At 44.8% G+C, this 144,179-nt stretch overlaps 1 protein-coding gene across 1 annotated transcript; it reads left to right on the top strand.

The window, feature by feature from the left end:
- Window positions 1–22,956: 22,956 nt before the first annotated feature.
- NAGLU (N-acetyl-alpha-glucosaminidase) lies at window positions 22,957–122,784 on the top strand. The gene is made up of 6 exons (XM_086924106.1): window positions 22,957–23,590; window positions 95,334–95,481; window positions 96,795–96,941; window positions 99,667–99,752; window positions 117,544–117,800; window positions 118,557–122,784. The coding sequence occupies exons 1-6, from the start codon at window positions 23,178–23,180 to the stop codon at window positions 119,768–119,770; spliced, it is 2,265 nt and encodes a 754-aa protein (XP_086780232.1). The 5' UTR covers window positions 22,957–23,177; the 3' UTR covers window positions 119,771–122,784.
- The last annotated feature ends 21,395 nt before the right edge of the window (window positions 122,785–144,179 follow it).

Genomic DNA, 144,179 nt, shown 5'->3' with positions numbered 1-144,179 from the left:
AGATTGTGTATGCATGACAGTACGCCTATGCGTCCCTCTGCAATCAAGACTATTTTACTGGTATTTTATTCACTATTCCACATATTCTTTACACCGATCTGGCACTAGGATATAACGAATGACTTAATGAATGTGTCACTACATTTAGCCGGTCCTTATCACGATATGGATGACTGGCACTGAGTGGGATCAAGCGCTCCACTCGTCGAGCATGCACAAAAAAGAGCATGCGTGTGTATGGACTACGCACTGTGCATTAACTGTATATTCATAATGCATATATGATTTTGTTTCTCTGTAATCTTTTCTTGTGCCCTACAGATGGAGCCTGGCAATACAGAGACACTCTCATACACCGATAAGGAGAACCTACTCTTCCCTTGAAAGACAAATAGGATAAGGACTTCCTTCCTATAATTCCCCACACATAGAGGGGGATTCAAAATTAGCCCTGAAGAAAGTCCTGGACCTTTACGGCCCTCGTGGACTGAAACATGTCGGCACACACATTAGGGTCTTAGGACCATTAAAATCTAAAAAGCCCTGTTTTTTATAATTTTTAATAACCTGATCTGACCCAAAAATAAAGGGAAACCAGGGGTCAGATTTAGGTTTTTTATATTTAAGTCCCCCTGTCTTCATCTAACTAAGAGCTACCCAACACTGTGGTTGAGCCCACCTCGACTTTTAGGGGTCGGGGTGACCCGATGATGAAGCATGACACCACTAGGCTGTGTGAGGGTAACTAAAAAGAACTAGTTGTCTTCCCCTTACACAGCAGGGACATGACTAGCATGGTCCCATTCCCCTAAGTGGTTATGTGCATATTCCATACCACATTAGAGGTTTATTTTTACAAAACACACTATTCGAGAACTGATCTCGAAAAGAGTGTAATTGGAGTATTTTTTGTGAATTAGGTCTCGTGGGGAGGATATACTCCAGTCTCCTTCCTCTCAAAACCCCCCTGACCACTGGTGAATTTATCAGTGATCCCTTGTGTAATTGAAAAGAAAAGTGCGTCACAGCAACAAGACAAAATAGCTGACCCAACACTACTTCAGCGATGTTATATGTGCTCCCATGAAGCAAAGCAGTCACATCAACTGAGGCAAAACAACAACAATCAAAGTCTATTGTCATCTAAATCATGGACAAAGAGTTCCTTAGCATCAGTTTCCGGTGAAAGTGACAATGACAATTGTGCAATGTCGATGTATGCTTCAGAAAAGCATGCACATTTGGGACTATTTGAATGTGAGGAAAAACACAAAGAAGAAAAATCGACATGAAAAAGCACCAAAAACATTCAAACATGGTCCAAAGATCACTCTAAATATAAATGGTTGTTTGATACCATTTTCATAACTGACAGCGGTGCATCAATAATTATCAAGCCTGAGAAAAGTATCAAGAATTAAGGGGCATATTATCAAGAACAAAGTTAAGATTATCTCCGCTTTAGTGGCAGGAAACTGCCGCTAAAGCGGCTATAATGGGCTTGATAATATGCCATGGAGAATTCCAATAGAAGCCCATGTTCACACCAGAACATGGGCTTCTATGGGAATACACAAGGGCATATTATCAAGCCCATTATCGCCGCAGGAAACTGCAGCTAAAGCGGCGATAATCTTAACTCCGTTTCTTGATAATATGCCCCTATCTCTGTTACCACAACTTACGACATCAAAGTCTACAGTGCACACATGGGCTGCCTCAATGTCCTTAAAAAGTCAAGGTTCATTTGCAGCCACGAAGAAACATAAGAAAACTGTGGTGCAAGGGCCTATTCATGTACTTCAAAGAACAGCTTCAAATGCCTCAACACTACTGCAAAATATGGTACTGATAACAGTGAACTACAATATGAATGCTCATAATGAAAATATAAGTCAATTGCCTTTATTATTTCATGGGTTAGGAAAACTCAAAGCAACGAAAGTAAAGTTACATATAAATGAGGATGTTTTTCCTGTTGCTCAAAGACACAGACAAATGGAGTTTCAGTTGCAAGAAGCTATTGAAAAGGAAATTCATTTGTTACTTAATTATGACATCATTGCAGTGGCGGCTGTTGATGTTTGAAAGTGATGGGGCTGTGGGGGGCACAAAGTGGGGGACACGACATGGTGGAGTAGGGGCAATTCTCCCATGACATTTTGAAAAAATATTGGGGTAAAATGATGCATTTTTCATAAGAAGATATCATTGCACAACTCAGTCAGTAACACTCAAGTTTCCTCTCAAAAACGATTAAAGAATAACATACTTTTAACCAAGGAATGTCAAATATTTAGACAAATTAAAGCCTTTGCTGTCTCCAAGCAGCTTTTTCCTGATTTCTACTGAGCAGCAACACCCTTCCTGACTACCACATCGTTGGCTTCACAGATAGGAGGCCCCCGCTTTTTCCCCTACAGTCAGAGGCACCTCAAGATAGGCGAGTCATTATAAGTCAGCAGTCTGAAAGGAATGCAGCCTGTGGTGGAACATAATCAGTAACCAGGGCTTACTAAAGAAAAAGCACTTGGTCTAGGGAGCACGAAACCAATATTTTTAGATCTCATACTTTCGTATACATGATTACCAAACTGTTCAAAGAAAACATCACTTCCTGCATATTTTGTAGAGACACACCCACCATTCTTCAACTGTAAAATACATTCTGTGCCATTTTATCTTTTCATTTTAGCTATTGATCCAGTGCTCCTGATGGAAAACTGTCTCACCAACGCTACTTATCTCCACAATACTCACCATTAACCATGAATCACTTACCAAAGCCCATAAACTAACGAGACAATTTTTGAGCGACTGAATCATGTGACCTAATTAATCAGATCTATTCACAAACTATTTACATAATTATATGCAACTGCAGTTTATCATTACTTACCATGGATTTAAACATATGTCATTTAATTAAGTCACCAAGACCACGAATAAACAAGACCAGTTTGTCGTTTCAAATCTAATTTTTATTAGCTTTATTATTCAAAGAAAGTGCATTTTAATTAAGAATCTTTATTTATTAGCAAAATGAAAGCAACATTTTATTAAGGAAAAGCTTTATTAGACTGACACTTCAAAGGCAAATCAATCAGCATGAATTAAAGCAAAATAAAGTTTCCATTCCCTAAATTCTAACACCCTGTCTAAAACTCGCTTCACCTAGAAAGAATAATCTTTAAAGACTGCTGTCCTTACGTGCGCCAAAGAGTCCAATAGCACGTCACGCCCTTCAGGAATCGGGAAACAAGAAGATCCCCTCTTGCCCATGGGGCCAAGTTTTATACCTGTCTAACTAGCTAATCTTCTCACAATTGTACATTTTTCTTTGTCATCCAGAGTTCCCATTGGCTGTCTTATGTCAGACCATATTGTGTCATCACCATTTTCAAACCAAGAATGGGCTCTTCTTTAGCCCTATTGTCCATTGCTTTCGTGTCATTTTGCTTCCTGGAAAATGTAACGTTTCACTCGAGCTACAGTTCATAACTTCTTTGCCTTGGCAAACTTGCCGCTTCCTGTCCTTGAGTCTTTCTCTCCAAGAGCACGTTTAGCACAACTTATTAAACTGTATTTTTCTGACAAAATTGTCGACATGGTAAAAGTTTCCACTTCTGTGCAAGGCTCCTTTCTGGACAGGATACGAAATGCCATCTTTTTGCAGGCCTAAGGCCTCTCTCGGAAACTATTATTTAAACAAACACAAAACATTAATTAATTAGAGAATTGAGACCCATTCTGCTATCCACACCTTTTGCTAATTATTAACCCATTAATCAATGTTACCTAGCTAAGCACACAAAGCAGCATTTATATCTACTTTCTTCTTTTAGGCCACAAGGATTCTAGACGGGCTTTTGCCACAGAAAGACATAACATAACATAAGCACAAAAATAAGCACATGCCATTAATTAAACAGCCGCATTTAATACTGACAAAGACAATAAACAAGGTTAGTTTATTATTTTTCACACACTTGCAATTGCAACATAGAGCATATAAATTAGTCCCACATGTTTTTCTGAATGTATGCATTTTTAAAACTAAGTTGGTTAATGATTTCAACACATGCTTATTAATACAGTTACATTGGTTATGAAAGTTTAACTTTGCGAGTTTGAGCAAAATGTTATTCATCACCTCGCTCCATCACTATGCAGCTTACATCTCGTGCCTTTAGGATCAGAAAAATATGGACAGTTTACTGTGTGAGACAGGTGTGCACTGCTCTTGGCCTGCCGCCTCTTTCACAGACACCGGTTCTCTGCTGCAAACCCCAGGGTCCCGAACAAGCATCACACGCGCTATTTGGGGGCTGCTACTGCACAACCGTGCATTAAGGAGATTCAACAATGGAGAGTAAGCAGAGCCAGCACAGCTCTGTTACTGTCTTTTGCGCTAAACACACCCTGTACTGGTGAACACAGGTTCACAACACGCTCAAGTAGCGCAAATCATTTCTAAGAGTTCCAAGAATGCTGCTTTTATTTCTTGACACTGTACGGTTTCAGACTGTTAGGACCAAGTGTGGCAGTTCATTTACAGTCGGGTGTCCCACTGCAGCTCTCTTCTCATGCCTCTCTTACCTTACACAGAGAGGGGCACCTTGGGGAGCTTAAGCACAACTACAAGCTCCTTTCTTGAAACTTGCAGCAGCATGCCCCTGCATCATTGAATGCTCTGCTGGTCCAACACCATGGGGTTCTTCCATTGTTGTAGTAGTGCCTAAACGAGACAGTTAATGGAGCGGTATGCTTATGTGTTGACATGCATCAGTCCAACAAGGCAATTGAGCATGAAAGACATCTAGTCCACACATTGTTTATATAATAACTCAACAGAATGGTGCGAAGTTCTTCTCCCGGCTCAACTTAAATACAGTGACGACTGGCATCTGGGGGGGGGGAGCTGGATGTATGCGCAAAATAAAAAATAAACAAGTAAAAACTTTCCTGAATGCAACACGATGTCCTCCGCTCTGGTCCTCTTCTCACTACCAGAACTGAAAGCAGCAACTCCCTTGACCAATCAGGGCGCTGCTTTCATGCAGCATGAAAGCAGCCCCCTGATTGGAGGGAGCATCCTCACTCTGCGCCCACAGCGCTCTGGAGGCTTTGGCTTGCTCTAACCCAGCTATCTTATGACAGCTGGGTTAGAGCTGTTTAAACTGTGCATGCGTGGCTGGCCGTCTCATGGCGGCCAGCCAAAAACACATGAGCACTTTAAAGAGTGCCATATCAGCCCACCATTCTCCCTGCTGAGTAACATGCTGCTGTCCCTCAGCAGCGGCCCAACCTCATCCTAATGCTCTTTTAGGGACGATGAAAAAAAATAAAATGTTAAGAAATTACCATTCTATTTTTATGGGGTTTCGGGGGATTTTAAGTGGGGCGATTTTCCTGAGCTCCAACGGAGGAGCCACCCCTGCTTAAATAAAGGATATCACCAATTAGAACTGGAGAAAAATCCTGGTACATTACAACCTTCTCTACGCATATTGGTCTGTTTTGCTGTAAGAGATTTAATTTTGGTGTATCCTCTGTTGCAGAACCTTTCCAAGACGTCATTTAGCGTATCATACAGCCTGTAGTAAATGCATTTAACTACAGTGATAACATATTAGTTTTCAGAGCCACACAGAAAGATCATGAAAAAGCTTTCATGCAAGTATGTTGGTTGCTGAACGATGCAGGCTTAAATCTGAAAGCTGACAAATGTGAATTCTAAAAGAAATTGACCATGTCTTTTCTCATGGGGTATGAAGTCCGATCCAGCTAAAATGTAAGCAACGTCTACTGCAATTCCCCCACAAGACATTTCTATGTTACGACCTTTTCTTGAAATGACAAGTTACTGTTCTGGATACACAGAGGGCTTTACTACAGTCAGTACACCATTACGAGAACTGACCAAAAAGAATGTGTCTTTTCATTGAAGAGCTTCCAAAAAATAAAGCCAGCTTTTGAGAGTGCCACTGAAATGGCCTACTTTGATCCCAAACTTCATACAGCGGTTGTGATTGACGTTAACCCTCTCGGGTTAGGCGCAATCCTTGCACAGCGCAAAGGACAGCCAAATTCCTGGAGATATATAGAGGCATATGCCAGTAAAATTATTTCATAAATAGAACATGCTTATTAGCAACCTGAGAAAGAAAGTTTGGCAGTGGTCTGGGCTTGTGAATATTTCTATTTGTTTTTCTACGGAAAGCCTTTCACAGTAGTGACTGATCATCAAGTTCTGTTGACGATATTTGGCAATTCCAAAGCCAAAATGCTTCCTCAAATTGAACGTTGGGGTTTGAGGTTACAAGAATACAACTGTACATACAACTCATCATTGTCCAAAGAAATATCAGAATCCTGCTGATTGTTTTTCAAGAGTGCCATTGCAATGCCCTAGTACCCAAGGGCCTACATCATTTTTATTGTATAGTTGATCACACCAGCTGCTATGTCTTTGAAACAAATTGTCACTGCCATGAGCCAAGATCCAAGACATGTTAAAGTTAAAAGACATTATTACTCATCATTTGTGGAACCAGCAATCTAGACCTCTCACTAGCGACAGTGAGTATTTGAAGTTATAAAATGTAAGAGATGAACTTTCAGTGACTCAAGAAGGCCTCATTCTGCGAGGTACACGAATTGTGATTCCAGTGACTCTACGACAACAAGTGATCACCGTCGCCCATGTGGGATATCGAGGAATGGTTGCCACCAAGAGAGATCTCTTTGACCGAGTCTGGTTTCCTTATCTTGATGAAAAAGATTTAAAGACTTGTCATATATGCAACTATCTTTCATATCAAGTTAGTCAGCACTCTTTGAACATGTCAGAATTGCCACATCATTTTTGGGAGAGGATTGATGTGGATTTCTTTGGTTCACTTGAGAATGGACATCATCTTCTAGTCGTTAGTGATGAATTCTCCCATTTTCCATTGGTAGGAGACCTGTCATCTACTACACATGAAAAGATTATTCAAAGATTAGATGGCATTTTTGGAACATGAATTGTTCCTGCAACCTTAAAATGTGACAAAAGCTCACCTTTTAATAGCCAATAATTCAAAGACTTTCTAAATCACATCAATGCAAAGCATCTAAAAAGCACTCTTCTTCAGCCACAGGCCAATGCCAAGGTAGAACGGTTTGAGTTCTCTAAAGAAAGCTGTTTAGCATGCTGCATTTGAGAAGCTTGACCTCAAAGTTATTTTAAACACTATTCTTCAAGCTTACCGTTCGACCCCTCACTCAATGACAGGGTTGGAAGAGCCATGACGGCCAAGCTGCCCCAAAGGACCAACCTTAGATCCACGGATGAGCAAGACATTCATACTATGGACTTTGGTCACAAAGATAAAATGAAAATATTTGTTGACAGACGATGTCATATGAAAGATGTCACCTTTACAAGAGGAGATTGAGTGCTTGTCAGACACAGAAAAAGAAAGTCTGATGCTCTTTTTGAGGCTGAACCATTTACCATCACTAGCACCAAAGGACACATGGTGCTCAGCATCCTGGGAAGTCCCTTAAAAGAAATTCCTTTCATTTTCAAAATGTGGCTCACCACTCACCAAACATCAATGTCAATGTAGAGACTGAGTCCCGACAGAATGTTGATGACTCTGTGTCTGCTGATGATTCCACCACACCTGTGCAGATCACTGACACTGCACTGCCAGTTCCCGGTTTCCAGTGACCTGATCAGGATGTTTTGCGTCCGGAACCACGATGAATAATTGAAGAATTATAATTGACTGTATGTCTATGATCATCTGTGTGTTTATTCATTCATTTATTTGAGTATATATATATTTGGTTATCTATTTTGATTTCTTACTTTTTATTCAACAAAGTGTAAGACATAGTAGCTTGAAAATAAAAGAACGCTGGAACTCTTTTGGTTCCCACTGTACACTGTGGGCCCGATTCACAGAATGAACTTAAGACTCAATCCTAAACTTACTACTATTTTGGTATTCACAGAATGCACTTACTCATTTCGGTATTCACAGAAGGCACTTACTCATTTCGGTATTCACAGAAGTTAGTAGTCCTAACTTTAGGACTCCTAAATGCCTTCTGTGAATACCGAAAGTCTTAAAATTAAGATTTTTCTCAGTTTAGTATTAGTAAAGTTAGGACTCCTAACTTTAGGACTCCTAAATGCCTTCTGTGAATACCGAAAGTCTTAAAGTTAGGATTTTTCTCAGTTTAGGAGTAGAAAAGTTAAGACTCCTAACTTTAGGACTCCTAAATGTCTTTTGTGAATACCTAAAGTTTTAAAATTAGGATTTTTCTCAGTTTAGTAGTAGTAAAGTTAGGACTCCTAACTTTAGGACTCCTAAATGCCTTCGGTGAATATCAAAAGTCTTAAAATTAGGATTTTTCTCAGTTTAGGAGTCCTAAAGTTAGGAGTCTTAACTTTACTACTACTAAATTGTGAAAAGTCCTAATTTTAAACTTTCGGTATTCACAGAAGGCATTTAGGAGTCCTAAAGTTAGGACTACTAACTTCTGTGAATACCGAAATGAGTAAGTGCCTTTTGTGAATTCCGAAATGAGTAAGTGCATTCTGTGAATACCAAAATAGTAGTAAGTTTAGGATTGAGTTTTAAGTTCATTCTGTGAATCGGGCCCCGTATGCCCGTGATTTAATGGTTGGAGGGGTGTGTTGGAGGCAGGCATAGAATGTTGAGTTCTGACTTACACGCAGCAGAATAAAGAAATGTAAAACTACTCTCTGTGTGTGAAGTGGTTATTGCCAAGTACCTGGGCTGGTACCCCGCTACTTCTGCCATGTTCATCCTCCATCAGAACATGGTAGATGTTCTGTTCTTCATATGACACATACCTTACAGTAACAGCACAGCACATAATGGTGGACAGGACATATGCCACATTGTCACAGAGTACTCTGTGCACCAAACACTAAAGCCCTTAGTAGTTGGGAAGTGCTCATTAGGAAACTTAGGACAATCTGCCACAGCATGTTTTCTTGGTTGTAAATGTAGATATGCTCATACAGTCCAAGGAATGCATCATTGGACAACACTCAATTTACATCCACAAACTAGAAAGAGGTGGATTTAGCAGACAGAATGCGCTAAGGGCACATAAAAGGCACGTCTTGCTGAGCCTCAGGTGGCTGTCATGAGAGGAGTTAGTAAATGTTCACTTAGGAGACATACAGTATTACTTTAGACTTTGAGGGAGGCACATACTTAACAAATAGTAAAGACTTAGTAGTCTAGGTTTATTTTTATTGGGGTGTTGTGAAAATTGCTGAGGCACCATCAGACCAAACATCTGGTGACAAGTGTGCAAAGGTTTGCTGGTGGTGTGAATGTTTGCAAGTTGGTCAATGACTGGGTAAGAGGCGGTGGGATTTGTTATTCATTTCTGTGGTGTATGCATGTAATAGGCTCTTGAAGGGTGGAAGTATGTTGAAGTGAGTGTAATGCTGTCTTGTATTGGGGCTGTGGCTGGCTGTATGAATGGCATAGTGTATGGTGTGTGAAAGGCGAATAAATGGTCTGCAAAGTGGTTTTGTTTTTCTCAGGACAAGACTGAGAATGCTCGGTGTTAGGAATTTGTGGATCCCTGCAGATTACAGATGGTTCTGCTACAATGTTTGAGGTTTGAAGGGCATTGTGAATAAGCAAACTGGGTCAGATCTATGCAAGGTTCAGCACCCCTGGACTCCCCTAGATGTCTAGTCTTCAGAAAAAGTATGGATTAGGTAGAGCCCAATGTGGGGGGGGGGGGGCGGGCATCTGCCAGGGGGCACTTTCCCTTAATAAAATGTGAGGGAAATGTGTGTGTGTAGCCGCACTTTGAGGGTTACAAGGGCTTTTTGGTAAACAACAACACACAAATCACACCACAATGGACTCCCCCATGGTCTCTAGTTTTTAGAAATGGCTGAGTTTGGTAGGTTTCCCTGGATAGCAGCTATGCTCAGGCCCAAATTCCATAGCTACGCACATTGACCGAGCATCGGGAGAGCCAATAGGTCTCACCTTTGGGACCTTATAAGTGTTTAGTCAGAGCTATTGCCTTTGCCAGTGTCTTTAAGCTTTGCTGTAGAGCACTGTGGCTGTTGTGCAGTATGTTGAAAAGTTATAATAAAAAAGTGTTGTGCTGGTGCTGAGGTGGGGCTGCGCTGGTGCTGAGGTGGGGCTGTGCTGATGGTGGTGCACTGTAGTGTGGGTGGACCTGTGATGATGCTGAGATGGTACTGTGTTGATGTTAAGGTGATGCTCCACTGGTGCTGCGCTGATGCTGAGGTGGTGCTTGGTGAGGCTGAGGTGGTGGTGCTGTGCTGGTGCTTAGGTGGCAATGAGTGATGCAGAGTTGGTTCTGTGCTGAGTTGATGCTGCACTGATGCTGAGGTGATGCCGTGCTGATGCTAAGGTGGTGCTGCACTGATGCTGCCTTGGTGCTGATTTCTACTGAGGTGAGGCTGTGCTGGTTCTGAGGTGAGCCTGCATTGGTGCTGAGGTAAGGCAGTGCTGATGGTGGTGCACTGAAACAGAGGTAGTGCTGTGCTGATGCTGGGATGGTGTTGTGCTGATGTTGAGAGGATGCTCCACTGATGCTGAGGTGGTGATGTGCAGGTGCTGAGGTGCTGCTCTGCTGATGCTGAGATGGTGCCAGGCTGATGCTGAGGTGATGCTGTGCTAATGCTCTGATGCTGAGGTGGTCCTAGGTTGATGCTGAGGTGGAGCTGCACTGGTGCTGAGGTGGTGGTTTACTCGTGCTTTGGTGGTAGTCAGGTGGTGCTCAGTGATACTGTGGTGGGGCTGCACTGGTGCAGAGGTGGTGCTGCGCTGATACTGAGGTGGTGCTGGGTGAGGCTGAGGTGGTGGTGCTGTGCTGGTGCTCAGGTGGCGCTGACCGATGCTGAGTTTATGCTGCGTTGATGCTGAGGTGATGCTGCGCTGATGCTGAGGTGGTGCTGCACTGACGCTACCTTGGTGCTGAATTGCTACTGAGGTGAGGCTGCGCTGGGTCTGAGGTGAGGCTGTGCTGGTGCTGAGGTAAGGCTGTGCTGATGGTGGTGCACTGAAACAGAGATAGTGCTGTGCTGATGCTGAGATGGTGCCATGTTGATGCTGAGGTGGTGCTGTGCTAATACTCTGATGATAAGGTGATGCTAAGCTGATGCTATGCTAATGCTCAGGTGGAGCTGCACTGGTGCTGGTGCAGAGGTGGTGCTGTGCTATTGCTAAAGTGGTGTTGCGTTGGTGCTGAGGTGGTGCTGCGTTGGTCCTGAGGTGGTCCTGAGGTGCTGCTGTGCTGATGCTGAGTCGGTGATGTGCTGGTGGTTGTGCACTGATGCCAAGGTGTGGATGTGGTGGTGGTTGGTGAATGATGCTGAAGAGATGCTGCGCTAGTGCCGAGGTGGTTCTGAGTGATGCTGTGGTGATGCTGAGTGATGCAGTGGTGGTGCTGGGCCATACTGAGGTGGTGTGCTACGCTGGTGCTCAGGTGGTGCTGAGCTGGTGCTCAGGTGGTGCTGAGTGATGCTGAGTGGTGCTTTTCTGAGATGATGCTGTGCTGATGCTGAAGTGGTGTTGCATTGGTGCTGAACTGCTGCTGAGATGGGGTTACCCGAGTGCTGAGGTGGGGCTGTGCTTGCAGGAGTGCACTGATGTGCAGGTGGTGCTGGGCTGATGCCAAGATGGTGCTGTGATGATGATGAGGTGATGCTGAGGCGGCGCTTCACTGGTGCTGCAGTGGATGTGGTGCACTGATGAGGAGGCAGTCTTGTGCTGATGCTGAGATGATGCTGTGCTGATGCTGAGGTGGTGCTAATGTGGTGCTAAGGTAGTGCTGTGCTGATGCTAAAGTGGTGTTGCGCTGATGTTAAGCTGTTGTTTTGCTGATTCTGAGGCGGCACTGAGCTGATGCTGAGGTGGCGCTGCACTGGTGCTGAGGTGGTGCTGAGTGATACTGAGGTGGTGGTGTGCTTGTGTGGAGATGGTGTTCAGGTGGTGCTGAGTGATGCTGAGGTGGTGCTGAGTGATGCTGAGATGGTGCTCTGGTGGTTCGGCACTGATGCTGTGATGGGGCTATGCTGGTGCTGAGTTGGTGCTGAACTCGTGGTGGTGCACTGATGGGGAGGTGCTGCTGTGCTGATGCTGAGGTGGTCCTGTGGTTGTGATAAGTGATGCTGAGTAGATGCTGCACTGGTCCTGAAGTGGTGCTGAGTGATGCTGTGGTGGCACTCAGTGATGCTGTGTTGGTGATGAGAGTTGCTGTGGTGGTGCTGAGTCATGCTGTGTTGGTGGTGGTGTGCTCAGGTGGTGCTGAGCTATTGCTCAGGTGGTGCTGGGTGATGCTGAGTTGGTGGTGTGCTGAGATGATGCTGCACTGAGGCGGGGATATGCTGATGCTGAAGTGGTGCTGCATTGGTGATTAGTTGCTGCTGAGGTGGGGCTGTACTGTTGGTGGTGCTGCGCTGATGCTGAGAGTGTGCAGTACAGATGCTAAGCTGGTGCTGTGGTGGTGCTCAGATGGTGATGTGCTGATGCTGATGTGGTGCTGAGTAATGCTGTGGTTGTGCTGAGTGATGCTGTAGTGATTCTGAGTCATACTATGGTGGTGCTGAGTAGTGCTAAGGTGTACTGGTGGTGCACTGATGCGGAGGTGGTGCTGCGCTGATCCTGAGATGGTGCTGTGCTGATGTGGTGCTGTGGTGGTGCTCAGGTGGTGCTGTGCTGATGCTGAAGCGGTGCTGAGTCATACTGTGGTGGTGTTCAGTCATGCTGAGGTGGTGGTGCTGCACTGGTGTTCAGGTGGTTCTGAATTGGTGCTCAGGTGGTGCTGATCCTGAGTTGGTGCTGTGCTGAGGTTATGTTTTGCTGATGCTCAGGTGGTATTGAATTGGTGCTCAGGTGGAGCTGATCCTGAGTTGGTGCTGTGCTGAGGTCATATTTTGCTGATGCTGAGGTGGTGCTGCGCTGATGCTGAAGTGGTGCTGCGTTGGTGCTACGGTGGGGCAGCGGGGGTGCTGAGGTGGGGCTCGGTGGAACTGAGGTGTTACTGCACTGATGATGAGGTGGGGCTGCGGTGATGTTGCACAGTCTACTTACAGGATATATTGTTAAGGAACCTCACATTACATTCCGCATTTGAAGAGCACAAGGAGGCGTCCCTTGATATTGGTTATATTTCACCAACAATTGAAACCTAAAAGAAAGCATCAAAAGTTGAAAGCGTGCAACTTAAAGCTGCTTTCATTGTCATAAAGCAGAGCAATAACAGCAAGTTAACCTCTTTAATCATATCCAAATAATAATGCTGGCAAAAGCACAATGTAAATAGGTTGATCCTATTGTCTGCCATCTTCTTAAACTATTCTTTAATTAAATAAGTATATAATTTTAGGCTTGGATATTTGAGCTAATGAGATAAAAAATGTTATGGGATGAAGAACAACAGAGCCTTCGGCTGAAAAAGTGCTTGTGATACCAAGACAGTGGAAAACAAGATAAGGACATGATTTACAGACCTCAGCTGAGCGCATTTGGAAAGCCAAAACAGCCCAGGCAAAAAGAAAAGTAGTGTGCCGAAACTAACTTATATGGCCAATAGTGAAGTGATCCATGTAACACGGTTAGTATCTAGGGTGTGATTGAACAGCAAAAGGAGGGGCAAATGTACACTATTCACCAACAAAAACAAAACAATTTCGAAAGGCACATTAAGGAACGAATCAAGACAGATGGGCATGTTGAAAGCCCATACACTAGATACAGCATGTCTCGAGAGACAACTCAGGCGGTGCCTAGGTGAGACCTAAAACAAGCATTTGCATTTCAATAGGTCTCGCATTGTTGAAAGTTAGAGCAATTGGTGTTGTAAATGTGACATGTTTTTATTGATGTTTTTTGGTTTAGAGTTGGCATAGCCTTTTTGTATTGATCAGACCCCAATTTGTCAAGAGGCTGCAAGCTGAGTTTGGAGGGTAGAAAACGTCTGGTAGTTGAAGTCCTGCTTCATTTGGATTTAAAACCTGATAAATAATGGAAGAGGAAAGGGCTGCAACTGAGAGAGTGTAAATGGATAAATGCAGCGGAGGAATGGGAGTTTGCATAAAAGAAAATTAATGTGTTGATTAAATAAAAGCTGTGCATGGTGATTTACGAAATGCTGCATGTTCGCTGGTGTTTGGGCAAGCTACTTAAAGCATTTAGAAGAGGGAGGAATGCTTCCAGTTCCTACTGCTCAAATCCCAATTAGTTTAAGCAGCTGGTGGGAGAGGAAATAGGGGCTGTGAGGAGGATGGGTAGGGAGTGCGTAAGAGGCAGGCTGTCTCAGAGGCTCGGGAGCGACTCCTGTGAACGTCCTGGTACTGACAACCATTTGAGCACACATATGGGAATAGTTTATTTTTTTTATTAAGAAAACTTGTTTAACCCCTTCGCTGCTAGGCCTTTTCTCCCCCTGTGCTAAGCCTTTTTTGGGCTATTTGGGGTAGTTCGCGCTTAGGCCCCTGTAACTTTTTGACCACATAAGGTATCCATGCCAAATTGGCGTCCTTTTCTTCCAACATCACAGGGATTCTAAAGGTACCCAGGGTTTGAGGATTCCCCTGGAAGGGACCCAGAAATTAGCTTAAATACAGCGAAATTTTGTTTTATTTGGACAAATAGGAAAAAAGGGCTACAGATGAAAGCATCTGGTTTTTCCCTGCAAGTGGTATCAACAAAGGTGTTGTGGTGCTGAAATCACCATCTTCCCAGCTTTCAGAGACAAGCAGACGTTTGTCAGAAAACAAGCATTTTATACACAGTTTTGGCATTTTTATGGGACAAAGCCTATTTTTCCAGTTATTGGTAAAAATGGGTATAAAAGCAATGATTGATCCTGGAAACCTATATATATATGAAAAGTAGACAACAATTTGAATTCAGCGAGGGGTCATCTTTGTAGATCCTTCAAGGTTTTTATATAGAAAGTAACAGTTGAAAATAGAAATAAATAACATTTCGTTTTTTTAAAAACAGCCATTTTTGCCACTGTTTTCACCTGTAACTTCTACTATGTATGACAGATGTGTGAAAGCAATATACCGTTACATCCGCTGGAGCCATCTGGTTGTGGGGATATGTAGGACTTGTGGGTTCACCAAGAACCCAACGGACCCAGCCCCAATAACTGAGTAGCGTCTTGCAATGTTTTTTTATTGTGTACAGGGTAAATAGCAATTCATTTGGAAAAAAATAAACTGAGAAAAATCGGTATGAAAGTCCCCTAAGTATTTCTGAAATGGGAACAAAATATAGAGTTTAGAAACAGTTGCTATTTGCACATCTCCGAAATTGTAGGTACCCATACCAGCATGTGAATTATAGGTCATTTTTCAAAGTGACTTCTTTTTTACACATTGTCTTACACTTTGAAGGCAGAAATGCATTGAAAGTCATTAGGTAATAATAGTTGATCCACAATTTTGTGTTCCCAGAAGTCTCCCTTTAAAAATGATACCTCACTTGTGTGGGTAGGTGTAGTGGCCGCAACAGGAAACGGCCAAAACGTAACATGGACACACTGCATTTTCACAGTGAAAACTGACTCTTTTTTTACAAAGTGCCTAGCTGGAGATTTTGAACTCTAGCTCCGCCGGCACCTAGGGAACCCTAGCAAACATATACATTTTTGAAAAATAATCTCCCAGGGAAATTCAGAATGGGGTGACCTGTCTGGCTCTCGCCAGGTTCTGTTACCCAGAATCCCTTGCAAACCTCAAAGTTTGTCCAAAAAAACACATTTTCCTCATATTTCTGTGGTGGAAAGTTTTGGAATCTTTGTGGATCTACAACATTCCACCCACCCCACATTCCCCAGAGTCTTCAGAGAAAAATGGTATCTCACTTGTATGGGAAGGCCTAGTGTCTGCGACAAGAAACTGCCAAAATTGCAACGTGGACACACCACATTTTCACAGTGAAAACTGACAGTTTTTTTGCAAAGGGCCTAGCTGTAGATTTTGAACCCTAGCTCTGCCGGCACCTAGGGAAACCTAGCAAACCTACACATTTTTGAAACTAGACACCCAGGGGAATCCAGAATGGGGTGGCTTGTCTGGCTCTCAACAGGCTCTGTTACCCAGAATCCCTTGCGAACCTCAAAATCTGTCAAACAACCCACATGTTTATCACATTTCTGTAGTGGATAGTTTTGGAATCTGCGTGGATCCACAAAATTCCACCCACCACGCATTCCTCAACATCTTATGAGAAAAATTATACCTCACTTTTGTGGGTAGGCCTAGAGCACGTGACAGGAAAGAGCCCAAAACGCAACGTGGACACACCACATTTTCACAGTGAAAAAGGACTCTTTTTTTGTAAAGTGCCTAGCTGAAATTTTTTAGCCCTAACTCTGCCGGCACCAAGGGAAACCTAGCAAACATATATATTTTTTTAAACTAGACACCTAGGGAAATCCAGGATGGGGTGACTTGTCTGGCTCTCTCCAGGTTCTGTTACCCAGAATTCCTTGCAAACCTCAACATTTGTCCAAAGAAAACACATTTTACTCACATTTCTGTGGTGCAAAGTTCTGGAACGTGCGTAGATCCACAAATTTCCTACCTGCCCCGTATTTCCCAAAGTCTTCAGAGAGAAAAATGGTACCTCACTTGTGTGAGTAAGCCCAGTGCCAGCGACAGAAAACGCCCAAAACGCAACGTGGACCCACCACATTTTCATTGTGAAAGCTGACCCTTTTTTTGCAAAGTGCCTAGCTGTAGACCTAAGGAAACCTAGCAAACCTATACATTTTTTAAATCTAGACACTCAGGGAATCCAGGATGGGGTGAGTTGTCTGGCTCTCACCAGGTTATGTTACCCAGAATCCCTTGCAAACCTCAAACTTTGCCAAAAACAAAAAAACTGATTTTCCTCACATTTCTCTGGCAGTTGGTTTTGAATCTTTGTAGATCCACAAATTTCCTACCACCCAGCGTTCTTCCAGGTCTCCTGAGAAAAATGGTACCTACTCATGTGGGTGTCCCAAGCCCCAACGATAGGCAAGGACCCAAAACTTATTGAGGAGACATTGAAATTACCTATCAGAAAACAACCTTGTTTTGCAAGGGTAGTAACCTGGGTTTTTGGCCGCAGGCTCGGTGGCCATCTTGGGAAACCTACCCAACTCACACATTTCTGAAAGCTAGACACCGGTGGAGTCCAGCAAAGTATGGCTTGCGTCGACCCTTCAACGTTTTCCTACCTAGAATCCCTAGCAAACTTCAAATTTAGCTGAAAAAATCAGATATTTCTAATATTTCTGTGTGGGAAAGGTCTGGAATCTCCGTGGATTCACAAATTTCCTACCACCCAGCGATCCCCCACGTCTCTCTATAAAAATGGTACCTCACTCGCATGGGTGGGTCAAGTACCCGTGACAGGCAAGGGCCAAAACCGTATTGAGGAGACATCAAAATTACCAATCACAAAACAACCTGTGGGGTATGACATTTGTGCTGGCACGGTGATCCCACCCAAAAATGTAAGGATAAAGTGATTTTTTTCAGCTAAATTTGAGGTTTGCAGGGGATTTTAGGAAGGGAAACGTTGGGGGAATCACACAAGCCATACCTCATTAGACTCACCAGGGTATCTAATGTGTTGTTTGGGTAGGTTTCCCTAGATAGCGGCGAGCCCGTGGCCAAAAAACCAGGTGCCCCCCCAAAACCAGGTTGTTTTGAAATAGGTACGATTTGAGCCATTTCCTGTTGCAGCCACTATACCTACCCACACAAGTGAGGTACCATTTAGATTGAGAGACCTGTGGGAACGCTGGCTGGTAGGATATTTGTGTCTGTCCGGTGATCCTACAACTTTCTCACACAGAAATATGTGAAAAATTAGATTTTTCGAGCAAAATGTGAGGTTCGCAGGGGATTCTGGGTAGGGAAACATTGAGGAATCCATGCAAGTCATACCTTCCTGGATTTTCCCGGGTGTCTAGTTTTCAGAAATGTGTGGGTTTAGTATGTTTCCCTAGATGTCCGCTGAGCCCTGGGCCAAAATCTCATGGGACCCTCCTTGCAAAACCAAGTTGTTTTGTGATAGGTAATTTTGATGTCTACTCAATATCTTTTGGCCCCTTGCCTGTTGTGGGTACTTGACCCACCCACGCGAGTGAAGTACCATTTTTATCTGGAGACCTTGGGGGACGCTAGGTGGTAGGAAATTTGTGGATCCACGCAGATTTCAGAATTTTCCCACACAGAATATACAAAAAGTGATTTTTTTTCAGCTAAATTTGAGGTTTGTGGGAGAATCTGGGTGGGAAAATGTTGGGTGGTCCATGCAAGTCATACCTCGCTGGACTCTGCTGGGTATCTAGTTTTCGGAAATGTGTGGGTTTGGTAGGTTTCCCAAGATGGCCACCGAGCCCGGGCCAAAAACACAGGTGACCCCCCTTGGAAAACAGGTTGTTTTGTGATAGGTAATTTTGATGTCTCCTCAATACATTTTGGGCCCTTGCGTGTCGCGGGTACTTGACCCACCCACGCGAGTGAGGTACAATTTTTATTGGGAGACCTGGGGGAACGCTGTGTGGTAGGAAATTTGGGGATCCACTCGGATTCCAGAACTTTCCACCACAGAAATGTGAGGAAAATGTGTTTTTTACAAAGTTTGAGGTTTGCAAGGGTTTTTGGGTACCAGAACCTGGTGAGAGCCAGACAAGTCACTCCATCCTGGATTCCCATGGGTGTCTAGTTTTCAAAAATGTACAGGTTTGAGGTGGCGGCAGAGCTAGGGTTCAAAATCTACAGCTAGGCACTTTGCAGAAAAAGGGTCAGTTTTTACTGTGAATAAGTGGTGTGTCAACGTATCGTTTTGGGCAGTTTCCTGCCACGGGCACTAGGTCTACCCACACAAGTGAGGTACCATTTTTCTCAGAAGACTTTGGGGAATACGGGGTGGGTGGAATTTTGTGGATCCGCGCAGATCCCAGAACTTTCCACCACAGAAATGTGATGACATTTTTTTTTTTTTACAAAGTTTGAGGTTTGCAAAAGATTCTGGGTAACAGAACCTGGTGTGAGCCAGACAAGTCACCCAATCCAGGATTCCCCTGGGTGTCTAGTTTTAAAAAATGTATAGGTTTGAGGTGCCGGAAGAGCTGGGTTTAAAATCTACAGCTTGGCACTTTGCAAAAAATGGGTCAGTTTTCATTGTGAAATTGTGGTGTGTCCACGTTTTTTCGCAGGCACTAGCTCTACCCACACAAGTGAGGTACCATTTTTCTCAGAAGACTTTGAGGAGTGCGGGGATGGAAAAAAGTTGTGGATCCACACAGATCCTAGAACTTTCCATCACAGAAAAGTGAGAAAAATGTGTTTTTTTAACTAAGTTTGAAGTTTTCAAGTGATTCTGGGAAACAGAACCTGGTGAGAGGCACATAAGTCACCCCATCCTGGATTCCCCTTGGTGTCTAATTTTGAAAAATGTACAGGTTTTCTATGTTTCCCTATGTGTCGGCTGCGCTAGGGCCCAAACTCCACAGGTAGGCATATTGCTAAAAAGAAGTCTGTGCCTAGTGGGCTGTCTGTTGCCCTGGGGGGAATCGGTGGGGGGTTGCCCCGATATGCCCCCAAGGGGGGCAGAAAGACTGTGGCTATTTTGGGGAGGATAGGGGCATTGGTATGCCCATTCTGGGCAGCCCTAACCCCAAACATTGAAAACAGCATAATCCCTGGCGCCTACTGGGCTTTCTTCTCCACTGGGGGCAAATCAGGGGCCACTGCCCTCAACCGACCCCCGGGGGGGGGGGGGGGGGGGGGGGCAGAAAGACTTTGGCATTTTTGGGGGAGGTGTGGGAATTGGCATGCCCATTTTGGGCTGACCTTAACCATGAATTTAAAAATCAAGTATTTCCTGAGGCCTGGTGGGCTTTCTGCTGCCCCGGGGGTGGGGGTCAGATAAATGAATGTTGGATTTATAGAGCGCGTGGTTACCCTGGAGCGTCCCAGCGCTGTACCACTGGGGAACCCGTCCTGGCTTTCCCTGTGAGATGGTCCCTTTACTGGGCATCCCCAAGGTGCAGCCAGGCATCCCCGGCGGTGATGGGGCCGGAGTGGAGACTAAGCAAGTAATTGACCAGAGTTGCAGCGTGGGACCCATGGTTAGAGTGCCAATGAGGCAAGATTTATTGGGCCCGCTGACATTGGTCCTGCACCCGGCCGCGTCGGGAATTGAACCCTGGTCCCGGGCCGACCTCTGCCTCTGGGTCTGCCGCCTCTAACCGTTGAGCCACACTTCTCCACAAGGGGCCATTGACCCAAAATGCCTCCCAGGGGGCATAAAGACTGTGGTAATTGTTTTTGAGATGGGGCATTATCATGCCCATTCTGGGCAGCACCCACCCCTACATCATTAAAAAAAAAAATACCTGGTGCCTAGTGGACTTTCTGCTACTGCCTCCATCTGCCCCTGGGGGGAGCAGAAATTCTGTTGCATTTTTTTTGCGGGGTGGGGGTATTGGCCTGCCCATTTTAGGCAGCCCCTCCTACATCAACAAAAATATCCCTGGTTTCTAGTGGACTTTTTGCCCTCCCCTGGGGGCAGATTGGGGGCTACTGCCCCCATATGCCCCCTGGGGGGCAGAAATACTGGAATTTTACTGGGGGCGGAGGCATTGTCATGCCCATTTTGGGCAGACCCCACCCCAACATCAATAAAAAATATCCCTAGTTTCTAGTGGGCTTTCTGCCCCCCAGGGGGGCAGATTGGGGCTACTGTCCCCGCCTTTTCCCTGGGAGGGCAAAAAGACTGACATTTCTCTGGAGGGCGGTGGGGTCATTGCCATGCCCTTTTTGGGAAGCCCCCATCCCAACATCAATGAAAAAAATCCCTGGGTTCTAGAGGGCTTACTACCCCTATCTACCCCCCGGGGGAGCAGAAAGTCTGTTATTCCCAAATAATCATGGGGGGGGGGGGGGGCACTAGAACCCTCCCTGGTGTCTAGTGGGTGGAACCCTGCTTTGAGATCGCCCTCCTGGGGCGATACCCAAGCAGGGATGCACTAGGGACAGGTACCATTGGAAAGGGAGATGCTCCCCTTTCCAATGATACTCCTCCCGTCTTTCTACGTGCTCAGGGGGCTGAGATAGGCACCTGAGCATGTGGAAAGTGAAACTGAAACTGAAATGAACCTCTTGGCTCATTTCAGTTTCGGTTTCACTGAAACGACAACAGTGCAACGTGTATGCTTATTGTCATTTCAGGGAAACCAGGGGAGCAGCCTCGGGAGCTGGGGAAGCTCTTCCCCAGCTCCCGAGGCTGTTGGGGGGGAAAGGCAAACCCTCTGGGATTCCCTGTGCCAGGTGCGAGGACTGCCGGGCCGTCCTACGCACATGAGTACTGGTGCGTCCGACTTCCCTAGCCATCCGATGCACCAAAAGGGTTAAACCATTTTAAGTGCATGTTTTTTAAGCAATGTGCTTTTGTATAATGCAGCTTGTTTAGCCTCACCGAGATGCAGGTGTTGTTTTGCTGAGGTGAAGGACACAGCAGTTTTGAACCATTTGGTGCTCTGACTTAATACAGAACTCATGCTAGACACCGTACAGCCACAAGTGTTGCCTGTGCATGGCTGGCTACTATGAGTGTTGTTGAGCTGTTGTCACTTTACTGCGCTGCCCTTGCTTTTGGCTGCCTCTTACCTGCTTCCTGCTGGGCCAAACTTTTATTTTAACAATGGAACAGCAACAGGTAACAGTGTGCCTGCGCTGAGTTTGTAATGCGCAAGCGTAATTATGGGCCGGGGGCTGGTTTGCCAGGAGATGGCACTTGTGTTTACTTTGCTGGTGACCTTGCTTATCCCGTGAGCACAACAGGCTATCCACAAAGGACACAGTGGAGGAGACAGAAGGCTACAGTGTTTTGAATACCATGCAGCTTGTGCACCCTGTCCGGGAGGCTGGTGTCATCTCACTGTGGTCAAGGGCCACCAGTTTTCAATTATGTGGTGCTCTGCATAAATGCAGATATCACAGTAGATGCCATTTCACAAAATATTTCATTTGCCCAATCCCAAGTGTATTGGTCTGGTTTTATCCAATTAAAATCTTTGCTCCTATCACACTAGTGAATTATAAAAAAAAAAATAATTTGTGGTTTCCTAATATATATATTCTTAAATATCTGTACAGTTCATGTGCAGATATTTGTCATTTTCTTCAATTACATTACACATTTTAAACTGCAGCATTCCCTTTTACACTCCCTATACCCTAGCAAGATTATCACATGTGTTCACTTTACAAAATCTTCTCCCTTTGCAGTCAGAGAAAGAAAAGAAAATACCATTCTCCATGTTAAAAAGAGTAGGCAGCAATTTGACTGAAAACATGGCCTGACGTTTGACTTGTCTTTGAAGCACATCAAATGTGGCAAGATAAAGACAACATTTAAAAGCATGTTTATTGTTTGTTCACCTTCTGAACTCCGGCATAGTTATTTTCGGCGGTGCTCGGCATACCTCGCACCCATACGTCCAACGCCTATGAGTCCATCTGTGTCCTGTGTACCACCTGGAGAAACCCTAAGTACATTTTGAATAGGACACACACTTTGCGATTGATATTGCATCGGAGCACCGTGTGCCATTCACGTTCCTTAACATAAGTTTTAGTGGTGCAGAGAATTATAGTTTAGTTTGATTTGTGCACGAGCCAAGTTTTGCAAAGATTTAATAAAAGGAATCAACACCTCCTCAGATGCGAACAAGCCCTTCATACTGTGAGCAGAAGAGATTAAGAGCTGTCTCGGGAGCCAATCGGATCATGCTTCTCAGAGGCAGCCCATACTTTGCTCGCCACAGCCTATCACAAGCCGCCGTAGAAGAAGGAAGAGGCTTAACTTTGTAACTCCAGGGACCTCCCCAGTTTCAGCTTCAGGTCCCAGAGCCTGTTGCTGCAGCTGGGCTCACAGTGCCCAGAAGCCCTGGTCCAGGAGGCTGGTAACGAGGATGCTGTTAGGTGGCGCTACCCACTTATAGAATGGTCTAGATCTAAGTGGTATTTAATTTATTCAACTTCTTTTCAATCCGGTTCTCTTTGGGGCGTCCTGCACCGGCGGTAATCAGGATTGCGGGAGTTGGTCCAAGTGACACCGCTCAGTAAGATGCACGGTTTCCCCATCTTTGCCCTCGCCCTGCTGGCACTGGCGACGGCGGCCGCGGGCATGGAGTTTGCCACCCTGGTGCACCTGAAGCCCCAGGCGGCTGAGGCCACGCAGACCCAGGCTGTGGAGGAGCTGTTGCGCCGCCTCATCGGGGGTCGGGCGGCTGACTTCGTGGTGCAGGTGAACAGCTCCCTGGCGGCCCGGGCAGAGGGGGCAGACACCTACCAGCTCCGCACGCTGCCCGGTGGGAAGCTGCAGGTGACCGGCAGCACCGGGGTGGGCGCCGCCGCTGGCATCTATAGCTACCTGAAGTACTCCTGCGGGTGCCACATCTCCTGGTCTGCAGCGCAGCTGCGGGTGCCCTCACCCCTGCCCCCCGTGAAGGGCACCGTGACCGTCACCGCCCCCAACAGGTAAGGGCAGAGTGTTATTAGCACCATCAATGTTTGTCGTGTACCTCAATTACCATCTCCCATTTAGGAGAAACTATAACCAACTTCCTTGCAACCATACACTGGCGGAAACGGGCCCACCGGCCTCGTCAGGGATATGAAGCGCTATACAAATTCTGCAATACAGTACAGTATTTAGTTTACATACAATAGGAGACGGCACTTTCCATAGTGGTATCACCAGGCTAGAAGACTATGGGAAGATGATGCACTTTTACTATTCCATAACAGTATAAAGGTCAATTTTAGCAGAGTTGCTTCTAGCCACTACAGTAATATGCCTCTGATAGGTAATATGTGAAAGGCCCTGGAATACGTAGTACAATCTGCCTCACCTCACATGAAGAGGATGCCAGCCCAAATGTTTTAGGCCTCCTCTTGATTGTATGAACTTCCCCGGTCTGTTTCTTTGGCCACGCCCCAGTTCATGGTTCCCCCAATAGCTGGTCACACTGTATAGGCCCAATGAACTACATTGTCCTTATGTTTCTCAACTGGTTCTTATTCTTATATAAAGCGCTCTGACACCTTCGGGCAGGGTCGGATTGGGATCACAATTTGGCCCGGGCACTGATGAAAAAAAGTGGCCCACGTTCAAGGGGCGTGGCATACATGTAAGGGGCGTGGCCTACAGTTAAGGGGCGTGGCCGGCCCACATTTAAGGGGCGTGCCCTTTCATGAAACACTATTTGGTTACTCTTTGAGGTTTAATTCGTACAGAAATATTTAGTAAATTAAGCCTTTTAAAGCTTACAGAGCAAGTAAAATTGGTATGCCGCTAATCCAGATCCAAACATGTTCAACCATTTGCAAACCTATCCATCATGTATTCTTCCATCCATCATTTCACTCATCCATCCACCCTTTTACTCATCCATCCATTATCCACCCATTCATCCATTCTTCCACCCATCCATCCATTCACTCATCCATCCATTTACCCTTTCACCCATCCAGCCACCCTTTCACTTACTCATCCATCCACCCAGTCACTCATCCTTCCACACATTCACCCTTTCAGTCATCCATACATCCATCCTCACTTTTTCTCTCCATCCACCCTTTCACCCAATCCATCCCTTCACTCATCCATCGAGCCATTTTCCCTCTCACCCATCCAGCCATCCTTTCACTTTCTTATCCATCCACCCAGTCAATCATCCTTCCACCTATTCACCTTTTCAGTCATCCATCCTCCCTTTCTCTCTCCATCGACCCTTTCACTTAGCCATCCATCCTTCCTTCCATCCACCCAACTATCCATCTACTCATCCACTCATGCATCCATCCATTGACCCCATCACTCATCCATCCTTTCAATCATCCATCCATTGACCCCATCACTCATCCATCCTTTCAATCATCCATCCATCCATCCATCATCCATCCTTTTACTCCTTCACTCATCTATCCAATCTTTTGCCCATGTACCCTCCCTTTCACTCACGCATCCATCCTTACGGCCACCCTTCCACACATCTGTTCATCCATTCACTCTTAAACTTATCAATTAATCAATCCATCCAACATTTCACTCATCCATCCACCCATTCTCTCTCATCATCCATCCATGCACCCTTTCATTCACCCTTTCACTGATATGGACATGTTTTTATAAAGTGTCATCTTTAATTGTCATGGTCCCTTTGCAGAATCATAAAGCATGAACACATGGTTATTCTTTATAGTTGTTTTACCATTTGGCAGTTTTATATAGTGTAAATTCAGCCCAAGACAAAGGCTATTTGAGTTCTATTCATGAGTACCAATTACAGTACACATGATCTGATTTTTTATTTAAGGGCCTGGACGAGGAAGTGATCTGCCCAGAATCACAGGTTGTTGAGCAGACGCTGGGACTCAAACCTGAATCCCCATCTCTGCAACTCTGGCGTTAGGCCACCTATGCCTATGCACAGACAAGGAAAGAAAGTGGGAGGATACTGTTCTTGCGCAGGACACAAGGCCAAGGTGACAATGGCCTACATGCTGAGCAACTGAAAAACCAGTAAGGCCCTTTCCATCACAAAATTATTCGAGCCCTCCAGCACAGGAGCACCTTAAAAGCAGCAAAGCCCCTGCTATTACTAACATACTCAGCCCTTCTCAGATCTTCAGCTCAGGAGCACATGAACAGCAGTAAGGCCCCTGCAATTTGTAAATTAATCAGCACAAAACACAGCTGCTGGATCATCCACAGTAGCCAGGGGGGGGCTAAGGTGAAGATTGTGCGCTTTCAAAACATCACCTGGCCCCCACAGCCAGACCCATTCTACCTCGCCCACTGTGCCCTGAATGTGAGGGGCTGTGGGCGAGGTGTTAAGACTAACACTGTTTCCCCAGCTGCGTGGGCCCCAGGGGGGCTAAGGTGAAAATGGCTCAAAAGGCCTGAGCAACACCTGGCCCCCAGGGAGGCCGATTCTTATAAACAATCACCCCTCCCCAGCCTAGCCTCAGCGTAATTGCTTTGCAGGGCAGGGGGTGCAGTAGAGGCCACAGCTGATAATCGCTGTATGGCCGCACAGTGAAGCGCTTTCATTTCTGTCTCTGTCTCCGTGCCCTCTGTAGGCCGTTTTTTTCTCCCCTTTCCCAGTCGACAGAGAGCAGACAGCAGAGAGCACTCTCTGTGGACTGGGAAAGGGGAGAAAAAAAACGGCCCACAGAGGGCACTGAAACAGCGGCCCTGCGGCCGATTCCCGAATGCCCGCAGTTCCAATCCGCCCCTGCCTTCGGGTAAAGTTCGCGCTATATAAAATCGCATAAATAAATAACATAAAAATTGAAAATAAAACTTCTTTTACTCTGTCCATGTGCTCCAATCCCCTTGCATTTCGTCCATTTACGCCTAGTTCATCATTCTGTCCATGTTATGTTAGACAGATTTGTAGAACGCACTTTCACCCGGTAGGGTATACAAGGCTCGAGTCGGGGTACCACGCGGGTGGACGACGTCCCCCCACTTATTTTACCGGGGGGACGCCGTCCCCCCTGCCAAACAGCTGGACTTCACTCTTTGGCCCCTGTCAGTGTATCAAAGCAGTGGAAACCACCCAAACCCTTCCTCTTCGCCACACAAGAACAGTACAAGCAACCCTACCCTCCTGCACCCAGGCTGTGATGGATTACTCCTCCCCTTGTCCGTGAGAAAATGCTGGAAGCATTCCCCGATAATAGCGGAAGCATCCTCGCTGACCATTCCATGTGAAATATTTGAAGTCGGTAATTCATGCTAGAAAACCAGTGTACTCAATAAACTGGTATATCTATCTTTTTACGTAATCACTTCTTATAATATTTTAACTATCAGAGTTACCAATACGTTTTCATCAGTAATGCATTCTTTTTTTGCTCATGACGCATTCTTTTTTCTCATTTTGTTTTTCCACATGCAGCTACAACTAAATCTATATCATACATGCCTGTACTGCTGTGGAATAAAAGGTCTGCATCTTTATTTCATCCGAACTTGACCACATTTATTCACACTGCTCTCCATAATTGGGATGATATGAGCCCCTCACACTCCTCATGGTCTAATGATAGCAGCTGCTCTTTGTAGCAGGCTTTCCCCTGTGCCTCTTTCACCCTTCCCCCCACCATAACTGGTCACCACCTGAAACAGGCTCTCTGTCCCTTTCAGAGAATAAAATAGCTCCCTAGTTTTTTTTTTAAACCTGCTTTTGCTTTTATAAACCAATCTTATTGGCATTTCAAGTTCTTGAACCCTACATAGCTAATATAATGAATATATATATAAGTTGAGGCATGGATTCACATTGTTATACAACACTCTTGTCTTCTCTTGAAGATCACAAATAATGTATTTATGTTAATACCCATTCTAACCCCCGACCAACCCCCCCACCACCACCCCCCCAAAAAAAAACAATGAACACCTGGGGCCATATTATGCGAGTGCCCTGGGGGCGCAACAGGGTTTGCGCCTGATTTGCGCCCCGGGGTACTTTGGTATTACAGAAGGGGGTGCAGATGTTTATTCAATCCCTTCTGTAATACTGATAGCGCTAGCGCTTTATAGTGCTATCTTAAGAGGGCATTCCCTCATTTGTATGGGGGTGTGCACAGTGCAAATGAGGGAATCCGTTGGCCTCTGCACCCGCGCAGAATTACAGATGCGGGCGCAGAGGCAACAAAGCTCTCAGGAGGTGCACTGACAGTGGTGCACCATCTAAAAGGTGGTGTACTGTCAGTACGCCCCCTGATGGCAGCCCTCTTGCGGGGGAAGGGGGTCCCACTGGCCCCCAGATATCCCCTTGCAGGTCTGCAAGGGAATCTCTAATCCCCTTGAAAAGTACAGGCCGGTGCCGCTTCCACTGTGAAAACACAGAGCGCCTTTAAAGCAGCCGCTCTGTTTTCACCTGAATGTGCTGCCCTAGGGGCAGTGCATTCATGCTAATACGGTGCATTTTCATTGTGTGCACTGGGCGTTCCTTTTAAACGGTGTGCCCGGCACAAACAATTAATATGCTCCTTTTGTGTAATACCCCCTGGAGAGCAAAATCTTTAATTTCTTGCTGACATAGTTAAAGAGGTGATGATAGCCGAGCTGTCTGGGTTTAACCACCATTCCCCTGGTGTTTATTTGACATTTATGGAGTGAAGTTGATGCCTGCCTTTTTTGCTGCTCATGCTTACATTACATCAATTGAGGGGGTTTCCTTTCGCTACAAGTTTAATATAAGTCCTATCTATACAAGAAAGTCCAACGGCGGACTTATAGGTCTGCACCTTACGCTAGTTTCTTAAGTAACTAGTCCTGCACACTGACTCTCCATCACCAGCCGTCGTATGGTGCCTCTATTTTCCAGATCTGTGAAATGTTGAAGCAAGCCGGGGTGCACCAGGTAATGAAGTCCAAAACACTGTAGTTGTTTCAAAACCTTTCTTTCAACTTATTCTTTTCTTTATTTCAATATGACATACAGCTCAGCCAACGCGTTTCGTTCCCACAAGAAGAACTTCATCAGGGCTTAAATAACAGAAAAAGTCTTAGTTGCTTGGGGAGACAGACGCTTCCTAGTAGCCACTGCGAGGCTTTGGAACACTCTCCCTTTTACCATCAAGACCAGTCCGACGCTTTTAATTTTTCGAAAACAACTGAAAACCTGGCTCTTTGACCAATGACCTACTTCAGCATGACATATCTTCTGACAATCCTCTGCGCCGAGACATTTTCGGGTATTTGTGCGCAATACAAATCCAATAAACATTAAGCCTTATGCATCGATATCCAATGTAATTCCTCCAGTTTATTGCGCTGGATGAGTGGGGAATTCCCAGGACAAAATCCTCCCAGTAAGCGATGACCTCATCAAGCGTGACTTCTCGCTGTCCTGGCAACAAACATTTTGTTCTATTGTTAATCAATTAGTATTGTAAATGACTGCCTTTTATTATTCCAGGTTTTTTAAAACGAATAATCAAAGGCATAGTCATTTACAATGCCAATAGCTCAACATCTTGCAATTGCTAGACCTATTGCACTGCAATTCTAGTGTTTTTTATGCACTTCAACCGCTGTAATTGAAGACATCCTGGAAATATGCCAAACAAACCAGTTCGGGCTTCTAGTCCATCTCCATTTACAAGTACTTGCAGAGGCATTTGCACCCCTCAGGGAGTACAACCTCGGACCCCTAATGAGGCACACGCCACATTTTGAAGACCTTTGTGAAAGACTGCGTTTTAATTGCATTGACTGGTAAACTCTGCATTTGCTGTAATATGGCTCTAATGGCTTGAGATACAAACACAATAAATGTTGCATTTATCAAGTACTCTTGTGGGCAGTTTTTCAATTGGGAAAATTCTCTACTTCACTCCTTCTGATTCTGTAATCCAACCCTAGTTAAACGGCCAATAAATCCTGTGTCCTACTAAGCTCACATGATACATTTAGCCACCAATTCTACCCAGTACCTTTTATATTCAAACCCCTGTATGGCTCCTGGAAATGGCCGTAAGGTAGCATTTTAGCATTACAGAAAATTTCTAAATACATCTAACTCCAGACTTTCAGACTGCACAGAAGTGCCAAAGAGCGTGTCATCAGAGTATCCAGTTGTTTCTAATGTTTTCCTCATGCTAGCTGGGCATTTGCGTTCATCATACCAGGGCATTCCTAATAAGTTTATAATGCCTCAGACATACAATTGTACTTTTTTTCTGTATTTGTACGGTGCAAGCGACTGCAACTGGGGCCGCCTTTTGGTGCTTTTCAGCTGTTTAGGTGTGCACAGCCACACTTTCTGGCCAGGCTGTCTTAAATGTGCGCTACTACACCACCTATGAGTAGTAGCGGATTGTAGAGCAGCATGGGTCTGGAAGGCTGAGTGACCGATCACAAGAAGGTGATCGCCATTGTAACTATGCAAAGCACGTAATGTTGCTTTGTTGATTGTATGTCCATATAGTGTATCCCTTCTCACTGAAGTGCTGTGCATAGCTGGCTACCGGATCCTATAGTGGTGGTGCATATAGTGTGTTTAATTGGTAACTATGATGTGACATTAATGCAGGGTATGGGAGTGAGGTTAATTGGTGGGTGCATTGAGCTTTCTTACATTCATGTTGTGCACTAAATTGAAATGTGTTAAAATGTAACCTATTATCCTGCATGGTTTTGTCTACTACTGATGTGCAGCAACTGGGTAATCTTAGAAATGATGTTTGTATCTAATAACTCTTTAAATATAGTTTGGGCAGCTTGACTTCGCATCAAAAGTAATGTGTAAATCAAACACTTAAATGACAGCTGTGTGGACTGTACTAGCATGCATTTACGAAAAGAGGAAAGAAAGAGGATTTTATAGCTGATGCATCTTTACAGAAGCAATGTAAGGGTGAATCAGCGTTTCTCATATCTTGCAGTGATAAATGATCTTGTAATCACAGAATGATGCCATAAAAAGAGTTAATTCAGTTAAACCACAAGGCAGCAGCACCTTCAACATAGTTCTAGGACATCTCACCATGGGCAACTCCCCGACTCACTACTTTGGCTCTTCCATCTCTCTACCCCCCCCCTTATTTTATTTATTTTGCACCACCCTTCTCTCGCACAGTTTTTTGTTATTTTGGGAAGGGTAGCGTCTTTGCTGATGTTTTAGGGCGGGCCGTGAACTGGGAATATATCCCCATCTATAGTTTTTTATTTATTTATTTACTATTTCTCTGATATCCCTAACCAGGCAAAAACTTCTTGTGTGATCAAAGGCAGGAAGGTAATTGTCTGGTGGCACACATAATGCAGACAAAAGGCCACCTACCACCTACCTACCTTTCTTTCCTTGCTCCCAACCTTTGGAACAAGTTACCGTCCCATCTCCATTCTATGGCTGACTACCAGGGTTTTCGTAAAGAACTGAAGACCTAGCTGTTTGATCAATAATTATGTAATCAGGACCCGGTCTAGGCTGCTCCTCATCAATGTACTCATGGCAAAGTTGGCCTGCATCTGATGAAACTATGACAATAGATAGCACATGTACTTCAATAACCACCATCTACACTTCAGACTGCACCCGTAACATTCTTCAAACGGCCTCGCCCATTGTACCCCAAAGAAATGTAGTTGTGAATGTTACCTTCAAAGTCTCCTCTGACTCTCCATGTGGGGCTCCTGAGATCTGACCAGCTGCTCTGCCTTGAAAACTGCAAGAGTATCTATGCCAGGCTCACAGCAATACTCTGCATAAGCTAAAGAGGTTACAGAACAATGCTGCCTGCAATACTTTCAGCCTATAACTGGCAGCTTATGTCTCACCAGCCATGAAGGCTCTATACTGGAAAGCAATTTGTGCCTCCAGGTACCTATACAACACAATGCAGGTACGGGTACAGCATCTACATTATAGGTACTTGTAAAGCGGGAAAATGAGTTGACAGTGGCTACAGGGCACTCCTGAGGTACTGCCTGAAGTTGGCTGCTATTCTTGCTCTTAGAGAGAATTTTCTACCTACATTTTTGTTGCTGAATATTTAATTGTATTGGCACCTTATTCCACGTTTGAATTTTAGTGGGTCCTGTAGTTAATTTATTTTCTTTTGTAAATTTAGGATGGCGGTGAAAGAGTGAAAGAGAGAAGCACAGACTTTATTTTTGGGGCAAAGGGGACACCACCATGTGTCCCCTTTACCCTAATCAAATGTAGGCTATATGGCCAATAAAAGGGAACAAGGGACACCAAGTTGACCTTTTTATATTACATCTCTTGCATCCACCCATTCTAGGCTCCTTGCTGAGTAGTTCTAACTTTAATGTGCTATGCACCAGGGTTGGATTGGGATAAAAAATGGACCCGGGCACGCTAAAAAAAAGTGCTCCACATTTGCAATACGGCTTTCCGCAAAACACTGCTTTGGTGGAATTTTATAAAAAGGTGGGAGGAGGAATAGCGTTAAAAAAAATGCACAGATTAGTTTACACTGGTGAAACACACCTAAAAACAAGTGAGACCACTTTTGCTCAGGCCCCCTGCCCCGCTCAATATACATATATTAATGAGCCGGCCCAGCGAGAGAGAGGGAGTGATACCTCTGCCGTTGACAAAAGGGAGGTAATGGACACCCATCTACCTCCAGAACCCAGGCCACTCCGGCACCCACCTAGCCACTGGCGGCATTGAACACGCAGAAACTGCCCAAATCGGCCCAGGCTGCTCAAAAAAGCAGCCCACAACTGGAGCTCGGATACCGACCCCTGGGTCATTGCCCGAGGGCCCATGTTAGCAATCCAACGCTGCTATGCACGCAGCATTAGACACATCGGATACATGCATGAGGGAGCCAGCAGAAATGTACAGGAAGTGCTATGGTTGTGAAGTACTCTCTCATGCAGTTTAATGTAGGCACTTGAGTGGAGGTGAGAAGATGCAACTAATCAGAAAATACCATTAGATGAGAGATGAATACTCTACTGAGCTGGCCCAGTATGTGGTTACCTAAGTCTTAAGCAAATAACTGAAAAATATTGGTCGTAGACCTCCCGTGCATAAAGGGGTTGCTCAAAGCTCACTCTATGTATATTGTTATCCGTAAGTCAGTTTGATGACTGCTAAACGGACAAGGTGCCTCCTTTATTGGGTACATGTCTCATGACTGGTGCCTGTGTGCATGAAGTGTGTGATGCTTAGTGCATGACTGCTACTTATAGCTAGCTATGTACTATTGGCGTATTAGCCTTCCACAGCCATAACAACAATTGACAACTGGTCCAGGTGAAACTAGGTCAGATTAGATAATGGTTCACTCTACATAGTCCCTTAATCCGCTTCATGGTTATGGGTGGGATCTCGAATAAGGCTGGTCTTGAGAACCTTCGTTGCTTGTGGCAGAGCATCCTTTGCTTCCATGGTGACTCAAGAGCCATACCTCTTTCTCTTTTAGATCCTCTTTAAATATAAGCGCCTTTGGCACACCCCAGAATTAACAGCTTGTGCTTCTGGTTTACGATGATCAGTCTTGCAAAGCACTATGCTGCAACCCACTAATCCATAGATGCACCGTCACCTGTTGTGCTCTGATACGACTATAGAGTCGAAAGCCGCACTGAAAAACCCCACTAAAAATATTTTTGTTGCCTTAGTTTTGACAATCAGTTTCTGGCACATGACAGTTGTTTTGTGTGGATTGCGAGGACATGTCCATATGATATACCAAGAGTTCTTCTGAGACTGCCAGCTCCTGGTGCAAGTTGATGTTAGCAGGCTGTTATTAGCTCACATCTAGGTTGTGGTATTACTTTGTCATGCATCCTGGTGTGTCTGTTTGATATTTTGGTAATAGTCCTCGCGTGTGGCTTAAATATCTCCACCAGCTTGATGGTTGGTGATGATATGTGTATGTCGTCTCTTCCAACAGGACATAATAGAGCAGGACCTAATGGAGGTGCATCTATGATAGCTGTGATGAGGAGTGATGGTTGTTTGCATAGCTATGGCACATGGGCTATTGCCTTACTGGATCCAAGTAGTTTTGAGTTCTGGAAGACTAAAGACTGCAGGTTGATTACATGTTTTCTCTTACAAGTGATCCCTCCATACATCCTCTACGTTAAAGGTGGTCCAGCTTCCGCCTTCAGACCTGGTGAACATTTACTGCGGGTGGCTCACTAATCCTCTTTTTACTGGGTGACTGAACTCCTAATATCTTAAATCACTCGCATCTGCCAGGTAGTTGTTTTATGTCCCGTGCCTTCCTTTGGTCATTCTGCACCATGTCACATTGCTGGTTGCCTCCTCGTTCATCTGTTAGTCATTCCGCCCACACAGAATGGGCATCCCTCCACTTCTGGTGCCATTGAACCAGGGAGGCATGCCGGGTGGCCGTAAACTTCCACCAGCCATGCTTCATATTTTTTCTACTGATTAGTGTCTAACTTTTGGTATACTCCGTCCATTCTTTACTCCACCTGGTCCATCTGGTCCAGGAATTCCCTAGCTATCTATGCGTTTCGAGGTGGGCACCCCTTATCTGGCTTAAAGTGCACCTCCCATCGCCTGTTTGGGTTTGCATAAAGGTCATCATAGTTTCTGGCAGCATTTCACTCATTTCTTAAGTGCCTTTAGCAGTTCACGGGTCCTAGCCCTCCTACTTTCCCTGCAAGGTCTGGAAGGCCTGGTGCAGTGTGTGCTTTGTAAAGGATCCTGTGCCTTCACTACCTCAGTCGTTTGCCATGTAATATGCAAGGATTGCAGTTAAGACTCCTGCATTTTGAGGCCACTCAGGACAAAGATTGGAATTAACAATCTGAGACTTCACTGTAATAGGCGAGCCCTCTGATGTTTGGCGGCAGGGTGTAACAGATCAACTGATGTGGGGAATGAGAGTGTTAATTCACTCAATCTGAGAAATTAGTTTGAGTGTGATGTGTGAGTACAGGTGAGTGAGAACGTGAAGTCCAGTCTGAGTACGGGGGGGTGACAACGCGAAGTCCATGACACCAAACATATTACACAAAATGCTGAAAGTTTTGACACCTCTGTTGAACTAGTTTAAAACATTAGGTGCAATGACTTTTGAAGATGGCGTCCATCATTTGGTTCGTTTCATAGTTGAAAACAGGTTTTCAACATGCTTTTGTACTATCCCCTTATTGTCCTCAGTGTGCCTGTATATTTCACAAGTACACCGCTCTCTAAGGAGTGGGAGAGGACCTCTCTCGTCAAGAACTTTTCTTCAAAATGGGGCCAAACAGTTGATTTGGGAAGCACCATTTTCCCAATGAGACATTTGGGCTTCGCGTTGAAGGAGACCTTTTTCTGAGGGTTTGCTGGTAGAATCTTAAAGACCTGTAATATACAGTTTATTAGATATCTAGAAGCCCTAGTTTCTACCGTCTGATCGTGACGCGATAAATTAGAGGATGGGCGAAGTTGTATGGAAAACCTTCCTACTTCATGAAACGGCAAACTGTTGGAAAATTGTGCCTTTTGTGTTGCAATAACTAAACAGTGAGAGAAGAAGACTGTGTATATTTTCAAATGAAAATGGTAATAATTAGACTAAATATTATGGTGCAATGAGGAGAAAGCGGATTTAACAGGTGGCTACTCAGACTCGCCAAGGTAGAAAATCGGGAACTTGCAGTGCTTGCTCTTGCACAGCGCCTAGAATCATTATTTTCCTGTCGCAGTAAAGGCATTATGTGCCACTTTGAAAAAGTGTTGTGATTCTCCAGGCCCGATTTCACGAGTGACCGCTAAGAAATCTGTTATATTACCAAACCAGCGATTGCAAGTGGCACTTAACTCCGAGTAGTGGTTGAATATTGTATTATCCAGGTGAGGTAAACACGTATCCTATTATTTTCTCTTATTCTTGCTCTCTCTCGTACTCGTCTCTCTTTTCTACTCTTTACTGTTAAAGTTTCTTCATAAATAGTTTGCTGTGTTTCGAATCCTCCCTCGCTCGCATTCCATTCTTGGGTTTTTAATGTGCCTGCTGGGGGTACCCTCTCCTAGCGCCAATCGATGCCAGATGCTCGCTTCTTGGCTTGTTCAAGAAGGCAGGAAATGTTCTGGAGGCTGTTATCTGCCCCCCGGGGTCGGTGAAACGTTCTGATGCCTATCGTTTACTGGCTCAGCCAGAGGACAAGCTTTCAACAGTGTTGTGAACAGAAACCCACAAAAATTTAAGATGGAGAATGCAGAAAAAAAAGGCAGGAAGAGGTGGGGGTAATTTACGGGAGGGAGCAACGCTGATCATGCAGGTAGGCGAGTATTTGGGGGAAGGAGGGCAGGTGTATCACTCACACCACACACCCACCCAATAAGTCCCACCAATGCGAGAACTCTCGCCTTTGACAATGTCTTTAAACCATGGGAAGAGGACAGTAAAAAACAAAACAAGCATTGGCAAAACCAATAGGTCTCGCAATGGCTTTGCTGATTTTTTTCTTCTTATTTACAAATCCGAGTTGGATTGGTGAATTAAAAAATGTAACACAATAGCATTTTTTAGGAGGTAGTAACACAGAGGACTCGTGTGGGGGAGCCAATTCGAAGGGTGCAGGTGGGGAATGAAGCATAACGGGGTAGGCAACATGGAGAGCGGGGCAGAAGCAATGCGGAAGGCACAGGTGGGGAAAGCAACATGGAGGGCGGGTAGGAAGCAACATGGGCGATGAAGAGGAATGGGTAGCTTTTACGAGAAGCACAAGTGGGCGAACACACTACTGAGGGACAGGAGAAAAGCACACAGGCGAGAGAGCAACAGCAGTACACGAGGGACACATAGGGAAACACATGCACTCTTGTACAGTGCCTACTGTTCCATTCGACTCGAACCTTAAATTAGCTGCTGCCGGGGAGTAGCATTAAAGAAACGCCTGCAGCTAATGAGCTCAAAGAAATCAATTAAAGGCGTTAAGAGGTCGACTTGGAAGGCAAACAAGTAGTTTATTCATTTTCCTCCAAAAAGCGCCTACTCAGGTACACAAGTTGCTGCAACTCCGGTTTCACCCCTATTCCATTCACTCGTCACAAGAATGCAATCTGAAGAATTTTGTGAAATATGGATGAGGTACCACAATGCAGTTAGAAAGTCAGGTACATCGATGGACATGCCACACGCCAGCAACAGAGCCAATGGAACACGTCTTTCACACAAGACCCCTCCGGTCGGCTATAAATTATAGAATTTTTATTTTTGTAAACTAGCACAGAAATATTTCTAGCACCAGTAGTTATTTAATTTATCTGGGAACTCAAGAATCAAGAAATAAAAACAAAAATGGAATGTGGGCTATTTAGGAAACAAACAAAACAAGAGGAGGCGAAAGCACGGCGCGATGTCTGTAAATAGTAACCTGACCCACGAGGAATGCAGCTGCCACCATGCGCGCCGCTGCTCCCTCCCGAGAGCAAAACGCCGTGGGAGTGAACATTACAAAAGAGGTGGGACATGCACTCGCCTTTAGCCATTTGCGTGCTTTCTTAATTGAAAGACACACGCAAAAGCCAATCCAATCTGTGAGAGGCGTCAGACCCACACGGAGTAAACACAAGAAGCCTCGCAGAGCAGCGCATGCGCGCTGCTAGGCTCGACCTAAAAAGTGCTATGACGCAGCCAGCACTTGCCATGTCATAGCGCCTTTTTATGGTGGGTGGGGTGGGGGGGAGGCAACACAGACAGCGGGCAATGCAGGTGGGAGGGCTGAAGCAACACAGGTGGATGGGATTTCATAGTGGAAGAAGCAACAAGTGTACAGGGTGGAGGGAAGAAGGAACAGGAGCGCAGGGTGGGAGGGGAAGAAGCAACAAGAGCACGGGAGAGGGGAAGAAGGAACAAGTGCACCGGTTGGGTAGGGAAGAAGGAACCAGAGCATGGGGAAGGGGAAGAAACAACAAGAGCACAGAAGTGGGAGGGGAAGAAGCAACAAGAGAACAGGGTGGGAGAGGAAGAAACAACAAGAGCACCTCAGTGAGAGGAGAAATGCAGCTAGATAGGTGTGGAACAACATAGAACCCGTAATGGTGGGAGGAGAAGAAGCTAGACGTAGCACTGGGGTGGAAGGGGAAGAAGCAAAGTGGATAACTTTGTAATTTTAAATGCATTTATATAGCCCTTACTACCCCTGACTAGAAGCGCTTTATGGAGAGTAGCATGCTTCTACGAGACCCAAGGTTAGTGGTTAATCCAGTGGCTATTGCAGGTTATTACGATTAGTCATGTGCTCTCAAGAAAACATTGCATGTATTTACTCGAGTTATTTTGTGATGGATTATATTAATACCAGTTTGGTGTGATTATTAGTGGAGGTTATGTGGTTTTGGGTGAATAGTTGATGAAATTGGCTGGTGGAGGTTAGGTCATTTTATGTATTTGGGGTACAGATTTAAAGAATGAGAAATTGTGATCAGTAAAAAGAGGTGTCAGCCTGTTGCAGAATTGCAATAAGAGAGGTACAAGCAGACAGACATGAGACTTAGAGAAGGCTATAGTGAGAAATAAAAGGCATGCAGAGGATGAAAGGTAAGGTAAGAGGGTCACTGAAGAAAGGAAGAAGAGGAATCTAGCAGGAGTGAGTCAAAGTACATTTTTCATGCAGGAATTATTTGAGAGTATATTGGGAGAGTATTTCTGAGACAGCCAGCAATCTGAGGATGTAGAAAGAGACTGCATTATGCATAGTGCTCCATATCTGGGGCAGACAGCTTAGACATGCGAGTCCAAGTGTACACATCATTTAAACACAAGGACCCCAAACCTGCTGTGTGCCAAGCCTTGGGCAGCCCTTTTAAACATAGTTTGGAGTACCCCAACCCTGGCACAGGGTGTGTACGATGCACAAAGGCAGTTGGCGCAGAAAAAAGAAAATGTCTTGTTTAATATTCTCTGTTATAGGTTTTTTCACTAACTAAAAAGATCTATTTGACACTGGCGCGGAGTATCTCAACAATACACAGTGAGATTTATACCCTGTGTTGTTGCCTGTTCTCATTCTGGATTGTTTCTAGAGGACAAGACAACAATCACTGATATGACAGGTGCCTACAGCTAAATTCCAAGGGTATGTTGTGTTTGTGTATGTGCCCAGTGTAACATATGAATTGTACGTAAGAGTGAAGCAGAGTAATGGAGTCCAGTGGGTTCTATTTTGGAACATCCTGGCCAGTTCCTGTGAACAAGAGGGGGGGGGGGGTTATGTTGTTTTCCCAGACAGTGGAAGTGTATCAGGAGAGAAGCAAGAGGGATACTGAAGTGGGTACAAAAGGAGAGTGGGCTTCCATAGAAATTAGATTGGTCCTCTTGATGAGAGGGGCTGCTGTTAAGCCTACCGGGTGGGGGTGGGATGGAAAGAAACAAATAAAGAAAATAGTACCTGAATCACAGCGCGAGCAGTGGATGGAATCAGGAGTTGATCCATGCTCCACACGAAAGAGGAGGAAGTGAAGCCAGAAAGCACTGGCCGATTAGGAGGCAGCAAAGAAGATTGACAGTGAAACCAATGAATGGTAAGCAATAGACGGGCTTCAAGCCCCTTATTGTAAACAATTGCCCTCACGGTGATGAGACTTAAAAGTAGGTCCCTGAATGCAAGCAGTGGAAGTACGCATGTCATCCATTTAAAATACAGTAAAAAACAAATGTTTAGGAGGCAGAATAAACCAAAAAGCAGGGTAATAAGATTGGCTAGAAAGTCATACAATAAATAGCAAGAGGCTGACTCAAAGCTCACTGTATGTATATATTTTATTGTGTTAGTGACAATAGGTCTACAATAACAACAGCTAAAGCTGTCAATCGGCAAGTCCTAAAAATACTTCTCTGTCAGTGCTTGTTTACTTTTGTGGCATGTTCGAGGTGACCGCTCTCAGTCATTAATGTTAATGTTAATGTTATGGTGATTTGTATAGCGCACGGCTGCCCCAGCCAAGGGGCGTCCCGGCGCTGCGAACAGACAGTTTACAGAGAGATAGAGGCGCCGAAGGTGAAACAGTTATTGAAAAAGATGAGTTTTGACAGCCTTTCTGAAGGCTAAGAGGTCCTGTATCCCGCGGATAGCTTCTGGCAGGAGATTGCCTGCGTGCGAAGTCCAGCTTGAGCAGAGTAACACATGGATCATCAGATGTTTATCATTCAAAGCAAACGGAGGGATACAGGCGACCACAGTCAATTAGTGAAGTGTTTTTGAAGAGACCAATCAAAAGCTAAAGTGTCTTTCTTGAACACTGACTACCTAACCCTTGAGTGTAGTGGAGAAGTGTGGCTCAATGGTTAGAGCGGCAGACCCTGATGCAGAGGTCTAGCCCGGGACCTGGGCTCAATTCCCCGCCTCGGTGCCTATTCCAATCATGGAGTCCCACTCTGCAACTCTGGGCAATAGCTTGCTTAATCTCTACAACGGCCCCCCCAACGCTAAGGATGCCTGGCCTCCACCTTGGGGGTGCCCAGGAGTGGATGCCTCACAGGGAAAGCCAGGATGGGTTCCACAGCGGTATTCGTACACGCGCCTTGAGACCCTTGCGGGTGAGTAGTGCGCTATACAAGTATCAATTTACAATTTTTTTTACAATTTTATGGCACACAATTAGAAACATGAGGGTCCCTGAACCATTACATCTAAGGAGGAGAGGGCAGAGTACATATGAACAACAGAAGCAGACCCCTCTCCTTAATAATTTCCTCCATCATCAAAGAAATACATTGTCCCACTACCACATTAATTATTCATCTTTTTATTTATCAAAAATATTTGTATGTTATTATTTTTTTGTAGATGTATAAATATATTTATTTATTTGTTTTCAAGTTTGTATACAAAATGTCAACAAGATTGGAGCCCAAAGAGCAAGTAAAATACAAGTCTCACAGTGCACTCAAACACCACCAGACACCCAACTAACAATTATACACAACACAATCATACTCCATAACATAACTAAGCTAAACAATTCAATACATATTATAATTCATTTGATAAACACATAGTAACCAACAGTACAAGGGAAGCGCCTCATGGCACGCAACACCATTTAAATGTTTGTAGAAGAAATTGCAAATATTTCAGAAGCACTTTTTGTGTGATTCTGAAGTGTGCTGGAAACAAATATTTAAATACGATAAGAACACATCAATACACTAGATGATGACATTTCTACACATTTTCATTTGTGCAATGTATAGTTTTATCAGTAAAACAGTATGTCTGTGCAAATGTCATGGTCATTTCAGTTTAAAAATGGGTTATCTGTAATGGCAGTGCACTACCACACTATGCACACTCCACTCCAGTCCACGGTGCACCATACTACTCCACTGTACTTCACTCTTCAACACTTTACTCTACGACACTCTACTCCACTCTAGGCCACTCTACTCTATGCCACTCCACTCTATGCCACTCTACTTTTTAACACTCAAAGCTATTTCACTCTAGGCCACTCTACTCCTCTCTATGACACTTCACTGGACTTACTTATTAAAGGATTTTTTCTAGCACAAAGCTAAATCTAAATGTCTGTAAATTAAATGTGCAAATATTTCAGATGTTTAGCATAAAATGGTCTGAATTTCAAAAACCCATTACAGGCTAATATTTCAGTGTGTATCATGTGGTCTTGGGGATACTTATTGCTAATTCTATTACCTTGATGCTATGGGCATTGCTGCTAAGGTCGTTACCCATGTAAAGGCATTGCACATTGACAAGCCTTTTTTACATTACAACATGAGGTGAATGGATCATATGTTTTTTTGACTCTATGCAATAAACTATCTACAATAAACAAGTCCAGCTTGTCATTTTGAAAAGTTTATTTTTAGATTTCATAAGTAAAGTCTTTAATAACTCACTTTTATTAAAATTCAAACATTTAGTTTTATTAATTTCAAATCACATTAATCATTGGCACAAAGTAAGCTGTCAGAATTAATCAAAAATGATGAATTTAAGTAAACATTAGCTTTTTCTCCAAGTTAATTTTCAAGCCTGAAAGGGAAACAAATAATAAACAGTTGCATGCTTACTCTCTCAAGGCAATCCGACAGCGCTTCGCCCCTCTGGAAAAGAACGTTTCCAACCCCACAAGAGAGCCAATTTTATATCATTTTTCGCTCCCAAATCTAACTAAATGTTATTATTTAGGAAAGTTCAGCACTGTGATTGGTTTATGGCCATCAGACCACCTCAGCTACCAGTCCAGAGAATATGCGCGTCACTGTGCCATTGTCCATTCAGAGTGACAACGACTTCCGAGGCATTTGCAACAAAAAGTTGCCAATCCACTTCCACCAGAGCTCGGCAGATTCACGCTTGTCACTTCCTCGACCTTGAATAGGAACAGCCAGAGCAGTCCATGGAATAAACTCCATTTAAAAAGTCTTTCTTTAATAAAGTTCTGAGCCAGAGAAGCAAGTTCATTGACCTCTTGCAATCTCTTTTTTTTCTTTCACCGTGCAGCTTGGCTCAGCTTCTGCTCAATTCAGGCCGACCAACTTTCTCCAAGCAAGAACTAGGCCTCAGCTCACACTTGAGCTATTATTTAAACAAACACAAAAGAGTGATTAATTCAAGTAAAGCAAACCCTTGTGTACCACCCAGTCCCTTATTAATTATTAATTAACCCACTAATAAAAACATTTAGCAGAAGCAAACATTTAAAGCAGCACATAAAATAACCACCACTCTTCATGTAGTCCAGCTTTATGATTCTGAAAGAATAAAAAGATAATTAAATGATACACAGACAGACAAACACAACATAGGACATACATGTAAGCACATATAAAAGCACATGCCATGAATGATCAGCTGCATGTTAATAGTGACAAAGACAATAGGACAGACATAACAAACAGGACAATATTAATAATGTGTTACAAAAACAGACTTGCAAATGCAACAAAAGCACATATAATTAGTTTCCCGCGTGTTCATGTGTGGTGCAAACTTAATCTAGGTTGGATTAATAAATAAATCATGCAACAGTGCATTAATTAATCAGTTAATGTTATGGGGAATTGAATCCACAAGCCAGAATAAAATATTTTCTGCAGCCCGCTTTATCAACTCCCTCATCTGGTGATATTAAAATCACCAAACAACACCCAAAAATTTTAATTAAAATTTTTATCTATTGGACATGTTTCAGGCTTACTCTGGATTAGTATTTAAGCTCTAATTTCATCTATATTTCTGCAACTCTCATAATGAGTATTGAGTCCTACATTCCACTAATTCTATATCCTTTACCCTTTATTTATTCAGCTAAGTTGGATCCTTTCCACCTTTGAATCCCCAACCCCCAATGAATTTCGGTAACTAAGTTTTAAATTGCGTATCTACATTTTGAATTGCACCAACAAAACAAATATCAATCTGAGTATTATAAAACAAAACAAAAAACAAAAGTAAATTTTTGAAAATGTTTGAAAAATGAGTACATAGTATATACCCCCTCTTTTTTTTTTTTTTTTCAAACTAAAACATGTTTTCTTCGACCTAGTGTTTTACATAGCAGTGTTTCCAGCTAACACAATTTCTTCGACCTTGTGTCACCCTAACAAAATTTCTTCAGCCTTATGCCAAAAATAAACCTTAACTTAAAGAAAACTAACACAATTTCTTCAGCCTTATGCCAAAAATAAACCTTAACTTAAAGAAAACTAAACTTAGTCATTGTCACCATTTTGACTGCTACTGCACTCCTCAACTATTGGAGTGATAGTTATGTAGGCCCATTCTGGAGACTTGTATTTTACATTTGGTCTCAATGGTCTTTTGCTTTTCCTGGCAATCATTTCGATCTTCTCTTCAGCTTGCTCTTTTTTTTTTTGTCTGAATCACTTTTCTAACTTGACACTTCATATTTGAATTTTAAATCTTTAGGCCAGATATCACCTTTTCTCAAGAGTTTCTTTTTAGGCTTGATTTCTTTACATTCAGCTTTCCAAGCCCTTTTTCCGAATTTTCTTATCTCAGACTCTTCATTACTCCCATCTGTATTTGTTTCTGAGACTTCAAATCTGTACCAAGGAACTTCTTTACTCAGCAGCTTCACTCCATTAGGAACATCATCCTTACAGCTGGTACTTGGTAATACTTCCTCTTCTTCAGGGATCACCTTCAGCTTCCCAGTTTCAGGATTCTTGTTCCCGCATTCAGAGCTACTCTTCTGCTTTTCAATACTCTCCTGGACTTGATTAACTTCTTGCTCAGAATTTTCTGCTTCTGAATCTTCTTCTTTTTCTTGAGATTCTTTTTCTAGCAGATTTTCATCATTTTCTGAATCTAGAATCACAATCTCTAGATCTTCTTCATTCACTGTTTCATTCACATTGACATCATCATCCAGATGTCGACCACCTTGTCGATCTTCAATATCTTGATCTTTGACATCGTCATCCAGATGCCGACCACCTTGTCGATCTTCAATATCTGGATCTTCTTCAGGAATTTCTTTTTCAAAGTCTGAATCAGTTGTAGTGTCTTCACTGTCTTCATCAGTGTTATCAGGTTCAGGTACACAAATGATATTACTGATATGAATCCATCCAGTATCTGTTGTCACCTGACTTGCTTTCTGCCACCTGGGTACTAGACAGTTTCTCCTCCTTTGAACCTTTGTTCTGACCAAGTTTCTTGGCAATAGATCATGAGCTTGCTCCTTTTCCACATCTGTTCCCAACTGATGTAATACAGAAACTGTGTAATTCTTTCTTGGAAAAGCTTCTAACCATTTTGAAAGTAAACTAATGATGACTAGGACATATCTCGGTTTGTTTTGTTGAGGCATTTCAAAGAAATCTATTTGAATTTTTGCAAATGAACCACCCTCCCAGCCTATGGTTCCCAAATTCTCAAATGTCTTTTGATCTGGATTGTTTTTCTGGCATGTGTTTTTCTGACATGTCAGACATGTTTCCCTGAACAGTTGACTCATTGTGTCTCTTGCTAAATGACTTGGACCATGGTGCATCTGTGCCATGTCAGAAATCATGCAATTGGGCATAACAGGTCCGCAATCTTTGTAAACCCTTATATTTTCTTCTCGCTGTCTGCAACCTTCTTTGAGCCATGTGTTTTTCTCCTCAACATGTGCCTCATCTTGTAAATGTTTTAGTTCTTGCCATGTCTGAATTGCAAATATTGGTATGAGGATGCTTGAAACATGTTCATTGAATTTTTCCCCTTTGATTGCAACCCACTCCTGAGCACAAAACTTAACAATGGTACCTGCGTGCTCATTACCTTTTGAGACATGATCATTTTTCTCTCCAGCACATTTTATCTCTGCTATTTGGTCTAGAAGCTCAGATTCTTTGTTGAAGTCTGGCATGCCCTGAACAGGAGCCTCACACAAACTCTTTTTAAATTGCTCAATGGCTTCAAGTTTTATTTCTGTCAGGACAATTGGGTCTTTTATATCTGCTTTTGTCAGTCTCCGCAATTGTTTTGCAAACACTGAGAAAGCACAAATCCATTGGCAACAGTATCTAACCATGCCTAGGAGCATTCTTACCTGTTTTTGCGTCTTTGGGAATTCCATTGCCTGAATCATTTTAATTCTCTCAATAGTTACCTGTCTGAGAATTCTCTCTTGGAACCTGAAAGCAAAAATTATTTGACTCTCTGGGTACATTGGGACCCAATACCACTCAGTATCATGTGGTATCTGACAAAGGATCTCTACTGTAGGACAACAAGGGATAACTATCTCATTAACATTTCTCAGGTCCTGTACTATTTTGTACATTTCATCTGGCTTTCTAATTCCCATATCTGGTGAATTACAAAGACTGTTCTCAATCTCTTTTAGGACACCCTGCTTAATGAATGTTTCAATAACAGGAATTGTTTCTGGCCTAATCTTGTACTGCGGAACATTAGGAAATGAGTTTCCCTGCTTGTTTGCAATCTTAACTGGATCAGGTCTGTTTTCCTGAACTCCACTGAATCCTGTATCTGTATTGTATTTCTGCTCATTAACATTATTTAGAAATGGCGGCGGAGATATCTCATTCTGCTGAATCACCACTTGTCGCTGTATTTGTAGCTGTTCATTCAATAACTGGTGCTGCTCATTTATCTCACTCTGCATCTGTGAATTTTTACACTCACCTACAAAAGCTAAAGTCGCTTTTTCCTTCTCTTTTTTCTTTGTCCATTTTGTTTTCCATTTATTCAGACTACCCCTTTTTCTCAAAGCCCAAATTAAATCTTTTATATGGGCAGAGGCAAACCTACCTGTATTGTTCAATCCTTCAATGTCCTCATCATCCTGCAATCTTTGTAATCTGTCTGTACTCATTGCATTATCCAGTAATTTATACTCACCAGGTTGTGTCAGGTCAATCAGGTCAGTGTTTTCACTAGGTGAAACTAGAGTCATCACTCTCTCTTGCTGAGTTTGAATCATTACTAACTCATTTTCAGGTACATTAGAATAAAGTTTTTCAGCAAACTTTTGAATTGGGACCGTTAAAGCTGTGGGACTAGTTTCATCTTTTCTAAGCACTGGGGGAACATATTCAATTGTCACAGGAACTGTCACTGCTTCCATGTCTGACATTAACTGCTCCATTAAATTATTTGTAAAACTTACATGATCAGGAATATTAATTTCACAGGTACTAGGCATCTCATCATACCTACCTGTTGTGACACCTTGAGAAGAGGTATGGACTGGGACTCTATTAATTTGAACTGGGACTCTTGGCGACACATTAATTTGCTCTTTTGGCGTCACATTAATCTGTTCTGGGAATCTGCTTTTATTTCTGACCTTATCTGTATTTACAACATAATTTTTATAATGATCAATTAATTCTTCTCTGTTAGGTTCATTATTTACATTCGCTGATTTGGGAATCGAATTTTCATTAAAAATGATTTCTTTTGGGGGAGGTGGTATTCTTTCAGAATATGTGTCATTTAAAACTGCATCTTTAGCATCTGTATTTTTATTATGCTTACTAGTTACTTCATTACTCACCTGTTTATTCATTAATTTGCTCTCACATGTAGCAACAACCCTTTTAACCTTTTTAAATACATTTTTCATTTTCTGATGGCAGAAAAACGTTTTCTTCTTCTTTGAATAATTTTGATCCATGTTTTAATATACTTACCTTTTATTAAAATTATTTAAAATAATTACAATAAGTAATTACGTTCACTTAATTGGCCTAATAGCGTTTACTGATCAATTAATTAATTTATCAAGGACAGGTGAAATAAAATTTTATACCCTGCTCAAAATAATACAACTCCTAATTTACCTGCATCACTATTTTTAATAAACCTAGGAAAAAATATGCATTTGCAAAACAGCAATGTAAAACATTTATATTGCATCAACAAACACCTAAATGTGATTAGATATGTTTAAAATGTATTTTATTTGCACTTACACACCTTACTGCAACAGTACTTGTAAATAAAATTAAATACACAGGTTAATATATTTGGCAAAAGACAACAATAAAAATACCTTATTTTAACAAAAGCAGAAACCCTTAAAAATGATTAAGTATTTAGAAATGCTTGTTTGCACATATTGTGCACTACCACTTGTGGAGAAAGATTTGTAACATTTTATTTAAACACACTGCTGCAAGATCCTCAGTTTTTTTTCCTCTGTCAACCAGCATCAAATTAGTTTCCCTTGAACTTAGTTAAACCCCATAAATCACTAATTCCATTTATGTCACAACACTTGCTGGCTGCTGCAACATGAGTCAGCTGTAACAAGCACTTTTTAAAAGGGAAAAGAAACAGCATTGAAATTATTTATTTTTTTCTTCGTTGTGGCAGTGTTTATTTAGATACCATGTGTTGCATTCTGTTGTACTTTTCATTCTGCCTTGTTCTGTTCCCTTGCCTTTCCCTGTCTGGATCTGCTGCCTGGAATGTATGATGCGTGCCTGCATCTTACATCCTGGGTTCCAGATTCCAGACCAACTGTATTACAAGACCTGTACCTGAACCTGTTATGATGTGCTGTGCTTCAACTCCTATTCATGCATTAAATCCTTCATGAAATTCTACTTTAAATTGCCTTGGATCTTTTTACTGGCGACGAGGTAAACCCTACTATTTCTGCCACCATCCTTGGAGCACAGGAGCAGAAAATTTTATTTTTTGAAACTACGTTACAAAGGAAGAAACCTGTGATACACCTTCATCAGCTCTTTCTTCTTGACAACACTAATTAATACTCCTACGTCGAAATTGCTACGATTTACGACCTACCAGTGTTTTCCTGCTTATTTTTAAACTTTTCATATTGTCAACTGAAAACGAAAACCACAAGTGTTATATCTTAAGCACCGCTTCTACCTTCACAGTCGGCGCATTTCCTGGCGTTTCCACCGCTTCTACTCCGGCGGATTGGTGAGGTATAAAACTGCTTTTCTTCAATTTTAAAACTTTTCCGACATTTCTTCATGCGCGAGGCTTTTGTCAAGCTCGAGGCTTCCCCTGTCAACACGCGCTGCGTCATCATTACGCGCTCCGTGGTCACATGACACGTTCCTGCCGTCATCACGCTGCACGCCTCAGCGCCATCTTTGTTTCCATAGCTACGGAGTACACACTCTCCGATAACGCTAAAGAATCGATGCCGATGCTTTCCTAAACGATTTCCACACGCCGGAAGGTAAAATAAACTGTATGTACACGCCGGATGACAAGATAAAAACAGAATTAACTATGTTATCGTTTTTATTCTATTTTCAAGTACTTTTGCCGCATTTACATTCGTTTTAAAAGAAAGGATATTAAGAGATTTCTCTCTCCTCTTCAAACTTGTGACTGCTATTTTACCACTTAGAAGGAAAATGTTAAAACCCATTTGACTTTATTCATTTTGTGTACATTATTATTTTTGAGATTTTTTTTTTATTATTAAAAAATAAGAGAAAGTACCCTTACCTTCTCTAGCCATTATGCAGTTTGACCCACCTTCAAAATTTTTGCAAACCAAAGGAGACCCACCCATCCCTTGGACTAGATGGAAAGAAGAATTTTTTACTTACCTTAAAGCCATGGATGGTGAAAGGATGTCAGCGGAAAGGAAACAGAACATTTTCTTACATTGTCTTGGGTCAGAAGGACAACTTGTCTTTAGAACTTTACCTCCTGTGAGATCTGGTGGTGATTCAAATGTTTATGATGAGGCTGTACACAGAATAGAGGGAAGATTTAAACCAGTAACCAGTGTAGCCTTAAACCGGTTTAAGTTTTATACTAGGGTACAAGATGAGAATGAGTGCTTTGATGATTTTTTAACTGCTTTACGTGCGCTTTCCCTCCAATGCAATTTTGGTCAAATGACCGACGAAATGATTAGAGATCAAATTGTTGTGCATGTGAAAAGCAAGAAAGTACAAGAGCAGTTATGGATTTTAGGGGATCCTAGTTTGGAGACTGCCATTAGTACAGCTAAAGCATTAGAACAGTCCCACAAATGGATCAAATCTTTAGACAAAGCCTCTGTTCAATCCACTCCGTCCACATCCACTGGTGAGGTTAGCACTGTGAATGTGAAAACTCAAAGTTCTAACAAATACGAGGGCAAAGGTAAACAGTTTTATTGTTTTAGATGTGGAAGTCCGGATCATATAGCTTCTTTTCCACAGTGTCCTGCTCTGAATAGACAATGTAATAAGTGTAACCGCACTGGACATTTTTCTAAATATTGTAAAACTTCTGTTAAGCCAGTTAATGATTACAAGAAACCTTCTTATAGTACTCCCAGACGTACTAATAGTAATGTATCTTACGTTGCGGAGAGAGAGGGTAATGATCCGCTGGTTAGAGAATCTGGTATTGTAATTTCTATACAATCTTCGTTCGACATGACACTAGCAGATACTTTGCCTTCTCCAAAGAGTTCAGTGAACATACGAGGTAAAACTCTTGAACTCATGGTGGACTCCTGTTCACCGTGGACCATAATCACTCGTGATTACTGTGTAGAGTCTTTTGGTAATCTAATTGATGTGAATTCTTTGTGTGAACCTGATATTGATGCCTACAATTTTGATACTTCCAAGATCAGTTTTATAGGTTTTAAAGAAGTCCCTATTATTGTAAAAAACAATTCAGCTATTATTAAGATGTATGTAGCATCTAAAGGTGTGAATGTTCTAGGTTGGCGGGACCAAGCTAAGTTGGGGATCTCGTTAAATCCTAGGTTGAAAGATCCTGTGTGTGTACTTGCTATAGCTGATGGGGACTATGACCTGGCATCCATGTCTAAAGAGATATCTATCTCCTTTCCTAATGTTTTTTCTGAGAAACTTGGGAGATTGAATGGTTTTACGCATAAAATCAAAGTCAAACCAAATACTGTACCTTTAAAGCAGAAGTTGAGAGGTGTTCCCATCAGTGTCAGGGAGGAGCTCAGAGTCATGCTTGACAACATGGTTGAAGATGGCGTCATAGAGGAGGTAGAATCCTCTGAATGGGTTTCGCCTATTGTTTTGGCGATTAAACCCGACAAAACAATTAGGTTGTGTGTAGACCTGAGAGCGTTAAATAAATGTTTGGTTACAGATTGTCACCCGTTACCTAACATAAATGAAATGTTGTGCATGCTTGACGGTGCCTGTGTGTTTTCTACATTAGACCTTAGGTCTGCATACCACCAGATAGAGCTCACGGAAGACTCAAAACACTTCACCGCTTTCATCACTCCCCATGGATTGTTTCAATTTAAAAGGATGCCTTTCGGCCTAGCGTCAGCCGCTTCTGTTTTCCAGAGGGCAATGTATCACATATTCAGGGATCTGAATGTCTACGTCAAATGCTTTCAAGATGATATTCTTGTCTTTTCAAAAAATATCTCTGAGCATGATAGTCACCTTAGGGAGGTTTGTTCCAGGTTGGAGAAGTTTGGCTTGACCATCAAAGCTAGTAAGTGCAAGTTTTTTTGTAAGACAGTAGACTATTTGGGCCATTCACTTTCAGGGGATGGAGTTGTACCAAAAAAAAATCTTGTGGATGCTATTGTTAAGGCTCCTTCCCCAGACAACAAGGAAAAGTTGCTTTCCTTTGCAGGGCGTTGCGAATATTATAGCAAATTTATCAAAAATTTTGCAAACAAAATGGAGCCTCTCAGAGAACTTACAAGGAGTTCAGCCAAATTTATTTGGTCGGAGAAGCAGGAACAAGCTTTTAAACAAATCAAAGAGGAAATCGTTAATGCTCCTACTTTGAAGTCCTTTTGTGTCAACAAGAAGTGCATCATTACTGTTGACGCCAGCCTTTATGGCATTGGTAGTGTGTTAAGTCAGTCATCAGGTAAGGATGAATGGTGTGTTGCCTTTTCCTCAAGGACTTTGTCTCCCACGGAGAGAAGGTACTCTGTAATTGAAAAGGAACTTCTGGCCTGCATTTGGGCTGTTGAGCACTTCAGGAATTATGTTTGGGGCAATCGTTTTGTACTACGTACCGACCATAAACCCTTAGTTGGGATTTTATCTCCTGGAGGTGGATGGAACTCCACTGCGCGTATAGCTCGTTTGTCTTCACGTCTTCAAGAGTATGATTTCGAAATTGTGTATGTTCCTGGTAAGTGTAACGTGACTGCTGATTTTCTTTCAAGGTTTCCTTGTGAGGAGTCTCCAAAGATGGATAATGACATTGACGTTGTTGCCTCTGTTGGAGATTGTGTTTCCAAGGAGTTCATTTCATTGTCGGAAGATGAATGGTTTCTTGAACTTGGCAAGGATGTGGTTTGCCAACATCTGTTTGATTTTGTTAGGAATGGTTGGCCACCCCATAGGGGTGTTTCTCCGGATATAGCTCCCTTTTGCCAGGTTTCATCGGAAATTGAAGTGTTTTCTGGTTTACTTTTCAAGGCTGGTAAATTAATTCCGCCTCAAACCTTACAAGAGAAGATTCTTCTTCTCGCTCACCAGAGTCACATTGGCATGTCGTCAATGAAACGTCTGATTAGAGAGAGCTTTTGGTGGCCGGGAGTGGACAAAATGGTGGATAGGCTGGTGAGAGATTGTTCGCATTGTGTTAACAGTGATAAAATGCTTCATGTGACCTCAGCTCCCCTCAAGCCTGTGTCTTGGCCCACCTTTCCCTGGCAGAAAGTGGGTTTTGATATATCTGGCCCATTTAAACAGTTGCCTTACAATGCTCGGTATGCCTTAGTTCTGGTAGACTACCACTCCAAGTGGCCCGAAGTAAAGTTTGTCAGCTCTGTTTCTTCCCAATCGGTCATTCTTTTCCTTAAGGAAGTCTTTGCTAGGGAGGGATTTCCTGAAACCTGTGTCACTGATAATGGTGTTCAGCTTGTGTCAGATGATTTTGAGAAATTCCTCAGTGCATGTGGAATCAAGCATTACACAACCTCTCTCTATGAGCCTAGGGAAAACGGCCAAGTTGAACGCTTTAACCGTGTTCTTAAGGATTGTTTGAATGTTGTGCAGACTTCGGATGATAGTTGGGTGGATGTTGTGAGGAAAAGATTGTGGACTTATCGTATCACCCCTCACTCTGTTACTGGTGTTAGTCCCTTCAGACTCCTTAAGGGTAGGGAGCCTCCTTCTGATATATGTCCCTGGTGGATAAAAAAACTTGATGTAAAACTTGATGTAAATAATTCTGTTTGTGACCTTGCTGCTGTGGCCAGACGGGTTGAAAACAAACCACTACAAATGAAAACCCTATTTGATTCCAAAATGAAAACCAAAGATAATGATTTTGTGGTGGGGGATTGGGTACGAATTAGAAAACCTGGTTTTCTGGTCAAGGGTCTTTCTAAATTTTACCCTCCTATCAAAATTGTTAAAGTCTTTAAAAACAGCGTTGCCACGCAAGATGGTAGAGTATGGAATGTCCGCAGAGTGGCTAAATATTGCAATCCTGAAAATGTACGTTGCTCTCCTTCCTCTACTCAGGGTTTTTGCCAGAGGAGACCTGAGGCTTTTCCCGTTTTGCCTTCTCCCAGTTCTGTTCATCTGGATTGCTCAGTTGCCTCTAGAGTTAAGGTTTCCAATAGGCAAAAGAGTGTTCCCAGCAGATATCTGGATTAATGTTTTTTTTTTTTTAGGGGTAAGATGTGTTGCATTCTGTTGTACTTTTCATTCTGCCTTGTTCTGTTCCCTTGCCTTTCCCTGTCTGGATCTGCTGCCTGGAATGTATGATGCGTGCCTGCATCTTACATCCTGGGTTCCAGATTCCAGACCAACTGTATTACAAAACCTGTACCTGAACCTGTTATGATGTGCTATGCTTCAACTCCTATTCATGCATTAAATCCTTCATGAAATTCTACTTTAAATTGCCTTGGATCTTTTTACCATGCACTATGCAAACTGTGTTCAAGAGAAATACATTCACACAATGCCTTGAAAAGTTCCTGACATACACAATCTATATTTTCTAATTATAGAACAGAAGGTTTCAGCAAAAGCTTTCCTTCACGCTCTCTGTGCACGATGTTAGTGGCACAGCATGTATTTCAGCAGGAGCCTCTCTCCGGCTGAATGCAATGTTTACTTTCAATTAGTTTAACATTAAGGCTCCAACACGGCTTACACCAGGTTCTCACTGCTTTAAAAAGTCATTTATTCAGACTTGCACAATGGTTTTAAATTCTAAAGTAGTTGTGCCACAATCCAGATGAAAGCTGAGACACTCATAATGTAAATAAACAACTCGGACACCAAGCCATTCACAGCACGATCTTGCTGTGACACTATGGGAGCCACAACGAATCACAGCACAGCTCTGCTGTGACACTACGGCACATTAACCAATCAGGGCGCTGCCCTGCTATGACACTGCAGCACCCTGACGAGTGAGAGCGCAGCAGCTGTGACGTAGTCAGCTGCTGCAGCTGGCAGCTCTCCCCTTCCACTCTTCACTCAGTAAACAGCCCCTCCCTTCAGAATTTTCGATCGGGACCCTAAAATGCTCATAAAATAGCGCAGAATTCTTTTAAAATACTTTTAGCAACGTGGAATACCTTAATTATAACCTAATTAACTCAGAACACTCCTAAATGCTCCTAAATGCATTAAAATAGCACAGATCACCCTTTTGTACATTTCAACTACTCTGAACACTTTTATACATTTTAAATTGCGCAGAACATCTAACAATGCATTTAAACAGCGCAGACTTTACCAAAAGGCTTCAGAGCGCTTTATAATACTTAAAAATAGCGCATTCTTTACCCTGAAGGCTCAAAAACGTTTTCCTATTATCTTTTTAAAATGCAATTAATAACAACATGGAAACAAACCATTTGTCTGCTTTTCTAACAGAGAGATAGTTTTAAACATTCATTCAAGTATTCTCAGAGTGGAATAGACGACGCTATTCTCACAGAATAGTCTCATTCACTAGTAAGGCAATTCTTACCCTACCCTTCTAACAGGTAATAATCAAAAGAGTCTGATTTAAAAGCAGACACCTAGATCCAGCAAGTTCAAACTCAACCCAGTTGACATTACAAATCATTCACGCACCTTCACACAGAAAACCCTGATCATACACACACAAATTCTTGGCAGGACTTGAACCAACCACAGAAAACGTCAAGCGTTGATAAGAATGGACAACGCTTATTTCCTTCCTCAGGACTCTAACCTTGGAAGAGAAAACAACCCTTACCCTTCACACAAGCTTGGATATATCTACTACTCTCTTCACAAAAAGCTTTAAAACAGGCTCACCAGGTCCCTCTGCTTAATGCTACAATTTCATAGGCAATCCTCACTAAACATTTAACCATGCAATCTAAGGTCCCTAAACTTGTGTTGTACGCCCACAACACGTGATATATGCTATACCACAATTTTGAAACAGACAAATGCACTGTGTAACTCTTCTAGCTACACTACTCTTGCCGGCAATTAACCAGGAATCTTTCACACTGCTGGAAAAATTCCTTAAGACTACATATAACAACCTGACAAAATCAAAAACTTAACATATGTTAAACATCAATCCTATGTCTATACCAACATATATGTAACATGCATGTCAAAAACAACATATAAACCGTCTGATGCTACCAATTGATAGAGCCTAGAAACTAAAATTCTTTATAAATGATGACTCAATCCACTATCACACTTACCAACAATACCAGGCCCATAAACATAGTGAATGAGGTGAATGGATCATATGTTTTTTTGACTCTATGCAATAAACTATCTACAATAAACAAGTCCAGCTTGTCATTTTGAAAAGTTTATTTTTAGATTTCATAAGTAAAGTCTTTAATAACTCACTTTTATTAAAATTCAAACATTTAGTTTTATTAATTTCAAATCACATTAATCATTGGCACAAAGTAAGCTGTCAGAATTAATCAAAAATGATGAATTTAAGTAAACATTAGCTTTTTCTCCAAGTTAATTTTCAAGCCTGAAAGGGAAACAAATAATAAACAGTTGCATGCTTACTCTCTCAAGGCAATCCGACAGCGCTTCGCCCCTCTGGAAAAGAACGTTTCCAACCCCACAAGAGAGCCAATTTTATATCATTTTTCGCTCCCAAATCTAACTAAATGTTATTATTTAGGAAAGTTCAGCACTGTGATTGGTTTATGGCCATCAGACCACCTCAGCTACCAGTCCAGAGAATATGCGCGTCACTGTGCCATTGTCCATTCAGAGTGACAACGACTTCCGAGGCATTTGCAACAAAAAGTTGCCAATCCACTTCCACCAGAGCTCGGCAGATTCACGCTTGTCACTTCCTCGACCTTGAATAGGAACAGCCAGAGCAGTCCATGGAATAAACTCCATTTAAAAAGTCTTTCTTTAATAAAGTTCTGAGCCAGAGAAGCAAGTTCATTGACCTCTTGCAATGTCTTTTTTTTTCTTTCACCGTGCAGCTTGGCTCAGCTTCTGCTCAATTCAGGCCGACCAACTTTCTCCAAGCAAGAACTAGGCCTCAGCTCACACTTGAGCTATTATTTAAACAAACACAAAAGAGTGATTAATTCAAGTAAAGCAAACCCTTGTGTACCACCCAGTCCCTTATTAATTATTAATTAACCCACTAATAAAAACATTTAGCAGAAGCAAACATTTAAAGCAGCACATAAAATAACCACCACTCTTCATGTAGTCCAGCTTTATGATTCTGAAAGAATAAAAAGATAATTAAATGATACACAGACAGACAAACACAACATAGGACATACATGTAAGCACATATAAAAGCACATGCCATGAATGATCAGCTGCATGTTAATAGTGACAAAGACAATAGGACAGACATAACAAACAGGACAATATTAATAATGTGTTACAAAAACAGACTTGCAAATGCAACAAAAGCACATATAATTAGTTTCCCGCGTGTTCATGTGTGGTGCAAACTTAATCTAGGTTGGATTAATAAATAAATCATGCAACAGTGCATTAATTAATCAGTTAATGTTATGGGGAATTGAATCCACAAGCCAGAATAAAATATTTTCTGCAGCCCGCTTTATCAACAACATTCATAATATTAGTAGCGCGCTATGATTTTTATTGAGCAAAAGTAGTTCTTATTACAGAAAAGTTTGAATATTCCTCCTCTAGGTGATTCCATTTCCACACATTACTTTTTGTGTGCTGTATAGTTTTATCAGTAAAACTGTATGTCTGTGCAAATGTAATGGTCATTTCAATTGAAAATGTGTTGTCTGTAATGGCAGTGAGCTACTACACCATGCATACACCACTCTATACCATTCTACGCCCACCACTCTACTCCACTTTGTGCCACTCCATTCTATCCCACACTACTCTACTTTACGCCACACTACTCTACTCCACGCTATGCCTCTCTACTCTACGCCCTCTAGACCACTCTATTCTACTTTACTGCACTCCACTCTATGCCACGACATGCCACTCTATTCTTCTCCACTCTACTTTACGACACTCCTCCACTTTACTCTTGGCCACTCTACTCCTCTCTATGACACTCCACTCTATGCCATTTTCTGCCTCTGTACGACACTCTATGCCACTCCACTCTACTCCACTCTACATCACTTTACGCCACTCCACATTACGCCACTCCATTTTATGATGTTTTACTCCACCCTATGCCTTTCTACGCTACGCACCTCCACTCTGCCGCTTCACTTCATTACGGTATACTCCACTTTGTGCCACCTGACTCTACACCACTTAACTCTACGCCACTCTACTGCACTCTGACATTCCACTCTCTGACACTTTACTCCACTCTACGCTACTCTACTCTCTGACACTTTTATTCCACTGCCCTCTACTGCACTACGCCTATCCACTCTGCAACACTTCATGCCACTCTAAAACACTTCACTCTACAACACGTTATTCCACTGAGCAACACTTTACTTCACTCTACAACACTTTGCTCCACCCTACATCATTCGCCTCCTTCCACTACCCTCCACTCCCTGCGCCCCTCCACTCTAGCCACCCTACTCCACTCTACGCTACTCCACTCTACAATACTCCACTGTATGTCATTCCACTCTGTGACGCTCTGCGCCATTCTAGGCAACTCCCTCTATGCACTCCATTCGACTCCACTCCACAGCACACTACTCCACTCTACAAGACTCTGCGCCACGTACTCTATGCCCTTCCACTCCATGCCCCTCCACTCTGCCCCACGACACAGCTCTCTGCTCCATGACCCTCTACTCAACAACAGTGCATGACACTCCTCTCCACTCTGCTCCACGACCCTCCACTCCCTGCCACTCCATGGCACTCTACGCAACTCTTCTTTACTCTACGACACTCCAGTGTATGCCACTGTCCTCTACTCCACTAATCTTTAGCCATGCTTAACAGCAGCCACACTGCTGTACAATATGGCTAAAAACACACTGGCAAAGCCAGTAACTCTTGCAAGGGCTAGACCTATTGGCTTTGCCATTGCCTGTTCTATTGCCCACTACAGCATACAATACCGGCAATGGGTCACTCCACTTTAATTGTTGACTGACTACTCTGTGATGGACCGGATTCTTCTCTTTCACAATGGGACATCCTCAAAGTGTAGTATCTTCAGGGACTACTATGGCAAAATGTGCTCTTAAAAACACAAAAAATATTTTTGCCTTTCGCCAGTGCTTTTTTTAAAATTTTCTTTCTAGATTGGCAGGGGCCTCGTAGCATTCCCAGAAAAAAGTTTTACAAAAATTGTGACAAGATGAGCACTGAATAAGTAAAAAGGTTGGCAGCCAATGCAGACATATTGGCTTTGCCAATGCTTGTTTAAATATCTTAGTTGGTTAAGTCACCTACTGCATAGATGTTTTTTTTGTGCGAACAGAAATTTTTAGGTGATAATAACAGTAAGATAACTATGGTGATTAATGCATTTCACGAAGAGGTCTGTGTTTTGGCTAGCCATTGTGTTGCCTCATAAAGGGTTAATGTGCCTGCTGCAAAGCACATTAGGGAAAATGCTGATCACAAATCGGTATTTTATGTAGATAGGTAAGTGGTTAACTGCTTTTGAAACAGAGATCGTTTTGTTACTTGCAGTTCATAAGTTGCAATCCTCGATTAGCACAATGAGCTGTGAACCAGCATCAAGAAGCTATATGCAAACTGCAAGGCATGGGTTTGGAAGCTTATTGTTTTTTTTCCTCCTAGTCTGTCTTTATTATAAGGTTGTTAAAAAGGGTTGCTTTGGTCATGAATAAAGTCATTAGTACAGACAGCCCCAACCACTGTGTTATGTTTTAAATCCTAAGGGCCTCATTACGATGATGGTCGGACGAGCATCCAATCGCCTTCGTATCGGGCAGGTACGGCCCCTTTTGTAGGAAATATGATCCGACCACCGTCGGAAGCATCAGTCGGTCCCTCTGTCCGATGCAGTCCAACCGACCGCATTGTAATGCAGCGGTCGGACCGCTCTGCTGGATGTCGGTCGGTCCGCCACCTAGGGCCTGTCATTGGTGGTCCGAACGACATCCTAATCAAATCTTTGTTTTTCCTGACCATACTGTCTTTAACATATAATACCCATCATATAGGTATGTCAACTCCTACGTTGTAACAGTCATTATTGTATGTGACGTTTCCTTTATATTGGTTTACACATGTGCATGATTTATTGTCTCTGTATAATGTGTTGGTAAAGTAAAGCACTCTGACACCCAACAGTAGAATGACTAGCGCTAAAAAAGAATTCAATAAAAGTTGGGGCTATTTAAATCAATATTTTTGTAATGGGGATTTGGGGGGGGGCGACCAGCGGGAGGCCTGCCACCCCCGGGGAGTTTTGGGGCCGGGGGAGGGGGGGGGGTTAGAGCCAGCACCGTCCGTGGGCTGGTTTTTGGGCTACTTGGTAGCCTTGGGCTGGGGGTGGGCTGGTTTTGGGCTGGTTTTGGGCTGGGTTTGGGCTGGCCACGCAAAAACCCGGACACCTTGTGCACCAGCCACCATTTTAGAAAGAAGGTGACTGGTGACACAGCAGCCGGGCGGGGGCAGCGGAGGTAATTGTTTGGTGATTAATTTCGACCGTAAGGTTACTGCATGGTGGTTGTGCATTTCTAGAGGACGCGTGCGTCGGGTACTTGTGTCTATCGAGGGTGATAATTGTCCGTTGGGCGCGCAATGAGCGCGATGGTTACACTGGTGCTGTATTTGTTGGGGCCGGGTAAGGCGGTTTCGTATTTTGCGGGGGCGCATGAGAGGTTTTAGGCTTGCAGCGGGTGTTCGGGCGGGGGGAGGCGCGGTGGTGATGTTTGTGGCGGGGCGGGCGGAGAATGGTGGCTCCGGGCGGCGGCGGCGGAATGGGTTAGATGCTGGGGGGGCTTGGCCTCGGTTCCTTCGTCTGGGAGTGCCCTGGCTCTGGAGCGTGCTTTCGCCGTGCGGCCTCGCCGCGGGTCCTAAATCCCATAGCCTTCGGTTTTCGTGCGGCGTGGCGCCGTGTTGGTAATCGGCACGAGCGTTTTCTTTTTAGGTCTGTACAATACACGCTCTGAGAGTTGCTCGTCAATCGCACTTCAGGACATGTGTGAGGGATGGCGGAGCACGCGCTTGTACGCCAGTGCAGTTTGAACTCGGGTACACTGTGCTAAAGCAGCGACTTCTGCCATTGAGGTTCCGTGGTCAAGCGGAGAGGCGGTTTGGCTGCTCTTCGGTGGCAAGAAAAAAATTATTCTGACTGACTAATGTGTTTTTGAAGTAGTTCAATTAAAATGCAGGCTTTGACCATGGACTCAAGAGGCTCGCATTAGCTTACACACGATTTTCAAGAGGAAGTGGGAACTGTTTCTTGTGTACGCAGGGCAGGTGTATGTCGGTTTTGAACACGTGGATAGTATATTGCAAGGGGTGACTGCGGAGCAATGGCGGACGGCCTTATCAGCCCCATGTTCTTGGCGCGGGACGACGGGTGAGTGTGCTGCGGCGAGGTGCGACGGGGGTGGGGGGGGGAGGACGGGGTTGAGGGGAGGGGGCGGGGCGAGGGGGGAAGCGGGAGGGCCTGGGTGAGGGGAGGCCTTCGAGTGAGGGGAGGGTGTCCGGCGGAGAACGGAGGTTGGGCGGGTGCGGGGGGGTGGAGGCACGGCGAGCACGGAGGGGGGGTTTTCGGCGGGGTGTTGGGGGCTTTGCGGGGGTAGAGGGGGTTGGTTCCCCGGCATGCTGTACTACACCTTTATTTCTGGACAGGGACGCAGAGAGCGGCGCTCGGGAGAGCAGCATGCGGCTCCACTCGACCAAGAGGATGGGCCGGCTCTGCCTGGTACGGGCGGTCGTGCTCCCACGAGGGACCATTTTGGACCACGAGGGGTAGCGGGGCGGTGCGCCCCCGCCACTCCCACCCTGGAGGGTCAGGACGGCCGCCGGGGTTTGGGGAGGACGGCATGAGCTGTTTCACGGTGCAAATTATTCTTTATTGATGCATGCATTTGTTAATAAGAACATACCGGGTACAGGGGCATTGCCAGTGAATGAATTGATTAAGTAAGGTTGGAGTATAGGAGGCTGAAGTGACAAGCATGTGGCCTGATGCCAGGATAGCTCAGTTGGTAAAGCGTTAGCCGTTTCAAACAACATACAAAGAAATGCAAGAGTGAGGGTTACGGGGCGTGGTGGCCCCGTGTGAGTTTTGTAACGGACAGATGTGGTGGGGTTGCTACGGGGTGTTACACTGGACCAGTGGCGGGGGCATGTTAACTAGCGGCCCGATCAAGGGGGCGGGGTAGTGCTGCAATAATGGCAGTCGCATGGAATACGCGTGCCCAATGGAGCGGCAATTGAATAGTGGGGGAGCCAGGAATTTTCTAGCCCATGGGGTCTGCCAGCAGGTAATAGTGGGGGCATGCTGTACCGTGGAAGGGTCTTGAGGGTGGCGAACTTTGAGCAAAAGGGCGCGGGGGGTGTCGAGCAGGCTTGGCATTCGTGGGACTGGGGTGGGTAGATTGTGTAGTGTGACGTTTGGGCCCCAGGGTTATGCGCTGGCGACAGGGATGGGGGTGTCATGTCATAGAGGTGTTGGATCGGGGAGATTGGATGTGGTGGTGTCAGGAACTGACAGGGGGAGTAGGACAGAGCCAGAAAAGGGGGATTGGGGGACGAGTTATCTCTTGATTTAGGCGATTGTATATAGCGCAGACGTTACCCGAAGGTGTCAGGGCACTGCACAATAGGACAGGTTGGTACCGAGGTAACAGTTACAAAGGAGCAAGTTACGTAAGTAAACGTGGGGTTACATGGGTCGGGGGGGGCCAATAGTGAGCAAAAGGTAATACGTGGGCAGGTTACAAAACGTGCAAAGTACCAGTGGAGGTATGAGACGGCAATGGGTGTGAGACACTCAGACAAGAACAAGCGTTATAGGGGCAATGGTGGCACTCGTGCAAGTACCTAAGCAAACAAAATACAAAGGTGGCAAACTGTTGTTACAAATCAAAGGTGGTAAGGGGGCCCAGTGCTGGGCGGGAGGCCATGGGCCATTGGAACTGGTGGAGGAGTTGGCTATATGTGGTAGACACTCAGGCGCAAGAACAAGGGTTACGTGGGCATTGGTGGCCCTCGGGCACGACCCTGAGCAAACAAACTGCGAAAGGTGGCAAACGGTTTGTCACAGGCGACAGGTGGAAGGAGGGGCCCAGTGCTGGGCAGGAGGCCATGGGCCATTGGAACTGGTGGAGGAATCTGAGGAGGCCAGGGGCACTTGAAGTATGTGGAGGATTCGGAGGGGGAGTTGGGAAAGGGGGGGTGCAAAGTAACGGTGTTGGTAGTGTTGTTTCAGGTCTGCCCACGGCAAGGAGCGCCGAGAGAGGCGCCTCCCCCCCCCCCCCCGCCTCCGCTGGGTAGGCGGCGGGATCCAGTGGACGCCGGCCTTGACGCCAGGTAAGGATGGTGGTGAAGTGGGGGAGTGGTTGGAGTAATCCTCGGCTGTCGGTTGGTGCGGATACCGGAGAGCTTGGGGGGGCGCCGGGGAATGGCGCGGGTGGAAGGGGTGCCAAGGGGTGGGGGGGGGAGAGCGGGGAAGAGGGGTCAAGGTTCGGGGCATCGGCCCGTCATCGGTGGGGGTGGAGGAGTTGAGCCGGCAATGCGATCACGGGCCAGCGCGGGACAGGTGTATAAGGAGGAGGGCGGGGAATGGGATCCCCCCCTCTTTCGGTTGGAGCCGGGCAGCGGGGTTGAGGGTTCTCCTGCGGGGTTGGGCGCAGGAAGGAGCCTTGGCGGTCTCGGTTGTCCAAGCAGCGTGTGGGGTCGGGGGGGGGGGGGGGTGGGGGGGGAGGTCAGTCGGTCGGGACTTTAGCGGCGGTACCCTCAGGGGTGGGGTATACAAGCAGGAACATGGCGCGGAGGAGCCCGGCGGCGGTGGGTCAAGGCTCTGGGGCAAAGTGTGGAGTTCGTTTGGTGTCCTGGTGGTGTCGGAGGCACGCGGGGATCACCGGTCGGGGGGGGGGGACACGGTTTGACCAGGGGGTCTGGTGGGGGTCAAGAGCATGGGGGGGTTTTGTTATTTCGCGGGGGCGTTTGGGCGTTAGATTTCTTGTTGCAGTGGGTTTTGCCTGGCGGACAGGCCCTGGGACAGACGCATGATCTGGAGGACTTCTTGCTGGTGGGACGGCCGGGTTCCGCACACTGCCGGCGGTTGGCTGGTCAGTTATGTGCCTCGTGGCTTGCCTGGGGGGGCGCCCCTGGCGCCAGGGAAGATGTATGGTCCCAGTACAGTGCTGTCCTTGGTTGGATAGAGCTCGACTCCGGGCCATCGAAGCGCGCCTGCCAGAGGAGGGGGTGGCAAGGTTGGCATGGGTGGGGGGGGGGCGACAGCACATGGGCTGTTCAAATGTTGGTGCGCTGGGTGCGCCATTAGGTGGCTTTTGCAGCGGGTTTTTTCCTGGCGGACAGGCTCTGGGCGATGACGCACTATCTGGTGGACGTCTCGCTGGTGGGACGGCCGGTTTTCGACGGACTGCCAGTGGAGCTGGACAGTTTTCCGGGCATTGTGGCTTACCAGGGGGTGCCCCGGGCACCAGCGAAGACGCACGGTCCCAGTTAGAGGCTGTCATTCCTTTGTATAGAGCTCGACTCCGTGGCCATGGAAGCACGCCTGACGTAGGCCAGGGGGATGGCAACGTCGTCGTTTGGGTCTGACGCTGTCCGGTTTTGACGCGGCGACATCCTCGGGTATGTTGTCGGTGGGGGGAAAAGGGGGATTGGCTGGGGACAGGCGTTCGGGTGTGCATATGAGCGGACGCGAGAGGTAGTGCGGCGGTCTGGTGCAGTGGAGGCAGGGAGGTGGACGGCTTCCGCAGGAGAGGGTCTCGCGGTTCGGGTTGAAGTAGGTGGACGGGGGGCTTTCAGGGGGCAATTCGCCATTGGCGGGGGGATTGGGGGGACGTAGGCGGCACAGGTATTAGGGGTCCTGCGGCACACCCTATAGTTTATGGGTGAGGACCCGAAGGTGTTACGGAGGCATTGTATCGGAGTGGGAGCGGCAACGGAGGCGGCGCAGCAAGGTTGAAGGGGGCCGCGGGCCCTGGAGGTCGTACTGTTCCGGGGCAGATGCAGGCTGCGGGGTTGTGAAGTGAACATGCGATATGATGGACATTTCTCGCCTCTCACATGTGTGTCTTTTCAGGTGCAGGGGAGGGGCCGACTGCAGCGGCGCTGGAGAGTTCTGTTGGGGCATACTCAGTTGTAAAGCAGGCCGAAAGTGGGACTGGGTCAAGCAACGGAATCAGTGGTCGGAGTCGGACGACAGGTCTCAGGGTCAGCGGCAAGGATAAGGGGGCATGAGCGGGCATGCGTTGGCAGGCGGTGTGTGCAGTGGAACAGGGGAGAGGGTGCCTGACGTGGGCTTGGTACAGTGAAAAGGGTTTGCGTGGGTTCAACAAGTGAGGAGGGATCTGGTAGAGGTACGGCGCGGGTAGGCGGGGTGTCAGGTCGAGGGGTCAGAATCTGGTCCCAGGAGGGTGGTGGGGGGCGAGAGGCCAGCGGCCATAGATTGGACATGTAGGGACTTTTCAAGGAAGTAAAGGTTGGGGAAGGTAGACGGATGGAAGGATGTGGCACCCAGAGCTGCGGCACGGGGCAGTGAACTGGCAGGGGATTGGGGTTTTTTTTCCACCTGGGGTTAGGAATGGAGTCTGTGCTACACTTGAGGGAGGCACTGGAGAGGGTCGGAGCGCAGATGGCTGGAAGGGCTGGATTCCTAAGGGGGGGTCGAAAGCCGTTAGCACGCCTTTCGAGTGGCGGTTCTTCCTAATATGTGGGGGAAGTATAGGAGTACAGTTGTTGGATTAGCGGGGGGTAGGTCAAGCATAATAAAGGATTTAGCCAGGTGGAGAGGCAAATTGACGTTTATGCTAATTGTTTACCGTTTGTGGATTGGGGGAACCAGTTAGGGGAGGGGGTGGGGGGCTTTGGCAGGAAATTTCATATTTAGTGAGGTATAGTTTTGTACGGCACAGGCCAAGGGTTTCATTGTTAAGGTGCACCTGCGTCCAATAAAGCGGCCTTTATCACACCTAATTTTGAGTCTCTGGTCGGTGCTTTTCCTCCCCCCCTCTCCCCCTTTAGGCCCCAATGGGGATTTGGGGGGGGTGGCCGACCAGCGGGAGGCCTGCCACCCCGGGGAGTTTTGGGGCCGGGGGGGGGGGTAGAGCCAGCACCGTCCGTGGGCTGGTTTTTGGGCTACTTGGTAGCCTTGGCCTGGGGGTGGGCTGGTTTTGGTCTGGTTTTGGGCTGGGTTTGGGCTGGCCACGCAAAAACCCGGACACCTTGTGCACCAGCCACCATTTTAGAAAGAAGGTGACTGGTGACACAGCAGCCGGGCGGGGGCAGCGGAGGTAATTGTTTTCCCACCCTCCCACCCTGGGTTTTCAATCAAGTGGTTTGGGGGTGGGGGTTCAGGTACGGGGCCTATAGGGGGGCAGGGGGACGTGTGAATGCTTTCTTCAGGGCATAGGAGGGGTTTGGTGGTGTGCGGTGGTTTTTTGGAAGGAGTTTTCTTGGGGGCCGGTGCATCTAGTTTTGCTCAATGGTTGTGAGGTTGGTGGTGTCGCTGGAGCAGGTGTGGGGTGAATTTTGCATTGGGGCGGTTCTTCCTAATATATGGGGGAAGTATAGGAGTACGGTTGTTGGATTAGCGGGGGGTAGGTCAAGCATAATAAAGGATTTAGCCAGGTGGAGAGGCAAATTGACGTTTATGCTTATTGTTTACTGTTTGTGGATTGGGGGAACCAGTTAGGGGAGGGGGTGGGGGGCTTTGGCAGGAAATTGCATATTTAGTGAGGTATAGTTTTGTACGGCACAGGCCAAGGGTTTCATTGTTAAGGTGCACCTGCTTCCAATAAAGCGGCCTTTATCACACCTAATTTTGAGTCTCTGGTCGGTGCTCCTCCCCCCCCCCCCCCCCCCTCCCCCTTTAGGCCCCAATTACTCATACATACACATAAGCTGACACTCTTACAGTGCTTTCCTGTCTCTTCTAAGCAGGGGTAGAATAAAGTTAAAAACTTGCCTTTAAATACTAGTTTCTCTAAAGTACTTGTGATGCGATAACAAGCCGTCTGCTTTTGTTTCCCTCCATTGCATTGGCATCTAGGCGTTAGGCTCTAAATAATTCCCATGATGATTATAATCAAACAAAAAGGGCTGATGACCCTTTAAATCAAGCCTTTGTTTGGGTCCAGCTTGAAGTGAAAATAAATTCCTTTGAAGTTACTATTTGCACCGGGGCAAATTGTGCATAACTCACTGCATCCATTCCTGAAACAGCTCAATAATAGATGTCATTTGGGTTTTGACATCCTTCTCATTCTCTGCACTGGAAGTCAGACATTACTATACAGAGATGGGTGAATGTGACATGGTGCCCCTGCCTAGGTTCGACTGTGCGCCCTTTGCAAGTCAAATAGTTCAGTGGGCTAATTCCCCCATTACAGAGATGGACTGTAAACTGCAAGGTATGTGTGCGAATAGCTGATGACTCTACTCCGCTTTTCATCCGCCCTTGTATTTTTTGTTTTGATATGTTTAAAATGTTATTTCCGAGGTGAAACTATTGAGTACTGGCTAATAGTAACAACAGTTAATCGCGGGAAAAAAACCTGAAAATCTGGCACCAAACGGTGCATGAAAAATTGGCTGAAGGATTAGTTTTCGCCTCTTACTTTTCATCTTTTCCCGTTCTTTGCCTTCAATTGCTGTTGTGGTCCTGTGTCTTAGTAAAGTTTGAGAAACCTGACACTATACAACTCTACTCTTTGTCTGCTGGTGGCTGCTGCTGTGCATATTTCTTCTCAGGCGTTTTGAAAAGACAAACAATTAGCCCAGCGGCGGATTGGCCTGGTGCCGAGCTCTGTGTCTCCCAGCAGGCCAGTGTCTAGCCTGCAAAGTTGGTAGGGCTGATGAGGTGTCGGTCCCAGGGCTGACTTTAGCACTGGTGGCGCCGGGTGCAACAATCACTTTTGGCGCCCCCACCTCCCTTGACCGCCTCCTCAGATTCTCTCACTACCAACTGCAAAAGTGTCCCTCATCTCTCCTATCATAAGATATTGCTAAGCACAGCGCCCCCCTGAGGTCACAACGCCCCCCTCCACAGGTCAGCGCCCAGTGCGGCCGCACCAGTCGCACTGCCCTAAAGCCTGCCCTGGTCAGTCCCGTCCTTCTTCATGGCCATGGGTGCTCAGTCCTGCAGGCTTGACAAATGAACTGGCTGTTCTGAAGCCCCTAATGTCATATTATCGCCCATATTCCGGTGCATTAAGGTTCAGAGTCTTCTCACTTGTGGCTTTTGGCAGGTGAGATACAATACAAACACGAGGAGATGATGGACGGAGCGCTGAATCCACAGAGGAGATACAATAGCAAGGCCGCACCAGGCAGCATGTGACTTCCCTCATGCGGAACACTGACAACAGACAAACCACAAGTCACGTGATTGTCAAGGAGTGATCGGGCTCTGGCTTCACGCATCAGTCAGTCCGTTTTGGGGGATTTCCAAGAGGAAGTGGAAGTAGTCACTCGAGGCCTTCAGCGTGGATTGGGTGGTGCAGGGGTGTGTGCGTAAGAGCAAGCGGTCCTCTTTATTGCTGCAACTCTCCATGTGCCTTCTAGTGTTTTGTTTTTGGAAACACATTGTTTTATTATTTATTCTGAAAGAACACATACATGTTGATTGCACCGAACATGTATGCATCCCCATTTTGTTTGTTCGAAGAGGTGGGTCCCCGTATCTGCTACTCTGTAGAATACCCCCTTTATATGTCACCGTTGCAGTTCAGACATGGGTTACCCCCTCTTCCCCACCCCCACCTCCCTCCAATGAGATACCACCCACATGCAGCGAGTTTAAGGGTCTCCCATGCTTTGCAAGCTTCCAATTTTCGCTACTCTGCGGTTAGAACACTTAGTTTATTAGTTAGTACGTGAATGTCACAATAAAAATATAGTCAAAACAGTGTTGCTCTTAATACAATATATGGGAGTTTACACCACAAGCATGAAAGCCTTGTTAGAACATTCGAAAGTTGGGATCTCCATTGAAAGCAATGGAATGCTCCGGGCTTCTAATGGCCGGTAGAAGCCCAGAGCTCCAACATTCCAATGTTGTTGTTCACATCTGTTGCTGTGAACAAAGGCCTCACAGAGCTCGAGGGGATTTCATTGCCTTTGGACTTGTGCGGTCTTCATTTTATTTGTTAAAACATTCTGCTGTCTTTAAGCAGAATGTTCTAATAGCCGTAGTTGGGCTATACCGGCATTACATTCCTGCTCCCTTGTTAAAGGCCTGAGCCGAATGCCATGGCTGACGCTACAACGGGCTATAAGGCTATATTGGGATCTGTTGCCTCTATCTTTCATGGCCAGCTGTTGCCCCACCCTGGAGTGTTGGTTCTGTGTGGAATGCGAGGGATGTCATCCTCTATGTATGTGAAGATCAGTTGGAAGAGGTGGCTAAGTGAGAAGCTGCTCCGCTCCTGGTCGGGCATGTAGACAGACGGTGTCCCTTACCACTATTAAAGGAGCTACCTACATGAACACAGAAGTACAGCTTCTTTATACTGCCCGTGTATAATTTCACTATTATAGTTGACTTGTGATGTCTTCGGTCACCTGTAATTACGTAATTATGTACCTGCTGAACTGTAATCGTGCTGCCATAATCCTTGCTGCCAGCAGCCAAGGTGGAAGGAAGGTCATGTAACCTAATTAGAGAAAACAAGACTTAATTTTTCCTTCTTTTGAACTGTTTTTCTCAAATTTACAGTGATCAGCAAGAACATGTATGGCAACATATTTTTTGTATTCTCTGTATAGTTCATTACATGAATGATAGTTTGTTGGAAATTAAGATGGATTCTCTGAGTTATACGTTATAGGTTTATTTGACTTAGCTACAGGTTACAAGTAACGCACCACCAGAAGCAGCATCCTTGCTACTCAGCCCACTCTCCTCAACTGACTCACGTAGAACTGTGGAGGATGCTTGGTAACCAAGACAAGTCACAACATAGATCCTCTGCAATTTTGTTTTACAAATTTTGAACTTCAGTATGTTTTCAAATTAGAGACATTGACCTTATTATAATTTCATTTTCTTTGCTGTAAATTGCTTACTGCTTTTGGGCGTGTCTAATTTCTCAACGGATTCTGCTTTTATTCTATTTTTTATATGTAAAAATACTTTCTCTTTAATCCAAAAGAGCAAGATACCAAGGATTTAAGTGGTTTATGGGAAGTGTAAAGGTGTGGCCATGTATTGTAAGGAATACAATACCCTCAGTTGTCTATTAAAAGGATATTGCTAGTCACCTCCGACTTCCATGACCTGCGGACGCGTTCATCTATATGGTCGCAGAACTATTGGTGGACTTTAGCTATTCTTATAATTAAGGCTCCTGATTTTATGGTATTAGTTTTTCTGACTTTTCCGGTTGTATTTATCCATATTTATTTGTAGCTCAATCTATCTGCGTTTATCCTTATTTTCGGTTTTGTGAACAAATTAAGCTGCAACTACTAAGTTTCTCCATATATATAGCTAAATAAATGTATTTTTGTACCTCCTAGGAACAGTGACAAGACTGGAGGCACACTGGCCCTCGTATAGGTAATTGAAGCCACTTGCAGAAGTCTCAGAGTAGCGAGAGGTGATGAGGAGGCCACTGTTGCTTGTAGATAGAACGGGGTAGTGGTTGCATTTAGGCTTCATAGACCCAGACTCCTCAGTGAGCTGATCGCTGGAAGCTAGTCCAGGGAAATTAAGGTTTTTTAATAGGCATGGTAGTCCTTAGTCTTGGGGTACATCCAAAGACCCAGCTTCTGATTTCAGCCTTCTTCCTTTTCAACAAAATACCAAAAATTCTAATTTGGTTCGCTGCATTTGGAAGAAGTAAAGCCAGTCTAGGCACTTACTTCAGATATAACATTGTTTTTGCTTTGGAATAGGTCTATTGAAAAGCTACAACATATGAACATTGCTGACATCAATTCAAGAAATCCTCACATAGAATTTACTTCCAATATCCCAAAATGTTAAATTGCATTTCTGGATGTTTTGGTTAAGATTGATGGTAACACAATAGCTACCAATATCTTTAGAAAGCAAACTGATAGAAATAATGCTCTGCACTACCAATGTTTTCATCCTATGACATTAAAGCAACATTTACCCTATTCTCATTTTATGGGACTCAAGAGAATCATTTCCAATAATGCTTGTTACATACCTGCCATACAAGAACAAAAAGCAAGGTTCGGCTTGCGTGAATACCCCAAAATTGTTATTACTTATTATTATTATTATTAAATTAAATTTGTAGGGCGCACAGCTACCCAGAGGTTTCTCGGCGCCAAGGACCAAAGCACAGAAAGACCGGAGTTACTGGTTGAATAGCCAGGTCTTAAGGTTTTTGCAGAAACTTATATGATTAGTTGTGTGCCGAAGTAAGAGAGGAAGTGAATTCCACAACATGGGTGCCAGGTAGGAAAAAAGAACGACCCCCCAAGCGTGCAAATTTGAATCTTGGGACTGAGAATTTGGCTTGGGAGGAGAATCTAAGCAGGCGTGTCGGGTGATAAGTTTGGACCAGAGAACATAAATAATGGGGAGCTGTACCAAGTTTAATTTTATGCATATAGCATAAAGCCTTAAATTTAGTACGGTTCTCAATTCTTAACCAATGGCGGTCCCGAAGAGTACCTGAAATGGAAGATGTTTTGGGAACATGACAGAGCATCCTAGCCGCAGAATTCTGTACAACCTGTAATCTGCGAATTACCTCCTTGTTGGCTACTAGATAAAGGATGTTGCCATAGTCCACTCTCAACATTATCAGTGCTTGGATTATAGTTCTTCCGGTAGGTCCAGGCAACCTCCATAATATCTTACGGAGCCACCTCAGGATGGTAAAGCAGATAGAAGCAGTTTTGATAGCTTGCTGCTTCATGGAAAGTTGATCATCGATCACTATACCTAGGTTGCGAGCGGTTTGAACTGGCTGAGGAAGTGTACCCATTTCCAGAGGCCAATGACGTGGGCCCCAAAGATCTTCATCTTTACCTATAATCAGGACCTCTGTTTTACCCTCATTTAATTTTAGCCAGTTGTTGTGCATCCAACTGGCAATTTTAAGCTGCCCTGTCTGTAAGGAAGAAACTTTAGAGGTATCATTGGCAGATAGGGAGAAAAGAAGCTGGGTGTCATCAGAATAAGAAAAGATAGACAACCCAGCTTCTTCCGCTATGGTGGCCAGCGGGCTAACATAAAGGTTAAACAACACAGGGCTCAGAATCGTGCTCTGCGGCACTCCATAGGGGGATCCATAGATCTTTGAGTTAGCCAAAGAGGAGAAAACGTGGAAGGTTCTTCCAGTAAGGAAGTCTTTGATCCAGTCCAAAGCTGAGCCAACAATTCCCAGCGATTGTAAAACTTTTAAAAGAGTGCGGTGTGACACCGTATCGAAGGCGGCACTTAAGTCTAACAAAATAAGTGTAGCCGTTTCCCCTTTATCAAGTAGCTGGTGGAGTGTTTTCTGTAACTCCCAAAAGAGTAGTTTCTGTGGAGTATCTGGCTCTGAATCCTGATTGGGATACATGCAGGATTTTGTTAGTTTCCACAAATTGTACAAGCTGTTGATTCACGTGTTTTTCCAAAATCTTTGAAAAAACGGGGAGGAGAGAAATCCGTCGGAAATCGGATAGTTCTGCTGGATCAGTGTTGGGTTTCTTCAACAGGGGAACCACCGTTGCGTGTTTCCACTCTGCAGGAAGAACGGCCTCTTTCAAAGAAGCATTAAGTAGCTCCATAATGGGCTGCAGAGTAGTGGGCTTTATTTTTTGAAGAATCTGGACTGGTAAAGGGTCCATGGGTGAGCCCGATTTAAGACTATTTAAAATACAGTTGAAAGACAGATGGTCAAGTGATTGCCAGTTAGTAATTTTATGAGAGGAAACGAAAGCAGGGGTCTCCTCTGACTTATTATCATCAGAGCTATGAGGTGCGGTGTTATTTTCTGCTCCACCTTAGTGGTTGCCATCTCCAGTTCCGTATAGATCTTTTCAACCTTCTCAATAAAAATTTCCGTGACAATTTCACAATGTGCTTCATCAAGTGCCTGGGTTGTCTGTTGTCTGTTGACAAGAAGCTCCCGAAAGATAGAATGGTATTATTTACATATTCAGAACGGGCGATTTTCCATAGGGAGTTGTAGTTTCTCTTGGCAGATTTATACTTATGTTTGGATTCTGAGGCGTAATCCTTTCTCCAGTGTCTTTCCAGAGCTTTGCACCTAGTTTTTTTTAGACTTTAGTTTTTCCATAAACCATGGGGCAGGAGGACGGTGATTTATTCAATTTCTTAAAAGATAAAGGAAGGCAGGCATTCACAGAATCCATAATCCAAGTCTGGATGGTATTGTCATCTGATATTTCCATGGAAGGAATAGCCGACATATTCGAAGCCAGTTGATGGTTAAGAGAATCGATATTCAACTTCTTCCAGTTTCTGCACTTCTGCTTGGATAAAGGGTTAGAGGAGTTATTGGGTCTAGCGTCAGCTGATACCTTAAACTCTACCAGAAAATGATCAGGCCAGGTTAATGGTAGAGCTGTCTGGCATAGAACATTAGGGAGATTAGAGAAAACAGTGTCAAGCAAATGCCCCGCCCTGTGGGTAGGACCGGAGTTGCAGAGAAGCATATTCATGGCTTATAAGCCGTTAATAAATGTGGAGCCAATCTTACAAGCAGCGTCATTAACGTGTACATTGAGATCACCAATAATAGTGAAATACGCAGCATTAAGCAAGAAGGGGGTAATGAATTCTGGGAAGCTAGTTGCCCAACGACCCACTGGGCCTGGTGAGCGATACACTAAAAGGCCTGTGAGCGTAAACTGCAGAGTGAGGAGGAGCCTGAAAAGACCAGCTTCACAGCCTTCAAGATCTCAGTCTTCCCATTTGCACAAGTATTCTTTTTTAAAAATTATTGCGATACCGCCACCGGGTTTGTCTACTCTATCTTTCCTAACGATTGAATAATTGGACGGAAGGGCCATTGCAATGTCAGGCCCTGAGCTTTCATGTAACCAGGTCTCCGTGAGGAATATTGCATCTGGTTGTGATTGGGAGTTATGTAAATGATCAAAGATATCTTCTATACCAAACTGGTAGAGTCATATGGGATTGATATTGTCTCATATGCAGATGATACACAACTGGTGATCAATTTGTCCCGTGATCCAGTTGTGGAGGCTGAGAAATTTTCGACCTGTTTGGTGGCACTTGATGGGTGGATGAAGCAGAATTACCTCCGCCTTAATGGTAATAAGACAGAGGTCCTTATTGTTGGTTCCTACCCATCTATCTGGACTTCCGCCTGGTGGCCGGCTGAATTGGGCACTATCCCCGCCCCGGTAGACTCAGTCAAAAACTTGGGGATTCACCTGGACTCTAACCTTGACTACACTAAACATGTTAACAATATTGTTGGCAAATGTTATGGCATTCTGAAAGTCTTGAGGAAGATCCTCGACTTATTGCCTCCCAACTCCAGGAAAACAATGGTCCACGCATTAGTTACCTCCCATTTAGATTATGGGAATTCCCTCCTTTGTGGACTCAGTAAAAAAGGCCTTATACAGCTGCAACGCGTTCAGAACGCTGCTGCTAGGCTGGTTCTGAATCTCCCTAGGAGGGCGTCGGGGAAGAATGCCCTGCGCAGCCTACATTGGCTCCCTGTTAGGGAGCGCATCAAATTTAAAACTATGTGTATCACTCATCGCATAGCCCACAAAAAAGCACCTTTGTATCTTCAGGATTTGCTCCCCATCTATCGTCCCTCACGCCATCTCAGGTCAATGGGTTGTATGCTACTAGTGGTCCCTCGGATCCACAGAGCCAGGATGGGGGGCCGGTCGTTTAGATATTTGGCCAGTAAGGACTGGAATGACCTGCCCATCGAATGTAGGATGGAACCATCTGAAGCAAGGTTCAGACAGAAGCTGAAAACCTTTCTTTTCCCCAAAGCTTATTAGTGTAGTTTTTTTTTCGGCAGTGCCTTGGGCTGTCCCTCTGCTAGCCGGCTGTGGGAGGATTACTGGGAGTCTCAGCGCGGGGACGCACTGTTCTTTGTGCAACCATGCGCTTAATAAATGTTAAAAAAAAAAAAAAAAAAAAAAAATGTTTTGACAGGGATCTGCAGTTTAAATTAAAAAATGTAAACTCTGTACGGTGGGCTGTAATCAGTTTTCCCCCCGCTGATGACAATTTACTAGGGTTCATGTTGCCAACATTATTAGATGACTGTTTCCTAATTAAGAAAGAGGTACAAGTTAAGTTACAACTGGGGCATGGAAGAATAGGGCTGCCTGGTTTAAGGATGATAGTCAGAATTCGGTCTCCTTTGCAGACCCAGTAAGAATTTGGACGAATATTTCCTACTATCTTTGACCAATGAAGTAGGGGTTGTGGCCCCTGGGCGCGGACGGGCGCAGACATGTTTGGCTTTGGCATGCCTTTGGCGCGCCTGCTGCGCGGAGTGAGGGGCATGGAATTTGAAACCTGGCAGTCAGCTGGCTGCTGCCGTCAGCGCTCCACCTCCTCTGCCTCCTCCCGGAAACAGCAGAGAACGCCGCTCCCTCCACAACAAGCGGGCGAACCCGTGGTGGACTGGGGAGCGGGCGGCAACAAAGTCGGAGGTGAGCAGAGTTAAAAGAATTAAAAGAATAGCAACACTTTCCCAAAAGCAGTTAAAAACTATTTGAATGAGCAGCTAGCGCCAGCAGAGCTTACTGTTGCGCGTACTTCAGATGGAAAAAGATTGTTTAATAAGACTAGGCAGGATTTGCTAGCACAACATCCAAAAACAACTCCATCCAGATTAGTCATTGTATCAAAATGTTCAACAGTGAGTGCTACCATCAAAGGAATGATATATAAAAGGTGGGAAATTCTTCAAATGGGAAAAGACTTAGGTATCTGTTCCTAGAGAAACCAGCGTTTGCATACCAAAGATCTAAAAACATCAAATAAATCTTAATGGGCTCCGAAGTGGAATGTACAACTTCTGGTAAAGGCCTAAGGAAATGCAACAATTGTGTACATGGTAATAAAATAATCGAAAGAAATGTGCCGACAAATCCCATGACAGGACAATGCATTATCTTGAAACCCTCGGCCACATGTGGGCACAAAGTATTGTATACAGTCTGTAAAATGTCAGTGGGGGTTGTTGTACATAGGCAAAACAGAAAAGAAAATTTATATTTTGCATATCCGAGCATAAGGCTTGGATCGTCAGCGGATTACTTGCTTGACCAGGAGGCTCCAGTGGGGATTTCGTGTGCCCAGGCGAGGGACTTGGACGCTTGCCATCGGCACAGCGGGACTGCGAGTCCTAGGTATCCCAGCGGCTGCTGAGACGCCGCACCTGGGACTCTTCCCGACTGGCCGCGCCTCTCCCTTGAGTCCTTAAAACCGCGACCCGCGGCCCCCGCTCCGCGGGAGCCGCTCGAAGGCTTGGATCGTCAGCGGATTACTTGCTTGACCAGGAGGCTCCAGTGGGGATTTCGTGTGCCCAGAAGAGGGACTTGGACGCTTGCCATCGGCGCAGCGGGACTGCGAGTCCCAGGTATCCCAGCGGCTGCTGAGACGCCGCACCTGGGACTCTTCCCGGCTGGCCACGCCTCTTAGCCCCAACCCACTACATCTTCATCCCCACACACGCCCATCGCGGGACGCGCGCGGGCGACCGCCGGGCGAAGCCCGGGCAAAGGGCGGGCCGTTTTAGGCCGTTAGAGGCCGGTAGAGACCGGACCGGGCCACCCCTCTGACGCCGTGCTCCCCACGGCCCCAGTGTGTCCTACTGCAATATGGCAACCAGGGTCTCCAGGAGTAAAGCTGCACAACAGTGTTCTAGTACATTGGAAAAAAAATTCCCTAAGGCCAGTGCTCTGGCCAATAAAGGCCATCAAGTGCTGGACACTCACCCTGAGATGGGCTCAGAAAACTTGTCACTGGACTCCACGGATTCTTCAATTGATGCTAGTACCCCATTACTTTTGGACGCCACCCACCTGTCACTCATGGATAGTATCGACCAGACTATTGAGTCAGTCCTACAACAACTAAGGACCCCGTCAAACCCCCAGAGGGATAGAGATTCACCACGCCCCTCTGGGGTTGTAAATCCCTCCTCTAATGCGGATTGCACGGGAACTGAGTCGCAGGATGTGGGCCAGGCTGTTGTTCTAACAGATCCTGTAACTAGCAGAGTGGAACAACCACCGAAAAGGAAAGGTAGAGGAAATTAAAAAGGGCAAAGAGGGCCAAAGTCGACACAACCAAGCAAAATCTGGATATCAGCACAGACATCTCGGCCTCGCCTGAGGTCACCTCCCCAGGGACTAGGTCGGACCACTCAGGCCCTCCATCAGCTACGGCCTTACCAGGGTGTCCAGGCCCATTCATATTTGGTGGGGCACCTTCTAATAACACAGACATGCTTATTAGTTCACTTACGGACATTCTTAAGAACTTGTTGAACCCTCTGTCTGTAAAACTGGACGCCATAGAGGCTAGACTGATGGCCTTAGAAAATACTCATAAAAGGAACAGTCTTGGTCCGGGCCCAAATGCTCAAAGAGCCCCCCGGGAGTCTACTGGGAACAGACCTCCGTCTCCTGCAACGACTTCCCAGGTTTCAAACGTGGTACCAGTCCAGTCAGGGGCCCAGCATAGCAACAACAGCGCTTCTGCCCCACAAACGCACCCACTGCCACCCCAAACGTCAAGGCCTCCCGTTCCTGCTCCTAGAAGATCCAAGCAACCTGCATCCTCTCAACTATCGAGAGATGAGAACTCTGCCAACGGTCGCACCGGCCACACTACTAGCCCTAATGCTAGGCACAGGGTGGTCAACGTGCCCCCCGAGGCAGTACCCTACACGGCGATCATGGTGGGAGTGCCTGAGCTCACCGGTGATGCAAGGGAGCCGCAGGACTTGTTACGTAATAAGGTAATAAGCTGGCTCAATATCAACAGGCCCCTCCCTCCGAACTTAAAAGGCGAGGTTTTGATCGTCAGGAGGATTCCATGGATTGGTTTTACCCCAAAGAACAGGGCGGGGGATTGCATCATTGTTAGCTTTAAAAGCCCACAGGTCGCCCCCTATATTTGTAACTGGCTTGTAAGACCTGATAAGTCCACCATTGAATTAGTGTCTCTCTCACACTTCTACCCAAATGTCTGTAATACTGAGGTGGGGAGGGAGCAGGGGTGGACTAGAGTGGGCTTCGCTGTAGATGGCTCACGTTACAGGCCCAAGCATCATGCACTTCCCGTTCCTGGCAACTTTATCCACCATAATAGATTTTCCTGTCTTGATCAGGTGGATTGACCACAAAAGGGGGTCATTCAACCGAGTCCAGAAAGTTCTGTGTGCGGGGTCTTAGGCAGGGGGGAAGTGAGTGCTGTTCCTGTAACTGACAACAGGCTACAGGATACCGCCAAAGAACGAAGGGTTACCCTGGAAGGCATCCCGGGTCAAGAAGGGTCATTACTTAATATCCCGATTGTTCACAGCTCGCTATCAGCGGAGGTGGATGTATCATCTACCACTCCGGCTATTATTAACGGCCCGCAAGACCCTGACCCCCCCGCAGCCACCGCACCATTTCCCCCTGGAGGGCCAGGATCACTACCACAAGGTCCAGGGTTGAGAATTCTCTCCTGGAATGTGGCAGGGATCACAAATAAGGAAGGCACACCGGATTGGGATCTCCTGTTAAGTGGTAGCGATATCCTCCTTTTTCAGGAGACATGGGCGAGGGAACCACAGACCAGAAGGGGGTTCGAAATTTTTGAAATTCCAGCAAAATGGAGTGGGAGGGGGAGGCCGTCGGGAGGCCTGGCGATCTGGATAGTGAGTCACATTGGGTGTCAGGCGGAAAGGATGGATACACTTTCGCAGGACATCCAGTGCGTGTTGCTCACATGGCCTGGTTTAACATCTTGGGCCATTGTTAATGTTTACTCGCGACCAGTTGCCGCGCCAAACGAATCCCCCACCCTAAATGAACTGTCCTCCTTCCTAGGCCAATTATCAGGTGTCCATAAGATAGTGATGGGAGGGGACTTTAATTGTCACTTCGAACCCCTAGAAGGACTAAAGGAGGGTGCCCTCACTGCTGAGGATGATTATTGGGGGGTCCCACCCTCGTCTTCACCTCACCCCAAAGCCTGGTCCCCGCTGGCAGTACAACTTATGTCCCTTATCTTGAACTTTGCACTGAGGGCTTGCAATGGCCGTACCCCCTCGGATACCCCCTCATTGTGCACTTTCAACAGAAAGGGCCATGAGTCAAGGCTGGATTATATATTATTAGATATAACATTGTGGCCAAAAGTCCTTGACTTTAGGGTGCTACCAAGGTCGGATAGCGACCATAATGCTCTCCGTCTGGAGATCCAGCATCCCCTGCCCCCAGCGGGCTCGCCCATTAGTGCCTGCGGAGAGGACCAGGGGGATATGCTCCTCTCCACAAACAGGCGTCGTGTTAAATGGGGAAAGTTGCTCAGCTCAGAAAATGCCATAAATAAGCTATACGGTCTGGCACTCCCCAGGTTCAAGGAGGTGGATGCTCTCATAAATGAACCAAGACCCTCGGACTATAATGAGAGATTAGCTACCATTCACCAGGGACTAGTAAGGGACCTTGCAGAGGTATTCCATCCGGTGGTACAAAACCGAAGGAAAAAGACTCGTACCCCCAATTGGTACACCTCCTCCTGTAGGGCAATTAAATCCGAGCTAATTGCTACCATCAAGGAGGGCTCTAATAAGGGTAAGGTTTGTGACCTCAGGAGGGAGTACAAAGCAGCAATGGCCAATGCAAGGGCAGAGTGGGATTGGAATCACTGGCATGACCTGTCTGAAGCCCTAAAAGCTAAAGATTCTAGGAAGTTCTGGGCCCTGGTAAACAATGGGATGGGGGAACTTAAACCAGCAGTCGAACCCAACATTGCCCCCTCTGTCTGGGAGGCCCATTTCGGGGCACTCTACCAAGATACTACTCTATGGCCCGACGGAGTGGTGGCAGTGCCCACAAGCACTTCGGATACGGCCCTGGAATTCTCCCTAGGTGAGGTGGTGTCTGCTCTGGAGCGCTTAGCGCTGGGAAAGGCGCCGGGGGCTGGATAAGCTACCGGGGGATCTCTTTAGGCATCACCCTGATATCTGGGGTCCGTACCTCCTTATTCTTTTTAACGCCATCTTAGGAGGTATGGCGGTCCCCGGCTCTTGGCTGGGGGCAGAGATTGTGCCGATTCATAAGAAGGGGTCTCCTCTGCTCCCGGCCAACTACAGGCCGATTAGCCTGATAGATGTACCCCAAAAGCTCTTTGCGCACCTTATTCTCAACCATCTGCTAGATTGGGTGGAGGACAACGATATTATGAGCCCCTTGCAGGCTGGCTTTAGGAAAAACACGTCGACCATGGATCAGATTTTCCGCCTCGTCCTCCTTTACTGGAAGACTGTGAGGTTAGAGGGGGGAAGGCTGTACATGGTCTTCGTGGATCTGATGTCAGCCTTTGACCTAGTCCCACGCAGGAAACTGTGGGAGGTCCTGGAAAAGTTAGGAGTACCCCCTCAGCTACTCAGCATTATAACCAGGCTGCATGAGAACAACTATGCACAGGTGAGGTGTGGGAGGGATGGTAAGCTTTCGTCCAGGTTTCCTGTCCGACGAGGGGTCAGGCAGGGCTGTGTCCTGGCACCGACCCTGTTCTGTCTTTTCATTAATAGCGTTATACTACACCTAGATAATGTTAAGGACAATGACGCCCCAATTTTGGCAGGCAGGAGGGTTCCGGCAATCATGTTTGCTGATGACACCCTCCTGCTTTCCAAATCTCCCATGGGGATTCAGAGGATCCTGAACGGATTTGGTCTCTTCTGTCGACAACACAGGTTGGAGGTGAACACAGAGAAGACCAAGTTCATGATTTTTAATCCTCCTAACAAAGCCAGACCCAACCCCACCCTGGGTACTGTTAGCCTTGAGAGGGTTTCTACCTTCATATATCTGGGGGTAACACTCCAGGAAAACCTATCATGGGACCGCCAGATAGCCAGATCAAGGGTTAAACTGTCCCAGCTGTCGGGTGCAATTTTGAAGGTGGCAAATACTTTCACCTTTAAGCCCTTAAGCCCGGCCCTTGAAACATATAGGACTCAAGCTAAGGCAGCGGCCATGTACGGCAGTGAGCTATGGGGGTACAAAGCAGGCAAAGACTTGGCAGGAGTGGAAAACAGCTTTTTAAGGCGCCTACTAGGTCTCCCGCAAGGCACGCCACTTTTGCCACTAAGATTAGACATGGGTCTTCCCCCTATTGCTGAAGAGCTTGTGTCAAAGCCAGTGAAGTTTTGGCACCGGCTATGGTCCACTAACGAACTACACCATTATAGACAGGACCTTATCCATGTCATGAGCCTGAACCGTAACAGCAAAATCCCCTGGCTCGCTTTTGTAAAGAATGAACTGCTCAGTATGAACTTGTCAGAGCTATGGGACGATCCTGCTCGAGGTTGCCAAAGGATCACACGCAAAGCCTTGACCCAAATCTACAAGGACAGGAGCCTCTCACTCATGGTGAATGTTCAAAACAGCGGCACCCTCACTGCGCAATTCTTGGAATCCAAAAATTCTTATGTCTTCGAACCTTTTATGGGATTTATTTTTCCTGTACTGGCGAGGAAATTGTTTGTGCAATGGAGGCTTGGCACACTCCCTACCAAAACTTTTACTTGTAAATGGACCAAAGGGGGTGACAAATTGTGCCCATGTTGCAACATTCATGAGGAAGATGACCTCCATATCATGTTTGTATGCCCTGCCTATCACAGACCCAGGAAATATTGGATAGCGCCGCTCTGTAGAAACCTGGGGTTCAGGAAGTACACACAGGCATACAGAGTAATGAAAACTAGCACTTTGGGCCACATTGTGTTCGCCATATCCAAATTCTTAATGGCAGTATGGATCATTAGAAAGAAAATTGTCCCCTGAATCATGGTATTGTTTTGCACTCCCCTTTCCTCGCTGGTCGAGAAGAGACTCTTTTATAATGTATTTAACATTGTATTTTAAATGTATGTATTGTATTTTTACTGCATCTTTTATGGTCTATATGGCCGAAATAAAGAATTTTTGGATTGGATTGGATTGGATAAAAGCAACATCTGAAGCAATCATTTAAATTCTAGTGTGGCCACACATTTGCACAATATCAGTCAACTTCGATTCCAAGTGTTGGAAAAACGTGAAACTCACCTGCGATTGATGATAACAAAATTCTTATGCAAAAAGAGCTCACGTGGATTAAACAATAAACACTTTGCAACCAAGATATGAATGACGGAACTGAAATGGCTTGCTTCCTGTAATTTTTACAGGGCCCATGTTGTTTTAGACCTCATAAACTGTATTTGATTCAATTAGCTTTGTAGGATCTCCTGTTGTGAATCTTGGCATTTTTGCATTCATAGTGGATATATATTGAAATACCATTTTGTATATTATGCCATTTAGGATTGCTTTGATTTCAACATTTCTATGTTGATTTATGCATCAGTAGGTATATTTTAAAATGTTTGTAGATTAACATGGTTGCTATTGTTGAAACTTCACGCTATGACACCGCTTTTTGGTGGGCACTAGCAAGTGTAATACTACCCTGTCGACCCAATCCCAAGAGTTCAGACAGAAACTCTAATATGGCCGCCACATTTGCACATCAAACGGCGGGTGTTTGTGTCGGGAACGATACATGGATGAGTGAACAACTTGCACCTTGGTTGCTGACAAACTTCACTTACCCGTATAGTGAAATGCTGCAGGTTCATTATACATTGTTAAGATTGAGTACGTTTTAGCCATATTCGCGATGACACGCACAAACAAAGTTCATGGTTTTCAGAAGAGCATGTTAGCATTGGGCTGTTTGATGTTCATAGAACAGTTCCAGATTACTCCAAACATGTAGTATTTTGTTGTTTTGATTTCTAGTAATCGCAGATTTGGTTGATTTGTCTTCAGACTGAAATGGAGGTATCATGCATCCAGAAAAAACATACAAATATACTTTTGCAGTTGGTAACACGGAGAAGTTGACACCATTTGCTGACTTTGTCGGACCTTCCTTAAATTTTTTTTTGTATGTGTTTGTGTTTCAGGTCTCTCCCTGAAGAAGGCCCTTTGAGTCCGATATGTATTGGGGTACAACAATGGTGTTCACCCTATAGGGTTGATGAGTAATAGTCCAGCTATGAGCATTTTAAATGGGATGTGGAATGTAAATTGCAGAATTTTGCAATCTTGAATTTGAAAATTGAGCCTTGATTATTACACAAATTGGATTGATGAACTGAAGTTCCATAACAATATTGTAATAAAGTCATGATTGCAAGAATACATTTAGTTGAATGTAATAATAGATAAAGGCTAAAATTGAGGTGGATATTTGGAATCAAGATGTCGTGCCAGTGACCAACCAAATATGTTGGAACATTAACCAGTTTGGAGAAGCCAAGAGTGTACAATTCTTCAATAATGTTTGAGATTGAGAATATATATTGGGCGAGATAAAAGGGGTCAGAAGGGAATAGGCTAATATTTTGTGTTTTTTATTTCTTTCTTTCTTTATTATCATGGATGGTAGATCACTGCATATATGAAGGGTGTAGTTAGGTTAGTGACCATCTCTGATGACAGATACCCAAAGGAATCAAAAGAATGTCCACAACGCTCTTTTAAGGAGATCAGGTAGTAGTAAACCAAGACCACTCCGCTTCCCATGCTCCGCTTCCTTTTCTCAGGTGGGATATTGTAGTTGGAAGTTATGAGATTAATTATGAAAAGCATGGAGGAATGTTGAATGCGGTGTCATAGCCAGTATGTTGATGTCATACGAGGAGACGATGAATGCCATATGCCTTTCAATAACTGCTCTTCTCTTGGGGTGTGTCCATTAAGTCTTAAGATTGTAAGTGAATGGGAGAGGATTTCTGGATTTAGTATAGAGGAGCAAGTTGCTCAGAATATCAGAATATCCCACAAGCTATCGTGTGTGGAAAATGATGAAGAAAGATCAATAGCCACTGGGAGAGTGCCAAAGAGTCGAAGAGAGTGGATCCGCTCCTTATAGAACCAATTCTTGTGTTGTTGAGATTTTGTTGGTTGCATGAAGGATCTAAAGAGGATGATGCAGTAGAAACATATTTTTGTGTTTTTTAATCAGAAGTAGTCGCTTTAAAAATGTTGAAGATTAGACTGATTTTCTTGAATCACCATACAGTTGTTAAGAATATTTATAGTGTGCATGTTATTTACTGTTTTTTGAGAATGAACAAGTTTTAAAGAGAAAGCATGTACGAGCGGTAGTTTTCATCTGTGCAATAGTGTCTGAGCTGTAAAACAGGACAGCTGTTATATTATTGGGGTTTGGGTGATAATAATGTCTCTTAACTATCTTATTTCCATATATTATTAGGTCTCGCTGCGAAAAGCACGCGAAAGTGCGCTCTCGCTGAGAGAACTATAGCTGCCGGATCAACCGACAACGAGTGGAGACAAGAGCTGGCCACGCGCACCATTAGGAAGCATGGCAGAGTCGGATTGGTATTGGGTCGTGCGCGTCGGAATCTGACTCTGCCATGCGATTTGAGGTTGGGTTGCGTGCGTGAGCTTCTACCGTAGACCGCTCACGTCGCGGTGCTCTTAGGTTAGGTTTCGGTTTCGTTTTGGCTAGCAAGCGGATACTCTAGGATAGTGAATGACAGACTCCCTCGTTCATCATCATGTAAGGGCCAGCCGAAGCAGTGCCTCAAGCTCAGAGCCACGGAAAGCAAAAGCAGGCCTGGCAGCCGCCCTGCGAGACCCCCCCCCGGCTCGCGCCCTAACAGAGAAGCGTAGGTTACCCTTGAGTTGGCAGCTTGTGTCTGTGGCGCCGCGGTGCTGCTGCTGTCAGCTCTTCGGCCTCTGGGTGGAGCCCGCCCGGCCTCAGCTGCTAACGCGCCAGGAAACCCTCCGAGCAGACACACACCGCCTCACAAGCGGCCCAGGAGCCAGGAAGGGGGCAGGCGGAACTCAAAGCACTGGTGCGAGAGCGAGCGGGCTGCTGCAGCCGGACACAGGACACCGGACACATGGGTCGGCGCTTCGTTGGTAAGTGATATACAGACTTATATTACTTGTACTGTATGCTGCGCTTTCAGAGGACAGGTTTGCGTTTGAAGGCGGCGTTGCTACTGACAGACGCCTGGACGCACGAGTAACAATCACATTGTTTTGTTTCCATGAGCAAGGTACGGGGTGGGGGTGTTTTGCTCTCGCAACTTAACTGCACCACGCACAACCCTGCTCACTTCCTTCACGTTTTATAGGGGTTTTGTAACGCACTGAAACAAGCTTGTTTTGTCTTTTTAAAGCTCGGTGCTTAAGTTCATTTTATTGACTTTGAGACGTTTCTTGCAAGACGGGCGGCGGTACATTTAAAAAATTGTATTTATTTCTAAACTGGAAAAGTTTGACTAAGAGGCGGCAACAGAATTAGATAACTGTTTCTGTTGTGCACGAAGATAGCTCTAGTGTGTAAGTCTGCCCACCGTCTTATCTGAGTTTTAATTTACTCATGTTTATCAGTTCGCTGACCACAGCTAAGATGTAGAAAGGCTGGGTACATATTGATGTTAAGAACTGTTAACTGGTAGCACAATCTGTGCCAAAGGTTGTGGTATTTCGGGGGTCTACGAGCTCAGCAGTATATGTGTTTTATCTTTGCTCCTCCAAGCTGGCCCTACCCTTATAATCACTGGTTCCGAGACACGCACATCATAGCTGGCATCAGCAGTGACCACACTACATGCCTTTTTTACTTACTCAAACCACTGTAGCACAATGCACTGACAAGTCTTTCCCAAGGCCTGACATTTCTGAGTTGAGATTAGATACTGTAAAGTGGTGTGTGCTGAGTGTCGGGAATGTAATCCATGTCAAGAGATTCTTCATTGACCAGCTCTTCACAATCCGTATCCTCTCTGAGAAAGAAAACCACGGAGAGTGCCTTTCAGCTGTCTGGAGAATGATGAGTTCTATGTCACTGGGTGTCTTTCTCTTGTCCTTCATCATGGAACCATGACCATTTATCACAGTTATTTGTTAGGACCAAAAATAGCACATCATTTTTATGTGGTCAACATTGAGTCCCATTGCCCAAAGCATGTCACCCTGGCTCCATGCTTCGCACTAGACACTCCTTACACACTCCATTTTCTTTTTCGTACGATTCTAATGGTTCTTCACTTCTTCTAATGAAGAGGGTGGAGAGGTTGTCCCATGAGTTATCCTGGTGTGAATCTTCAACCCAATGAATAGTTCTTCAGGGGATATCCCCTTTAGAGCTATATGGCATATCACAATACTGTCTAACTGACTGGCAATGTATGTATGTATGTATAAACCATTTTATAGCGCGCTCTATTACTTGGGAGTATCCTGGCGCGTTGGAGAAAGGCAGAGAAAACAGAGCAGAGACCAGCTTATGCCACACTGGTAAATAAATGGGTTTTCAGACATTTCTTAAACTGGCCTACGCACTGAATGGATCGCAGGTGGAGGGGAAGGGCATTCCAGGCCCGGGCAGCGACCACGGCTATAGAATGACCCCCTAGTCTAGTTCGCTTAAAGCGAGGAAGAGTCATCTTGAACAGGGAGGACGATCTGAGAGCTCGTGGAGGGGCATAGAAGGTAAACCGTTTTTTTAAATAGGCAGGCCCTTGATCGTGAATTGCTCTAAACGAGAGCACTAGGGATTTAAACAAGATGCGCTGAGACACTGGCAGCCAATGAAGGCTGCGCATGTGAGAGCGAACGCTCTTCCATCTTGGAACATTGAACAAGAGGCGGACAGCGTCATTCTGGATAACCTGCAAGCGTTTGACCAAATAAGCAGGAATACCGCTAAACAGAGCGTTCGCATAGTCCAGTCTTGCTAAGATGAGAGCTCGGGCAACAGTCTCTTTTGCTTCTCTGGGGAGCAATGGGAAAAATCGTCGTAGTGTTCTCAGAGTAGCAAAGCTTGTCCCTGATCATTTCTTTATGTGGTCTTCGAATCTTAGGTCCTCCCCAAACCATATACCAAGATTTTTAGCGGGGCCACCCATCACCTTGGGACTGGGAATGTTCGGGGGCCACAGTGAATTTTTAAAACTGGAACGGAAAGAAACGTAGAAGAGGACCTCAGATTTGTCCTCATTACATTTCAGCTGGGCCATAGTCAGCCAGCGAAAGACTGAGGACTAACAAAGCTGGACTGCTGTGGTATCCAGATGGTCGTCCGGCCAGTTAAACAACAGTTGTGTGTCATCGGCATACCCAATAATCTTAGCCCCGTACTGCTCCGCCAGGTAAACCAGGGGAGTTATGTAAACATTGAACAGTAGGGGACTAAGAGTGGAGCCCTGAGGGACCCCCGTGAGAAGTGGTTTAGGCTCAGAGGCATGGGGCGGCATCCAGACCTGTTGTGTCCTATCTGTTAAGAATGATGACAGCCAGGCCAGGGCGCAACCACCAATGCCAATCGCAGACAGCCTGGCGAGGAGGAGCTCGTAAGGGACGGTGTCAAAAGCGGCAGAGAGGTCCAGAAGAAACAGGACCGCTCTGCCGCCACCGTCCAAACACTCCCGGATTGCCTCCGCCATTTCAACCAGAGCTGTCTCCGTGCTGTAGGCCGCCCTGAAACCTGATTGAGCTGGATGCAGGGCGTTAGAGGTCTCAACAAAGTTCTCGAGTTGGCTAAAAACCAATTTCGCACAGATTTTGGCCAATGCTGGCAAAAGGGATATAGGACGATAGTTCCCTGGAACAGCAGCATCAAGCCCTGTTCTTTTTAAGAGCGGCAAAAGCTTTGCCTGCTTCCAGCCTGTGGGAACTGTTGCTGAAGATAGAGAAAGATTCACTATCTGGATGACCTCACTGCAAACTGTACTGGCCACTTCAGAAAGTACCCGGGCAGGGCAGGGATCTGAAGGTGAGCCCGATTTGAGGGACTGAAGAAGTGGCAATATGTCACATTCAGCAGCTACAGAAAAGTCTGTAAATTTCTGAATATCGCAGTGACATGGCCTAGGGAAGGAGCCAGCCGCTGAGCTGGCCACTGGCAGCACAGAAAGCAGGTCCTTCTGAATCTTAACTATTTTATTTTTGAAAAAGTAAGACAGTTCCTCACACCATTGAATGGAGGAAGGTAATATGGTTGTGTCAGCAACAGGGGATAAAAAGCTTTTAACAATGGAGAAAATCTCTCTGCTGTTATTTTCCGCTCTGGCGATTCTCCCTGCATAGTAGCTGCCTTTAGCTGTCTTAATAGCGGTATAGTAGTCCTGTTGGGCTGTGCGCAGGGCGGCCTTTGCCTCCGAACTATACTCAAGTCTCCATGCTCGCTCCAACTTTTTACACCCCAGTTTCAACACCCTCAACTCGGGTGAGAACCAGGGTTGAGAAGGGGTGCGGCGGAGCCTTGACATAGTAGTATGTTTCGTGGAGGCAGCAGCTGGCTACAGCACCCACCCATTGAAGCCACTAACCGCCTCGCTTATCTCGGGGATAAGCGTCGGGCGGGCTCTAGATAGAGCCTGGCCGAAGGCAACCAAATTGACCTTCTGAGGGTGGCTAGTGGGCAGTGCAGAAACTGATCTGCCTACATCCTCCACCTCCCATGAAAACCTAATCCGATCATGATCAGACCACGTCGCTTTCTCTGAACTTAGTACCTTGATGGGAAAATTAGAGCAAACTAGGTCCAGAAGGTGACCACCAACATGGGTTGGAGAAACGACCCACTGTTTAAGTTGAGCCAAGTCGAAAACTTCCCCCAAGCGGCGGGCCACAGTGGAGTCAGAGACATCTACATGACTATTGAGGTCGCCAACCAGGAGAAATTTCGAAAAGCTCAGGGCCTGTGGCACTATACATTCCTCCAAAACATCAATAAAGTGGCTAGCATAGCATGGAGGCCTATAGATCAACGATCCTCCCAAGGTGAAATGAGAATTGATGGTTAAAGAGAAGTGGAGAACTTCTCCATCGGCCGCTGCATCGGACTGCTCAGTGTAGAAGTGCCACCCCTCCCTGTAAATTACTGCTAGTCCGCCCCCTCTGCCTGTGATCCCATCAACTCTGGCAATCTTAAAACCTCTAGGGACAGCGAGTTCCATGATCGGAGCGCATGTGTTGGTAAGCCACGTCTCCGTGATGAAAAGGAGCTCTAGGTGTCCATCAGCGAGCGTTTCAAAAATATCAGCCGCGTGTTTTGCCATAGATCTAGCATTAATTAACCCAGCCCTAATCGTCGTAGGACCTGTTCCACTACCTAATCGTGTGGGTAAAATAGGCTGGGGCAGAAAATCACAATTTGTGCACTTCACAATAATGCAATATCGCCCCGCTGGCATACAGAGACCCCCTCTAGTTGGCAAATTAAGCTTCAAAAGGTCGTAGCTGGAGTACCTGATCCTGCCGGGCAAGCTCCGACCGGGGGGGTATCGGGCAGAATGGCTGGCCCGTGGCACGGATGGGCACAGACGGGCCCTCCTTTGGCGCTCCTTCGGCGCGCCCGCTGCGCGTTCTATGGTGCATCGCTATTTGAGGCCCAAGCCCCTCCCCCAGCTGGACCGCTAACTCGAGTCCAGCAGGGGTCTGGGACTCACCAAAGATGGCGCCCGACCTGGCCCTCCACAGCAATCAGCACCAGCAAGCTGCGGTGGAACGGGGCACAGGGAGGCCGGGAAGCAGCGTACAAAGTATTAAAAACGGTACAATGAATTATACACCACACAGCACAATTATTAAATCAATTGGTTGTTAAAAACTGTTTTTAAAATGAGCTATTGCAGTAATGCTGCGGAGAGCGAGTGAGCAGAAGAGAGTCTCTCGCAGTCTGCTCGCCTTTCCCCAACGATGTAGCAAGGTGCTGTCACCACCCTGATCAGTCGCACAGGCCTGCAGATTCGAATTCTATTTGAGGCCCAAGCCCCTCCCCCAGCTGGACTGCTAACTCGAGTCCAGCAGGGGTCCGGGACTCACCAAAGATAGCGCCCAACCTGACACTCCACAGCAATCGGCACCAGCAAGCCGCGGTGGAACGGGGCACAGGGAGGCCGGGAAGCATCGTACAAAGTATTAAAAACGGTAAATTGAATTATACACCACACAGCACAATTATTAAATCTATTGGTTGTTAAAAACTGTTTTGAAAATGAGCTATTGCAGTAATGCTGCGGAGAGCGAGTGAACAGAAGAGAGTCTCTCGCAGTCTGCTCGCCTTTCCCAAACGATGTAGCAAGGTGCTGCCACCACCCTGATCAGTTGCAATGTGAAGATTGTGTTTATTTTTGTGCTTTCATGGCCTTTAATTAGGCCGAATAAAGTTATTTTGATTATGATGACTGGCAGAGTATTTGTAAAATCAGTTGTCCGTTTTGAAATCTGTCTGCCTTTTTAGGTCTTGCCTACAGATATTTGTTAGGTGTTTGTTGCAGGAGACCTATAGTGTACAATAACAATACTTACCGTGGACTTTAGATGAGCCTGTTGCTTATCATTGGTTGACTTTCTTGCCAGTATAATTTGCTTATTTCTTATTCATGCCTTTTTTATTTACGTTTAAAAAACCAACACATACATAAAAGGCATTGCCATTTACAATGCCAATGGCTCAAACTCTAACAACTGCGAGACCTATTGCATTGCAAATGCTTGTTTTTACTGTTGCTGCAGTATTTCATAACTCCAAGGCTCTTATTTGTAGAGACATTTTTGTGGTGTGCTTTGGGGTGTTGGCTTGGAACTGACAGATCTTCCGAGAAAGTTTTCTTCTAACTAAGGTTGAGGCCCGGCAAAGTATTTTTGATCATCAGTTAGTTCTACTTTTTCCTCGTTCCACTTCCTTTCACTCGTGCTACTCCTGTCTCTCTTCTCTCTCCTCCATCAAAGGTCTTATGGTATTGTGTTTTGACAGGATTGTATATCTTTTGTTAGTGATGCCACAATGTACCTCTTGATTTCTTACGAGAGGCAAATGTACCTCATGCACTTCTAAAAGCAGGGTGGGAAAAATGAAAACTCTACTGGAGGTTCTTGTCATTGTTTCTGTCTATCCTTCATCCAACCACTCCCTCCCTCACTGGTACAGTCTGCCACATCTGTGCAGCCAACCCAAGAATTGGTTACTCATTCACTTTACCAACTATATCTAATGTCGTGGTGCTTTTGACACAAGGAGCAAGACACCACTCCATCATGGACTCATTTTAGATGGAGTACCAGTTGACATTATTGCACTAATATTAACTTGATGCAATCAAAATCTATTCTGGTAAACTCAAATCATACATTCATCGACACTTGCATCTAAGTTAATTATATTTCTATGGTGCTTTGTGCTGTAGTGGCCTTTGGCTGAAAAGTTGAGGATAACTCATAATAAAGGTGCATCACACTTTTCTGATGGGTACCTGGTACTATATAGGTGACTCAGAGATGTACTTGAGTGTAAGTTACATCGTGCAAAAGTATCACTTTCAACTATAACCAGATGGGTCATTCTTCAGGCTGAAGGACCACTACATGATCTAGACTGTGGACTCTCTACAAAGAAACTACATTTCCCAGCACCCACCTGTGGTTGCACTCTTATTTGGATTGTTGACGATCTCTTGGTGCTAGTCTGGTATGCTTCCAGCATAAGAAGGATTGCATCAACTCCAGTAGTTTGATGTCCAAGACTCCTATTACCCCAGATGGTAAATGTTCTTTTTAGTTGTCCAGTTTTGATGCAGACTTACTGTTCCTCATCCTGGCTTCCAGCACAGTGTGTCCAAGAGACACTAGCAGCAGTGGTCCTATCAGAACTGTGAGGACCAGGCACCCTCAGTGGGCCATGTCGTAGCAGTTCAAGGAGCTACACTTGTGTTAGACCCCACATCTGCCCTTAGCTTTTCGTCAGATACTTCTCTGGGTGTAACACTCGGCATGTGAATTAGAAGCGTCTATCTCCCTTCCCACGTATTTGAATCTCCACCACCTCTTTGTAAAAACACTATCAAAACAGGCAGACTTCATACCCATCATATTCATCCTTATGTGATCAGAAAACACAAGCCTTTCTGAGCAGTCGCACTTGCTTTCCCCATAGGCTGTGAATTCCTTCACTGCAGCAGGCACTGACTCTTTTCATTCGCCAACTCACTCCACATGGTCCGTACACCTTGTTTCTTGTGACAGTCATTATTTTGTCATTTTACTGTGTTGTGGAAGTTGTAGTATTAGTTTGCTCCCACTGACCTAATTGGAGTGTTGACAAAAGAACAGCATTGGAAACATGGTGTTCTGCCAACATATATAGTACAGTCTCTCGGTGCCAGGTCTGGACACACAAGCTGTCTTGCACGTATCTGCCTCCTTTCTCTCTCTTGCTCCCCCATTTCTCTTTATGTCCCGGTCTCTCTGTGTCGTCGACTATTCCAGGAGACACGTGCAGTAGCCTGAATTGTCCTCAGTTGATCTCTGTCCCTGCTGAGGTCACAGTTGTAAGGATTGCTCTTCTCAACCCTCCTGCGTACCCGTCGGACCACCAGATCCTGATGCTAGAATTATTATTATTATATTAGGTTGGGCATGGTCTGAAATTGTGACTCCCACTAAAATATTAACCTAAAAATATAGATGTAAAGTCCAGAGACTTGCATATTTCCTCTAAACAAATCCCAATGTTCAGTGCATTGTCACTTAATTTAAATGAATGAATTAAATGAATGTTAAACACAGTTGGGAAAATTATATGTAAATTATGACTTTGAGCAGAGGCTTCTTGGGCCACGCGGAGCGGGCAAGATTGTGAACCTACCGCGCTCCGGCATGTCTCAAGCTCAGATTTGAACGGCTTTGATCAAACATCGACTAAATTGATACTGACATGCCAGCTCATTAGAGGAATTTGCTCTGGTGCCCTAGCAGGAGGGATCCTCTGCAAGTCTGAACGAATTGCATGATTGCAAAAACAAACCAAAGGCTGTATTTGTTGTTCTTCTTTTTAGGCTTTTCTTGCGGGGTGGGACCTTTCCGAACGCCCTCTCTAAATGCTTGTGATCTCAAGTTTTACCGAGTACTGGAACCTACCCAGATACTACTAGTGACATGAACTTTGCAAATTGTTATCATGATGGACAGTGAGCTGAAGAGGATATGAAAGTCATGAGACATTCTTGTCTCTTAATGGAAATTAAGCTGACTCCTTATTAGTTCTGGGTTTTGAACGTTCAGCTGTCAAAAAGACCAATTTCTTACAATATACTTGGAGAGGACTCTGGATCCACCCTCTTTCCAATAGTGGCTTCCTTTGACCAGCCTGCTTCAGTGACTGGCTTCAGACTATGTCAGTCATGCCTTAGTCTGCACAGTGAGTTTTTATGTCTCTCCTAAGTGTATTCTTTCGCCTACTCATGAGTGCCTGGTATTGAACTGCATAAGGGGCTACTTTACAGCTAAAGCCCTCTTTATTTGAAAAAAAAGAGAAGCAGGGCTGTATCGAATTCTAGGGAGGTGTCAAACGCCTGTGATTTTCTTTGTTCATGTCTGGATTCAATATGCTCATGTTGCATGTGCTAGTAAATGAAACACAAGCCTATTGGTTTTGCCAGTGCTTGTTTACGTTTTTGGTGATTGGAACATGCATCCATTGCATGCAACCCCAGTGCTACTTCTAACAACTAGTGTTGTATTATTATTTTTTTTATTCCCTTCATCCATCTGAGCTCTGTTTTTTTCTCTCGAAGTCTTTCACCAAATTGGCAAGGCTTTGTACACATTCACCTTATTCCTCGTTATAAAAATTGTGAAACATTGTGCGAATGCAAAATATCTGCCAAATTACTACCTGTGCCCTCATCCTGTTGTTTCCTCGATTAACTTGTAGCCTGGAGGAATCGCTGTATAAAGATCAGGCCTGAAGTGTCCTGGTTAACCTGGTTTCTGTTAAACTTTTGTTCTCTTTCTATAAGAAGGGAAATTTCACTTGCATGATTTGTTTATTGAGCAACAGTTTCCTACCATAACGTTTAGTGTAGACTCTGGTTAAGCTTTAAGGGTGATTGGCTTGGGTTCCCTTATTACTCTAATCTTCTGCTGGCTTACGTTACCTATCCTAAATGACCCCTTTTTAAAAAAAAATTTAGACTCAATAATGCATCACGAGTATACCTAATGTGGGTGTCCAAACACGTAGTTTCCCGGCTTCCTGGATGCTGACTGGCACGATGGGTTAGCCTTTGGTGATCCATTGGTGCTGACGTGCCTCTGGGCCGCACAGGAAACAGTAGACCGCTGTCAACATTCTCTCTCAAGATGGCGGAGTGCGAGTCTAGAGGTAGATAGGTGGAGAGTGGTCTGGAAAGAGTAAGTCACCGCTTCCTACACTCCCCTCTAGTTCGCTACTAAACAAAGTGCAAATGCAGTGTGAAAAATGTCAAATGAATGCCCTGCAACTTTCTGACCAAATGCCAAAATAATCCCCTTAACGAAGTAATGAAACCGCGAAAAATGCAAGTGCTTACTTAAAAACAAGGACATTTGAAGCACAAATTGTCCTTCTGTTGGGACTTGTTTTACCATTCTAAAATGAGGACTGCAAATCCCAGAATGCAAAGAAATTGCTGGTCTTGAATAGATAGCTGCCTTTTCCCCCTAATTCATGGGTGACTATGTCAGTAGATGACAGCGGTTACTGTGCTAAGAAACTGCAATACTGTCATAACCAGCTCCATGTGAAAGCAAATGTGCATGCGAGTGTTTGCGATGTGCGTTCGTGTGTGTGTGTGTGTGGTTTGTGTGTGGAGACTGGTGCTGCAATGGGGAGGTGTCACCCTTACTTGAGCAGGGATATAATGGCCAAACCTGCACGTTCAGCGGGAAAGCCATGTAACATATGGTTATTGAACAAGTTGACTCTTTTAAAACATTCAGTTTATCTATACCTATGCAAGATGAAAGGCCTCCTTTCTGAACAGACAGGGGACATTCCCATTCAGGGCCCGTATTATACGTGGGGTCCTATATGTCCCACAGCGGCAGTTCCTCAGGTAAGGTGGAGGAGCGTTGCCCCACTGCTTTTTGCACTGTAAAAAAAAGGGGGGAAAAATGATAATAACTTGAGGTTGTTATCATTTTCCCCATTGTGCCGTCTTTGTGGGCCAGGACTGCTCTCAGAGCAGGGGGAGGAGTGGTTTGCTCACCCTAAGTGAGTATGAGTGCTTGGCCAGCCATTTTGGGCCACCCAAAACAGTCATGCGCACATACCGTGTAGTCCATGCAGGCTGCATTACAGCCTGCTTGGAGAACATGCCCAGCCCCTGCCTGAGCATCGTGTCCTGACGCTCTGACCATTCACAATGCTGCATTGCAGCATTGTGACTGGCTTTAGGAAGCCTGGGCACCCTGGTGCTTCCTGTCTCCCTTTAAGAAGCCAGTAAGAGTAAGTAGGAGAGGTGGCGGCCAGCCGGCAGGTAAGTAATTTTTTTTTTTAACCCATCCTAACACCCCCCTCCTCTCATCGGCCCACTGTTGCTTCCAAGTAGCAGCCGCCACTGATGCCCCACGGTGCACCATTCAAAAGGTGCTTCTGGCGCAGACCTGGATAGTTCACCCTATTCTCATGTATGCACTGCGTCCAGGACAGCAGCACGCGTGCGCTGCCCTGGGAGCAGTGCATTCACTGCAATACAGAGCAGCTGCTTCCAAGCCACTTCTTGAGTGTCTGAGCGGTACATGGAACCCTCTTTCGCCCATTGAGAGGGCTGCCCTCAGAGGGTGCACTGTCTAAGAGCAGATTTGTCTCGACGCCCGTGTCTATAATAGTGTAAGGGGAAAGTGATCCTCTCATCTGAATCGGGCCGCACCCCCATCTAAATGAGGGAATACTCTCTGAAGTGCTGTCTGTTTTACAGAAGGGCTGCACAAGCTTCTGGGGCTCCTTCTGTAATACCCAAGTGCTTGGGAGCACATAAAGCAGGCGCACAAGCCCATTGCACCTCTCTGGGCACTTTTAATACAGCCCTTAAAGCTCCCAAACTCTTAATTTCCTTTACTGGAGTCCTTAGTAGGATGTGAAAGAAGATTAAATGATCATTCAAAGATTTAGGATTTGCTTTTAAAAAAAATACTGTGATTTAAATTTGTTTTCTGCATTTTTTTTATTAGTTTGCGGTCTGTCTGCAAAGACAGAGTTCGCTTAAATTTGCTGTAGACTCCAAATGAATGCTAGAGTTAAATGCTAAAAGGCCAGGTGACAAAAATAAGAAAATCCTAGGCGTGTCAATATTTTATTAAAAGGAAGAACATTTGAATAAATGACAATAAATGAAGTTCATGAGTGATATTGATAAAGACAAGTCCTAGATAAGAAGTGCATTAAACTAATGAAATGTGCATTTTTTGTTTGTGTTTGCATTTTATTACCATTGTTTTTAGATTTATTGTTAGAGTTAATGTTTAAAGTTGGCGACAAACTATAGTACAACTTTACTGTTGTGGTAAGCTTAAGGAGTTTTATGCGATGTATCTGTTTGTGTAACTATTTTTCTTAGAGGAGGCTAGGCCTTCATGATGCTAGTCTTGAATAAAGTCACTTCCAGCCGCAGTTCTGAGGTCATCTTGGTTTGTGTTCTAGGTTCCGGTACTACCAGAACGTGTGCACTTCAAGCTATTCCTTCGTATGGTGGGACTGGGAGCGATGGGAGAAGGAGATTGACTGGATGGCTTTGAACGGCATCAATATGGCCCTCGCGTTCACTGGCCAAGAAGCCATCTGGCAGCGGGTTGAGTATTCCTAATAATGATAATATTGGCCTAATAATGACTTTCCATACAAATACAGTTGTATCTCTACACTCTAAAAGTAGGTGTTATTAGTTAATGGCTTTTGGCTAATTGAAATGGCTGCTCTTCTCCTCCCTCTCCTGCCCTCCAGATATCCTGCACAAACAATTGATGTCTCCTTTTCCAAAAATTGCAGCAATCTATTTCTGCTCCACTAATTCGCCCATGCTGAAAGTTTCCCTGTCCGAGAATGCAAACCCTTCTAGACCTTTCTGCCATACTAGGGGAAGAGAATGGATGTGTCTTTCTGATGTTGACTTACACATCTCACTAGATGTATCATTTCCATTATTAAACCAGGGATGTGAAATTAGCACCCTGACTTGTTTGCAAATGAGATTGATGTAATGTGGCCGATGTACAAATCAGTTGCCTCGCAAATTGTCAATTAGCAAGGGGTGTGATTGCCTGTCAATGCAACGAGGGAAGCTGCAAGCCACAGCGGATTTTCCTTTGCTTTCCAATACTGGAATCATTTGTTTTTAAGCAACGTAAGATACAGGTGCTGCGTTGAATATTTTGTGCCCGTTTAGGAAGACTCCGGGAAGAGCAGGTCCTTTAGAAATACCGCCTGCATGCCCTCCCTCCCATTCCCCCCCTCCCATACCCCCCTCTACCCCCCACAAGGCTGCCAACAGAACATGAGGAGTTCTTCCCCCTTTCCCAACCAGTTACAACCCCAACTCATGCCCGGTAAAATGTCAATGTTTGTAATCACAGTTGCAGTCACAAACCACTGATGAATTCCTTTCTGACTTAACAATAGGGTAGTTGCCTCTTTCATGCCCCCCAGCCGCCTCCCCCCACCTGACGAAATGGCTGACTCCTAAATAGCTTTTGTGCATTAAGAAAAGCCCTTTTGCGGTTGCAGACCCTGGGATTTCGAAAATCGCAGGGTTTGTAACCATGGATGGGCAAGCTATTGCGGGTAGTCTTAAAACTTTCCCCACAATACTCTTGTTCTTTTCCTGTGTTGTTGTTTATTACAACCCAGTTAGGAACAATAAAGGTGGCTCAGTGAATCCGCTTGCTTAGAAGGTGGTCAGTAACTATAGCTACTTATTCTTTATTAATTGACTGACTGATTTTGAAGACCGTGGGCCATTCTGAGGAGTTGCCTATTCCAAGGCTAGACCCCTGACGATTGGGCCAGGAAGACTGAACAATAAAAGATGTGTCTTTCAGATTCTGGCTGAACACATTTACTTTGTATTCAGAAATATATATTTCTTTGTTTTTCCTATTGTTTTAGGTTTATTTAAGCTTGGGATTAAACCAGTCAGAAATCGATGAGTTCTTTACAGGGCCGGCGTTTCTAGCCTGGGGACGGATGGGGAACCTTCATACATGGGCAGGCCCGCTTCCTCTGTCCTGGAATTTAAAACAGTTGTATTTACAGGTAAGTGACAAAATTAGCATTTTTAAAAATGTGGAGATGTGTATGGTATTTTACAGTAGATTTCAAATTGTCACAGCACTGCTAACATGCTACAGATTACACAGACTGACTGGGCATAGGTTTGGAAGGCAGTAGTATCCTCAATTCTCTGGATGTTTGAATTACACCTGCATTCACTGTTATAATACTACAGGGTAGTTATGAAGTGGAGGCTAGAAGGGTTTGAGGTCGACAGGGCAAAGTGGGGTTCAGTGTGAATCCTGTATACAGATGTAAACAATGACCACTGAGTTTTGTATTGTGTAGAGCTTCTCACCTCTGACCACGCGCTGACGTACTTTAGATGTTCAGTAGTATGGCTGTCGTAGAGCAGTGAAAAGTGTTAAATTGCAGTATCACCTTTGTGGGCAGTTTTGTGGTGCTATGCTCTTATCCGTGCACTGGTTGCTACATCTAAGTGCATAGTAGGTCATAGAGGAGTGAGGGATAGAGTACATGCACATATATGCATTTCTGCTGTCTCTGCTTTTGTGCAGTTGCCGGTTCATACCTCACTGTTTAAGTTACCTGTTGTGACACATTTCCGTAACGGCTTGCAACATTTGTTCCCTCCGACCCCTGTTAGCATGCCCCAATGGGATCTCAATTTAGTCCTTAGATTTCTTATGAGCTCCCCATTTGAGCTCCTAAGCAGCTGTCATCTGAGTCATCTGACTTGTTAGATTGTGTTCTTAGTGGCCATTACATTGGCCAGGAAGGTCTGTACCCGAAAAGAGTTCTTTCTTTTTAAATTGATCATACCAAACACCACCGGGTGGATGAACAGCAAGTTATCTGATTCACAGGAGTGAAAAAAACCAGGGCTGTGCAGAAAATAACCATCTCAAGATAGATTGTACTTTGCACTACACACTAGCTAAGAAGCAGCCTCCTGAGCACTTGCAGGCCATTATACCAGTGCCAAGGCCGCTACTACTGTGTGAGTATCTGTCCTAGAAATCTGCCAAGCCCCTACGTGGCGTCCTTCCACATTTTCATTAAGCATGACTGCTTGGAGAGTCTGGTCCATCAAGTCTGGCATTTTGCCTATTCCTTCTTCCAGGATTTCCTGGTTTGAGACAGTTTGCAGACCCACCTCTGTGGAGGTAGTGCTTGGATATCTATTATAAGGCTCTCTATCAGAAGAACAAGTTACGTACCTTCGGTACCACTTTTTCTGGTAGAGACTAGAGACTCTTTCTAACCTCGGATTCCTCACTGACTCTCCTCCCATCCTCCCGATCTGCAAAATCGCCCTTCAGCCAAAAGCCCCTGAAAGATACTGCACACAGATCACACATCATTCAGTCATGGATCCACGTTTTTGGCACAGAAAAAGTCCAGAAAGAAACTAATGTTAGTGCACCGGGTGGCTCTTATAGGTGAACCTCACTTCTCACTTCCAACGCGGTTGACTCAGAGCTGCTAAACACCACCTACAAGCTCACAGTGGTTCTGCTCAAGATCTTCGGGGTTAAGTCTTTTGCCTGGGGAATATTCTAAGGTGAGGAATCTACAGTTCAAGAGTCTCTACTAGAAATTGGGTTATCGAAGGTTAGTAACTTGTTCAACATTGTCAGATGCAAAACATTTTTTTTTTATAAGTTGAGTTCACATTCTCCTAACACCAAATAAGGCTTCGTCCTAGGTTGAAGGAGTTGATGCCTTTCATAATGATGGTTGTTGAATTATATATTTTAATTGAAGTGCATAAAATTATTTATCCAGCATGACTCCTGTGTATAGGGATATAGAAGAGGGACTCAGCGTGTCTTACAAACTGCTTTAAAAACCTACTATTTGGTCATTTAACCTCTTCCGTGCTGATGACGGAACCGCTCCGTCATCAGCTGCGGTGGCGCTGTGCTGATGACGGAGCGGTTCCGTCATGGCCCGCCCGCCGCACATGCGCGGCGCGAATTCCGCGCCTGCGCTGAGCGTTCTATTGAGCGGGCGGGGCCATGATGGAACAGCGCAACGCAACCGACGCTGGTGACGGAGCGGTTCCGTCACCAGCATGCGCCCGCCGCTCTTCCGCCCCGCCCCCTTAGCACTGCGGCGGAATAGCCGCCGCAGTGAAGGGGTTAAGAGCTGTACTTAATACAAAAGACCATTAAAAAGACCCAGTAGAGGTGATGAGGATAGCATCCAGCCTGAAGCAAAGGTAAAAAGTTGTTTTGCATTTTTCATCTTAAAGCAGAATCTGAAAGAGTCATGTTAAAGAATGGCGAGACGTTTGTGTGGGGTAAAGAACAGGAACATTTCAGTCAAGGGAATAATGTGGATATCATTTCAGCATGGATACCTTCTTTAGGTAATAATGTATCATTGTGTTAAAAGAAAATTCCTGGTTGCCTAAACTATCTGCTTCCTAACCTTTTTTTTTTATAAGGAAGTACAAATGGGTATCTGCCTCCTGATAGGCTGATGAAACATGCCAATCGTATAAAAGTGGTAACAAAAAACAAAAAACAATATGCTGTAATTGTTTTTTTTCTGGAGGAGGGATTTGTCAGTACGTGACAGTGGGGTCCTGGAAGTGTATGGGATTAATAGTTGTAGAAAATCCGATGTTGGGTAGGAAAGCCAAGCCATCTAATCTGGATATTTTTTCAGTCCTTCTCTTCAAGAAGTGTTTTGCTCCACTTATTCTTGTTTTCTTAGTATGTCTCTTTCTCCACACTAGTACAGGATCCTGGCAAGGATGAGGTCGTTGGGGATGATTCCAGTGCTGCCAGCCTTTGCGGGACACGTTCCACGCGGGATTCTAAGGTACGTGTCACATCATATATATATATATATATATATATACCGATAAGATTACTGGTGGCAGCAAAGTTCAAGAGCTTTTGCATCCTCATTTCCATTCTTCAGGTTACAGATCAATTTCTAAATGCAAATGTCCCAGCCAGAGGACACCACTTTTCTGCAGTGGGTGCCTCAGAGGAGGAGGAGGAGGAGTGGTGGTGGTGGTGGTGGTGGTGGTGGTGGGGGTGGGGAGGGGGGGCGTTTGACGGGAAGGTGGTAGGTCAGGCATGCACCACTGTCTAGAACAGTGGTTCTTAACCTGTCGTCTGGGGACCCCTGGGGATCTGCAAAGCCTATTTAAGTGGCCTGTGCCTGATTAAAAAATAAAATACTGGTAACAGATTTATTAAGTGTATATCCGTAGAGAAGTAAAATTTTAAATTTAAGAAATGTGAAGGCGTTTGAAATTTGAGGCTAAAAATAAAGTTGGTATCCTCAGATTGATTTGTGGGAGCACTGCAAGGACGTCAAACATAATCTAGTATGGACAATGGGAAACAGCCATTACAACGTATGGCATTACAACGCATATGCCTTTACCACACATGCCGTTCCAAAATATTTAGTTGTAAAGGAATGAACGGTAAAGGCATATGTGTTTTACATGTAAGTATAGGGTTTAGGGTGGGTTTGGGTTTTGGAGTCGAGGAGTATAGGTTTTGGGGTGCCATGGTTAATTTTAGAGTGGAAATAGGTTTTGGGGTGGCAAATTTAATTTTAGGATTCATGATGGATTTGGATTTTGGGTTTCCAATGGTAATTTTAAGTTTTAGGGTGGGTATGGGTTTTGGGGTGATAAGGGTAATTTTATGGTTCATGGTGGGTTTGGTTTTAGGGTGCCCAGGATAATTTTAGGGTTCAGGGTGGGTTTGGATTTTAGGGTGCCCAGGGTAGTTTTAGGGTTCCGGGTGGGTTTGGGTTTTCGGGTGCCCAGGGTAATTTTAGGGTGGGTTTTGATTTTAGGGTGCCCAGGGTAATTTTAGGGTGGGTTTGGGTTTCGCGGTGCTATGGGTAATTTTGGGTCTCATAGTGAGTATGGGTTTTGGGGTGCTAAGGGTAAATATGGGGTTCAGGGTGGGTTTGTGGGTGCCAGGGGTAATTTTAGGGATTAGGTGGGATGGGTATTGGGGGGCAAAGTGTAATTTGTGGGTGCTAAGGGGATTTAAAAAATATATATATATATACCATTACTTACCTTAACCACTTTTACCAAGTATATGCCTTTACTACGCTTGCATTTGTGTTGTAATGGCATGCATGGTAAAGGCATATGTGATGTGAAAGTGTGTGTTGTAACTGCACTTGCGTTGGTACAACCCCTTTGTAATGGCATGCATTGTGTTGGCATGTGATGTAACGTCCTATTCATGGACAATGGCTGGCATCAATTGAATTTAGAACAGCTTCAAACTTTATACTTTGTGTATTCATTCTGTGAATGCGTGTTTCCGTAATTTTGTGTATTGTTTTGCATCTCAAATCATTGAAATTGCTGGGTCCAATAATGATTAGGGCTCCTGGTTTTATGGTATTTATTTTTTTAACATTTCCGGCTGTATTTATCCATATTCATTTTTGGGCCATTTTATCTGTGTAGATATCCATATTGATTTTGTGTTTTGCGTTTGAATGAAGTTGTAAAACTGTACATTTCCACATTTATTTAACTGAAAGAAACACACTCATACTTTGATGTCTGTTGTGTTTTAGCTATTTAAGCCGCCTTACATAACAATACATCCGCTGGTAAATACTAGCATTATACCACAAATGTATATTGGCACATGCCGTTATTTAAAATTTCATCCTGTTTTTTAAAATTTCCCATGCTTTTTATCTGCTCAGCTGTTGGGATATAATTCATGAAAGACTGCACGGAGACTCACTTAAAAGCAGCACAATTTTCTGTATTTATCCACTTTTAAAAATAAATGCAGCCGGAATACACATTGATTTCTGTCTGTATTTATCTGTAAAAACGGAAAACAGGGAGCCTTAATAATGATTAAGTAGGAGTCCCCAGATTTCAGAAAAGATTAAGGGGCAGGGGTGTCCACAGAATTCAAAGGTTTAGAACCACTGCTCAAGAACATATTCTTCGTTGCATAAGTTCCTCCAACGTGAGAAATCTGGAAGCAAACTCTTAAGGTGGTCTGCACCTGAAATGTAGTACCCGAAGTCCAGAGAGCACAACTCAAAATTGGGACAGACACTTGGGTGGGTACCGACCTGGATTGTGTTTTTATGTCTAGGTTGTAAAAACCTTTAGAAAATCAGCAAAAGTCTTTATTATTTTCCGTTTTGAAATATAAACTTAAAATAAGAACAAATCAATTCAAAAATATTTAAAACTGTTTCAACGGTTTTAGATGATTATGAAAGCAAATATTAGCGCAGTTGTGACAATGAAAAAAGAAAAAGAAGACAGTTGATTTTACACATGTTTATCAAAAGTATTTTTCGCGGAGAAAGATAGTATCGGGCCGGTGCGCAAGGTAGAAAACTGCAGCCTCCGTGATCCGTGAAATCCAGGGCAGTCACAACTTCGGGTGGAGTGGGTGTGTGAACAAGATGGCCTTGTAGAGAAATCAGACTTTTGTGAACAACAGTGACATTTGGTAGATGATGCTAGTAAAGACCTCTGACCTCCTGGCCAGGGACCCGCTCTCCCCCCGCAGCTCCGCTGTTAAATTCCACCGCTCCGGAACTGTGCTCTGTGCGCTGTTTGCTCTGGTAGGTGTTTGAGGCCCTCCTCCACCCGCAGTCTCCTGCCTGCGCCTCATCCCTGGTGGTCCAGTGGGAGAGCCGTGCTCTTCTGCTGGCTGCTCTTGTCTGTCTTTGTGCTGTCGTTCTGTGACCGTTTTCTGTCTTCCTTCTAGCCTCCTCACTCTATCTCTATATGCCTGCCTTTATTGTGCCAGTATTATACCTGTGTTCTCTGTGTTTAGCCGTTTTCTGTCACCGGGCCCGTTCTGCCCTCTGTGCCCCCTTCCCGCCACCCTTCCTGCTGCTGCTGCCCCTACGGCCCCTCCCCCCCTGCCGGGACCCGCCTCCCAGCTGCGCTTCCCTCCACCCCCTTCCCTACTTAATGGCGGCCGCTCAGCTGGCGCGCCAGAGGCAAGCCCGTCTGCGACCCGACCGTGGACAGTGCCAATAACCCTGGATCTAAGACCTCCCACCTCTACAACTCCGTCGCCCTCCTCGCACTCAACCCCTCAACACACTCAACAGCTGCCAGAGATCGACGCCGAACTCCACCCATGGCCAGTTTTCCTGCTGACAATGCCAACAATCCTTCGCCATAGACAGTCCTCCCTCCCCCCCTCCCCACGACCAGCGAACCCTCACCGGATGCCTGTACCACAGAAGCCCTCAGTTGCATCCTCCTCAATGTATGCTCCATACACAGACACGGCGTAGAGATCTGGGACCTGCTCGACAACCTCTCTCCTCCACCGCCACCGCCGACGGATACAAGATCCATAGAAAGGACCACCCCCACAGCCCAGGAGGAGGACTCGCCATTGCGCACAAGAGCTCTCTTTGACCTCCAGCACGATCCCCCTCTCCAACACAGAGCACCTCCACTTCCAGATCCAGGCCAGATCCAGAACCATGCTGCAGGGGACCCTCGCCTAAAGACCACCTGAGCCCCGCGCCTCTTCCGCCACCACCATCAACGACCTCGTCGCACCCCACACCATCGCCGTCACGGACTACATTCTCATCGGAGACCTGAACTTCCACCTTGACAACCGTAGCAACCCTGACTCCACCACCCTCCTGGATAACCTTGCCAACCTCGGACTAAAGCAGCTCATCACCTCCCCCACTCACAAGGCCGGAGACATCCTCGACCCCATTTTCGCAGGAGGGACAAACATCCAATCCAGCCACACCTTGCAACCCCTCTGGACAGACACCACTGTGTACACTTCACCTTCACCACTACCACCGCACCCAAGCCCGCCCCGCGCCCACCACGAAGGAACTGGAGCCAGGTCACTGAGGAACGATTCAGAAAAGGGGGTGGTGATGAACAGAGTGTCTGAATTAAGCAGACCACTCTTACCCAGTCCAAAGATCAGGGCTTGATCCATCACCGTTAATTATCTCACTGCACCAACCCAGCTCAGAACCTGGCTATATGCAAATCAGTCTGTCCCTGGCCCAGTGCATCATGGGAACAGGGCAGACTAAACTACCAAGCCAATTCTTCACCAGAAAGGAGACAAGCTACCGGGGACCGGTTTCTGGCATTTCAGCCTTCTTCGGCCCGGCTTGCTTGAATCCTGATGGTGCAGTGAGAAAGGGACTCATGTCTGAGTATACCCTGCCACACCTATAGTGGCCAAAAACGATTCAGGTCACTGAGGAACATCTCCACGCCACCCTGTGCCATGACTCCCCCCTCCGCCACGACCGACGCCAACTTCGCAGCCAAAGAACTACACCGCTGGATCACCAGCTCTGCAGACAAGCTTGCACCCCTCCTCCACCCCACCAGACAACGCCCTCCGTAGGCCACCGGGTTCACCACCGACCTCCAGGAAGCCAGTTGCTCCTGCAGACGCTTCGAGAAACTCTGGAGAAACAGGAAAACCACTGAAGACCAGAACACATACATTCTGACTGAATACCACCAGCGTATAAGAGACACCAAGAGGACCATTATCCGGAACAAAATCCACACCAACGCCAGCAACACAAAGGAACTCCTCAACGTCATACAACAGCTCACCAAACCCACCAGCGAAGCCACAGACATCACACCATCCCAGGATCTCTGCAACAAAATCAGCTCCTATTTTCACCTGAAAATCAAGGCCCTCTACGGCAACTTAGGCGAACAGACTCCACCCTCCCCGCCGCCATCAACAACTAACCCACCATCACCACCTGGAAACAGGTTACCACCGAGGATACCGCCACGACCATGATGAACACCCACTCAGGAGCCCCCATGTACCCCTGTCTGCCGTACATCTACCACAGAGCCACCGCCACCATGGCACCCGAACTATGCCGGACCATTAACGCCTCCTTCGAATCCCGCATCATCCCCGATGACTGGAAGCAGGTGGAGGTCAAGCCCCTCCTCAAGAAACCCTCAGCGGACCCGATGGACCTGAAAAACTAATGGCACATCTCTATCCTTCCCTTTGCAGCCAAAGTCATTGAGAGATTCATCAACTCCCAGTTGACCACCTTCATCGAAGAGAACGCCATTCTTGACTCCTCCCAGTCCGGATTCCACAGCACCGAGACCACCCTCGCTGCCACCGATGACATCCTCATGCTACTCGACCAGGGACACACCGCGGCCCTCATCCTACTAGACCTTTCCGCAGGCTCCGACACCATCTCCCACTCCACTCTCGCTGCCAGACTCCACGACGCCAGCATACGGGGAACCGCCCTTGACTGGATCTGCTCCTTTCTCGCTGCCAGAACCCAAAGGATCAGACTTCCACCCTTTCTCTCTGAACCCAGAGCGATCAACTGCGGAGTACCCCAAGGATCCTCGCTGAGCTCCACGCTCTTTAACATCTACATGGCTCCCCTCGTCGCCATCATTAGACAGTATGGGCTCAACTTAGTGTCCTACACGGACGACACCCCGCTCATCCTCTCCCTCACGAAAAACCCCGAAGACACCAGATTCAGCTTCCAGGAAGGAATGAAAGACGTTGCGGCCTTGATGAGGAACAGTTGCCTAAAGCTCAACTCATAGAAGACGGAGGTCCTCGTCCTTGGACTCTCCTCCACCGCCTGGGACAACACCTGGGTGCCCTCTGCCCTCGGAAATCCACTCACTCCGACAGACCACACCCGAAACCTCTACATCATTATAGACTCCTCCCTCACCATGACTCGCCAGATCCATGCCATCGCCTCCACCTGCTTCAACTCCCTCCACAAGACCTCCAAGTGGATTTCCCCCCGCCCCCCGAATGCAGAAAGACCGTCACCCACGCACTCATAACCAGCAGACTGGACTACAGTAACGCCCTCTATGCCAGAATCAACAAGTCCCTGCTACACAAGCTCCAAACCATCCAGAACACCGCAGCCAGATCCGTCCTCGGAACCCCCCGACATGAGCGCATGTCCCAGCACCTACGAGACCTCCATTGGCTCCCCATCGAGAAGAGAGTAATTTTCAAGCTACTCGCCCACGCCTACAAATCCCTCCACAACATCGGACCCAAATACCTCAACGAAAGAGTCTCCTTCCATGTACACAAAATGAACCTCCCCTCTGCCGACCTCGCCCTGGCAGAGACCCCACGCATCCGCAGAAACAGTGCAGCTGGAAGAGCCCTCTCCTACGTCGCAGCAAAGACCTGGATCAAGCTCCCAGTCAACAGCAGATGCTCACCTGGCTCTTTAACTGATCCAGATCTGCCCCTCCCCCTCCCGCCCAGCGCCTTGGGACCCTCACGGGTGAGTAGTGTGCTTTAAAAACCCCTGATTGATTGATTTATAACTGCCTCAGAATGTGAGAAAATACCCAGCGGTAGTGTCGACGCAGACAACGCTGTCTACTAATTGCCTAATCAATATTCTGTGTTGGACTCTTTATTCACATTTGACTGTGGGCACTTTTTTAAAATTAAAAATAGATCGTTCAAGGCATATGAGCTGTAGATCGTATACTTTTGCATAGACCGCCATCTGGTGTTGGACTTGGATGTTTGCGCTTTGTTACTGTAGAAGTTTCTGTAGTCACAAGATAGGTGACTCCTCCTTTGGTTAGTAGTGCGCATGGGTATTGACTCCATCTCCAGATTGTTTTTTTTCCGCAATCAGGTTCGGATGTGATTTGGCGAGCTCCGTGTCGTATTCAATCCCGCTTCGACGCACATAGCTCTCGCCGCTCGACTGTATTGTTTCGATCGTGATCTACTTCGACGCGTATCCCAAGAACCAACAAAATCTTCGAGTCCGGTCGTCGACGCCGGCCGTTGGGCCGATCAACGCCATCAAAACCAGCATATGAAAAGGCCTCCCTTCAAAAAATGCAGGTGTGGTGCTAAATTCCCACACACAGATCTTCATGAGGTCCTCAACCTTTGCCTCTCTCCAGAACACGAGAGTCAACACTGCCAGGCCTGTGCTTCCTTCATGTACAAGAAACCATACGTGATCGCCGGGCTCAACGTCACGAAATGTCTAGATCAACCGTCTCGGCGCCAGACAACATCTTAGATGCAGGCCCCGATTATCAAGAGAATGAACAACAAGAAAACCTAGGGGTCTTTACAGGAAAGTATCATGGAAATTCCTATTTACTTAACCCGACGTCTGGCATAGTACATCTGGTTGGAGTAAAGACTAATTAGTTCTGACAGGACGCGACAAAACCTAAAACAGGGGGCCACCAGTGATTGTAGATCAAAAAAACCTTCTATAGGATTCCCATCAAAGACTTGTGATGATCAATGTTATCATTTGGTCGTCCGTAGGGTCGTAAGTCTCTGGATCATTGAGACAAAGATCGTACCCTGTGGTGGATAAGGGTTTCGACCCGCAATCACTGTTGGACCATGTGGTATTGATCTGATGGAATCTGGTGCAGTGCAGAAAATAAAGAATGGTGAGTTAAAATAGGGTAGAAAACCAAGAGAGGAAATTTGTAATAGGGAAGGTCTCTCCCTGTTAAAAACAAGAACAGTGCAATATCATAACAGTTTAACCAAATATTTGCAAGGGGGCCAACATGTTTCTGCCTAATGGGAAAAGGGACCCAGGCTTTCTTCAGGGCCTCTGTTCTCAAAAATAATGCTACGCATATAGTGCAAATAATGTGCCAAAGCAAAAATGTCAAAAAACAATTGTGCGTGTCATTCTGTAACAGCAAAGGATATATTTCCGGTGTCTGTTAACTCGCCTCTGTGACACCTGGTGTATTAGTTATATCCAGATTGCCCGGGGAACAGACCTCACCTCTCCTGGACCTGGCTCAGGACATGTGAGACCCCACTCTGTCCGTCATTGCCTCTAGCCGGCACTGAGTCAGGGGGAGGCCCGATTATCAAGAACCAGAGACAGGAGAGATTATCAAGAACCAGAGACAGGAGATGAACAAGCCAGCATCTTCGAAGCCGATGAAGTAAGAAGATCAGACAATTACTCTAGGTCAACGGAGCGTGAGTACAGAGATCAACACCCCTACCCCGAAAAAGCAGGCCGGAGTTACACCAGATTCCACACATTTAAACGCAAAATGCTCAAGCTTCACCTCCTGGTATCCACACCCACTGTCCATAGGCAGTGCGATATGGATGAACTGGTCAGGCAGATTTGCAAATGCTTTTCTGCCTCTCCTGCTCATTCCGTTACTGGTGCACAAGCTCAAACTACAGTCTCTCACAATGATCCTGGTTGCTCCAACATGGGCCCGACAACCATGGTTCACCACACTGCTGGAACTCTCAGTAGTTCCACACCAAAAGTTGCACCTTTCCCCAAAACTTCTCACACAGAACCATGGAGAGATAAGACATCCAGCTCAACTGAATCTAGCAATCTGGCTCCTGAAATCTTAGAGTTTGGTTACCTCAATCTCCCACCAGACTGCATGAACGTCATTCAAGAGGCTAAATGTCCTACCACTAGAGCATGCTATGCAGCTAAATGGAAAAGATTTGTGAATTACGGCAATAACACAATCAATCCACTAGATGCTTCAATTCAAAACATTATTTGTGATCTCCTGCATCTACAAAGATGTAATCTTGCATACACATCCATACAATTACATCTTGCTGCTACAGCAGCTTACCTACGAAACAGACAACACTTGTCATTGTTTATGGTACCTGCCATCAAAGCATTCATGGAAGGCCTTAAAAGGCTAATTCCTCCCGGAGTTCCACCCTCTCCAGTATGGAATCTAAACATTGTCCTTACTAGGCTCATGGGTCGCCCATTTGAACCTTTACATAAATGTGAGTAGCTTTCTTTGTGGCGATCACATCTCTTAGAAGAATGGGTGAACTCCAGGCATTAACCATACAATAACCATTTTTGCAAATACATTACAACAAAGTGGTTCTTAGGGCAAACCCTAAATTCTTACCTAAAGTAGTTTCAGCTTTTCACCTTAACCAGTCTGTTGAGCTCCCAGTCTTTTTTCCTCAATCAGACTCAGTAGCAGAACGGGCTCTTTATACGCTTGACTTCAAAAGAGCTATTTTTTACTACATTGAAAGGACAAAAACTTTCAGGAAAACTAAGCAACTTTTTGTAGCTTTCTCACCACCACATAAGGGCAATCCTATATCAAAAGCTGGAATTGCCAGGTGGATCGTTAAATGCATCTAAATATGCTACCAAAAAGCAAAGCATACGTTATCGGTCCCCCCTATAGCGCATTCCACATGGATGACATTTGCAAAGCCGCAACATGGTCTACACCGCACACTTTTGCAAAACACTACTGTGTATATGTGCAGGCAAAACAACAAGCTATTGTGGGCCAGGCTGTACTAAGAGCACTTTTTCAAACTACTGTAACACACACAGGTAGCCACCACTAAAAACAGGACTGCTATATATGCCTTGAACGGAAAATGCTACTTACCAGTTTGCATCTGTTCTTGACATGTGGTGCTGTAGATTTGTATATGCCCACCCACCTCCCTGGATACCTATGTGTTACAGTACTATCTTACATAGATACCTTATACATGGGCAATTCTTTCTATTTCTTAATAAATCGATCATCACCCTTTATGGCGAAAACAATCTGGAGATGGAGTCGATGCCTATGCGCACTACTAACCTATCTCGTGACTACAAAGACTTCTACAATAACAAAGTGCAAACATCCGAGCCCAAAACTAGATGGCGATCTATGTAAAAGTATACAAATGCAAGGTTATTTTGGAAGCTAGGTACATTTTTATATTTGTAACTACATCGCTCTTCTGAGGGAAGTGTCAGCTAAATTCACAAGGATGCAGGAAAAATATGTCAGAGACCAATTGCTAGTAATTATATTAAGCAAGAAGGTATAAGAAAGATTGTGGCAGGTAAGACCTTTGGACAAGGGCAAGGATTTGGATTTTCAGCATAATGTGTTACACTTGTCAATGCGTGTGAAGAATCTGGCACTGAAGGTGCAAACTGTATATTGGGTTCAGAAATGGACAGGTGTGGTAGCTAATTAAACTACAGCAGATCCTGAAAAGGTGATTTCAGAGGGGAGGTAGAATCCATGCATAAACCGTTTGGTGACAGCAGAGAAAACAGCAACTTAACGAAAGAAAGACTTGCCCTATAAAAACAAGCAACACTGCAAGAACATGCAGGCACCCTCATTTGGTGGCATATTGTGACTCCGCTTGTGCTAGAAACAAACGCCATGGTAAATTTGCGACCAATCCTCACCTAACTGAAAGTTGCTCTCAACCCATCATCCTTTGCATCAACAGTCAAAATATTTGTAGTGGTATGAGAAAAAGGGCCCACATGCACTGCCTTAATGATTGCATCCTTGAGAGGGATGCATGCCGCACTTTATTCTAGTAATTAGACAAATTTGAAATCCTTCATTTGAAATGGCGCAGCATCGCAGAATATTTAAGAAATCTAGAACAAAACCGCCTCAAGCCTAAAAAGGACCTTATTTGGTCATTGTGGGTAGGTTGGCATACCTACCCAGTAGCTTGGCATGAATATTCTTTTGGAAAAATACCCTTCTCAAAAATGTTTTGTCTATGATGTTCTACATCATTTGAAAAAAAAGCACAATTGTGACACTGGAACGCCATTCCGGCTCGTAAAGCCTCACTTTTGGTGTCATAACTGAAGCAGCAGAGACAAACACACCCTCCTGAATATCCACCAATACCAAGAATATGCTCACATAAAACATGAATACACTTTTAGAATATAAATACAGCAGATTTTAATCCAGAGAATATTTTGATGTGTATATGAACACCGCATAATTAGAGATAAAATTAGTCGCATATATGGAACTTTGGAATTGGTGGTGAGTACAATCTGTGATATTTAGGGGCCCGTTAAGATATAGGGCGGATCGCCACCGCCCGCATGGCGGTGGTGATCCGCCCTACATCCTAGCCCGCCCGCCACCCATTTTCCCCCGCCATATTGGTATGGCGGGGGGTACCGCGGCAGATGGGAAGACCGCCTGCCGCTTTCCCGCCCGGTCAACAAGTCGACCGGGTGGAAAAGGGTTTAATATGGTGGGGGTGTCTGGAAGACACCGCCATCCATATCAGGATGCAGGTGGGGGGCAGCCTTTCCGTGGTGGCGCTGCCGCCACGTAAAGGCATGCCGTTTTAGAGGTTGGGGGCCCGTTGCGGGCCCCCAGGGGGTGGGGGTGGCACATGGTGGGTACCTATGGTACCCCCCTGCATGTGCATGCACAACATGACAGGCACCGCGCGGTTCCTGCCACGTTGTGCATGCATATGCACAACTTGCATCCGGACTTTGTCCGCCCGCCATACTAATGAGCCCCTTCGTTTTTAAATTGAGGGTGTTCAAAAACTCTGTACCCTCTAACATCACCAACATATTCTGAATGAATGGTGCTGGATGGCAGTTTAACGAAATCTGCTTGGTATTAGAACAACGGGCCACTCACACATTTCCAGATTTCTTGTGCTCCAAAACTATCAGTGAAACTCATTCTGCAATGACTACAGGCTCAATCACCCCTTACAAGAATATGTCCTTGATCATTTTACGTCTCTTCGTTCCACTAAAAGGAACATATAATGAAAATATTAAAAAACCCAGAAACTTTGAGAAAACCCCCCTTTGAATTTGTTTAATGTGCTGTCTAGCAAGCCCTGCACAAATGTCATGCAAAACAACGAAATCTCCACATGAGTGTCACAAAAGATAGTGTTTTCGGCATTAGAATGGAAAGAAATGCTCAATTACTTTAGTGAAACCAACACATACTACTAACACGTTCTGGTAACAGAAACAAAACCCAGAATTCTCATTTTCCTGGAATCAAATGGTTGTTATAAAATAACCTGTCTTAATAGTTTTTGTCCTCTATATGTTTAGGCACCTAACAGTGCCTAACCAACATTAGATAGAATAGTGAAAGGTACTTCTGAATCTACCATAACTTATACCTTTCCGCACTTTCAAACACACACGAGAAATGTAAAATGTTCTCAATTTAAACCAACCTTTACCGAATGTGTATCCAATTGGTTTCTCGAATTGAGAACACCTACTCTTAGAACTAATATTATCTGAAAATTTGCCCTCATCAAACTAATTTTAATGAATATATATTCTGCTTCAAACTGTGGCTACTTCAGCATCGGACACTATCAACATCAGGTGTTTTAAAATTAAAAATTAGAATGTTCCACAGTTTTGCTAATATCAATAGTACGTTCCAAAGCGGATTGCAACCTCTGAGGATTTGGTCTTGAATTGTTGTTGAAGCGCCGAATAATAGCTTCATCACAAATGAACATTTTCTTGGTCTTGCCAAAGTCACAGCAGGTAGCCAGAAGCCTGAGCGTGACCATAGAAGTCCACTGGTCGATTAACCATCTGATGACGAATATTTCAATAACAATACATGGGTCCTCTGTAAATTGAAGTTACATCCTATTCAGAGCCTCTGTGAATGAATCATAATCTTTGGTTCAGGGATTAGAGTGTGAAAGAGGTACATGGGAAAACCCTGGCTAAATCTATTATTGCATTTAAAGTGGAGAAAGGAAATGTAATGGATAATTTGGTGATCATTTTACCAGTGTATAGGAATGCCAGCAGTAGAGGCAACCTTTTATAAGTTTGTGGATTATTATAATTTAACAGAGTTGTGCAAAACTGCAGCTAAGGCCAGATTTGAGCTAGGTCAATGGCAGATTAGGGTAGTGGAAAGAATTTGGTTTGTGTCGGGTGATAAAGATTCCAAGTATAGGTTGGTGATTGCTCCGTCATGATGTTAGTGGTGCTTGGTGTACCATTGTGTCAAGTGAAGCTGTACATCAAGAGGTGGAAGATAAAGAATTAAGAATGTTACAGAAATCAGCGCGAATATATATGGAAATAGTTATATTGAGGCATAAAATTCAAAGATCGTTGCTAGTCCAGGTAGACCTATGTTGCAAAGATAGGGGGTCCCAGTTTTGGATGTATATACTAGGAAGAGTTGCTTTTGGAGTTGCGACCGAGTGCAGATGATCATGTCCAAGTGATGAAAAGTGATTTACTTACAGGTGAACTTGAAACCAGGGACTCGTGTGTTTAGTAATAAGCTGATCTCTAATCAATCGAGGCATCCAAATGGTTGGAATAAATAATGGTGGCAAAATTAGGATGTGTGTTGATCGTAGGGACTTAAACTAATGGACCGCTCTCCGTTGTTTAAACTAATGGACCGCTCTCCGTTGTTTAAACTAATGGACCGCTCTCCGTTGTTTACCAGCTCAAAGCTGCTTTTCACTCAACGTGCCTAATAGTCTGCTGTGGCTCAATCAGGTGAAGCTGCCTCTTTCTTCTTTAGTCTATCCCTTGCGCCGGGAAACCCACTGTGGGTAGCTGTGCGCGATACAAGCTTAAATAAATAAAAAATAAAAAAAATAAAAAATAAAGGGACAACCGCTGCAATATGGTGACTACGGAGAGAAAGGGAGATGAGAGAGGGAGATTAATCTCTTTAGAAACATCGCAGAAGCAGCACTAATGAAAGCATGGCGGGACAGTAGTCTGCACATCGCAGCTTTTACAAAGTGGATGCACCGTCCCTGAACATTACTGCAAGTTTGGAATAAATCACGCTATTGAGCAAATACATTATTTCCAATGCACGTTATCAATGACTGTGTTGGTGCATTCTGGGGCCTGTGGTACATTTCTGCAGGCACGTGACCACTAGGTTTGAAATGAAGCGCTCACCTGCCTGTGATCAAGGCGTATATGATGCCGAAATGCTTAAGGAGTTCGAGCGTGGACTGCCGGTGATGTGACGAATAAAGTCATCTGCTCCTTAAGCCGATGTTGGGCTCTTTTTTTCTTGTGGCAAACCCGCATAGATCCAGGATCTCCATTCCTGGCAATGTGCCCGCCCTGCAGGACCGGGGGCCCCTAGCAAAGTGGAGGTGTTTTCTTGTGTATATATATATATATATATATATATATATATATATATATATATATATATTCATCACAACCATTACTGAATATTAATGCCAATCACTTAGGCATGTTGCCTCTATAGTTGCTTACTGTCTGTGTGACAACCTTCTTTTAGAGATAGCCACGGTACTGATGGGTTCAAGACTGTGTTACTGTAGCACTGCACTATCTTTGTATGTGCCTCGATGATATTAGGTCACCTGCAAAGGCTTCAGAGATATGCACCAAGAGTGATGTCTGGTCTGAATAAATGGACCCATGTCACCTTTGTGTTGCAGAGATTTCATTTGCTTCTAGTTGCCAAACAAGTACAATGGCAGTGTGTAGGCAGCTTGTTACATTGGAGGACCAGGAGTAAACCTCTTGCTTGGAGAACCTTCGGTTCACAGCAAAAGAATGACTGGGCCCTCAAAATAAAATGATGGACCTTAGGAGGCAAAATGTTTCAGGTTGATGGGGTCAAATAGTGGAATATCCTTCCACTGGATAATTTAAAGTTTACCTACTTGACGGTTTGAAAGCGGCTAAAACTCTTTGTTTCTAGGCTTCCCCAATGGGACTTGAGTGACTTAGAGTGCTTCTTGTTCTTGTTGCCGCTAAACTTCTGGATACCAATGAGTTTCAGCACTCTACTCTATATGCCAGTGTTTCTGAAGCTTCTGATTTGTTGGGGAAATATTAGTGAGGCTGTGCTAATGGCATTAGGCAGCAGACTCGTGCGTATCTGTTATCCCCTTTTTCAGTGTTTGTGAGTTTTATGCTTTCAGGGGAGTAAAAGGAATTGCCTTCCATTTAGCAGCAACTCTGCAGAGGTGGTACAAGGATAATGGAGTCCTAGGCTAGATTCTATGTAATGTTTTTATACGTGAAGCAATGTTTTAAACATTCAATGGAGAGGATTTATGTTTGATACAATGCCTTTATTCTAGTGAAATGTGCATATAGGGGACTACAATTACCTAACTGGTTATAGTTTTTTCAAGATGGTATTAGGAAAAGACAGGTGTGGCTTATAAGTAAGTGTGCATTTCTGAAACTGTACTCCTTTGATTTTTTCTGGTCCATATAAGTTGGCTAGTCGTGCCTCCCTTTTGCCAGATATGAACAATTTGACTGATATATAAAATAAAATTAACCAGTACTTCAGAAGACTAACCAGCAAACGAAATAGTTCAGATAAAATAACCAACAAGATACATGCATGATAATCTGAGTAGAGAAGGATGGAAGCGTGCTTCTGCCACCACTACCTGGCATATTCTGGAAGGGGCATTGGCCAGTCTTATCATTGCAGATGCAAATTGCATGTTAAGCGGTTGTGGTCCTTCACAAACTGTTTTCCATATTGGGCAACAGCGTTTTTGGATAGGCTTGGTTTGCACAATGTATGGATCAGGTGATTCTATAGTATCAATCTATCCAAAAGGCAGCCGAGCACTGTACAGCATAAAGCCTACAAGTGATAGGAGAGGTGGTTGGTTTGGCATTGTGATGTAGTATTTTTTAAAGAGGTGTGTCTTCTACTCTTTGCCAATGATTTTTTCAGTGACTATATGTTAATGAAGTAATTCTATTTTAATGACTACTACTCCTCCATAAATGTTCAGGGGCCTTAGTCTTCTATAGATATCAGTTTGTTTACATCCGTCTTCCACTCCTCTTTTGAAGACTGATCACCCACTTTCCAAACTTACTGTTATTTGTAACCATATCATTTGGGTTGCTCATGTCACAGTAACTTATAATTGAAAGTGGTACAGCTATATAGATGCCACAATACCTGTGCATTGATAAACAATAACATCATATTAACCCCAACAGAATGAAAAGAAGCGGGCAACCATAGCAGCCAATGAGAGCGTTGTATCGAAGACACATCTCAAGTAGAGAGCTCAGGTTCAAGAGTGATGTAATAAAATCTATGGATCACAGTACTCTTTCATCAGTTATTAAAGCCTATAGATTTGTGTGGCAGTCTTTCAGCTCCTGAGGGGGAAGCAGCAGTGACCAGCAAACCTAAAGAACCTACTGGGAGAAGTTCGGAACTCCTAAGCTAACCGGGCATGGGGCATAAATAGACCTTGTGATATGTATTCATGTCGGAGACCCAATTTTAAAGCAAAATCAATGTATTTATCATTAAATGCCCCTGAAATGTGTCCCATTTCTATAATACTCCACATCTTAAAAACAAACTCAACAACAAGGAGGAGTTGCCTTTTTTCAACTGGCAGCCATGGAGGTTTTAGCCTTGCCAAGCGGTTCCACATTAATAATTTATCTGCCATAGTTTGAAATTTCAACAGTGGAGAGCATAACCCAAGCAGGATCCATGTGGGTCGGAAATAGATATTCAATTATTGTGTTCATAGCTGCTAAGATCTCAGTCCAAAATGGTTTAATGATTGGACAGTCCCAGCATATATGCCTAAAGTCCCCTAGGAATCCACAGCCTATCCAACACAGTGCTGACATCTGGGGGTAGTATTTCTGTAATGTATTTGAGTAGAGATAGAAATGTTATGCTATTTTGTAATTAGTCTCTCGCTACCCAATGTACTATGTGTATTTTTGCAGTATCTCTCCCAAGGGTCGACCACTGTTTATCATCTCCTGATTTCCCCAAAACCTCTGGCCAGCTTGATAGAAAGGCGTGCTGGATGCTCTAGCTGCCTGTAAGAGTATAGAGTAAAGCGTTGTTATGAGATCCTTTGCGATTCCTCCATTTTTAACACATTTTTCAAGTGGGGGTAAGGGCCCGAGTGACCGCTACTTTAATTTCCAGGTGGATCAGCCAGTCTCTCTCAGTTGTTAGTAATTCATCCAAATGAAATTTCAGTTTACTGGTAAAAAAAGAAAGTATCTCTGGTCTGAAAACCTACCCGAGAATGTCAAGCAATTATCAAGTTTCCATGAACCCAATGGGCCAGGATGTAAGGCTGTAGTGATTGCAAGGTTGTGACGGATGGGTGTAAGGGGTGGTAGGAATGGGACTTCTGATGTATGCTGTGTGAGATGATCCCAAACTTCTAGACCTTTGCATGTAGGTGTGTGCCCAAATAAGCATTTTCAGGTCGATCGTTCTTGGGTTTCCATGCCAGATCCCAAATCATACCCCTGGAAGTTGCTCCAGCCACACATAGTCAATGTTGATCTCAAACTCGCAAGGCCAATCTTGTATAACCCTCGGTTGCACTGCTCTGTCATATATAAAAAAGTCTGGGAGTGCTAAACCACCCTCGGCTCTAGACCTGAAAAGTATTGCATGCTAAGTGCGGTTTTCCTCCAAACGTACTCTTGCTGTTGTTCGCATTATCTAGATAATTCTTCATGTCTTAGCCTTCGCTTCACATATTTATACCATTATTGTTGCCGTCAACTTCAGCCAGAAACATCTGCACATCATAATGCAAAACAATGCAGTGTTTTCAGAAGGCAGTAGGTTTGATCAGAGCCTTGTCAAGTAAAAGAATCTTTTCAGTAGTACAAGTTATCAGGGTTATGGACCTTAATAGAGTGGTGTTATTTCGGTTAAATCTAAACGGTCATTTACATATGTTTTTATGACTCCAACTGTCTTGTTTACTTTACTGTGTAGGGTGTTCCCAGAAGTAAACGTGACCAAGCTCGGGAGCTGGAGTAACTTCGACTGCACCTACTCATGCAGCTACCTGCTAGACCCGGAGGATCCAATGTTCCAGGTGATCGGGGCGCTCTTCCTGAACGAGCAGACGAGGGAGTTTGGCACTGATCACATCTACAACGCCGATACTTTCAATGAGATGAGCCCAACCTCCTCTGACCCTACGTACCTGTCTAGCATCAGCTCTGCCATCTTCAAGTCCATGACCACTGGTAAACTTACTGCAAAAGAAAAATTGCATGTTGAAAGAAGCATTCACCACCGACTCCTAACTTATTTAGTGTAGGCACACTTTGTGACCAAGCTCAGTTGTGTGAAGCTGTGGTTCTGCTCTTGCACCAAAAACAGATGATTCCCAAAGGGCTACCAGTAGCAGCAACAATGTATGCCGCATGCAAAAGAAATGTGTGTTTCAAGTTAAGACACACAGTCAAGGTAGCAGAGTATGAAACTCTTAGGACCCCAGAGAAGAATAACTTTAAAATTAGGGCTATTGCTGTAGTATGTATAGGTACAGCAAAATATGAAGTATATTTTTATTACATTAAAGCAGTTCTGAGTGAGGAAAATGTTATCAAAATACATGGTGTGCAGGAGCTCGCCTTTCACATTTTACAGCTTTTTTAAAAGGTGTTAAAATGTACCATCTACAAATAGTCACCTCTTCTGTGATTGTCAGCCTGGGATGTTGTCCACTATAGGGCTCTCTTGGTAAATAATTCAGAGCACTGTTCTACACTATCAGTTGTGCATGCTGAGTTCTGAGAAGTTGGGCACACTTACCAGTTTGGCCACTTTTTAGATTGAGAGCACTTTCATTCTTATTACCCAAAGCGAGCTCCTCAAAGTTGTGTTGTCATGTTTTTTTGTTCAGTTCCATTGGGTTGGTCTTTTGTCTCCTTTTCTGTTATGTTCAAGGATTCATTAGTTACTTCAGTGATGTGATCTTTGTGTTTATTTCTCTGTAGTTGATCCTAATGCCATTTGGATGATGCAAGGCTGGCTGTTCATCAATGACCCAGGATTCTGGAAACCCGCACAGATCCGAGCTCTTCTACATGGAGCACCCATTGGACGGATTCTTGTTCTAGATCTGTTTGCAGAAACAATGCCAGTGTACCTCAATACAGAGTCTTTTTATGGGCAGCCCTTCATATGGTGCATGTTGCACAACTTTGGTGGCAACCATGGCTATTTTGGCAGTGTGGAGACAATCAACAGGGGTCCATTTGATGCTAAGAACTTTCCTAACTCCACCATGGTGGGCACTGGGCTAACACCAGAAGGAATTAACCAGAATGAAATGATTTATGAGTTGATGAATGAAATCGGATGGCGCCAGGAGCCGGTCATCCTCTCTGAGTGGGTAGATGGCTACGTGCAGAGACGTTATGGAAGCAACAATGCAAATGCCCGGACGGCATGGCAACTCCTCCTAAGGAGTGTTTTCAACTGCACTTTGTTGCTGAAAAACCACAACCATAGTCCTTTGGTCCGCCGTCCCTCTTTGAAAATGAACACAGATGTGTGGTACAACCAGAGTGATGTCTATGAGGCCTGGCGCCTGTTGCAGAATGCGTCCAGTGTGCTCGCTGCAAGTGATGCCTTTCTGTACGACTTGGTTGATGTCACAAGGCAAGCTGTGCAGCAGTTGGTCACCGACTATTACCTGGAAATAAAGCAAGCGTATCAGAGCCATTCCCTGCCTGATTTGATGACCGCAGGTGGTGTCTTGGTGTATGACCTTATCCCCGAACTGGACATTCTGCTTTCAAGTGAGCAACACTTCCTACTTGGCAGTTGGCTTTCAGATGCTCAATCCTTAGCCACTAGCGAGCAGGAAGCAGCACTATACGACCTGAATGCCCGAAACCAATTGACTCTGTGGGGGCCAACAGGAAACATTTTGGACTATGCCAACAAACAATATGGTGGACTGATCATGGACTACTATGGGATGCGCTGGGGCTTATTTGTTTCCACGCTAGTGGAATGCCTCAACACGGGGACACCGTTCCACCAGGATGAGTTCAACCAAGCTGTCTTCCTAGTGGAGAAGGGGTTTACTTTCAACAAGAAGAAATATCCCTCCATCCCTACTGGGAACACAGTTGAGATAGTGAAGAAGATATATCTGAAATACTATCCTCACCAACAGCAAAAACACAAGATGAAAAAATAGATATTTTTATTGGACAGACCGAGTCCAGTCAACGCACATGTGAAAAAATATGTTTATAGCGACAATTGTATGGCAAGCTGGATTTTAAAAGGAGATTAGGTTTTGCAGGAGTTATTGATTTACTTTCACTCAGGTCTTTAGAATTGGGCTTCTGCTTAGAAATTACAAACTCGGAGGGCTATTTTTAGTCCATTTACCACTAACAGCAGTCCACATTGCCAAAGACTGCATCTTGATTGGCTCCAAGTTGGACATACAAGAAGATGACCTTGGAATGGAATGCCCTGCCCAGAAAAGATGCAGTTGTTGCAGTGGTGCAGGCGGTTTTGCCTTGCCACTGCCCATCCTCTTTGGTGGGTCGACCGGAGATAATGAAATCTATCTGGAACTTCTCAGATGCGCCCAACATGAAGAAGACCAAGTAGGAAAATGACACACCAGACGCCATGTAATTGCGATATTTATGTACAGATTATCCTTCCTCTTATAGGTTTGTGCCAACCTGTATTTCTAGTTGGCAGCTTATCTGTAAGTACTTGGAAAGAAGCAGGCAGTTTCAGAAATATGGGTGATCAGCAGATCACAAAAGGTGGTCTGAGATCCTGGGATGCTTCACAGAATAAAGTGAGAGAATTCTACTCCTGATGAAATCATTTTCAACTGTCATTAAAATGAAAGAAAGACTGTCAATTAGGAGAAACGGTGATCACAGCTTAATATTTTTGGAAAGTAACTAAACTGGGCAGGAAAATTATTATTTCTTGAAATGTCAAATTCATCACTGAATAGCATGAAATATGTGTCCATTACCTCCTTGTTCATCTTCTTCATTCTAGCCCTAACAGTGTAAGCCTGTGGCTTGCTACACATAAAGAGTTCACCAGTCCTAACCAGAATAAATATACAAAAAAAGGAACGCTTCCCTGGACCCGACATAGGGGCTCCTCTGTTTTTAATTATCTTAAAGTAGGGATCAGCAACCTAACCTCCTGTTCTTAGGGGCTGTTTATGGTCTTTTACATTGAGAGTCCAATATAAGGTAAGTCATATATATGCGGGTCCTGCTTTATTTGTTCATATTTATGTGTACTCTGTGGAGAAAATGAACATGGCTGCGCTGTAATGAGCACTGGAGATTCCCTCTTTCCAATGTGCAAGTTTATTGCAGCTGTGTCCTGCTCTAGTGGTCCTAACTGCACCACGGTTACTTTTTCCTCCTGCATATTTCTTTAGTTGATATTGGATAGCAGGAAAAGGAAGCCTTACCACCATATGTTTAGTCATCACCTTGCTGGTAAGTGTTTGAGGCATGGGCAAGACTGTTACACTTGCTCTCCCTCTGAAGATCAGGGTGACTGCCATTGTCTGATCTTAAAACGGCAATGGTCTTGCTAGATCTCGGAGAAACCTGCAGTATCCTGCTGCCATGGTGACCGGGTGATGATTAAGTATTTGTTGGTTCCTATTTGGCTGAATTTACAGGTGTTCTTTTTAATTCTGGATAAATTACTTCTAGCTAAAATATTGAATATGGAGCCACAACAATCCTTAATAAGGCACCCCCATTGTATTTGTTCGGACTTTCCTGATTTAGCTTCTCTGTGCAAGGTGTGGGTGGGCTGCTGTCCCTGAAGAACCCTTATGTATGCTCAGGCAGCAACAAATGATTGAATATGGAGTAGAGCAGCTTTATAGGAGGAGAGGAGTCCTCAACGTCAAAGGACCTTGGGTAGAAGACCTGGACGTTCAGTGCAGGGTACAGATCTATCAATTAATTTACAACTCCTCTGTAAAACAAATCCGTTTTACTGAACCAGCTTTCCAGGAAGCAGAGAAGAAAGAGCCGTAATGTCTTTCCTTGCATAGTGTGGTACAAAGAGTTCTTTCAATAGGATTGGAACAAAAAGGTTCCCTGGATCTTTAATGGCACATTATCCTTAGGGACAATTTGGGGAATAATCTCCAACTGTCATCAAGTTGGATTCTTTAATTGAGGGCTTATCATCCCAGGGCACCATCATGTCAGAGGTTGCTTCTCTTTCAGATGCGTTGACTAAAATGTGGACTTTGCTTTTAAATATACTTATCATGCTTCTAACTTTACCATGCTAAGACTTAAGGGAATTCCAAACACTCCGCAAACAGGTTCAAAAGAGAATGGGTTGCAATGCTCTCACTGTAAGATGGAGGAGCAAGTTTGTTTTCTACTGGACATCTCATTTGATGATCTCTATGCAGCAGGGAGTGGGCAGCACCAAAATTGTTGTGAGACCCTCAACGGTGTTGTTCTGCCAAAGGCATGTCTCCTTTTGGCGTACTTAGCCACTGATTGTTAAATGAATGGATCTTTTCCTCCACTAGGAGGGATTCTCTCTTGAATATGAGACCATATGGAATCCACCATATGTGAAAAAACGTTTTAGAAAGGGCACATTTTATTAAGAAAATCAAAGGTCGTATTATGATAAAAAAAAATGCGAGATGTGAAAACAGATTTATTTATTTATTTATTTTTTTAAATTTTATTTGGAAACCTCAAACATTACAGCAAAGCAAGTATAGGCCAGGGGGCCACCAAACAACATAGTACCAGAGATCATAATGTCATGCAACAATGGGAAAACAGTACGGTGCACCCTGGCCCGACCAGCCATAGTAAATCAGGATCGACGTGCAAAATTGTCCACATTATTACAGGATATGGGAGGAATCCAATTTATAATAGAGTTGAAGGATCGAACAGCAAGCATTATTACGACGTCATATAGCAATCAATACGCAGGACAGGATAATAGCATTTAGTCGAATATAACATTGGGAGAACAATAGGAAGGTATGAAGCCAAATACGATCAAACTGTACCACAGGGTCCCATTCACGAAAGCGAGCAATGACAACCAAAGTCCGTAGCAAGAAGGGACACAGGCGATAATCTTCCCAAGAAACCCAAACCCCCGCCTCCAACTATAAGAAAATGTGCGAGAAAGGAAAATACAGCAAGAAAGAATAAGAAAGGAAGAAAGAAAGTAGGGCCATAGAGACAAAGAAAAACAGAAAGACGTCCGACTCCCACCCCCCACCCTGCATGCAGCGGAAGGCCACGGCCCCCCCCCCCCCATAGGCATGCCTGTCACCCCAGAAAACCTACAAGAGGGAAATTGGAAGGAGGGCCCTAGCTCCGGCGAAAACAGATTTATTAAGTTACTCTCATATCTATCTCTGGAAGAACCAGGTCAACACGTTTCAGCCAACTTTATGCCCTATGGGTCGATGGCTTTCGCCAGGACCAAAAGATTGTTTTGTAGGATCCCTTCATGAAGTCAAATTCAATCAAATGGGACATTTTCCCCCATTTTTTTATGTTTTGTTCTTGTTTTTTGGTCATATGGGACTCTTTGTCCAGTCCTTCGATGCATGCTTAAGAGGATGCATCACAGACTGCCCACTGAAGGACTAAGCTTCTCTCTAATGAAAGGAATAGTAATACCGTGCCTCTGCCCAGGCCTATGAAGATTTTTTAAAACAGAAACTACGGACTGGTCGAAGAGTCCCAGATGATCAAAGGTAGGAGGTATTTTTAAACCTTTTTTCCTCATATCGTGGATCCCATATGGTCTCAAATTCAAGAGACAATCCCTCCTGGTGGAGGAAAAGACCCAGTGATGTAACGATCAGTGGTTAAGTACGCCGGAGACATGCTTTGACGGAACACTGTTGAGGATCTCTCAACAATTTTGGTGTTGCCCCCACCTCAAACAAAATTCTTCCACTCCTTTTCATTTTACACAATTCTTTCATTTGGCATCAATCTTTGAAAATAGTGACAGTTTTGTTCAATAATTCTAGGATTCCGCCAGGAGACTTTGTAGCAACTATAGACTTGATAGTTGCTTTCATCTGTCTGTCTATCTGTCTGTCTATCTGTCTGTCTATCTGTCTGTCTATCTATCTATCTACCTACCTACCTACCTACCTACCTACCTACCTATCTACCTATCTACCTATCTACCTATCCATCTAATTTTCTCAGATGTTACTTTATTTTTTGGCCAGCACTTGCATTTCCATGTGCTTTCATTCAGTCTGACCAAACCCCCAAGTATTTTTACAGGCTCCTATGGTGAGTAAGCTCAATTCTCTTGGCTTCAGCATTTTCCCCCATTTAAATGACATAGTAATATCTACATCTTTTTCTGTGAGTTGTAAAAATATGCAGCAGATCTGCAAGGTGCTTCAGCATGACAGACTGCTATCAGGCTTCAAAATCTATAAACATCTAAATGAACAAAAGTCACATTTTTGCTTACTTCCTGTCAGCTTCCATTCATCTAAGCTGTACTCCGATCAAGCCGGTATCCAGTACTCCTTCCACATCTGTTTGTCTTCCCTGCTTACAAAGATAGAAACATTGGTTCCAGAATAGTTAAGAATACAGGGCGATATGGTGTCCTGTCCCCTAGTAATATAATGGGTATGCCTCCATCTTCCTCCAGTTAGATGGTGCCCCATCTAAGTGGTGGAATCCAGCTTCAGAGAACTGCAAAATCCTAGCTTATGTGACGTCTCAGTTCTCCCAGTCCCTGCAGCAGTGTTTGATACCAAGAAACTGGACCAGAGTCCACCTCTAGCTCCCTCTCACCTAATGCTGCCCAAAGAAGGGCAAAAGGTGCAACTCTGGGAGCGAATTCAGCACATAGCCTTTGAGATCAATTAGAAATGAGCAGCTCCTCCCAATTGGAGGGCATTAGTTGTGGTCCAACGTGCCTAGTGACATTGTTTTCCTTTTCACCAGGGTCATTCTGTTCTTACCTGAAGGGCATATATGGAAAAGCATATATCAACTAGCGGAGGGTAGGAGATTTGTGTCTGATACCAGCAGCCCTGAAAACCCAGTCTCCTCTTCTGGGAGGCAGAATGGGGCTGTTGATCAATTCATCAGTAGATCTTTGTCTGAGCCCCAGTTATCCATGGTTTGATCTTTTTGCATTAGCTGAGAATACTCCCCTACTTTTACACTATTTATCCTACCTCCGGGCAATGGCTAGTAATGCCTTGCCTCTTCCATAGCCTCAGGTCAACTGTATTTATTTTCACAATTCCCTTTGATACTAAGGTTTCACAGGATTCAGAACAACCTTGTTGTGATTCTTACAACGCTATCATGCTGGCCTTGTCATTCTAATCCTTCACGTATCTCCACATTGGCTGTTTGATATTTTCAACATATTCATCCCTCCCAGGGCCACTCTGTTAACTCTGTCTGGGGATCTGGGGTTTTAAGTGATAGACTTCAATGCAGGACTATTCTGGGAAAGTCACTGTTGGTAGGTGTTGTGATGTTATTTCATGTCTTTCTTCTTTCTTTACTCCTTTCCTGCTGTTCAGCCTGGTTGTAATTGGAATCTTATGACTTCATCGAATGTTGGGTGTATGATCTTGGTCAGTTGGTGTCAGCAGTCAAATTCTCCAGTAACTCTTATCATTTATGCTCAACATTGGCATAATTGTGAAAGCTGCGGTTCCTCTTGAGATTTGCAGGTAGCACCTTATCAACCTACTATGGTTTTAGATTTTCTTTGAAATGGTTTTGTCCTAGATCTGGCTGTTGTAAAGTTATGGTGTTAGTGGGCAGCTATTTTGGATTTTAGGGGTTCAGAACTTCAGTCAATATCTGAACTAGGCTCCTACCTCGCAAAAGTAATTTTTTCTTTGTAGGCTAGTGGTGCATTAGTCAGTTATACCCTGAGACCTTCCTTTGCTTTGTTCTACCTTCCAGCAGCCCTCTATTGAATCACAGGATTTTGTGGGTTTAATGTTTCAGCAAAGTTTTGTTTTCGGTTGCTAGGTTTCAAGGCTGTGTACTTGAGAAATCAGTGCCTTGTTATGTACTGCTCCTTTTTATGTTTTTTCTTTTGACTTGACAAAGTAGTTCTTTGACTACGTGTTTCCTTTCTACCTAAATTCCCTACATTTTTCAGTGTACACACAATTTGGCCTTTGTAGTGTTTTTTTACCCGCTCCATTCTCAGCTGAAGAAAACCTCCGTACTTTGGAAGGTCACAGTACCATTTCAAGTTATTTTGTTCATATAGCTCCCATTCGAAAAGTTGATTACCTATTATCAAGGGGGCAAGTACATCGTCCCTCTATCGTAACCCTCAGTCATGGTTTTCATTGAGCCATTTTGTTTTGTATTACACAGCAGGGGTTGATCTACATGGACTGATTAGGTTAGTTTCATTAGGGGGGGATATATACATTATTTCTGTGTAATAAGGCGGAAACTCATGCTGTTTAGACTTGGATAAGGAAGACTAGAACTCGATTTAATGAAGATTACTTGTAAATAACTGGCTCATTAAACTGATGTAAACCATCAGCACAACATTCCAATGTTTATCTTCCATTCTTAATGAAAACATGCTGCCTCAAAGAGTTGAATGTGCTAATGTGATAATAGCACATCTGCCAATGGCCATAGCCAATGTTATGTCACTGTTGTACTCTTGGGGAGAATAATTATGTAACTACTGGTACACCATTCAATGTTGACCTGTAATGCTTTACTACCGATGTAAAGGATACATTCAGACCAAAAGGAACCTGTAATAACATAAATGAGATGGTTTTGTGACATCAGAGTTCTAATGTACAGCTGCACTGCTAACTCTCTCCACAGAATATACCAGCACTAGCTGCCATGCTGCTGCAGGAAACATTTTTAATCCTGCCATTTCCTCTGCTGTTGCTGGCTGAGGTAGAGGCAGAAACGGTGCTTGTCTACTCTGTGACTATTGGTACAAGCGGGAATGATCCAGGAAATCATTGTTATACTTTCAGAGGGCTTGATAAGTATGCTTTCAGTTTTTTTGTCTGTTTTGTACTATTCGTTGCATTTTATTTTGGTATTGTATATCGGCTCCCATAAGTGATGTCCCTGCCACAAAGCTGTGGTCTCTCGTCCACTCTCTTTCATGTGACATCACAGTGCAAGCGACATGACTGCATCATTGTTTGATAGTGTTTGAGAAAGTGGAACAAGAAAATAGGATGTTGTACAAAGTACATGAGTACCCCAGAATGTCTTGCCTGATCAAGAGGCACAGCCGACCCTAGAGGAATGGCGTCTTTATACCCCCTCCCCTTAGTGGGCGGCTCCCGACGGGAACAGCAGTGGATGGCGCGAAAATGGCGCGCCAAAAAACTAGGGGGCAGAGAAGTGGCCCAAACAAGTTGATATTTTAACCCCTCGGTCAGGGAGAGGGGTGTTGCCACAGAGGAGGCCAAAATGGCGACCTAAGGAAGCAGGCGGCATTCCTTTGTATTGTCTAGGGACCCTTGTGAATCTAATCCCACACATCCACACCAGGTCACGTGAGCATCACAGACACAAAAATCAAGGGGCAGGGTAGCTACAAGGTGCAACAAGCATCCTTTTTACTTTGGATACATCGGGACAGCGGTCTCACAGGGTCTTCCAGGTGTTGCTTCCAGCAAGTCAACTAGAGGGTGCGGGGATGTGGAAGTGCAAGCTGCCAACAGGCCCTTACGGCCAATCCCTGCACAGGTGTGTGGGCACCAAAGCTAGCAGCACAGGCTCTTTGGGGGAAAATGAGGGTGTAGAGGGTTCCCACAGTAATTAACGTGGTAAGCAGACGGGCCCCCTGCACAAGATCATTCCAGGGGACCTCACAGGTTGGTTCAGTTGACCAAACTTGCTCTCAGTCATAGGCTCAATGTAGGATATGAAGGTACAAGACTAGATATGATTAAGAATGGCTATGTATCAGAGTCTAAGGTTTGCCATCCATCAAATTGTAAATAGTACTGTATGGGGTGTTATGTCATTTCTGCGTATTAATTGTAAAAATGATGTTGAAAAAGCTTTTGATATGTGATGTTTTTGTTATAATAGATACGGCCAGAGGGTTACAGGGAACATTGTCTAAATTGTTATTGTTATTGTTATGTTGGATTTATATCGCGCCAATCACCTGCAGGTCTCTAGGCGCTCTGAAATCGGAAATGATTTGGAGACCTTCTTAAAATGCTTGGTAATGTAATTTTGTGGCCCGCGAACTTTGAACATTGCCCAGAACCTGAGGTAACAGGAAAAGGCATCTAGAAGAATCTCAAAACTTCCGGTCTTATAAAATTCATCAGTACTAAGAGGCCGCTAAACATCACATGGAGGACAACTATTGACGGCTGTGGGCAGCAATGCACCGTGATACCATTACAAGGTGTAAATTAGAAGTGTGAACTGCCAATAATCTAGTTTTACAAATGAAAGACAAAACAATCCTGGTGATTGGCCTGTTTTTCGGAGGTAGCATTCGAAAGATCAGTGGGCCGTATTTCCTGTGTGTTTCATTTTAACTGTAAAATCGTATTGGATTCTTCCAGTGCTCGACAATCATTTTGTATGCAAATATCAGGTGATGGAGAAAATGTCCCAGGAAGCAAAACTGCACACGGGAGCACCTTTCTTTATTTGAAGATGTAGTTTAATGAAAAAAATGACTTGAAAACTGATTCCATACTGTTGTAGATGATAAAGGAATGTGTATGGGAGCTCATTGAAAAGGGCAGGACATTAAATCTGAGCCATTGTCTTTAAGAAAAATAAAAACCTGTCAAAACAAGACTTCTTGAATGTGTCCCCATATATGGCAAAGGCTGTGTAAATTGTGGTACTGTCTCCTGGTGGTAATACCATGGTGCACCTGTCGGAGGGGATGGATGGATGGATGGATGGATGGATGGATGGATGGATGGATGGACAGATGGATGGACGGACGGACGGACGGACGGACGGACGGACGGATGGACGGACGGACGGACGGACGGACGGATGGATGAATGAATGGATGGATGAATGAATGGATGAATGGATGGATGGACGGATGGACGGATGGATGTATGGACGGACGGACGGACGGACGGACGGACGGACGGACGGATGGATGGATGGATGGACGGATGGACGGATGGATGGACGGATGGATGGATGGATGGATGGATGAATGAATGAATGAATGAATGAATGAATGAATGAATGAATGAATGTTTGGACGGATGTTGTACTGCGGTCCCCCCAGGTGTAAGTGGTGATACTGTTTCACCTGGTCATAATGATTTATCAGAAACTGGAGGTACTTGCAGGATTTTAACATATCTAATGTGTGCACTCTGTTCCTTGTACTACATTTTCTCTGTGGGTAATTTTATTCCAGTGAGTTGTTAGGAATGCATTAAGTGTGGTCATGTAGTGGTATTGGGGACCCTCCCCTGTAGTTCACACCAAAGACAAGATACATTTTAGACAGGCATGTTTTTTCTGAACCCAGCTACTCGATGGCAAAATAATGCACAGTGGGCCGATTTAAAATAGTGTCAACTTTCAAATGTTATGTTACTGTCAATTAACTTGTTTATTTATTCTTATTTTTGAAAGTTCGGTATAAATTGCAAAAGTGTTTCCCAACTTTGGACTTCTTTAGGTTTGTGTGAGATCTAGTTTAAAGAGAGTCAGGACAGTTGAGGTTCACTATTATTATTATTATTATGTTTCTTATATAGCGCCAGAATCGACCCCCGAAGGGGTATATCCGCGCTTGCCTTGGGAACCTGTCCTGGCTTTTCCCCTGTGAGATAGCCCCTACAGGGCATCCCCAAGGTGAAAGCCAGGCATCCCGCCGCGGGGGCCGTTGTGGAGATTAAGCAAGCTTAATGCCCAGAGTTGCAGAGTGTGAACCCATGATTAGGTCAGGCACCGAAGCGAGAATTATCGAGTCCATGGACATTTGAGCTTCAAGACCCTGCCGGGAATCGAACCCTGGTCCTGGGTCTGACCTCTGCTTCAGGGTCTGCCTGCTCTAACCAGTGAGCCACACTTCTCCACACTTCTCCACTGAGAGCTAGTTGAGACAATTTAAGGTGTTCACCATTGGTGTGCTGGAATTACCATAATATTGGAGCCCAAAATGCATTAAAGGGTACTCCACCTTTACTCGCCAGTGGCAATGCAGGCCTTCCCAGTAAAAAAAAATAAGCAAAGCACAGCAGCATTACTCAATAAGGCTACCCTGTAGTCAAGTACTTTACTTTTCAAAAGCTAAAGTACTGTAAGACATTTAAGACAATATACTCTACATAAGAAAAAATACAAAGAAAACAAGAACAATCTAGCTCCTTCTAGCCACAGATCTGACCCCAAATATTATTGTAGCGTCAAAACGCTATGCGCAGTAGTTCCCTCAACGTTATACTTTACAGTTATTACATGGATTGTGATTACCGTACTTTCTTCCATAATGCTTTGCAGCCACCAGCGCCACCTGCTACACTTTAAAAGTATCACATATGTGTGTTGTAACTGATTGAAATCTGTGCTACTGTCCAAAGTGTGTAAGAGTTTTACAAGGTTTTTCCATATTTCCAATAAAAACTGTCCACACCTACTGAATTAGCAGCAGACACACGTCCCTTACATTCCATGGAGCACCTGTCCAAAAGCCTGGTCAGCAGATGCTCAAAGCGGGCTTGTGTTGCTAGGGTCTGGTGCCCAGTGAAGGCAGAACAAGTTATTGAAGTCCACCAGTCAAAAGGAACAACGTTAGATGACTAAATGTGGTTCTGGTGTGTTCACATGATCCTGGTAATGAGGACAAGGTATTTAAAAGGTTCTTTAGCTTTGGAGGTGCCGGGTACAGTTGCATTTCCTGTGTGCCGGGGCTGCCTGCAGATCCAGGGGTGATGGACTTCAGCAGACGAGACAAAGCTAGAGACCCGGAGGCAGATTTATGACGACTGGCGCATCCCTGCAAATCAGCAGGGATGCGCCAGGTAAGATGCGTCACGCAAGTATACCCTTGTGCCACCACTTAGCATCTCCCGTCGGAAGGGTGGCGCATTGCTGTAGTCGTGTCGCCAGCGCAGCGCAACTCCAGCAATGCTCGTGGCCTGCCCATACATAATGTGGTACGTTACGCCTGCTTCAAGCAGGAACGACGTTTTGAGGCAGTGGCGTCGGTAAAGTGACTGCGTGGATTCGTGTAGATTTCACTCAGGCACTTTACTGAGGCTTTACTGCGCAGGAACACCCCCCTCCTTTGCAGGAACGCCCACATGAAACCTGATGCAGGTTTTAAGTGGCGCAGGGCTTTACAACGTGATGCATCTCCCTAGACGTGTCACGTTGTAAATAGGGCACAACGTGGTGCATGGTTTACGACACCACTGCGTCACAGAAGTGGCGCAAGGGGCTCGTAAATCTGTCCCCTGGAGCCTACAGTTTGATGTTTCAGGTCATGAAGGATTTCTGAATCGTTACAGCCTCTTCTTCTAGTTATCCCCTACCGCAGAGGGTGGAATGGAGGTTGTCCTTTAGGTCCCTGGTAGCAACTAAGGCTTCATCTGCTATCCTGCTGCACAGGATGGTCTGGGGACAAGTAGGTTCACCAACCACAGTTTATTCGACAACTCTGCAGCTGGACCATGGGTGGTGCAGCCAGACGTTAGTCAGCTTTTCATACTGCTAACTCTCTTTTCGTGGAACGCTCTCTTTTGTGGGGTCCAGTCTAATGGCCCCTATCACAGCAGCCGGATTCTCCTCATTGCAAGGCACTTGCAGCTAGGTTCTTGGGCTTAGTTCTCACCTGGCAGGGAAAATAGCGAAGCAGGTGGAAGCTCTGTGCCCCTCACCTATAGTCACTATCTTCTTTGCAGAGCGCTGCTCTAGGTGCTTCAGCTCTCCTGTCAGCAGGAACTGGAAGCACAGAAAAACAAGAATTTGGCAAAGCCAGTAGATTTTGGCAATGTCCAAGCTATTGGCCTTGTCAATGTGAATGCCTTTTAGCCATTTTGTCTATCTAGCAGCACATTTGCTGTCCGGCATGACTGAAAGCCTATAATCACAGGATGTTGAGCTGACGCAGAGTCTCTGTGCCCCTCCCTCCATGTGGTGTTTATTGTTATGCCTTTCCTAACACAAAAAAGAGCAATGATGTGGCCGCATCATAGCGCTGATTTCATTCACTTTCAGCAACTTCCAGCCTTTTTCTGCTATATTTTTCCATAATGACTAAGGCACTGGCGGCACATGTATGAAAGAACCGGTTTACGAGTCCTTAATAGCGATTTTTTGTGAATCTCTATTAAGGACTTGCAAACTGCTATGTAGGTAGGTTTCACATTTAAAATAGCGATTCCTATGCCTTGCTTATTTGCGACTCGCAAATTGCGAGTCGCGAATAAGGAATGGCTTCCCAATCATATTCTATGGGCCAAGAGGCCTAAAGAAATGAATGGGCATTGCGTACGCAAATTGCGTGTACCCAATAGGTACTCGCAAATTGCGCACACAATTTCAAGGGTGCAAGGGTTCCACAAGGACACCCTGTTGCAACCCTGAAATTTGCAACAGGGTGCAATATCGCAATTTATGATGGCTACTGGAATAACATTTAGGGAATTCGCAAATTGCGGTTCTCTAAATGCATGCGCAAAATAAGAAATCAAACATTTTGCGATTCCTTATTTTGCGAGTAGGTTTTTCTTTCCTTCACTGCACACAACTAAATTGTGATCGCAAAGGCTGAAATTCTGCGAATAACCGTGTTTGCGATCACAATTTAGCTTGATACATCTGGCCCTAGGTGCTCTAAGGTGAACAGACTGGGGGCGAACATGCCCATGGTGGAGGAAATGGCGAGTGCCACGCGTCTGCTTGAAATCCCTGGACGAGTGAGGTGATTACACCAAGCAAGCGGCTAGCAAATATTTTGCCAAATATTTTAGTATTAATGTTCATGAGTGAGATGGGCTAATGTGAGGGAGAAGCAGATGAGGGGCGGAGGTTTCAGCTTTCAATATTACTTATAGCGAGCAAATGTAGTCGCAATTTCCAAGGGTCTTTAACCAGATTTCTGCATTGACCTTAAATTCGCAGGTGTTAACCTCACATTTGTGTGCCTGTGTGCCATCCAGTAAGCAGACAACACATCCAGCGCCTAGCGACCCTCATGGGTGATTTGACGCACTCTATAAATGTGTGGTTGATTTGTCACCCATTTCGTAAGTTCTAATTTGACCAGCAGCCCACGCCAGTTTAGCCGAATCAAGTATCCACGGATTGTTTCAGCAACTGACTGCAAACCTCCAAGAGAGTGTATCCCCAATATAAGCTAGCATCAGCTTTTTTTCTAAAGAGTGGATTTCTTCTTTAAGAAGGATTCCGTCCTTCCTTGCATTTGTCTTTTGACCCGCTAAAAAGGGCATTGCTTTTACCCAGATTACTGCTTTGAGACTCCCAGACCATCACAGCAGAGAAGGAGCCTTATTTCAAATCCAAGTTCTTTGGGACCTATTGTCATAGAAACCCCACAAATGCAATTTCCTTCAACCACTACAGATTCATGCGCCAGATACCACAGGGACCTGACTCTGGGTGACCAATGCTAATACCCCCAACCCGCGTCCTACAGAACTTGTTACTAATAATATCTGCCACCTAGGGGAGAGGATGTGGCGAATCAGGCAGCGCTGCCAACTTAGGAACTGGGGAACCAGGTTTGAGTCTCCGCACAGGCTCAACATCCTGTGATTCTAAAATAACTAAATGCTAACATTTTACTTAAGTGAAATTTTTTATAATACGTCTTTAAAAAATATTCTTTTATTTAATTTTTTTAATTTATGTAATAATTATTTTAAAAATAAGTTGATAGTTTAAAGTTACTACTAGTGACTTTAGACATGTAGGCAGAAGTCTCCGCCACTGGGACTGAGATCTCCATATAGAAAAGTATAGGGAAAAGTGTATTTATAGTTTATTAGAAAATTGGAAGCTCCATTGAAGACAGCGTAGTGGTTCAGGGCTAATAATTCCTGGTAAAAGCCTTCTGCACTACCATTCCAATGTTTGTAAGCAGATTGATTTCCAACCCCTCTTGGGATGAAAAGGGGATGGCATATAGACAACCTACAGGCAAGAGATTAACAGAGCTATGTTGCTGACCCATAACCTGGGTGCTCATCTTGCTTCCTCCTGCACAGCCGGTCTTTGGTGACCTCATGACTCTTGGGCAGCCTCAGTCCTTTGAGGTTTCCTCTTATTGGATCTTCAGCCAGCTGGGTCTTGTGTATATCCTCCTGGAGACAAGGTCACTGCTGGCATGCACAGTCCAGCTTCTCAGCAGACAAGACCACTATCTCTTCCCAGGTGATAGTAGCAAGGCAACTTTGGCTACTTTCTCAAATTTAGGCCAGACTGGGCAGAATTGCAGTTCAGCAGAGCTTCGACCCCAGGTTGATGGTTTTCTCTTCTAAACTGGTGTCGGTGCCAAGAAGACAAACTAAGTACTGGGTGAAATGTCTAACGCTTATACCCCTTTGGGAGCCAAGGACGAATAATAGAGCCAACAAGATAGTTGGCACCATTGAAGATCCAAATTTGAGTTGTATCAATAGGCAGGATGTCTGATAATGATACCGTTTTATCTTGCCTGTTCAGATATTTTTAATTGAAAGTTAATTGAAGCTGAAATTATTATAAGTCAGATGTATCAAAATACCTATTTGCGATTCTCAAATAGCAATTTTTTTAGCGATTTCTTAAAATTCCTTAATTGGGATTAGCAAATTGCTAATAGCAATTAAGGAATAATTTTCAATTCATTTCTTTGGGCCAGGAGGCCCATAGGTATGAATGTCAAGTTATTCTCAATTTGCAATTCGCAATTTGAGAATCGCAAATTGAGAACAATTTCAAGGGTGCAAGGGTGTCATAAGGACACCCTGATGCACACCTGAAATTTACATGTGTGCGCATATGGCGCATATACATTCCCTAAAGGCATGTATGTGCACCATATGGCACCTTCACAAATGCCAAAAAGTGCATTTGTGAAAGAAATCCAAAATTACCACCAACTTGAAATTAGTAGTAATTTGCGATTTATTAAGGAGAAATTGCAAAAATGCTTGATGCATTGCATTTAAGGAATCGCAATTTGCGATTCCTTAAATGCTTACGCAAAATTAAGGAATCGCAAATTTTGCGATTCCTTTATTTTGCTATGCAATTTTCTTCATACATACCGTTTAGCGAATTTTTACTGCTTTTTTGCGAATCGCAGCGTTTGCGACTAAAAATTGCTTTGATATATCGGCCCTTGTATATCTTTTTAGTTCAATGGCATATTCTGTTATATAAACATTGAGGTAGTGTACAGGTAAAATGTGAATTAAAGAACTAAAAAGAAATTGATATTAGGATTAAAGTAAATATTAACCTATAAACAAATAAAAGAAAAAAGAGGCATCAGTTTTAGATTAGCAAGACTCTTGTCCTAACTGCTTCCAACCTCATATGCTTAGGAAGGGGCCACTACAGAAGGGGAAGATGGAAGATTTAACTGTTTTTTTGATGGCTACTTGTAACCACAGGTTCCTCACCTTTTGCATTCTTTCAGATGGAAAATTATATCCATATACGTTTCCTTGACTCCTTCACACCAGAAAATTGTCATTGGACTTGTTAGCCACTTGATGACACTGTAGGCCCAACACTGGTGAGCTGACTTTAGTCGACTACTCTGAATTTTCGTTTGACTTCAGAAGTTTTTCTCAACAAGTTCGTACTCTAGTTTGTACTCTAGTGAATATCACCCACAAAGATTATAACTTTTAGGGCATGTTGTAAGCGAGGTTGGTCATGACCCGCCCATTTGTCTGTGGTGTCTAGGTCTTTAACATTGTTTCACATCCTGTCATAAATGTTCTCTTACGCATTCCAAGGAGATCAATGAGTGTGAGGCCAAATGGCACATAGCGGCGGTCTGCAAGAAGTGAGGGTGTTCCTCCTCCAGGTTATGTTACCTGATTCATAGTGTGCAATGGTTACTCCAAACTGAGTGACCCTCTTCATATAAGCCGAATGACAAGGCTTTCTAAGAAGAAGCACAAACGCACTACGAGAAGGATGCCTCTACATTCAGATGTTCATTTATTTTCAGCTCTTATATAGCGCAGGAATTCGATCTCCGAGGAGATATCTCCGCACTTTGTTTTCCGAAAGCAGGGCTAGAACAATGATATCTGTGTGGCATTGCTAGAGTTACTGAGTAGAGGATAGGTACGTCTTCAGACATTTCCTAAATGCGGAGAGGTTGGAATTTAGTCTAAGAGTGAGGGGTAATGATTTCCAGAGAGTGGGGCCTTTGTATGAAAGAGCTCGACCTCCCTGTCTTTCTCTTTTGATCCCGGGGATCTGGAGCAAAGCTTGTTTTTCTGAGCGTAGGGTTCTGCCTGGTTGATAAGGTTTGAAGATTTCAGTTAAATATCTAGGGCCAGATCCAAACAAGCATTTATGGATGGTACAGCATATCTTGAATTGTACTCTCTGGCGAATGGGAAGCCAGTGCAGCTTGTTTAGTAAGGGACGAGAGGAAGATCTGGCAGGGGCATTGAGAATCCGCCTAGCGGCCGTATTTTGGGCTACTTGTAGCCTCCCCAGCTGTTCCTCATTAGCGGATATAAGTAATCCATTGCAGTAATCCAACCTGCTAATTACTAGGGTCTGCACTAGTGTTTTCCTGTGATGATCTGCTAAATAGGGGAAGACCCTTCTAAGTAAGCCAATCACCCTCATACAAGTTCCTGTGACCTGTATGGCATGGTCTTTAAGTACCAAAGGTTGGTCAAGCTTGACACCCAGATTTTTTACACTTTCCTTTGGGCATTGGGCTGTACCTAGTTCAGGGGGCCACCACTCAGGTGACCAAAGGAGTGGGGCATTTCCAAAGAGCATGACCTCCGTCTTGCCTACATTGCATTGTAGGCAATTGAAGGTCATCCATCCGGCTATCGCTCTCATTCCTGCAGCAAAATAATTTTTTTACTGCTGGGGTCATATTTTGGAATGGGAATAATAGCTGGGTGTCATCAGCGTAGGATATTGGCGTGAACCCATGTTCCCTTACAATATTCGCCAGGGGGGCCACATACACATTGAATAATGTGGGGCTTAGCCACGAGCCCTGTGGAACCCCCTTTGTGAGCTCCCTAGAGATGGAATAATGGGAGCCCAGGCGAACATTTTGAGAGCGGTTGGAAATAAAGCTTTTTAGCCATGATAGGGCCATTCCATCCACTCCTATCCCCTCCAGACGACTGATCAGGGTGTCATGAGACACCGTGTCGAAAGCAGCGGACAAATCTAATAGCACCAGAATCATAGAGCCTCCTCTATCCTGTGCCATCCGAATGGTATTGGTCACGGAGAGGAGAGCTGATTCTGTGCTATGATTTGGCCTGAACCCAGATTGAGACGGGTCCAGGCCGTCCGCTGCCTCGCTGAATTTAGAGAGATGAGAGTTGACATGTCTCTCCGTCATCTTACTCAGGTGGGGTAAGAGGGATATAGGGCGTAGGTTGTTAAGGTCCGACCATGGTAGCGCGGTGTTTTTGCGGATTGGGTTCACTACTGCCTTTTTCCAGTCATTAGGAATCTTTCCTTCTTTTAGAGAAAGATTAATCAGTGTTTTAAGGCTCGGAGCGAATAGGCTACCCAAAGGAGCTATCATTTTGGCAGGTAGTAGGTCTGTGGGTGAGCCTGATTTAATTAGGTTAAGTAAAGTGTTTACTTCAGTAAGGCTGATCTCTGGGATCATGGGTCAGATCAGGTGGTGAGTATCCCCCGTGATCCAACATTGGTTTCCTCTTCCGAGTCTGTCCTAATCCTGGAAATAGCAGTGACCTAGTTCTCTAGGTTGTCTTCGTATCTGCAGCAGGTTGCAGGCTACAGAGAGGCCATTCTATAGAATTTAAAGATGGTTTCACATCCTTCTGGAGCACCTTCAAGCCATACAGAGCTGGCAGGCCCCCAGTTAAATCTTCTGCCAGTAGCTTAGACTGCTGCACCATTAGAGCCCCCTTAGATCCTGCAGGTCCACCCCTGGCACCAGACCTTGTTTTTACTCCATTGCCTCACGGGTTGTTGTCCCAGCAGTGCCACTTTCTGCTCTGATAGGGACGCCCCTGAATCTACCTCCTAAGGAACTAGACTACATACTACGCAGCGCTATACCATTACCGTAACACAACCCTGCTTTTAATTTGAACCTCAGCCCGAGATAATGGGGTTCATTTTGGGCTCTGGTTCTGACCCATTCAGATGCTTCAAACCTTTCTTGCATTGATGAGGATGAGTCAATGGTTTCGTCTCTCAGTACACTCATGCTGGTGGTTACTTTTAAGTAACATCTGTGGTCTTGAAACCTTGCTTGTGTTGGCCCTGGAGTAGTCTCGTGGTCTTCGTATGGAGGAGAGTGCCTCATTTGCTATTGTCATCAGCAGAACTATAGAGGTTTTTGAGTTTCTGCGTCCTTCAGAGGAAACCAAAGCCAAAATGGTTGTGGAGATCTTCACCTGGAGCAGTCCATTTCTAAACCACTTTTACCATTCAATGATGCTCTTTGGACCCCATCCTGGCAACTTAGTCAATCCATTTATTTGGGCTGGCTGTGAGCTGTCTCATTGCAGGCTTCATAGACCAGCTCCAGGGTACCCAAGTTTCTTAATGTTGCACCCATTGATGGTGCAGTCTTCCTCTTGCAAGCTTAATCTTAATCCCTTCATGTTGCCATAGGGCTTTACTTGAGGCAACTTGACTTGCACTCCTTGAAAGCGTCTTGCCTGCTGCCTCACTATGGTTATACCCTTTGGGACATGGGACATGGCACAAAGCTCCGTCTGATCATCAGGAGGACCTAGGCTCTTCCTTTTCACAGATATGTCAGGATGCGGCTAAGGAGATCTTGTGCTTGAGCCTTGACTCAACGTATTTAGTGGCTTATCCTATGGGAACCAGAGTTACCATTCATAGGCATGCCTGGATGCACCCTAAGGAGATGTCTAGAAATAGCTAGACTTTACTTGTGTATATGCCCTTTGATGCCAGTGCCACCCTGTAGAAGTTTAACATGTTATGCAATGGTGCACTCTCTGCAGCTGTCCTCCCCAGCCTACCAGTTTCACTAGCTCTGGTGGAAGCTTCAGGGCTTCTCCAAGGACATCTTCTTCCATAAACGAATGCCATTGCAAACCCATTCACTGGCCCTTTAAGGTCTTTTTGAACATTAGGGGCAGAATTGGATTAAAAAGGTAGGGGTAACAGCAACAGTCTTCCTCCTCTTCTGGCACCGTAACAAAATTCACACTTTTGTGAACACAACCATCCAGTAGGGGCTCACATCAGCTAATTTCTGGTTCAGTGACATTCAATTGCTTTACACCAATGAGTTCTACAGATTGTCCATAGTTTCTGCCATTCTTGAGGGGCAAGTGGAGTTTAATACTCACTGACGGTTACCATGTATTACTGCAACAAGCAAGGCGGCATAGGCTTGCACGCAATCTGTGTGGAGGCATTGATGTTGTGGCGCTGTCTGACATTGAACAAGATCTTGCTACCATTGAGCCACCAAGCATGCTGTTTCAGCATCAAGGACGACCAGCATCCTCTTGCTGATGAGGAATGCCATCTCCACTGATGGTTGTTCAGGGGATTTTTTTCCTGTGGTGAATCTCTCTTGAACTTTTTGCCATGCTGGGAAATCCTCAGTGCTCTGCCTTTTGCGCCTGGCAGTTCCCTCGTCTAGGGGCTCTGAGAGGTTCCGTGGGAATACAACCGTTCCTCATTCCGTGGGAATTCAACTTTCTTTAATCACTTTTACCATGTTTCTGTGCGTTTTTGGGAATGGGATGCTAGATTAATGGCCCCAGTTTGGGCTCGGAGGGTCTGAAACGCAGAACATTTGGCCTGAGCATCTGCCCTCCTCTTCAGCTACCTGGTCGGGAGGATCTGTGGTCCCAGTAACATAACCTCCAAAATCTTCATATTTATGTGTAGAGACTGAGCAGGACCAAGTTAGAGGCTTGGACCTTATGGCTGATGTAGTGAATGGAAAGGTAAGAGTACCTTCAAGGTATTTTGTTAATGTCAGTTAGAGCTACAAGCTTGTGATGATAATTGGTGCCCGGAAACAATTTAGGTCAAGAGTGCAGAAATGCAACAACAGTAATTCATTAACTCTAAAACAGTCACAGTGAGTGATCAGCGAAGAAATAACAGAGGTGGCGGGTGTATATGAAAAAATGTATTTAATACTCTAAAATGATTCAAAACGGTACAAAATCAATGTCAACAATGTTGCAAGAAGTACATGATAGACAATCGAATGAACACTTCTTTGGAACAATTGTCTGCGCTTTTCTGCCTTATTACAATTGATCAACTAATCCAGGTAGGAAAAGCGTGAGTCGACGTTTCGGTCTCCTATATATTCATTGTTGAGACCATCTTCAGGACAAAAGACAATTTCTGAAGACCCTAAAAGTGATATAGAGTTATTTTTAAAAAAACATTCTATATCCTATCAATTACATAAAACTAGTCACTAAACATATAACAACCATATTCTGTTTTAACTTAAACAGATATTTTATGTCAACCTCCCTTGTGGGCAAATATTTACTGTGAAATTCATTTTAAGAAATGTAACACACCTCAAAATTCCTATGATTAAGAAAATTCTTAATTTATATCCTATGACAAATTTTCATTAACCACACACATGATTTCACCAATATCAGACCGGGTGCACTGAATGCGGTATTTCCTATGTAGGTAAAGATTCGGTAAAAAATACTGAGGGGCAGATTTATGACGGACTTGCAGCACTTTTGCGCCGCCGTTGCGTCACTTCTGTGAAGCAGCGGCGGCGTAAACCCTTCGCTGCGTTGCGACCTACTTACATCGTGACGCATCTATGTAGATGCGTCACGGTGTAAGGCCCTGCGCCACATGAAACCTGCGCCAGGTTTCATGTGGACGTATCCACGTAAGGGGGGGGGGGGCGTTCTGTCACAGGAACGCCCCTGAAAAATGGCTCAGTGAAATCTCCAAGATTTCACTGAGTCACTTTCCCAACGCTGATGCGTCAAAACCCTGCGCCTGCTTGAAGCAGGCATAAGGCTTGACGCACCACGTTAGAAATAGGGCAAGTTGGAATAGTGCTGGAGTCGCATGCCGCACGTAACACAACTTCAGCACTGCGCCAACTTCACGCCCTAGATGCGACACGAATCTGTTTATTCCTGTGCCATGGTGTGCAGTATTGTAAATGCGGCGCATCATGGGTGGCGCAAGGATAAACATGCGTGCCGTATCTTTCCTGGCGCATCCCTGCTGATTTGCAGAGATGCGTCAGGCAACATAAATCTGCCCCTGAATCCTTAATATTCCTTATTACCGAATCGGTAATTGAGATTCTGCAATAAGGAATACCTACCCATTCCTTTCTATGGGCTTGGAGGCCCATAGGAATGAATGTGAGAACATTCAGTATTAGCGATTTGGTATTACCGAATCAGTAATACTGGGAGGTATTTCAAGGGCGCCAGGGTGTCCAAAGGACAACCTGTTGCACCTCTGAAATGTGCATGTGTGCACATGTGGCACACATCCATGCCCTAAGGGCATGGATGTGTGCCACATGGCACTTTTAAAAAAGCAAAAAAGTACTTTTTTAAAGGAAATTGTTAATTACCACTAACTTGAAGATGGTGGTAATTACCGATTCCTTAAATGCAAGAGCAATAAGCAATCGGTAGTAAGGAGTCAGTACTTACCTATTCCTTATTTACCGATTCCTTACCTACATTAGGAATGGCTCAATACCGGTCGATAACGCTGAAATCTACCGAATTTCGGTGTTACTGACCGGTATTTAGCCACCTACATCTGGCCTATTGGCCGGTGCAAAATTTAAATCATGCCTTTGAAATTTGCGTTTTATGTGAAATCTCATGTTATACTTGTTACAAAAAATTCTGAAAATTACACCATTATGCCATGCTGTGTAATCATGCGTTATTTGTGGTAAAAGTTTAATGTGAGGTATGCAAGAATAATATCAACCTCCAAAATGTGAGCGGCTGTTGCTCCTGCCACTCGTTTTGTAGTGCAATTATTTTTCTGTGAAATGCATCCTTATAGCAAAAAAAAATTGTTGTGAGGACGTATTTATCGCTAAAATATCGCGCTAAAAGACACATTTGCAGTGCTTGTAATTCTGTGGAATTTCGCAGAATTTTCCTGGAACGTTATATACTTTGATACAAGGAAATTACATGAATTTTACCCACCCTTAACCTAAATCATGCATGCGCGATTTCATATTTCTCAGTTCTTCAGCTTCCTGCAGTTGAACAGTTATGTGACAGGAAGTCTTGATTCGCTATCAAAATGAGCAAGGCTTGTAGGGAGATAAGATAGGAAGTGTACAGGAAATCTAGCTGAGGCGATATGAAATGTGGAGTCCAAGCCCAGAAACTGTATCACCCTCTGTGCAACAGAGGAAGAGAGGCTCTTAGACTAGAAAGGAGAAGCAAGTGGAAGCAGAGGTGAACATTTCAAAATTTGCAAACATTCGTGACAAGAATTTTCAATTCTATTAAGGACTAGGAGGCGAGGATTATGCTTTCTCATTTCTTTAATGAAATGCTCAGCAGCCAATAAAAAACACAACTACATTTCCCATGAACACTAGGGAATGACCATAGAGATTATGCTATAAAAGGTCCAAACATTAGTCCTTCTTCCTCTTTCTTTGTGGAAACAGTTCAACATCGAAAAACAATCCCAAGTAAAGTAACAAAAACAGTTCCAAGCACGCTGCCGAAATCCAAAGGATCTTGTAGCAGAAGATGGAGGAATCCTGGGTCCGAGAACTAGGAAACATTGGAGACTCCCGAAGAAGATCAACAACATCATTTCTGGTCTGAACCTGAAAAAGATACAGAGCCGTAACATCCAAATAATGGAGAAAAAATCAAAGCAAGTCAGGGGGTGTTATGGCTGGATTTTCCGCTTAGATGGGATCAGCCCCCAGGGGCCCCTTATGGCCCAGCCAAAACGTACTCACCTTCCCTCCTTAGAACGTATTCGCAATGGATAGATATACAGATATATATACAAATCACACCTTAGGATGGGGAATAGCAATACACATGCATAGATTTTCTACAATATCTTATTCACATCGGTTGGTCTCGCGGCCACCCCGACCCAGACCGGTCTACCCTAGGGCAGATATTACGCACAATCCGGTGCGACTACACATGGGCCTGCAGAACCCAATGCTCCCTTTTCGAAACGATCCACAATCCTGTAGATCTCCACGCCAGTGTCCCCCCTGGCGCTCTCACTTATGCAAGCCACAATCCTGTGGGTATCCGCGCTGGTAATCCTCCCCAGCGTTCTCACTAACGCCGCATATCAACGACGACCACATTCCTATGAACAGTCATCAGGACAAGGTCTCAGTTACCTACCCGGGATAAAACTATAATAATAACTTTTGATACTGTTCCCAAATTATATAATGTACCTCCTATTCTTGGCATCAAAGGTCCACTCACTTCCTCTTTGTTCGATCACCATTTACCTGATCGGGATTTCACATCCGTTCACATAAACAACTCCCGACTAGAAGATGCATTTACCAAGATTGAACAGGAACATGAGGCACACCGTAATTCTTTAAGAATTAGGATATTTATTGGCAATACACACATATCACATTACTATGCAACATAATTTCTGCAAAGAAAAGGTAAAGATTAGAGTGCACACTAAATGGGAAAAGGACGGAGGTCACCTGGTTAATATGAAGTCTGGACTCGGCAGTCATCTAGGTTCCCTTCTCGTCTCTGTGTCCTGGCTCGCCTTGCAGTCACACCCCAGCCGTCACAAGTACACGTCTGCACCGCTAGGCTCAACCTCGTCTGCTTCCCTCCAGGGCACCGGAACCTTGCTGGTTATTAGCTACCGTCTCTCTCTCTCTCTCTGTGTCAGTGCGCTCCGCGCTAATTCTCCTTCAGACTTTCTCAGAGAGTTTCGGTCTTAAATCTTTCTCGGACTTCAAAGATGGCGACTGTCCACCATGAGATAATTAATGGCAGAGATGCTAACGGCTAGATGCCGCCTACGGACTAACTCCCGAACTGACTAACACCTTCGCTAATATCAAAGCCCGTTCCTTCATGGAAAGCTACGGCCAGTAACCTGCCGCCCACCAAATTCTTGTACCTCCCCGTACCAAGGACACGTTCCCAGCCGGCCGGCCTGAAGTTGTGTCTTCGGTGTGGAGAAAAATACATTCCTTCGATAAGGGCCAGCCTGAGCCAGTTCTCTCCAGGCGAACAACAGCTTGAAACTAAAACATTACACTTCACCTAGAAAGCCTTCTCGAGCTACCGGGCAAAAAGCAAAATGGAGTCTGTCCCGTTTAAGGCCTACGGGGCCCACAATATGCATAACTCCATGGAAAATATCCTAACA

The sequence above is a fragment of the Lissotriton vulgaris genome, chromosome 5 (assembly GCF_964263255.1).
Source record: "Lissotriton vulgaris chromosome 5, aLisVul1.2, whole genome shotgun sequence".
Classification (NCBI taxonomy): Eukaryota; Metazoa; Chordata; class Amphibia; order Caudata; family Salamandridae; genus Lissotriton; species Lissotriton vulgaris.
Note: the sequence above shows the minus strand (reverse complement) of the source record. Positions and strands in the feature narration are given on the sequence as shown.

Coding starts and splice junctions, on each gene's coding strand:
- NAGLU (XM_086924106.1), top strand. CDS start 23,178: ATGCACGGTTTCCCCATCTTTGCCCTCGCCCTGCTGGCACTGGCGACG. Junction 99,753..117,543: donor GTTCCACGCGGGATTCTAAG/GTACGTGTCACA, acceptor TTTACTGTGTAG/GGTGTTCCCAGAAGTAAACG. Junction 117,801..118,556: donor CTTCAAGTCCATGACCACTG/GTAAACTTACTG, acceptor ATTTCTCTGTAG/TTGATCCTAATGCCATTTGG.